This window comes from Mus musculus, chromosome 6 (assembly GCF_000001635.26).
Source record: "Mus musculus strain C57BL/6J chromosome 6, GRCm38.p6 C57BL/6J".
Taxonomy (NCBI): Eukaryota; Metazoa; Chordata; class Mammalia; order Rodentia; family Muridae; genus Mus; species Mus musculus.
In genome coordinates this window covers 88,518,482-88,662,660 of record NC_000072.6, presented here as the reverse complement: position 1 = coordinate 88,662,660, position 144,179 = coordinate 88,518,482, and the positions used below count along the sequence as shown (strand labels likewise).

Below are 144,179 nucleotides of genomic sequence, written 5' to 3'. Positions count from 1 at the left end.
GTTTTTGTATGATCAAGAAACAAACTCTGATTTTGGATTGCTATTATTCACTAAAGTTACTTATGACCTCAAATATGATCCATTTATGATTGTATCCATTTAGAAAGAAAGTGCTTGCTGGGGCAAACAAGGTGGCACTGTGCTTTAAGTTGTGTGTGTTCTTGCTCCTTTCCACGTGCTTGTTCTGCTACCGAAAGGGGAATCATGCACCAATGGTTTGACTGCTTCTTCTGTGAGCCATACATGTTCTTTTTTTTACAACTTACTGATTCTCTGTGAGTTTCATATCGTGCACCCCAATCCCACTCATCTCCCCACCTCTCCATATCTACCTTCTGCCCTTGCAACCTCCTTCACAAAATAAAATATAATACAGAAGTTAAAAAATAAGCACAACAAACATAAAAAAATCTCATCATGGAAGCCTTGGTGTGACATAGTGTGTCACACAGTACACCCTTTTGTCCACACTTCTTTACCTGCAAATGTTCATTACAGTGAATCTTTGGTCCTATTCAAGGCCTCTGGCTTCTTCTATATTATCAATACTGGATCTTCGCCAGACATCCTTTAGATTATTCTGTTATTGCCCTGGGTCATGGAGATCCTACAGCTTTGGATCTGTAGGACCAGCCCTTTCACATGCTCCAGCACTTCATAGAAGGGTTAGATGTTGGGTTGGGCCAGCTCAAAGCCCTGGATCTGGGCTTGGGTGGTAGCTGAGTTGGTCAGCCTGGCAGCTCTCCCACACCCACATCACCAGGGCCAGCTCTCCAGTACTGCCCCAGCTAATTCACCCAAGGCCACAGCCAGCAATGGGAGGGGCCAGTTCTCCTACTCTCATGCCCTTGGTCCAGCTCACCTGTACTCAAGCTACCAGAACGAGCTCTGCTGTGCTGCCCAGGTGAGGGAGCACTCCGTGTTCTTACTTCATATATTTTTAAGGTATTGTGGATTGATACACTCAGAAAAGTTTTAAAAAAGAAAAGAAAAAAAGAAGGAGGAGGAGAATTACTCTTTCCTTCTTATTTTTGTCTTTGGAGATGCAGCCACATCAGCTACCTCAGTGTAGCAAGGGTCTTCCCATGGCTGCAAGACAGTCTTGTCATTGTTGTTTTAGTTCCTTTACTTATTGTTCAGACAGAATGTTTATCGGAAGAGACTGATGAGAAAGGGGTCTTTGGCTTGTGGTGTGAGAGGGATATAGTCTATCATGGCTGAAAGGCATTGAGGCAGCTGGGCCACAGCCAGGAAGCAGAGAGAGATGAATGTTGGCATTCAGCTGGTTTCTTCCTTTTTCCTCTTCTGTTCATTCTGGGGCCCCACCCATGGGATAGTGTCATCACACTCAGGGTGCGTCTTCCTTCCCTCAAGAAACCTCTGTGAAAACGTCCCACAGACACACCCACAGGTGTCTCCTGCTGGCTCTTAATCCAGGCAACTTGACAGACTAGATTCATTAGATGTCTCAACTACACTGATCCTTTTTCCTTTTGTTTCCTTTAACCTTCCCATAGCCTTATAGTTAAGGAGAATTTCACGTGTGCATCATAAAGCTAGATGTCATTTTTCTATCCAAACAATAAATTTTATCTTTACATCAGTGGGTTTAGGTGATTTATTTTTTATGGTTTTGTTGTTGTTGTTGTTGTTGTATTTTCACTTATCTACCCTATGGTTTGTTTTCCATTGTCCTTTAAGATCATTTTATATTTCTTGCTTTCCAGACTCCCTCTAAACTAGCCATTTTAAATTCTTCCCCTTTATCTCCTCTACTGTATTTTCAGTATTGGTTTTTCATATTGTACTTGGCAGTCCCTCTGAGGATCATATGTCTTAGTTGGTCACAGTCTGCCTTCAATGATTACCATACACCCTGAGGTATGGGACCTCCACAGTAGGTCATTTGTCTAATCACTCTCTGGCCTTCAGGACATTTATTACACACTTTACTTGTATATACACAAGTCCTCCATTCTTTCTTATTTTGTTTTAATTGGTCAATCATTTTTTAAGTAATTTTCAAAAACTAATCTCTCTTCCCTACCTACTTATGTTTCTAGGAGTCCCCAGCTGTTCCAGAAGATAGTGGGATCTTTTCTCCTCACTTGTGTCTTGGGTCAGTTCAGGTCCTACAGCAAACTCTAACAGGCTTGGTGGTATACACAAGGATTAATACGTCACAGTCTCTCAGAGGCAGGGAGTCCACAGTTTGCATACCGGTCTAATCTGGCCCTGGTGAAGACCTGACTTCAGTGCTGTGTCCTCACTCGGCCTTCCTTAGGGTGTGAAGAGAGATCTCACATCTCTCTTCATCTTTTATAAGAGTATTAATCACACAACGAAGGCTCCATCCTCAGGACCTAATCTACTCTAGCTCCCACAGTTCCCCCCTCCAAATACCATCACAGTGGGGACAATTGGGTTCAGCTTATAAATATTAAGAAATATAAACCTTTAATCCACGGCAATTCTTAGGATGTTCTTCCGGTGTTTCTTGTGTATGGAATGGTTAGCAAAACCACTTAGGCCTGTCTTCCTCGAAAGACATCTTGATAGATTTTCTAATTTTTATTCATTTAGTCCTTTAAAGATGTAATTTCTTCTTCCTAAAACAGCCGTTATTCCTGATGGACATTATTTTTGATACTCCTACACATTTCTTTTAACTATCAGAAAATAGTGCCTCTGTTATACTTTGCTTTGCTGGGGTGAGGAACGTATGCCACAGTGCATGTGTGTAGGCCAGTTGGCTCTTTCCTGTCTTGTCTGAGGCGAGGTCTCTCTGCTGCATGTTTCAGGCTCACTGACCTGTGAGCTTCTGGCATTCTTCTGTCTAACCAGAGCAGTTCACACCACCACATCTTTTCCCATGGGTTCCATGTGCTTAACTCAGGTCAAGCTCACACGGGAAGCATGGATACCTGCTGCTCAGTCTCCCAGGCCATTTGTCACTGCTTTTATTATTTTTATTAAATTGTATGGTTTCCCTGAATGTCATCTCTTTTGCCTGAATTGAAGATGTTCCTCTTGGGTTTGGAGAGGTGGCTCAGTGGTTGAGAGCACTTGTTGATGACCCGAGTTCAGTTCCCAGCACCCACATGGTAACTCAGAGCCACCCATAACTTCAATCCTAAGGGATCTGACATATTCTTTTGGCCTCTGTGGCACCAGGCACACATGTGGCTGACATACATATGTGCAGGCAAAACACCATTCACATGAAATAAAATAAATCTACCAATAATAAAGAGATATAATCCCTTTTGTTCTGTGTTTATTATGGCAAGCTCAGGTACACTCAGGTCCTCACAGGGCTTCTTAGGGAACTCTAGGCTCACCTGACCTAGGGGTTGATGCCTTTTATCGGTATTAGAAAATATTTGACCATTACCTTTTCAAATATTTCTCTTGTCTCATTCTTTCTCTTTTCCTTCTAGGAAAAGAGTAACTTGTACTCCTTCATAGAAAAAATGTAATTAATTAGTAATTTAATGTACTGTCCCATAAACCATTGACCATTTTTTAAAAACATTGTCTTTTCTACGCTTTCTATGGTTAGTCTATGCAATCTGTTTTTGTGTTTGTCTTAGTTTGGGTTTCTATTGCTATGAAGAGACACCATGACTATGGAAATTCTTATAAAGAAAAAGATTTCACTGGGGCTGGCTTACAGTTTCAGAGTGTTAGTCCATTAATGATGGGAGGAAGCATGGTGGCATGCAAGCAGACGTGGTACTGGAGAAGGAGCTGAGAGTTCTACATCATGATCTAACAAAGCCACACCTAATAGTGCCTCTCTCTATGGACCGATGGGGGCCATTTTTATTGAGACCACCACAGTGTACATTTTTCTTTTACTTCTTGAGTCTAACCTGACAATCTCAGCTGATGTGGCCTTCACTTTGGATGGCTTCCAGTTTCTAATGGGGTCTTTCGGAGTTCATTTCCACCTGCTTATTCATCTCACCAAGTTTGTTTTGCCCAGTTCTTTAATATTTTTAAATGTTCATTGTTTTAAGTGTTTGCCTACATGTAAGTCTGTGTACCATGTGCATACTTGGTACCTGTGGAGGCCAGAAAGGAGTTAGGTCCTCTGGGACTTGAGTTTCAGTCATGTGGGTGCCGGGAACAAACCCGAATTCTCTAGAAGAGCAGCCAAATGTTCTTAACCACCAAGTTGTCTCTCTGACTTCAGCGTTAACCTGCTTTGGGTTTTTTTTTGTGTTGTTTTGCTTTATTTTGCTTTGTTTGAGACAGGATCTCACTATTTAGCCCTGGCTGACCTTGAACTTGGTAGGTAAAGCAAGTTGACCTTGAACTCGGAAGAGGTCCAACTGCTTCGACCTCCCAAGCACAACGTATTTGTAGCAATTATTTTGAGGCTCTTCTGTTTGTGTACATGGATGCATGTGCAAGTACGTAGAGGCAGTGTGGGCAGTGTGCATGCTTTTGTATGGAGGCCAAAGGTCAACTTTTTAAAATTTAGTTAGTGAGTGAGTGAGTGAGTGAGTGAATGTGTATCTGAATATTTATGAGGGTCAAAGGACAGCTTGTTTGGCCCTCTCCTTCTGCCCTTGTGGGTCCCAGGGATTGAACTCAGATCAATAAGCTTGAGAGCAAGAATCTTTACCCACTGAGCCATTTCCCTAGTTTACCATTTTTTAGGTTGTTTTTTTTTTTTTTTTTGTCTGTGTGTGTACATGTATGTGGGGTCCAGAGGCCAATGTGGAATGTCTTCCTCAATCACTCTCCACCTAATTTTTTAGACAGGGACTTTTACTGAGCTCAAGGCTCAGCAGTTTGGATAAAAAGAGGCTGAGCAGCAAGCCACAGGAACTCTCTTATCTCTGCCTCTCCAATGCTGAGACTATAGGCATACACCTCCACACATAGTGCTTTTATGTGGATCCTGGACAGTCAAAGTGGGTCCTTGTGATTGCATGGAAAGCACCTTAGTGGCTGAGGTACCTCCCTGGGCCCATCTTAAAGCTCTAAGTGCTGATCCCAACATCTAGCTCTTCTCTGGCTCTGCCCTAAAAAACCAGAACAAAACCAAACCTGTTTCCTTCTTTGATGGTGAACCTATTTTTCTCCTTTAAATACAGAAATCATTTTATAATGCATTCTGGTCACTTGTGACCCCTGATACCCTAAGAGATTCTAGACTTCCATCTTTCTCCAGAGAGTGCTGAGCTCTGCACTGAATTCTCTCTCTGAGGTTTCTACACAGGTCTTCAGTGTTTCTCATCACAGGACACAACCTTAATCTATGGCCTGATTCTTACTCCTACTTAACAAGTGGCCTTCCTGGGGCTTTAATTGAGTATTACACATGTCCACCTAGGTCTCTGGCTCATGAATTTTGAAATTTCTGACCAACTCTATTTCCCAGGAGCCTTGTGGTGTGTGTTTCTGAGCATGCTTAATGTCAGGCCTGGCTGGGGACAGGAAGGGAACTCTTACCTAGCGTTAAGAGATGACTTCTCTGCTTTCCCCTTCACGCAGACATCCAAACTCCCCTGTCTTATCAGCTGCAGACTGATCTGTTTCTGTTGCCCAGGAGACTACTGTTCTTTGGATAAACTTTATTACATCATGGTTTAGAGATTGCCTTTAATCAGACAGCAAGAAAGATGCAGAGGCTACTGTGAGTGTTGCCTGGGGTCAGAGATCATAGCCTTCAGCTACTCACTGTCCAGTGACCGAAGCCCATCACTTCGTATGTTCTGCCCACTCATAAGTAACCTTTGTTGGAGGTTAAATCTACCAGCAGCAGTTGCATATGGTGACTGGATAGAAGTCTGTTGAATGCATGAATGCACACACAAGCAATAGGAGATTCCACATCTATCTAATGTAAGTCAGTCAGGTTTTATTTTGTTTTGTTTTTTGTTTTTTGTTGTTGTTGGTTTTTTTTTTTTCAAGACAGGGTTTCTCTGTGTAGCCCTGGCTGTCCTGGAACTCACTTTGTAGACCAGGCTAGCCTGGAACTCAGAAATCCGCCTGCCTCTGCCTCCCAAGTGCTGGGATTAAAGGTGTGCACCACCACTGCCCGGCAAGTCAGTCAGTATTAATTAAGTTACTGGGTTGGAGAGATGCCTCTGCCGTGAAGCACATTTATGACTCCTGCTGTGCGGTTCCCAGCACCCATGGTGGATGACTCTCAACTGTCTGTAGCTTCCCATCCGAGGAAACGGAGACCTCGGGCTTCCGCAGGTACCCGCACTCACATCCATACCCACATGCAGAAACATGCACCTACACATAATTAGAAATAAGAATAAATCACTGCCCTTCTCCCTTTGAGTGCCTCTAAAACAGAGTCAGTCCTGTAACCTAGGCTCCTATTTGTACCTTTCCCCATCAGCTGGTGTCTAAGAGCTGAGTCTCAGCTGAGGCTAGTCAACTCATCTTCCTTTTCTATTGATTCTAAACCCTTCCTCAGACACTAGAGTTACAAAATGTCCAAACAAACAAACCCAAAGAACACAAAGGAATATCAAAATACAAACATTATAATATACTAAAAATAGTTTCCATCCATACACCTTATTAAAGATCAGATGCAGGAGGAATTAGAGACTTCTGAAGAGCTGCCAGCATGAATTGCATCAATAACATTCCCTAATGAAGGTGAAGTAATGACATCCTGCAGCAGACAGTTTTCTTATAATTATTACTCTCCTGCATTCAAATTGGCAGTAAATCACATAGCCCTCCAATCTCCAGTGGAGATTAAAAATAAAAGGCCATGCTCCAGGTAAGCAGCCAGGAAAGTTTCCAGGAACACTCTAGGCACCTGCCATGGCTGGTCAAATTTGTACTGAGGGTTTACCCAAAGGAGCCGTGTTAAGCATCCATCATATGCAATGCTGGGCACAATACAGGTGTTTTTAAATAAATGTGTATGGCTCACGTCTTTAACCATTCTCCACAGTGCTCGCTCTCTATTCCTACAACATACTACACTCTACTCTGGCTCCTTTTGTTGACTCCGACCCTTCAGTCACCATGTTTACTGTTTGTGAAAATTTCATTAACTTGGAAAACACTGTTGCCTCTCCCACATCTGGATTAGGGGCCATCTGCTTGCTGAGGTCATGTGTGCCTGCTAATGTTTCCCCAAGCTTTATAAGAGTATTTTGGAAATGTGCTGCACTTTGACTTTGAAACACGTGGATGGAAGATTTTAATGTAAGAAGCCCTGCATGCATTGTTATTCTTAAAGAGATGTATGCAACTGTTAAATTTTGCATGTTTGGTTTTGTTTTCCACAGCTGACAGAGCACACTCCCAGTGAGAAAATAAGGTCAGCAAAACAGCTGCAACTATTAAAAAAAGGGAGGGAGAGGGACCAGAAGCTTCGAGAACGAACTGATAAAAAGAATCAACTACTGTTCGGATGTGGTGGTGCAGAAGTTCTCACACATGCAGACCAGGCATCTCACAGGCTCCATGTGAATAAATCTACAGATATAAACCCTATCCTATGAAGTACAGCATTCTAACTGCACACAGACCCAAGTCTAATGAATATTTGAATTGGAGAGGTAGAAGAAGATATCACTTTGTTCTTCCTGGAAAGCAGGAGATTGCTCTAGTCTATAGTGAGATCCTACGTATGGTCACAGGTGTGTCCTTTAGACAACCTGGCATTCTTCTTCATATTTGAAGCCAATGATTTCCCAGAGTTTGGCTCTTGTCTCCCATTTTCTCCTCTAGGAGGATGTGAATCTCTGTGGACTGGAGTTCGCGTCTGCACTTTCATCTTGGCACCAGAGACTGCAACTGAGAACAGTGAGACTGTTTCCCATGGTGAGGCTAGTGTAGGAAGCATGAGAAATTCTACAAATACTTGCTCTGGGGCTGCTAAACTCTCATCACTCTGCCAACCTTTCTACACTGTGCTACAGTCTAGATCTAGAGTGTCCTCCTCAAGGTTTGTGTGCTGAAGGTTTGACTAACACTGTGGAGTGCTGTTAGAAGGAGGAAGAACCTTTAAGAGGTGGAACCTAGTAGGGTGTAGTTAGCTTATGGGGGGCATTGTGCCCTTGGAGGAGATACTGAGACTCTATCCCACATGTCCTCTTGCCTCACAACAACCACAAGGCAAATAAATTTCTTCTATGTGCCTCTAACATAAAGACTGTGCCAAAATAGAACCACAGCCACAGAGACAGATAAACACGCCCTGAAACTCCTACAACAGTGAGCCAGAACAAACCTTTCCTTCTTTTAAGATGATCATTTCAGGTATTTCGTCACAGTAACAGAAAGCTACACTGAGAAATCGCGTGGTGAAACAATTTCCAAATGCCTACACTTCATGCTTAGATGCCCTTCCATGGGCCTATGCACAGCCCAGATTATCATGGTTGCTGTACTCTATAAGTGAGCACACGGATTTATGTTTAAAAAAAAAAACAAGTTGGAATCTTTTAAAATACGCTTACATCATTAAAATATTTTGCTAAAGCCTGAAGACTCACAATTCCTTTTAGTTAAACAAATGTTATATGTTTGTGCATATTTTATTAGTTGATTTTCTTTTGCTATATAAAACACCATGACCAAGACAACTTGTCTTGTCTTATGGTTCCAGAGAAAGTCTATAAAGGCAGTGGAGTGATGGTTGAAGGGGGTGGAGGTAGGAAGCTGAGAGAGCACATCGTCACCCACCAACATGAAGCAGAAAGAATGAACCGGAAGTGAGGCGAGGCTAATCATTAACTCTCAGTGATGGCTTCCTTTAGCAAGGCTGCTGTCCCCATGACTTCCCCCAAAGCACCACCAATTGGGGAACCAGTGTCCAAACTCATGAGTGTATGAGGAACATTTCTTATTCACACGAGGACATTCATACTTTGTGTGGCATCAGAAATATGATCTATGTTTTCATACATGTTATATGTGTTCTCCTTAGAAACATATGATCTTTATAATGGCTACGGAATAGCTAATGGAGTTGACACAATTAGTGGAGTTAATACCATAAATCTGTCAACTTTATCTGCCTTCGATGGAAATAGATGACTAAGGTTTGCTTAGTGTTTCATGTCCACCTCTCCTTACAGCTTTTTGATAGGGCTTAATGAAGTTACTATGTGTGTGGATACATAGATATTTACAGGAGGTATATTGTCATGAATTTTATCCTTTATTAATGTAAGATGCTAGAATTTGTTCTATTTAACAATTTTTAATCTGAATTTTACCTTGTGTGATATTGAAGTCATGATCCCTAGCTTATAATACATGCAAGCACAGATGCACACACACATTTGGGTACATGCATTTATGTATACGCACAGTTACACATGATCACCAGACATGTACACACAAACACAGGCATGCATGCATGTGCATTCATATATAGATATGCTCTTATAGGTATATATACATGTACATGCACACAAACACAGGCAGATACATATGCAAACACATACATATACATGTATGCACATGCCTGCACAGATATGCATGCACACATACATGCTCACAAGCATGCACAGGCTCAGAGACCCACATGTACACACCAACATGTTTACACAGACACATATGCACACGCACACACACAGTCACAGACATGCACATAGAGACACACAGGCACACATATGGTTACAGACAACATACCTGTATGCACACACTTATAAGCATGTTTTTGGTTGGAGTATCTTTAAGCATCCTTGTATTTTTCAGTTTTTCTATTTCACTTGGTAACTCATTTGAAAATCTTTTTCTTCTAAATTTATTTTTCTTTTATTTATTTTTTATTGGTAGGACACATTTGATCTTGATACTATGGTTCGTTTTTTTGTTTTGGTTTGGTTTTTTAGATATAGCATTGTAAAAATGTTTGAACCATTTATTTCCCTGACTCTTGCTGCAGTTCTTCTCCTACTAGAGAAGCAAGCATTCTGTACTGGGAGAGCTTTAGGTTCACCCAGTTACTTGATACTTATAACCTCCTCTTTCTCTTGCCGTTCCCACTGGTTTCATAGAGCACGAACAATAGAATTACCCTTCTCTTCCTGATCCCCTTCTCCTCTTTGCCTATGCACTTTGATTGGCCAACACTGCCTTTGCTTAATGCTTATCCTTTCATTCTTACGCATTCTTAACTGCAGACAAGATGATTGCCAGCATTGGAGACTGCATAATCCACAAGCTTATCCTGCCCACTAACATGGTCAGGACACAGCATTGACCTTACTTGTGGGACACAGGGTGGGGAAGCACTTACCTCCCTCTGTTCAGAAAGCACCCCAGGCTCCAGAGTCTTAACAGTTATTGTGTCTCACAGTCCCCAGGCCAGCTGAGCAGCTCCTCTGGTGAGGATCAGAGAATCACATCAATAGTTATGGGGCCAGCAGTGTGGCTGGTCTGAAAAGGCCTCACTGAAGTCAGCTGAGGCAGAGGCCGTATGTTGTTGTCCATATGGATCAACAACAGGCAAGTCTGGGCTTGCTCACCTGAAGGCACAAGGGCTTCCCATAGCCAGAACAGCAACCTGGCACACAGGCCTTTATGAGTCTCAATTTGCCTTACATCTACCACTATCCACTGACACAGCACAGAGTAGGAGGGTCACAGTCACAGAACCAGGCCCAGAGTGGGAGGAGGGCCATTGGATAAGGAACCTACCCTCTGCTCTTTTCTACTTTTTTTCCTTTGTTTTGGCAGTGGGTCTGCTATCACATGTTTTCATTGGCTGCAGGGATGATACGGCAACCTTCGTCCCCTCCCCTTCCCTGAAGCAGTGGGGAGAACTGGCCCTGAGGTCATGCGAGTGAGTCTTTTCCTCAAGTATCCAGGCATGCTTTGACTGGCTGAGGTCATCCTCCAGTGAACCCCATCAGGAGGGGTTCATGATGATGGAGTTGGGGGAGGGCAGTCAGGACACAGACTTCTGGTCACAGAGGCATTATGTGTTGTCAGCTGTTGTCCAACCTCAGCTGACTGGAGATGGAGCTTCAGAGGTGGCAGATGCACAGTGCAAGGCTGGGGACCACTTCCTTTATAGATAACTTACTTTTCTGTTGCTGTGATAAGACACTATGACCAAATGCAATTTTTAGAAAAGTTTATTTGGGCTTATGGTTCCATAGGGATGAGGATCCATCGAAGCAGCAAGTGCCAGACATGGCAGCAGGAACAGGAGCAGGATGCTGAAGGCTTACACTTCCCACTCCTAGCATGAAGAAGAGAGCAAACTGGAAGCAGGTGGGGTTTTTGATTCTCAGAGCCTGCTACCAGCAGCACAACTTCCTCCAGCAAGGCTGAACTCCCTAACCCTCCCCCAAAACTGCTACCAACTGGGGGTCAAATGTTCACATTTTGAACCTTTGGGGCACTACAATCTACCAGACTTTCAACTCTGCTGTTAGCCAGAGTTCACTAATAAAAGAGACAGAGATAGAGAGAGACAGAAGAGACAGAGTTGGAGATGGGGTAGAGATAGAGTTAAAAGAGGGATAGAGACAGAGAGGAATAGACAGAGAGTCAAGGATAGAGACAGAGAAATGGAGAGGGGAGAGGGAGGGGGAGAGGGAGAGAGGGAGAGGGGTAGGAGGAGAGGGAGAGAGAGGGGGAGAGACAAAGACAGAACAAAGACAGAAACACAGCCATGGATAAAACCGGAGTCAAAGATAAGCCCCAGAGAGCTAAAGAGCAACGGAGAAATAAGTAACGGTAAAGAATTGACCCTCATGGCTCCAGTGCCCAGGAAACCCTACAGACTGTCATCTGCAGCTAGAGATACAGGCAACTAGCTGATGGTACAGTCCTGTTCTGGTTCAAAGACCTGAGAGCCAAGGGACTCAATTATGTAATTCTCCATCAGCTCTGAAGACTAGGGCTGTCATGTCCAGGAGTAGGAGAAGGCAGATGCTCTGCTCAGGAAGAGCAAGAGAACTTTCCTTTCTTTTGCTCTTTTGTTCTGCAGGCCTTTAATGGAGAAAAAGACGGTCATCTTAATCCAGTCTGCCAATTCAAATATTGATTCCAACCTCAACACAAAATGGGGTTCCGGCAGCTATCTGGACATCTCCACCAAAATGACAATGAAATTGATCTCACCCCTGGACTGCTATGCTTTATTCAAAATCACCTGCCTAGCTGGTGATACTGCCCAGCATTAAAAGCTAAGGTCCTCAAGGTGGTTTGGCTGCAGGGGTAATAACCTCAACTTCCCTCACCCCAACTACCTGTGGTAGGTGGGAGAACTGGTCCTGAGGTCACACAAGTGAGCTGGCTTTGTCCCTCCTGCACCTTGTCTGGGCAGCACAATAGAGCTGGTCCTGGTGGAGGAGGTGCAGGTGAGGTGGCCTAAGGCTGAGAGTGACGAAGAGCTGGCCCCACCACTTGTCTGGCATGAGGTGGTATGAGGGCGAGAGTGATAACTCTTTCATTCCCCTCCCCCCTTACCACCTGCAATAGCCTGGAGACTTCATCCTGGGGTCATTAGAGCAGGAGAGCTAGCCCTGTCCCCTCAATGGCTGTAGCACTCAGAAGAGCAGGCCCTGCACCTCACCTGGCATGGAGCTGTCCCTCAAGCCAGGATGAGCCAGCTCTGAGGGCATGAAAACAGTTGATCCTGTACCCTGCTGATGGCAGCATTGGGTGGCCTAGCTGGAGCAGTGTTGGAGAGCTGACCCTGGTGGTGCGGATAATGGAGAGCCCATGGCCTGACCAGCTCAGCTTCAATCCAAGCCCAGATCCAGGGCTCTGAATTGACCCATTCCAAAAAAATCTATATCATCTGCAAATGGGTGGGACATGTTTAAGGACCAGTTTTGCTGATCCAAAGCTTCAGAGTCCCTACCACACAGGGCAACTACAGGATAACTAGGAGGGGTTTCAATAAAGATCCAATATTGATGGTATCACAGAAGCTGGAGATCTCAAACCAGACCAATGACTCAATCACAATGAACATTTGCAAGTGAAGATGTGTGGACAGAGGGATTTACTGTGGGACATACTGTGACCCATTACAGCTTCCATGATGAGATGTTTTCTATGCTTTGTCTTTGTTGTTGTTTGTTTGCACATGTCTTTTATTTGGGGTAGGGGGAAATTGCAAGGGTGAAGTGCAGATATGAGGGGATGGGAGATGAGAGGGACTGGGGTGTGTGATGTGAAACACAGAATCAATAAAAAGTTTTTTAAAAAGTAAAAATAAAAGCTAAGGTCCCCAAACAAAGACAAAATCAGCTGCCCACTCTCAGGTGACACTAGATCCAGAGAGAACTTCATAGAGCTGGGGCTGAGTAATCAAACATCCTGACGAAAGGGAGCCATCACAGTATGTCTCCTGAATAGGGCCCCTCATACAAGGCAGTCAGCTGGGTCTGACTGCGTGTGAGGACATCCAGACGTTTAGCTGTGTAACTCGCACGCAGACTGTTTATGTGAGCTATCCTCTGACATGCATTGTTAGCCAATTGTGTTGGCAGAGGCCCGAGAGTCCTTGAGTAGTTGGATCTACCATCTTTGCTTCTGCCGTCACCAAAACAAGCTTGAGAGGTCCACAGATGCAAGAAGAGATATGCAGTGTGGACATGCTCCCCACTAACCTTTAACCTCAATGAAGTGGAGCCTCTTCAGCCTCATGCAGAGCCAAAGAGGAGCCTAGACGGTAATAACACAACCAGCTTGCCCTGGCACATGGTGAGAGTAAGCAGATGAGTTCTGAGTTGACTGCTACACAGTGGCAGCAATGCCACTGTGAACTGCCACTGCTGGATCTGGCCTGGGTTAGTGTTTCTAGCAAAACTGTCAAGAAATGATGGCCTACTTCTGGGTTGAACCATGCCCTCTAGGGCCTAGGATGGAACTTCCCCTGCCCTGGCTATCTACCACTGAGACAACACAGACCCGCTGGGCTCAGAGAGTGGCCAGAGGCGCACACATGTATGGACTGCTCATATTCTTTGAGTTCTCTTTTCATGCCAGACTGGAATATCTCCAGCATTTTTTGCACTTATCACAGAACTGCAGACCCAAGAGGACTCTTATACCTATTGTTTGAATAAATCCATCAATGTGTACATCAAAAGGTCATTTTCTGAAACTGACAAGTGGCTCATGGGATTTGAAAGGCACACCATTTCTTGTGTGTAATGCATCCAAACACACCAAGGACACTTTGGACAAATAAGCAAACTCACGGGAATTGGATTTTGATTGTGTTTCTTTTAAAAGGTAGCTGCCGTGTTCAATACTGACACAAAGTCTAATGGGCGGCTGCGACTCCATGACCAAAGAAGAGGGAAAATTCCATTAAGTGCCCTGAGTCCTTTCCAAAACTGGTGTTAAGGGAAACCTGTTTGGCTTAAAAGAAATTTGTTCCCGGGACTCATAAACTTGCTTAATCAGTGGGAAGAATTGAAACTGGACTCCTTACTGCTGTACCGCTCAGAACTTTTAATATGCTAATGTACATTGTACAGCTCCGAGAGGGGGTATTAGTATGCAGCATTTCCTAAGCCAACTTGGCCTGGAACCCTGAGAACTCTGTGTGCCTAGGACATCTGTATGATTCATATCAGCCCATGGAACCCACTTAGAGAAACTCTGATCTTTTCCAAGGACCCACAAGGCAATGAATCATTCTGTCAGTTGCACAGTCACATTTAAATCTCACCATCCTGGCCCTAAATGGCCCACCCCAGTGGTTGGTCACCTTTTCATGGTTACAGCTCATTGAAGGGATTGAAAGATCAGGGCCAGAGGCAAGAGGGAGTGGGGGTGGAAAGCCACTAAACAGGTCAGAAATAATTTCAATGAAAACACTTCTTGGGCTGAACAAAGGCTCACAAGTCTATTTTAAAATCCACAGTTGTGCTGTTATTCCCTACTACACTGGGTCCTTTCTAGAACTTAGTGATGGACCCAAGCTAGCACTGCAGAGAAACACTGGGCATTGGCCTGCCTGCCAGGACCTCACCCCCTTTAACTCTTCTTACTCATAAGTCAAGTGCTGCACAGCCAGGTCAGTACAGCAGCCACGTTGAGACATATGTATAACAAAGCTAAGTCACACAGGTGAAGAAGTTCATAGCTTACCTGCTGGCAAACTGGCGAGAAAACCAGATCCACGGTGGCAGAACAACTATGCCACGATTGTCCTTTCCGAGACCGTACCAACATTTAGCTTAGATTTATATCCAAGCAAACAAAAGAAAAAGAAAAATGCCTCGGCCTCCTGGGCCCTCAAAGGCATTGCAATATGTGGCCTTCCATCCGTGAGTCTGGGTAATGGTATGCATGGAGATGCTGGAGTTTGGATAAGCATCCAGCAAAGGCCAATGTGTTACAAGCTTGGCCTCAGCCCATGGCAGCAGTAGTGAAGCCTAGTGGGAGACGCTTCCACCGAGGCTGTGCTCCTTAGCAGACTAGTAGAACACCGACCCCTCCTTTTTCTCTATGAATCCAGGTCAGCACACACTCCCACCATAATGTGTTATCTCACCATAGACCCAAATACAACAAAATCGACTCAGCTTAGACTGAAACCTTCAAGACAACAGCCAAAACAAATCTTTCCTCAGTTTTACAACAATTGACTCACTATCAAAACTATTGTTTTGTGACAGTAGCACAAAGCTAATTAAAACATGGCAATCAACCAACTTGTATGTAGAGGGCAAACTGTGAAGTGACATCCATAGACAAGAACTGCATACAGCAGACATGTGGATATGTAGCAAATAGAGATAAAAGAAGGTCTTGCCCAAAAATGAGATGGCAAGGAGAACCATTTTATAAGAGTCAATATCAGCCACTGAGGGAAAAACAGGAGGAGAGAAGAAGAATAAACCATGTCTGAGAAATAAAGACTAGATGGCTTTTCTCTATGAAATCCCATGTCTGAGAATCTCCCAGAAGAAGAAAAATCATCCCAGGATTAACAAGCATAACCTACAAAATTAATAATAGTAAAATAATAACTCAGAAATTAAGAACACTAGCTGCTCTTACAGAGGACCTGTGTTCAGTTCCCAGCACCCACATGGCAGCTCACAACCATCTGCAACTCCAGTTTCAGGGGACCTAATGCCCTCTTTTGGCCTCTGTGGGCACCAGGGGCACACATGGTACACAGACATACATGCAGGAAAGCCACAAATATACATGAAAATAAGTAAATTTTTTAAAACTCAAATTGGCTGTGAAAAGCAGTCCTATAAACTCATGTGCTTTCTCTACCATGCTATTCAGAGTTATGATCTGTGTCTACTGACATCAGAAGCCATCTATCAACTGTCATTAGAACACCTGATGAGAAATGAGGTGGCCCTCCTTCTAGGAAACACTGTGCCTGTTCATGAGTGAGACCCCTCCTCTCTGAGAATGCTTGCCAAGAGCTTTGCTTCCATGGCCACTGTTGTGCTTTTTTGTATGATTAGGATCAGTCCACAATAAACAATAAAAACAGGTTTAAATATACTTTCTGGTTTGCTTTGTTTTATTAGTGGTAGGGTCTCACTAGGTGGCCCAGGCTGGCCTGGAGCTTACTATTGGGACTGCAGAGGCATGCCAGAATGCTTCCAAAGAACATAGTCCAGGGTGTGGGCAGACAGTGGGACACTAGTTCTGACAAAAACGCAGAGCAGCCTTCTGGAAAGAGAAACAGAGCAAGCACGGCAAATCCTCGGTCACACCTGCCCTTCAGTTTGTAAGCATCTGTCTAGCCCAACGTCAACCCTTAATACATGGTAATGGAAGAACTGCCATTAAAAAATTAGTGGATGCTCTCTTATCCGAAGTTATTCAAGTTTATTGAAATTTTAAATGTAAGGACTGGGATGTGGCTCAGTGACAGAGCATTGACCAACAGAAGTGAGGCCCTAAGTTCAGAGCCCAGTGCTATAAAACAAAACACACACACACACACACACACACACACACACACACACACACACCAGTACTAAAGAGCAAAGAGAATACCCTACCAAACTTAAACTGTGTTTGTTGAGGGAGTCATATTCTAAATTTGTAAACCCCAGATAATCTGAGGAAAAAGAAACAAATCTGATTATATAAGAAATTTAAATTTCTGTATTTAAAAATGCTATTAACAAAATTAAACTACAAATACAACACAAGAAAACTTCAGTATTTATCACACCATAAAGCTGGCTTGATGAGGCAGAGCCAGCCTTTAACAACAGCTATCTCTAGGCCATCATTGTTTATCATAATGCTTTGGGTCCCCTTAATTTTTGTCCCTGAGCGTAGTATTTTCATAAACTAAAATGCTCTTAAAAATGAAAGCCAGGGGTTGATGAAATGGCTGCTCAGTGATGCAGAGCACTTAGTGGGCCTGCAAAGGTGAAGGGTGCAGTAGCTAAGACCCACAGGACCCCAGGCACAGATCCGGCACACAGACACACACAGACAAAACATTCATATACCTGAAATACATTCTGACACCAGGCACAGACGTGGCACACTGACACACACAGACAAAACACTCGTACAACTGAAATACATTCTTTTTAAAAAATGAATACAAAGGAAAATGAGAAAACAACTGTTCATAGAGACTTCCAAATTTAGAGATGAGAGAAGAAAAGGAAGTCCCTTACCCATCGACCACACTCACATTCCAATGTCAGGGCCACACCCACAGTCCAAAGTCATCCTTGAACTCTCACCTTGTGCCTCATAGGCATCTAAAGCTTAACCCCAGCACAGAGCAGCTCCTAGCCACCCAACCCCTGCATAAGAAATCTAACACTCGCCTACCCGGATGTGAGTTAGCATGCAACCTTTAACATGAATAACTCAAGACATCACTAGTTTTGCCCTTTTATACTAAAAGTCTTTCAGTATTATCAACAGTGGTAAGGATAAAGGACCACACTACCAGTTCTGTTTCTGTAATCAAATACCCAAGATAATCAACTTATAAAGAGTAAAGGATTATTTTATAGTCTTGCTCCATGATTGTTCCAGGCTAAATCTGTTTATGTGAGCCCACTGCAAGAGTACACGGCAAGGCAGAACCATTCACCTCATGGCCAGGAAACAAAGAGAAGGTTAGGACGAGAGTCCCACAAGCTCCTCCAAGGGCACACCTAATGACAAAGGCTTTTCAGTAGACCTCACTTCTCAGTGAGTCTATCAACTCTCCAAGTGCCACTTTGGAGACTAAACCACATGGTTCTTTGGGAAATACAGCATTGCTAAGGGAAAGGCAAGTCCCTCTCTCAAGGATGTGACCCAAAAGCTGCCCACACCAGTTCCTCTCACATGCTGCTGACCACAACTGGGTCACAGTCACATCTAGCTATAAGGAAGTCATTTTTCCCCCCTAGGCAGTCACATTCATGAAAGGACTCTCTTAAGGTAGGAATTAAGGACAGTGGGTATGGAAAGACTGGACACCTTCATCCAGCACAGTCACAGCCCAGCATGTAGCACAGGATCCCATCTACATAGAGGACACCTCCACACTCACTCACATGCCCCTGGGAGGGTGGGTGTGGGTGTTACATACCATGGGGACTTCAAATACATTTTGCTTTCTATCTTCACTTTTTCTGTATTAAATATAATTCTTTTTTATGTTAAATATTTCTTTTTTTTTAATTTTTAATTAGGTATTTATTTCATTTACATTTCCAATGCTATCCCAAAAGTCCCCCACCCCCCACCTACCCACCCACTTCCACTTCTTGGCCCTGCGTTCCACTGTACCGAGGCATATAAAGTTTGCACAACCAATGGGCCTCTCTTTCCACTGATGGCCGACTAGGCCATCTTCTGATACATATGCAGCTAGAGACACGAGCTCGGGGGGGGGGGGGGGGTACTGGTTAGTTCATATTGTTATTCCACCTATAGGGTTGCAGATCCCCCCAGCTCCTTGGATACTTTCTCTAGCTCCTCCATTGGGGGCCCTGTGATCCATTCAATAGCTGACTGTGAGCATCCACTTCTGTGTTTGCTAGGCCCCGGCATAGTCTCACAAGAGACAGCTACATCTGGGTCCTTTCAACAAAATCTTGCTAGTGTATGCAATGTAATTCTTTTTTTTAAAGATAAATTTTATTTTTATTTTTATTTATGTGTATGTGGTGTGTGTGTGTGTGTGTGTGTGTGCGCGCGCGCATACACACACATGCATGCATTTTCATGCTCAAGTGTGTGCATTGGATCTCCTGAAGACAGAATTACAAATGGTTGTGAGCTACTTGGTATGAGTGCTGGGAACTGAACTCTGGTCCTCTGCAAGTACTGCTAATGGCTGAGCACCCCCTTTCCAGTCCCCAAAAGTACCTTCTTATAATTGGACATACATTTCAATGTAGCTTTTTACACCTGAGTGAACCTCACAAACTAAACATCTGCTGGAAGACATGTGACCAGGTATCACAGGCCAGGAAGCAGTCTCGGAGTCTGAGATGAGAGTGCAGGAGGCCTGGTGGGGTGCATACAGGAATGTGCCATGAAGCTGGAAGAGCTGGAGAGAAGAGTTGAGGTGCATCCCAGGCCTCTGCTGACCTCACAGAACTCTGGAGCTAGGGTGGCTCTTCAGAGTTATCCTAATTGAGGGCCTTTGTACCCCTCATCCACCAGTCATTGGATGCTGAAGGCATTCAGGGAGAAAACAAAAACTTAGCCAAGGCCACACTTTCTGTCTAGAGCCATTCCAGGCAGGGGCTGAGTATGAAACCATCAGTAGCTACTGCTCAGTTGATGAAATATGCTCCTGTACTGACAGGGTCTGTGTGCATGCCACAACATTGGGTGACACCAGGGATAGGCAGGCAGGCAGGCAGGCAGGCAGGCAGGCAGGCAGGCAGGAAGGAAGGAAGGAAGGAAGAAAGGAAGGAAGGAAAATGAGAAATAATGTAGCTCATACTGTGTAGCACAGGCCTATTGCTCTCTGTGTTATCCTATTTGATCTCAGTAGTCTTGCAGACAGATTGGTTAAATCATACTTCAATCTATAGAAACTCAAGGATAATGCCCCAGTGAGACTCAAGAAGAGGAGGCAGGTAAGCAATAGAACTAAGATGCAAGCCCAGGCAAGGATCCTTTGTCTGAAGCGTCTTGCTGCCTCCAGAACGAAGTCGCAAAGTCGAGGCTTTGTTGGCATCACCTGGGATGAAATCTGCTAACAGCTTGGAAGAGACCTTTAGAGCCTCTGTGCACCAGAACAGAGAAGTGAAGAGCTTAGGGCAAGGCAAATGTGCCCCAGCAGATCAGCAGTGGAAGGCAGCGCTGCTCTGGGCAGCTTAGTTGGTTTGCTTTGCATCATCCTCAGGGAAGATGCTTCTGTTCTCAACCCCAGAGCTCATGGTGAAAGTGCATACCCAGAATCTCAGCAGGAGTAAATCTCAGACAAACTCAAGCTGAGTAGCTCTGTAAAACAACCAGCCTGAACTTCAAACAAGCAAACCAGTAAAGTCATGCAAGACAAAGGCATCTCCACGGATTGTCCAGATGAAAGGAGACCAAGCAGAACTGTCAGGTAAATGCAGTGTGTGGTCCTGGACTGGAGAAGATTCTTAGGGGTCAGGGCAATCCTGTTATAGACTGCATGCACCTCTCTGCTAACAGAGGGCTGTGCTGGCGCGTGCCACAGTCATAGTGGTGGTGGTGGTGGTGTTAAGTGTTCTGGCGTTAATGGTTATACTATGGATTTGTAAAAGGCCATTTCTGTTCCTAGGACTACATGCTTCAGCAATTGAGGGACTAGGGTGAGGGTCACATCACAGTGTCTGGAGTTTGCTCTTTACTTCATCCAGTTTCTTTTACAGCAGACTACATAAGTAGATTTTTAAAAAGGAGGATTATTTGGTTCGTAGTTCTGAATGCTGGAGAGTCCAAGATCAAGTAGCTGCATCTGGGAGAGGCCCACAGTAGAACACAGAGGGCAAGAGGGCAGCATGTGACCCGGCTCTGTAACAAGCAGCTTTAGAAGCAGCTGACCCACCCCAGAGAGAATGACAACTTTCTTGAGACACTATTAATCATGAGGACTCTATCCCCATGACCCGAGGCTCCACCTCCCTCCCAACACTGCTAGATTTAAGAAGTACATCTCAACATGAGTTTCGGTTTTTGATTTTTGTTTTGTTGTTGTTGGGGCAGGGAACCATATTTAAACTATAGCAACTCTCAAATATTAGGAAACTAGAATTATGTAAGATATTGGCACAAGTAAATATAATGAATGTTAACTGTTGTGAGAGGTCATTGTAACTCTACTGTGACTTTATTTGAATTCTTGAAATTCTTTCAAAATGAAGAAATAACAAGATATATTCCCACAGCCAGGCAGTGGTGGCTTATGACTTTAATTCTAGCACTTGGAAGGCAGAGTCAGGCAGATCTCTGTGAGTTAGAGGTCAGTCTGGTTTACAAAGTGAGTTCCAGGACAGCCAGGGCTACAAAGAGAAACTCACCTCAAAAAAAAAAAAAAAAAAAAAACCAGAAGGGAGGGGAGGGGAAATAAAACATCAGGAGAACAGCCTATAGGCTCCAGATGAGCAAATGTTATAGTTTCTGAATAGTGAGTAAAGATTGCTATAGGTAGACCAGTGAACCGGAAATTGACCTTCAGAAAATTCTAGAATGTATTTTCAAATGAATGCTTTTCGAATACATAGAAAAGTTTATTAGTGTACCACCAATACTCCTACTGTGGTGTGCACCCACACAGCCCCCTGTCAGTACAGATCTCTATAGGCCAACAGGAACACATACACGCACACACATACAAATAGACAAGACAGATCAAAGTAACCTCATTATCTTTTTTAACTATAACGGAATGGTTATAAGCACAGTGAACTTGACTTTGGCAGTTTTTACTCTGTTGTTGAAAACATTCCGTGGAAAAGGTAAATAAATGCCTGCGGGTGTTTCTGCAGCAGCTTGCATCTGGTCCCTCAAAGAAAGCTGGAAGTGCATTTTTTAACCTATGTCTGCTGTTCAGAGGTTGGTGGCTTAAACAATAGGAGCTGCTTTGCAGCTGGCGTTGAGGGTCCCATGCCTCACCTTGGTTTGCAGAGGGTTATCTTCATGTTCATGTGGCATTTCATGTGTGAGCCTTTATCTGTACACTCATTATCCACATAAGCAGAGCCCACTCAGGCACTCCTTGTTCATTTGATTGGCCCTGTGCACCCTATGTCAAATAAGGCATTCTGGGGCACAGAAGTTAGGATTCCAACGCATAAATTTAAAGGACAATTCAACCCTTAAGTAGGGAAAGAATCTCTAGGACAGAGTCTCAAAATTCCTTCCTCCCTCGCTCCCTTCCTTCCTTCTTCCAACTCTATTGTGATAATACAATTAGGGGAAATGAAATTAGTGTGTAACGATGGAAAGGAAAAGCAATAGTAGAAGCCTGTGAAGGAGGTAGCCCAGAGACTTGAAACTGGAGGATGGGGTTCCCGCGACCACTCAGCTCCCTGGGTGCAGAATGGTCCTGAGACACAGCAGCCTCCCGGCTGGCATGAGAATTAAAGAGGGAACGAGCAAAATGCATTATGCAAACTGCAAGCCTCACAGAACTCTCTAATCATAGGCACTGCCACCTGCTGGGAGGCTTAATCAGAGTTCCAGCAGGGGCGGGGTGGGGGGTGGGGGTGTGAAGCCGGGATTGAGCGGGTGGGATGCTGACTGCAGTTCAATCAGCCATCAAGATGGGGTTGTCATTTCTTTTACCGCTGTTTTGATCAGGTTTGGGAGGCAGGGATTTACAAATTTACAAATCTAATTGTGTGCTAATTTGTGAGACCTATTTGGGAGAATTCCATCCATTTTTCTATTCTTCAAAGGAGTTTAGACATTCAGTGCTTAAAGAGATCCTTAGACATTCAGTGCTTAAAGAAGACAGCTAGACATCATCTTTTCAGTAGCCCAGCCCAGTCAGCCAAGGAGTCAGGACAAACCCCTGAATTTCTTCGGTCTTACACATCCTTACACTACAGGGGTCTATTCCTCTGCACCTCCCAGTAAAGATGTCTGCCTGCTCGCTGACTCCTGCTCTTCCCAACTTCTTCAAGCTTGGTTTCACATTTCCTTTCCCTTCCAGTGCTTGGAATCCCCCACCCCCACCCCCTTTGCTTCCCTTTTTACTTTCCTCGCCTTCTTTTTCTTCTCTCTCTTTTTTCTTCTTCTCTTTCTTAAATAAATAAACTTAAGCTCCTGCGTTAACACGTTTCCCTGAACCTGAAGCACCCCAGGCCTGCTCAGGATCATCATCGAGATCCCACCTAAAGCCAACTTCTCAAAGTCAGAAACAGCTAGAAATGCTTTGTCTCTGAGACGCTAGCTTTGCCAGAGTCTTCAATGTCACATTCTGATATCTGCAAAATGCAGCTCAGAGTTTCCTGAATGCTCTAACCTGAAGCTATTTCTAGATCATCTGCAGAGACTAATGTCCTTCTTCCACTACAGCTGGTCTACACACACAAAGCTTCCACTTTCCATTGGCCTGTACAGAAATTGCTAACTGTGCCCTCAATCCTTTCTTCTTGAACGAAGCCAAACCTCATTTCTCAACCTTCCTTGTGGCTCTAGGGAGCATGTGACACAGTCCTTTCAAGTAACTGATGAAAGGGATTAGATTTGCCTCATCAACATCTGACTCCCACAAGACTCTCACAGTCTTTTCCAAGCCCTTTCCCTCCTCAAAGTTCCTGTCCAGTGGGTAGAAAAATTACTTTAAATGGCTTGATCATCTCAAACAATATTAAGTTCATAGAGGGGAGGGAGGAGCTCTGCTCCAAATCCAATTCTGTAACCTCATTCTATCATAGATGTTTTTATTCTCACAGGGACCCTAGTGAAAGTCGATCACCCTGCAGTTGTTCACTCACCAACCTCTTCTCTAATACTTGGCATCTTAGCTCTCTCTATATACATATCTTTGCTAATCATACCTTTCTCATAACATATTGCTTTAGACTCCCAAAATAATTTTTGGCTGATCTTCCTGATCCCACTCTCAGTTCCATCCAGAAAGCGACTCAGTGACATCCGTGTATTAAATTAGTTGAACGTAACAGGGCAAGGCAGTGCAGATATTCTTCTGTCTTATATTCTTACTGAGGCCATTTCAGGTTTAACCAGAATTAGATCTCCTTGATGGAGAATCTCATGGAAAATTACCCAACTCTATTGTAGGAACCTGAGGTCAGGATGTCCTAGCTAACCATCTTAACATCTATTAAAATGGCTGTTTGTGCCGAAAACCCCTCTAGCTGACCACTTCTTTAAGTTTCTGTTAAACTTTAAGCCCCCAGAAGCTGTTGAAGTGGAAATTTCTGGTTCATTTGGAAAGTCAGTTATGTGAAATGTTGTTTTGCTGAAGCAGGCACAGGTGAACAGATGTTTTGCTAAAGCAAGCACCTGAAAGAACTCATGATGAAAGATTCTTCGCTAATGACGCACATGTATTGGTTCGCCTTACATTGCATTGCTGAGTTCTGTTTGTCATGACTCCATAGCCAGAAATGCACCAAAAGACTTCCCATGGCTTCTTGCCACTTCTGTGGACTCAGGTCAATTGGCAGAGTGATGTTAGCTGATACAGTCTCACGTAGAGTTTTGCTAAGACAAACTCACATGGTGAGGCAAGACCTGCTGGAGGACACCTGATGTTTGAAGGGAGTATAAATAGGACCCAAAGGACTCTAACAAGGCTTGTATAGCTAGTTTTGCAATACTTAGTTGGTCTTGCATCTTCTTCGCAGACCTTGACTTCACTGAGAGAGGCATAGCCTAGAACTTCTCCTGGTGTTCCTGCTGGTCCTAATCACTCCTGCTGACTTGTACCAATTTAGCTGAGGCCTGGCTGTTTCTGCTAGGTCATGCCACTGCTGCTGATTCATGTTTGCTATCCTGACACTATTGAGCAGACTGCTGGTATGTTCACAAAGTGTTTGCAAGTGGATTGAGCTGCTGCTGCTGCTTACTATGAACTGAACTGCTGATTTCCTAACAATACAGATGGGATTTGCTCCAAAGAACAACTAAACAGGTCCACTTCCCCCATATCCTAATAACCTTTCTTTTCCACTACCTCTGGTGGATGGTGGGCTAGAAGGGAGGTTAAAGCATTTAAGTACCCATATTAAAAGTAGTTTTTTAAAAACACCAAACCTACAAGCTGCCAAGTAAAACACCAGACTATGGTTTCTACCTTTAAAAATCCTATGTTCTGGACACTCTAGGCTATACCTAGGTCCCTAAACACTTGGGTATAGTCTCAGCAGGATGGAGCAAAGTTTTTCAATTGGCTAGTAATGTGTCTGAGTAGTCATCTCTGGAGAACTCCCTGTAACAGCTTATTTCTAGAATATTCCAGAAGCTTGAAATTAATGCCTGTGGGATGAAGAGTTGGGGACATGGGACTTGGGATATGCTGTCAATTATATCTGCTTTTTGAATGAGAAAATTTATCAGTTGCATCAGTTTTTTTGGTACAACTGCTCTAGCACCTAACTGCCTGGTTCATGGTGCTTATGGGCTCTAGTTCCCTGGAATGGAAATTCCCAATAAATTCTTTCTTCTATATTATATATTTCTTTTATAGTATATATAATTTGCTTTGGTCATGGTGCTTTGTCACAGCAGTAAAAAAAGTAAGACAGAAGCTGGTGCCATGGATAGGTTATTGCTCTGACAGGTCTGGCTGTATACTTTTTTTTTTTTTTTTTTTTTTTTGATGAACATAGAAGTCTAATATGCTGAGAACAATGTGGTCTATAGAGGCCTAGCTCAAGGGGGGAACAATATTAGTAACTGAGCTAGAGACCGTTTTTATGATATTTTTGGCCAAAAATGTGGCTACCTTTTGCACTTGTCCTAAGAATCTGTCCAAGGCTAAATCATAGAGTTTTGGACTAATTTTAGTAGCAAAAGAGATTTCAAGACAGCCCAATATTAACTCTGTTATATGGTTATTAGATATTACTCTTATGCAGGTCTATCATGAAAACAAGCAGGTAATGCAAAAAAAATGCAAAATACAGTTTGAAGAAAAAAAAGAGCACCACATAATTTAATTTCAAGCTTTTGGTTTGTGCTAAAGGAGATAAAGGAAAATAAAGGGAGTGGTACCCTTACAGCAGTGCCCCGCCTAGCTAACCCTGCAAGGTGTTGAGGATGACTGGGGCGATAATGAATTATCTGATCCTAAGAGCACCAACAAATAAAACTTACACAAATTTAATTAAAAGAGGGAACCAGGTTCAAGGAGAGAACCGGGTTAGATCCCAAGCAGGCAGAGGTACTTGGCAGCATGATTCTAGCTTTCAGGTCATGAATAACACAGGAATAAAGGGGTTGCGGCTCTTCATCTGTGATGAAGAAGAGCCACTGAGGCAAGGGCATGTGGGAGGGGAAATCCCTGCCTGGAGGCCCTGAGAGGCCACTGTGCAAAGATGTGAGGGTGAAAGCTGGACTGGATTAGAGAGGCAGAAATGATGGAGAAGGCAGATCCATGAGATGTCTGCCAAGAATAGCTGAGGACGTGGAGTGAAACCATTGAGAGAGAAGCATTTTGCAGTAAGCAAAGCTAAAAGGGAAGTGCCATCCAAGCCCTTCGACCTAGACTAGAGCCACATCTGATCTGCAGCTTGCTCTGCTGGGTTTCAGTCTTGCTTTGGTCCAGTATTGCCTCACTATGCCCAGACTCCTCCCTTTTAGAATGGTAGTATGTAATCTGGACCACTGTGTGTTTGAAGTATGTCATTTTGTTTTTTATTTAAGTATTTAACTATTTTTACTTAATATTTTTACAAGTATTTGAGGTTTGTTTTTTGTTGTTTGTTTGTTTATTAAGTATGCTATTTGTTTCTCACAAGGGGTTAGAATTAAGATATTGCTTTGGGTTTCAGAAGAGACTTTGGACTTTTAAACTGTGTTGAGACTGTGGAAGACAATGTGGACTTTTGAAGTCAGACTAAATGCATTCTGCATTATGATATGGCCAAGGAGTGAAATGTGGTGGTTGGTATGAAAATGGTCTCCACAGGCTCATAATTTGATTGTTTGGCTCCAAGTTGGTGGAACTGTTTGGGAAGGATCAGGAGGTGTGTAGTCTTGCTGGCAGAGGTGTGTTACTAGGAGAGGGCCTTGAGGTTAAGAAAGCCCATGCCCTTCCCAGTTATCTACCCCATCCCATCATGCTTATAGATGGCATATGAGCTCTTAGCTACTGCTCCAGTGCTATGCCTGCCTGCCTGCCTGCCTGCCTGCTACCATGCTCCCTGCCATGATGATCATGGACCCTAACTTCTCTATAACCTTTCTTCTATAACCTTGGTAATGATGCTTCTATAACTTGCCTTGGTAATGATGCTTTGTTGCAGCAAGAGAAAATTAATTTAGACAAAACTGAACCCAGGTCCTTTGCAAGATCAGTGTTTTCTAAATATGATTTATTAGAGTGGCTTACAAGCTGTGGTCTGAGTAGTCCAGCAATGGCTGTCTCCTAATGGAAAGGCCAAGGGTCTAGTCGTTTTTCAGTCCATGAGACTGGCAGTCTCTGCAGATCTAATCTGGTGCTGGAATTCCAGGGAGGTCCTAAAGCGCTGCACAGTGTTCAGTCCACATTGGACTCCAGAAGACGTGAATTCTAACACCAGTGAAGGAAGTGCTGAGGAGAGATGAGCTTGCCAGTGAGAGTGAGGGCAGGCAGACAGAAAGCACAAGCTCCCTTCTTCCTGTCCTTCTATGTGGGCTGCCACCACGTGTGGCCCAGATTTACAGTAGATCTTCTGACTTCAAGTGATCCAGATTTAGGGTGGTTTTCCCACCGCAAATAAGAAAACTAACTCTCTCTCTCTCTCTCTCTCTCTCTCTCTCTCTCTCTCTCTCTCTCTCTCTCTCTGTCTCGGATATGGGCAGCTGCTTGGGTTTCAGTCACTTCCAAATGTAGTCAAGTTGACAACCAAGATTAGCCATCACAAGCACCAAGTGCTCTTAACCATGAGCCAGTCCACAGGTGTCTTAGTTAGGGTTGCTAGTGCTGCAACAAAACACCACGAGCATTTTCTTGCAGAAGCAAAGGGTTTACTTGGGTCACACTTCTACATTGTAGTTCACCAAAGAAAGTAAAAGAACTCAAACAGGGCAGGAACCTGAAGTCAAGAGCTGATACAGAGGCCATGGAGGGGTGCTGCTTATTGGCCTGTTCAGCCTGCTTACTTATAGGACCCAGGACTATCCTCCTAGGAATGGCACCACCCACAGTGGACTGGGCCCTCTCCCTTGATCACTAATTGAGAAAATGCCTTACAGCTGGATCTCATGGAGTCATTTCCTCAACTGAGGCTCCTTCCTCTCTGATGGTTCTAACTTGTCTCAAGTTCACACAGAAACCAATAGCATTTCCAAGGAGGAGGAAGCACCCATAGCTGGGAAAGGGCCTGGAAGGAAGTGAGCACAGAGGCAGGGAGGGAGGTTGGGAGCTACAGTCATGACCTCCACAGGTGCAGCTCACACATTTTAAACTTAGCAGCAAAGAGGAAAAGCAGGCAAAGGTGCTAAAGGGGGCAGGAAAGGGAACAAAAATGTTTGCAATTTCTTAAACTATGAAAATTTAAACAGCTCTGTATAAAAGTAGAAGACAGGGGAAATTCAGATGTTACATTATCTGCTATCTCACCAGATTATAATCTTCAAGGAGCTGTGTCTGTTTTGTCCACAGCTGGGCAGCATCTAGCTTTACCTGACACAGGATGGGTGTTCAGTCCATGTGCAGGAGGTCTAGAGGAATGGGAAGCAGATGGCTCTTCCAAGGCCAAAGTCAAAGTACTCTGCCAGGCTAGACTCAGAACTGAAGAGGGAGCTCAGAAAGAAGGTGGGGGCAGTAGGCTGTCCTGGTGGAACAGCCCTTCCTGTGTGATTTGGCATACAAGATCCTCTCCCACTGAGTATTAGCAAGTGGAAAAAAGGCTGAATCGTGACGCAGAAAGAATCTTTTGGAAGAGAAGACTCATGGGCAAGAAGGCAAAACAGGAAAGCAAACGATTTAGTTTGTCAGGGAAATTTATTTCTCACAGTTCTGGAAGCTAGGAATTCTGAAATCAAAGGGCCCACATATTTGGACTTTTACCTATTATAACATGGAGGAAAAAAGCAAAACACTTGAGACAGGGAGAATCAGGTAGAATTCCAGCAATAACAAACTTACTTCCTTGAAATGGACCTGGCCCATTCATGATGGTGGTACCCTTGTGATCTAGTAAAGATTCCACCTCCCAATAGCTTCACAGTGGCAAGTAAATCTAAAACGAGCATTAGAGGGAACATCCAAATCACAGCAGCCTATGTGCCAGCCATTTGCTGATCCCTAGGAATGATGCAGTAATGAGTGAGGTCACTCTGCCGAGGAGAAGCTCACTGTCCAGCAGGATAGAGACCTGAGACCCCTGTGGTACCATTGGCTAAAGCCATTTCCCAGTGAGGAGACAGTTGAAGTGCTCCAGGGGTATGGGGGAAGCACCAGCATTCTGCTGGAAGTGTGTTTTGGTGAAGATACAAAGTGGCCCAGGAAATAATGATGGAATCCCTAACTACAGATATTCATTTACTCCACAGCTTACCAAGCATCTACTCTGCACCAGGCTCTGTGCTTGGCTTGAAAGCAGAGCTATACACACTCCTTGCCCTCATATCATTTGTAGACAGAAGCCATTAGCTGCATACATGCATCACAAATGCAACACTAAACTGGAAAACAACTAGAAAGGAAAGATACATGGCATTATGAAAAGCAAAAATAAATGTTTGAGTTACAGAGTGTGACTGGCACACAAGGTTACCTACTTATAAGATATAAATATATCTGGTGGTTTAAATATGCTTGGCCCAGGGAGTGGCACTATTACAAGGTGTAGCCTTGTTGGAGTAGGTGTGGCCTTGTTGGAGGAAGTGTGTCACTGTGGGAGTGGGCGATGAGACCCTCCTCCTAGCTGTATGAGAGCCAGTCTTCAACTAGCAGCCTTCAAATGAAGATGTAGAACTCTCAGCTCCTCCTGCACCATGTCTGCCTGGATACTGCCATGTTCCCATCTTGATGATAATGGACTGGACTCCTGAATCTGGAGGCCAGCCCCAATTAAATGTTGGCCTTATAAGAGTTGCCTTGGTCGTGGTGTCTCTTCACAGAAATAAAACCCTAACTAAGGCAATAGTGTATCCCCCTTCTTTGGAACAGACAAAAAGAAAGTATTTGCTATCCAGGATAAACTAAATTCCACAATCTGCTCTCTGGCAGCTACATTTTGTCATGCAACTCAGAGTCAATGATACACAGTAACTCATCTTGTGTACTCACAGGTATCCTCTTACAGAGAAAGGTTTGCTATCCCCTCTTCATCACTGCTTGGAGATAGTGGTGAGCTATCTCGGGACAAGTGGACAAGGGCAAAATCTGAGGAAAGGTAGATTAAGAGAGGAGGAGGAGGAGGGGTGGCTGGCAGCTAGAGCCACTTTAGCAGCTTTGAATAGCTCCCAGTCAGGCAAGTTTGTATTAAAAATTCACTTCTGTGTCTTAGCTCTCATTCTAATGATTTGTAAGAAAGGTCAAACAATATATAGGATCACTGGATTATCGCTTACTAATGTAACAAATAATATCAACTCATCATGCTTGTGTTGAGAAACTACTTGGAACTGCACTGAATCAGAGCCTGCGTATTCATATACATGGGACTTGGGGATTTCATGGCTGAGGAAAATGAAATAGCCCCAAACAAGAGAAATCTGGTTTCCAGAAGGTTTTGTGATTAACTTGTATGTAGCCTCAGATGCCCTCAGCATGGAAAGGCTGTCTGAATAGACTGTGCTCACAGGAATGGAACAGTGGGGCTTAGTAAACTGGTAATAACTCTATTCTCTGAGCCTCCCTGTGATAAATTCCTAAAATGGAAAAGCCAACAAAAGAAGTATGGTCCATATCTAGCTCACAGTTGGATGAAATGGATTATGAATAGGAGATAGCTTTCTGTTCCATTTTCAAGATCTTTCTGAAGATCAAGCACAATTTTATTAAAGTCTGAGAGACAAATAAAAGAACAGGCAAGCTGAAAGTCTTGGCAACTACCGGGAAGAGGAGATAAGGAGAAACCCGTGCCTTTTAAGTTAGGCGAGGAGGTCAGGAGGACAGTACAAAAGCCCAGACGTCAGAGAAGCGTGCTTAATATTGCTGAGTCACGGATCTGAGTTCAAGGGACAACTGATTCCAGACTCTTTGTGTCCCAAGGCAAAGGAAGGTTAGCACTAGAGACATGTGGTTAGACATAGTTTATTAAGAAAGGGAAAGCACTCTGAAGAATAAGAGTAGAGGAAAACCACAAAAGCCTGTCTTCAAGATCTTTAGCAATGAGTTTGATTTAGAATCGCATGCCTGTCAGAGGAAGATGACTTGGTGTGACTTTATAGCTTATTATGTACTTTCATGCTCACTAGCAGGACTATTTCATCATCTCACCAGCTTTCTATGTAAATAGACCCATTACTGTCTGCCTGTTCTACTGCAGGAATATAAGTGCTTTGCAGAAAACAAGGCTTCGGGGGACAGGATCAGGACACTGGGTGTGCAGGCATACCTTCTTGCATGTAAGCACTTTGTCTTACAGCCATTTGATGCTGCCCTGAGCTGAGCACATGCATGTTGCAGGGGTGAAGAGGACAGAGGTCCTGGCGTATGAGTGCTTTCACAGCTGCTGTGTCATAGTTCAGATCTGGAATGTTCTCCAAGGCTTATATGCTCAAGCTTCACTCCAAGCTTGCTGCAATCAGAAGGCAATGGGGACTTTACGAGGTAGGGCCTAGGATGAGGTCTCCAGATCGCTAGGGGTGTGTCCTCAAAGTCATTTGTAGGACCTCGGTCTCTTCCTGCCATTCTTCTACTCCCAGACCATAAAACAAGTACTCTTATTGCACTCACGTACTTCTGCCCTAATGTACCTCTCTCTGCAGGCTCAGTAGCAATGAGGCCAGTTGATCATGAACTGCAATCTATAAAACTATGAACCAAAATGAACCCTTTTCCTTTATAAGCTGATTTTCTCGGGCATTTGTTAAAGTGACAGAAAACTGACTAGCATGGAGGGGGGCAGGTATGCAGTGAGTGTTGCCCATTGCCACAGTACAAGGCCAAGCACGGAGAGCACGACACGCCAGGCACAGATGGGAATGTTCTGTGCTTTTTAGACAAGAATCAACAAGGACAGAAAAGAAAGAAGAAAGGAAGGAAGGGAGGAAGAGAAAGAAGGGAAGGAGAGAAAACATTGCAACTGTTCCACTATCACACCTGCACCTCAAGCTGCCTGTGTACATGTGTTCACACACATGCACACACACAAACACACACACAGACATACACAAACACACAGACACATACACACACATACACACATTCACACACACATACATACACACTCACACACATACACACACATACATACACAAACACACAGACACACACACTCACACACCCCCACATACATACACATATACGCACACTCAATAAACACACAAACACACAGAGACATAGACACACACACAAACATACACACAAGACATACACACACACACACATACACACATGAGGCCAACCAAGGACCAAGTTCAAGCTGCAGAGCCCTTAGTGTTTGATGTATCGATGTTTGTTAAATATTAACACTCATCATTTGGCAAACAAGATTTCTAAATCAACTAAAGTCACCTAGGGATAAAATGAAGGCTCTAAATTGGCCCCTGGACTCAAAGCTCTGATTTTTCACAGAACTCACTTTCTCCTGAAACAAATATAAAAGGTAAACTAAAATGACCAGTGAGAAAATTAAAGAAGGCTTCAAGACAAGATTCCTTGGCTTCACACTGACATCCTGTAAAGAAAACTAAAAGGAGGGACAGAAATCACTGTAGATGGCTCTAAATGGAGCTGTAGATCTGTGAGAAACGGAGAGAAATTTCCTCAAATAACTAAAACATGAACTATAAGATACTGACATATGTGAGAATAATATTAAAATGTTCTAAGGGAGACTTGAGGCCAGGGGATGATGAGTCTGGGGACAGTCATGAATGCATAGTGAGTTCTCTCAAAAATGAAAAATCCAATTAAATATGCATACATTAAATACATAGAGTAATATTGAGTCTTAAAACATGAAAATTTTCATAGATGATATATGAACTTTAAGGGCAGTATTCAATAAATTAGTAACAAAAGACAAATATATGTTTCTGCTTATGTAAAGTATATAAAAGGTAAATTTATACAAGCAGAAAATAGTCTAGAGATGATTGGATATTTGGGAAAGAAGAAAAATGAGGCATTACTTTCTAATGACTGTCATGATTTTAAAATATAGAAATGGAAGTGGTGATGGCAGTTGTATTAGTCAGCTTCCAGTTACTATAACGAAATATCTGAGATGATTAACTTATAAAGAAAAGAAAGATTTTCTTTCAAGCAGGAACGGTTCCAAACTGAGCCCATTGTTTTGGACCTCTAGTAGGCAAACTGAAGTAGGAGAGGAAGAGAACCAACTGAGCTCCTGTTGACTCTATCAGAGGCATGCCCTCCAGTAATCTAAGGACTTATCAGGTCTCCCGCCCTAAGGGTCAAACACCTCCAAATAGCATCATTCTGGAACTCACCGGTTCAACATGCAAACTTCTGGGGGAAAATCAACATCCAAACTATAGTAAGTTATAGTTTATATATTGATATATAAATATATTTAGTGATGCTAGATTGAACACTTAAAATGACTAGGTGGTAAAATCTATGTTAAACATATTTTACCACAAAGATTTTTTTAAAAGGAAAAATATGAGTGTGCACCAGAATGATCCAACCTGAGAAAGACTTATTTCTATGACCCCCAAAGCTTTGGGGGAGGGAGTAACGGAGTATTATTGTACAGTGTCTCATGTGCCCCAAGCTAGCCTTGAACTCCCAGTGAAGCCGACAGCCCCTTAAATTCCTGATTCCCCTGCCTTTACTTCTTGGGTGCTGGAATTACAAGTATGTCCAACCACTTCTAGCTTGATCTTGACTTTAAGAGAAAGGAATCACACACAAAAGAATCAGAACGGTTTCTAGAAACTGAAACAACCAGGTGACAGATTCTCTCCTAGAAATACACATCCACTGACAGCTTCACTTTAACCTATCGAGATCCTCACCCTTCCTAATGCTGTGACCCTTTAATACAGACTCTCATGTTGTGGTGATATTTCCAAGGGTCTTAGGTGACCCCTGTGAAAGGGTCATTTGACCCCTCCTCCCAAGAGCTTGTAACCCTCACACAAATGTGTATTACTACACTAAAGCCATTCTGGCTCGTTTTAAGCTAGCTGACTTAATACTGAGTCTTTAATCACAAAATAGATGATGCTCTATGACATTCTGAGGGGTACTAGCTCCCCATCACTGAGAGCACCCTGAGAACAGAATTAATCTTTTCTCAGGATTCGGGGACACTTTCCACTTACAGGAAATCCCCCCTCCCACATCAGAAGCTGAGTGCTGAAATTCAGTTGCCAGCTGTAATAAATAAAAATACAGAATTCTATGTTCTGTATTGAAACCAAAACCTGTTTTTGGTTTCAAAACAATGAGTTGCTTCTAAATGTGGACTGGCCATGCGATCTCTGAAACATATTATACGAAAAAAAGAAAAGAAATACCACTTGTATGTCTGAATTGTATATTTAACTGGATTCCTGTGTTTTCTTCAGCAACCCTACCATAGGCCGTACTCAATAAGATCACACAGAAGCCTCGGGTGAGCTTTGCAACGTTTAAAGATTAAATGAAAGACGTGTCCCCTTAAAAGATCCGATTTCCAAATTCTCTTTTCAAAGGTGTCTTTTTGGGCTCTTGACTGACAGAACACCGTTGTCCCTAGCGCGCGGTGTGGCGCGGGAAGACCCCGCGCAGGCGCACTTGCCGGTGAGGGACCTCTGGGGTCTGTGTGGAACAGGCGCGGGAAGACCCCGCGCAGGCGCACACTGCAGCGCGTGTCCCGGCCGCTTCCCGCGCGGAGGCCGAGCACCTGTTACCTCTGGGTGGCCGCCAGCGCCCTCCTCGTCCTCGCTGGGACGCCGCCTGTCCCTTGCACCCCCCTCGCTTGGTCTATTTATAGTGCTTGTCAGCCCAGGCCCATTTCGGGTAGTGTAGTCAGTCAGGCCTGCCCCGCCGCGCCCTCCCGACCCCGCGTGTGCCTAGTCACGGCGCCATGGCGGCGGAGCAGCAGCGAGTAAGTAGGGGCCTAGAGAGGGGACGCCCCCTCGGTCGGCCGGCCGGTGTGGGGTCAGCGGCCGCTCCGGTCTCCCTGCGGCATAATCCATTTGCTAGACCTCCAGGATAATTCCCTTCCCTAAATGACCCGGCTGATTATTTTGCGACCCCGCTAGACTATAAATGCCATCGAGGTAAGGGCTCTCCTGCCTTCCCGGAGCCCATAATAAAGCAGGGTTCGGTTCGTTTAAATTCAATCAGCGCTGAATGTATCCCTGGGCGACTCTCTTAACTTTAAAGCCAGGAATATAATTGCCTTGCATTTTCCCCACATGATTCTTAAGAGGAACTAATGAGCTATAATGCATATTAAAGCACTCGGAAAAAGTATAAGGAACTGGGTGAATGCAAAACATTGCGAGCACACCAAAGGAAAAAGAAGAGAAAGCTTATTTGTCTTTATCATCTCTGTGACTCATTATTGCAAGCCTTATGTACATCTGAGGGTGACTTGTTCGTATTAAACAAATCAGGGAAACGACATCAGCGGGGAAAGTTGAGTGTAATTAGGGTGGTATGCATGTTCAGCCATTTCCTACCGCGCTGGCAAAAGTAGGACTGGGGAAATCTGGTGATGGCAGAAACAACATACAGTAAGAGTGTTAGGTTATAAACCAGGGGTCACAAACTTAAATGGCTGTAAAATCACCCTCAAGAAGAGAAATAGGGAAGGCACCATAAATAATGGCTGACACTTAGGGCTTAGCACGGGTGGGCAGATGTGCCAACTGAGAAGCTGCAGCTGGCTTTTAGGTCACTTGGAAATAAGCCATTGTTGCCATTTTTTTTTTCTATAAATGCGGGAATGTTTCAAGTTTGCTTCAGCTGGCCCTTCCCCAGGAATGAGGCCTCTATCTCAGAGAGCAAATAATGACTGTGAATTAACTTTGAGGGTGGAGGTCAAAAGTAGATGTCATAATGCCACAAATAAAGGGAAGAAAGTCTCCTGGAAGGATTTATAGTTGGACAAGAGGATAATAACTTAAAGCATGGTTTAAGCAAAATCAGAATCTCCAAAGCTAACATATACATGTAAAAACACAAAGAGAGAAGGGCAGATATAGTGACACATGCCTTTAATCCTAGCACACAGGAGACAGAGGCAGGCAAGATTGCTGTGAATCAGAGGCCAGCTAAGGCTACCTAGAAAGACCCTGCCTCAGAAATATTTATTCAGATATAGGAGGGTAAGGTTATTAGGAATGATGTAGAACTAAACAAAGCATTAGTTTGATCAAACAACCATACCAAGAAACTCTTTTTTTTTTAATTTACTCACTTTACATTCCCCTCCCTGTCACCCCTCCCACAATATTTCCCCCCTCCCTCCTCCTTTTATCCACTGAGCAGGTGGGGGCCCTCCTGGGTATCACACACACACACACACACACACACACACACACACACACACACATATCAAGTTTGTGAGGCTAGGCGCATCCTCTCCCACTGGGACCAGACAAGACAACCCAGCTAGAAGAACGTAACTGAGATACAGCAACCACTTTTGGGATAGCTTGGGGATAGACTCTCCCCTCCCCCAACGCTCCTGCTCTTGTCAGATCTCTGAGGCTAAGCAGGATGGGGCCTGGACTGGAGACCAAGCAACTCTTCCATACCAGGTATCAACACAGACACGGAATAGAGAAGTGAATAAAACATGAAGTCCTTTACTTCAGAAAATGTTATCTGCGCTGAATTCTGAAGAACTGGACCGGGGAAGGAGGGTATTCCTAACACAGAGTATTACGTGTACGCATTAGAATTGTTAGCCCTTTGACACTATAAAAAACAATGAGGAGCCAGGTGTGGTGACACACGCCTTTAATCCCAGCACTTGGGAGACAGAGGCAGGCAGATTTCTGAGTTCAAGGCCAGCCTGGTCTACAGAATGAGTTCCAGGACAGCCAGGGCTGTACAGAGAAACCCTGTCTCGAAAAACAAAACAAAACAAAACAAAAAGGCTTTCTTAATAAAACATTTCGCTTTGGAACTGGAAACATTAGAACTGGGACATTATTTTCTGATGTCATAGTTGTTAATATTTCTTAGTTTGTTAACAAAAGTCTGTTGAAGGCAATTTGGGGAAAACTAGATTTTTGGAGCCCTGTCCTTGTTACTTTTCTGCTCTTTAGCTGTTTTTGTTTGATTGGATGGTTGGTTGGTTGTTGGGTTTGTTTGTTTATTTGTTTGTTTTTTCTTTTTGAGACAGGGTTTCTCTGTACTACTGCCCTGGCAGTCCTGGAGCTCACTTTGTAGACCAGGATGGTCTCGAACTCAGAGAGAGTACTAGGATTAAAGACCTGTGCCACTATGTCCAGCTTTTCAGGTCTTTTTTATAAATAAAAATCCAAAGCTTTGATGTTGATCATTTTTACCATAATTATAACCTATTTACTGTACCAAATATTTTTTAAAGATTTGTTTGTTTGTTTGTTTGTTTGTTTATTATACTTATACATAAGTACACTATAGCTGTCTTCAGACACACCAGAAGAGGGCATCAGATCTCATTACAGATGGTTGTGAGCCACCATGTGGTTGCTGGGATTTGAACTCAGAACCTCTGGAAGAGCAGTCAGTGCTCTTAACCGCTTAGCCATGTCTCCAATCCTGTACCAAATATTTTTATGGGAGAAATAAGCACATAACAATTCTGAATCTAGTAACTTTCGCCATCACACAGGTCAATGCTGAAGAAATGAACAAAGAGGTGGGGGTATAGCCACAAGATTTCAAAGCTGTTGTCATTCAGACCAGAGAGGAGGTTTCTGTATTTTCCAGTCACTCATAAGTAGAGCTGCCTACACTTTGATATGTAAATTTACAATATATGAAAATTCATAATTTGTATATTATTTTTCTGCATATGATATCAGGTAATTTACAGATATCATTTGCAACACAGCTAAGGTTTTTGAAAACCATAAGTAATTGATATTAATACAATCTTTTATTCTAAATACATTTTATGGGGTTTTCAAAATATACAAAGGGCATAAAGAATAATGAAGTGTGGATTGAGTCCTCACCGTACAGCAGGGAAATTAAACATTTATACAGTTGAAGCTCCTTGTCATTCTTCTGTTTCCCTGTCTTCTACATCTCATGAAAGCAGCAACTCTCCTGAATTCAGTGCTTATAAGTACCCTTCATTTCTTTATGTTCCATTACAGTTGTATGGGTTCTTAAAAATACATAATTTAAACCTTTTTATTTTGGTGTTTCCAATTTTACAGAAAAATCACAAGAATTATATTTAAAACTCCTGTGATACACTCTACCAAAATCATCATATATTTATGTCATCATAATATGTGACCTATACTTTATTAGAACAGTATACTCTATTGTATATTTTAAACACATTATGAATACAGCATGTATTCTAGTTATTTTGTAACTATTTTGATACATGTAGATCACATTTATTCATTTTTCCATTATACAATATTCTTTTGAGTGAATATGTTATAGTCTGTTAATGGATATTAAGTTGGTTTTTACTATTTCAAACAGCGCTGCCGTGGATTTTAATTATTTTAAATTCTGCTAAAGATGGAGAATTTTCTTAGAAAGGTTGGTCATGTATCAATCATTATTCAGAAAAATCAGCAACTGTAAAGATAATGGAAAGATGATAAAATCAAACATTGTGAAAGCAAAACATTTGTGATTTGAAAAAATTGACACTTTTGCCCTACATTAAATTTATAGGAGTACACATCTCTAAACTAAATCTAATGGACCTGGGTGTAGCTGCACTCTGGATTCGCAGAGTAATTAGGCTTTATTCTTGTGACTTATATTTATCTTTGCTACTCATCTTTCTCCATTATTATGGGTACTATTATTATGAGTGCATCAGTTCAGCCTGCCATAAATTGGAACAGAGAATAACTCCCCATTGATATCATTGAGAACATTTATATAATTTTGTTTTGCTGATGAAAGGAGAATGCACTCTCTGCCCTCATTATGAGAAAAAGTTGCTGTCAGCTCTCTCCATTTATGAGCTGTGTCTGTATCCACTAGTGACTTGTATATGCACCAAAATTATTTTCATTTGAAAAGTGTTTGTGAAGGTATGTCTCGCCTTCACTTTACCAAGTAGATTTTATAAAGCGAATTACATATTGTACATATATAAATAACCTTATTCAGTTCTTCCACCTGTTCTTATTCTTATATAATTCTCAGAAGAAATCCCAAGTGAAGAAACTAGAACTTAAAGAGTCTATAGGACATGTTCATATTACTTCATTACAGTAGATACGGAGTCAGATTCTGGCCTCAGGAACAAGCCCAAGGCCACACCCTTATCCATGGAGAGTGTACTGAGTACTTTGTACTGTGTACTGAGTACTCTGTATGTGTACTGAGTACTCTGTACTGTGTACTGAGTTTGCTCAGTCACTGTAATGGTAAAATCAACCTATTGTCAATTTGAGAGCTAAAGATTAAAGAAATCAAGAGTAGGAAAAGTTAAATCATTTTAAGATGACAGTTAGTAAACAGCTAGCCTCTCCTCCAGTGGCCACACCAATACCTTCTGTGCTCTTTAAATGTAAAGAAAAAGAATATTTTTTGGAGTGTGGTAGCTGATTTAACTCCTAGGCTTCCCCACTCCCATAATTTCAACAACCAAATTAATTTGACCTGTAAAGCCATAGCAATTAGAATAGCTTTCAAGAGTTTATAAACAGCAATTAGAAGGAATAGGTACTTGTATGTCCATTTAATGTCCATTTAAAACATTCATAGTAAATGATTCATCAAAATGTTTGAAACTGTTGTTTCTGTTTTAAAGTAAATTGAGTTTTTGCTTTTGTTGTTGTTATTTGCAAGCCAATGTTGGAGAAAAAAGAACCACATCTGAACACACCATTTGTTCGAGAGACTAAATACAGATATAAATGATGTAGGCATATAGATATGAACAAGCAGTTGATTTTTTTTTCAAAACAGAGCCAACCCTTTCTCAGAACTCTTCAGCTGAATTTAGGAAAAGAAATGGAGATTAATCACCCAGACAGGATAGTGTCCTACTCACAGTCTAGAGAGTGGATTTATTTATAGCTTTGGAGCAATCGGCAACATGCCACTGTTTTTGCACAGTCTATGAGCTATGAACGGGTTTTAAAATAGCTTTTAAAAGTCAAAAGAAGAATAATATTTCATGACACATGAAAATAGGGCATGTTAAATTTGTGAAATTCAAATTTCAGCATCCAAAATCCATCTTACTGGAGCCCAGTCCTATTCATTTGTTTATGTTTTCTTTCCCTGTGGCTGCCTTTGTGCCATAAGAGCAAAGTTGAATGGTTGTGACAGAGCCCAGATGGCCTGCTTGGCATATCTACCATCTAGCCTTACTTTTCCAGCCCTTGCACTAGAAGGAAGAAGGATACAGACTTTGGGGTCAGATAGAACTGGGTCCACAATTCAGTCTCTTCCCATGACAATGCCTTTGCCATTTTTATGAGAAGCCAATAGACAAGATCTCACCATGTAGTCCTGGCTATTCTGAAACTCAACGTAGATCAAGCTGTACTGAGCTTTTAGAAATCCTCCTGCCTCTGTCTCTGCAGTGCTTGGATTAAAGGTGTCTGTTACTGTGCCAAGCTTGTGACTGGTGCTTTCTATGAAGGAGGAGTAAGGATCCAAGATTCTGATGATGCTACTTGACAGTACGGTATCTGAAAATATAGAACTTCAACCCAATGCTGTACATAATTACAGCTACCCTAAGCAACTTTTCTCAACATTTCTTCAAATGTCATTTATACAAGTAAGGATACTAGATTACAAATAATAGCATTCCCAATTCAAATTAGCTTTAACTGTCTCAAAACTATAAACCCATTTTCAAACCTACTGCTCTGGACACTCTGCCTCCTTCCCTGAATTTATTTTGTCTTGCTGCTGTCTCAGGGGCATGGCTGCAGCAGTGTCTAACATGGACATCCCAGCCATGAAGCCAAGACCTGAATGTCATTGCTATAGACACCCTTGGGTGTTGCACCTGCCCTTGAACCAGTAACACTAATAAGGGATATCGGGTCGGCTTTCCCCAGGCACACCAAGGTTAAGATAAGTTAGATACTAAAGGAAGCACAGCATCATCCAACATAAAATCTGTAAGGTATTACCTGGAGAGATGCCTCAGCAGCTAAGAGGACTGGCTGCTCTTCCAAAGGATCCAGGTTCTATTTCTAACATCTACACGTGGCTTACAACTAACTGTATGCAACTCCAGTTCCAGGGGATTAGACAACTTTTGCCTGAATTCTGTAGGTACCGCAGAGGCAGACACAGTGCACAATTATACATGCAGACAAAATATCTATATACATAAAATAAAAACAATAAATTTTAAAAATTTAAATACCACTTATATCATGTTTATGAGCAAACATAGATCCATTAGTTATTTAACTTGAACTTCTTGAAAGTAGTGATGCCTGTTTGTTTGTTTTTTAATTACAATAGCCAAATGTAGTACCAAACAGCCCATCAGGTAGAATTTGGCTCCATTCTTGTATATGTGAGATCCAAGGGTTATAATCATAAGCTTTGGGTCTCAAGCATCTGAGCTCTAACATTATCAAGATCCACATCTAGGAACTGGCCAACCTGCCTGTGCTGTATTAGATCAAGGGCATCCCTTCTGGAAGGTGCACTTGGCCTTCTGACATCATGAATGCTGGTATCCTTCAAGGGATTCTTACATGTCACTACAAATAAAATACTAGACCTTTCCAAAAACATTACTTCCTTAAAAGAATTCTTATGTTCTGGGCTAAGGGTGTCAATCCATGGTAAACAGCACCTGTGATACCCTGGGCACAATTCTCAGATCTGAACCAAAACAAACAAAAACAAACAAACATAAACCATAGGGTTTTTTGTTTGTTTGTTTGTTTTTTACTCCAAGTAATAGCTGATGTGATTATGTGTCAAGACACCTTTATAATGTGATTTTGACAAGTCATAGTGGGCATAAGAGAGTTCAGACTCACAACAATCTCATAATTGCCCATAACTGGATACTCACAGATAAATAAAATAAATAAATCAGAGGTTTGCTTTTAACCAGAAAGCCATCTCCAAGGAAACTTTTAAGTGTTATGGAAGCAACACTGAAGAGGCAGTGCCACAGTGTCCAGCTGGTAGGGCTTTGTGGCCATTTCGCTCCTTAGCTCTGATGGCTGTTATGGCATATGCTCAGCCCAAGTGCTTATTGGGTCTTTATTTGTCACTGTGCAATTAGACATCCCTGCCATGTGTATATCACTACCTCTTGAAGTGAAATTTACTTCAACCCTCAAAAAGGAAAAAAAAAAGATATATCATGAAATGTCTAATTCTTTTCAGGGCTATAGAAATTTGGGGACTCGCTACCATTTCTCACTGAAAAATGCATCCTGTTCTTATAACTGCCGCCTTTCTTTCTTATATAGTCACTCTGCCGCAGTCACCATCTCACTGCCTGTGGCTCTGTAGCCAAGTGAGAACTAGAAAAGGATATAGACACTAGGACCCTCTCCTCACAGGAGCTCCTGGCTCTGGGAATGTCTTTCTTTAAATCAAAGCAGCTAATTAACTTCCTTGAAACCTCGTGTTTGCATCGCCTGGGGAAGGCGAAGGTGACACCACCAGCTTAGAGACTTTTAATTAGACTTGGGCTTTTAAAGGCAAGAAGCAATTCAGACTGTGCCACTGTGAAATGGGGAACAAAGAAAAGCTGGGCAAGGAAGAAGCACACATTTAGGTTTAAGTTTTAAATATCATGAATTCTCAGATCAGCAGATATTGGCTTGTGCTTTAAAGCTCAGAAGAAATGAAATTTTCATTACCTACCAATCTGGATAATCTTTCCGATGTCAAAGTTTAATCAGCATGGACTTTGTTTCAGTCGTCTCACTTCCAGGGTCTATGTAACCCTAAGCATAGTCGTATGGATTAGTCATTATACATATAGTTACATGTTGTAGAGAACTTGAGTATAGCCTGCATGCAACACTGCATCTCTTTAGAAATGATATTAACTGATACCCCTGAATCCTCAACCTACGGGGTGGCCCTTCTGAGAACTAGAAATGGAATTGCAAAATGTGTTTATCTTTTTACTTCTTTCTTCCTTCACTCTGAGACTCTCCAGTCCTAAGGGGCAAGGTAGTGGGAACCACTGACAATTAGAAACTATTGCAGCAGCAGTTAATAATTGATGATTTACATATCAAAGTCTTCTTTGATACAAAGTAGTTGTCCTAAATTGCTCTGTTCTGAATGTATAATATTTATTTGTAAATACTTCTTAGCACTAATGCTTTATGTTAAGTACGGGGAATTTTTTTTTTCTTAGACAAAACCTGCTTCTTTTCTTACCCGCAGGAATGCTTCGTGGCATCTCCATTGATTTGTGAGTAATCAGAAATGCAAATAGCTCCTCAGGAATCAAGCTACGCTCAAAGAAACCTTACTTACCAATTTCAAGGAGTATACCATGGAGTGCAAGACTAAGGGGAAACACCAGCATAGCTTGAACTTACTAGATAAAATTAAGAATATGAAAGAGTTAGAAGAAATGATTGATGTAGTGCTCATAGCAGAAGAGGAGAAATTCCCTTGCCACAGACTGGTGCTCGCTGCCTTTAGTCCTTATTTCAAGGCTATGTTCACCTGTGGACTACTCGAGTGCACTCAGAGAGAGGTCATACTCTATGACATCACAGCAGAAAGTGTGTCAGTGATATTAAACTACATGTACAGTGCTGTCCTGGAGATCAATAACGCCAACGTTCAGACCGTAGCCATGGCTGCCTATTTTATGCAGATGGAAGAAGTCTTTAGTGTGTGCCAAAACTATATGATGGACCACATGGATGCCTCCAACTGCATAGGAATTTATTACTTTGCAAAACAAATCGGAGCAGAAGATTTATCGGATCAGTCGAAGAAGTATTTATACCAGCACTTCGCCGAGGTAAGCCTTCATGGAGAAATACTTGACATCGAAGCTCACCAGCTTCTGGCACTTATTAAGTCTGATGATCTGAATATATCCAGAGAAGAGAGCATTCTGGATTTGGTTCTGAGATGGGTAAACCATAACCAAGCTTTGCGCACAGAGCATCTCGTTGAGCTTTTGAAGCAAGTCAGACTGGAACTTATAAACGCTTCCTTTCTAAGACAGGCCCTCAGAAGGAACACGATGCTCCTTTGTGATGGCAGTTGCATTGATATAATCCAGAATGCGTTCAAAGCCATCAAGACACCCCAGCAGCACCCCTCCAACCTTCGCTATGGCATGGAGACCACCAGCCTTCTGCTTTGCATTGGGAACAATTCTTCTGGAATCAGATCAAGGCACAGGAGCTATGGGGATGCCAGTTTTTGTTATGACCCTGTGTCACACAAGACCTATTTTATCTCATCACCCAAGTATGGGGAGGGTTTGGGAACTGTGTGCACTGGGGTAGTCATGGAAAACAATACTGTAATTGTGGCTGGAGAAGCAACTGCCACTAGGCTCTCTAGGCAAAAGAGCAAGAATATTGAAATCTATAGGTGTGTATCTCATAGCAGGTTTGGTATTTTTTGTTTTGTTTTGTTAAGATAGGGTCTCATTATGCAGCCATGGCTGTCCGAATACTCTCTGTGTAGACTGGGGTGGTCTGAACTCACAGAAACCCACCTGCCTCTGCCTACTCAGCAGTCTATATTTGTTTTAAATCTTGTTTTGACATTAGCAGTTGAAGAAGTACTATGAGGGATCACATCTTAAGTAATATATAGTAAAAATTTAATTGAAGTCATAGAAGTAATAATATATAGGACATCATATTATATATGTACAATATCAATATAGCATATAATATTTATAAGTCAGTCATATTTTAAAATTATTTTCTCTTAATTGTTTTGTGTTGTTATTGTTTTTGTTTGGCTGCATTTAGGCGGTGCTAGGGATCAGACTCATGGCCTTGGCCATACTGAGCAAGTGCTCTATCACTGAGTCCCACCCCCAGAAGTTTCATTCTGTGTCCTCAATTTGTGAATCTTCCCTAAACCTTCAGCATTATAGAGCTTTTGAAGAATGCCTCAAATATAGTAAAAGGAACAAGAACACCTGCTCAGACATAGTTTATTGTCTGTATCGTAACTGTGAAAACACATTTACTTTATGATCTAATTGTAAATATTTCTGAGTGCTTACTGTTTAAAGCTAACTACATGAGTATGAAATATACACATAGAATACCTTCTGCAGGATCCTTCCCTTGTCAGATCCCTCTTGTCTGGGTTTATTTGGATTTTTCAATCAGAATACAATTCTTTGTGATGGAAAAAAAATGGGGCAAAGAAGGGACTTAGAAATCTACCGTTGCTTCATCATTTATTAGCACTACACATCTGTTCTGAGCCTTTTCTGTCTCTCTTGCACAGTCATGGCTTAAGGAATATGTGTCATCTCCTATGGTTGGGATGGGTTGCAGAGTCCTGGGTAAATGGCCTGACCCCACACCCATGGTGATCAAGCATGTCACAGACTAAAGGAGCATCCTTCCTCAGAATTATCCGTAGACTGCAAAGTGGATATGAAGACCATTCAGGAGGAGCAGCTCTGATTTTCCTGACAGGATTCTTGCAGTTCTGTTTCCTGGTGTGGCACAGGATTTGTGCTAGTGCCCTTTCTATCTTGGGACCTTAATTAAAGAGCCTTGAGCTCCTCAGATAGCTCTTTTCCTCCTTATACAGGCTACTCATCTCTCACCAGACTGTTGTTAATAAGTATCAATGCTGTCACATGTTTTATTCTGTTCTGAGGCTTATAAACATCTTTCATCTTCATTCTAAAGCCCTCTTCCCTTTCTTGCAGCAATGTCTAACTGCACACTCCCTCATTTCCTTTTTAAACTATCTTAGATTCAGCCAGGGTCCTGTCACCAATAGCTCCTTCACATTGGTGAAGTTACTAGTTTCTTCCACCTTTAACGTTGATGTGAAATTGTCAGAAAGGCAAGTATAGCCAGATTATCCAAAGCATTGCTTTGGGCTTAAGTGAGACATACTTCCTCATAGTTGTCTACTACATTGGACTCTGGAAAGCCCTGAGAGAGTTCTGTCTCCCTAAGATCCTTGTCTCACAAGACTTTTAATCTCCTAGCTTCACTGCAAGTCACTTTGGTGGCAATTTTGTGATAAATGAGGGAAATTAATTGTCCTATGGTGGATCCTTGCAATATTATTTTGTAATAATACTTTATTATTTTAATATTATTCCTTATCACTTTGATCTTTGTACAGATGTTCTTCAGAGTGCCTAGGTTGCATGGTATGTCCATGCAAGTGTATTCTTCTTGACTTAAAGTAGAAAATGGACAAATAGTTTTGTAGGCCATTCCTTTCCATTTTCTTTCTTCATCTTCCCACTTTGGCTTATGAAATAAGTGAGTGTGTACCAATTTCATACTGTTATGTATTCTTAAACTATGCCTTAGAAAGCCCAAACCCATATTTGGTTCTATTTATATTTTCTCTCACTTAGTTCTTCTTAAGAGACACCAGCCCAGCATATAGACATATGATCATCCTCATCTTTAGAAATCCATACAACTAAAAATGAGTGAAAATACTCTTTGCAATTCCAGGATCTCTGGCTTCCTTTCTAGAATTGCATAGAAGACAGCCGCTGGAAAGTTTGATAAATCTTCCTTCAGCAGTGACAAGCCACACATGTCTCTATGAAAGGAATATGCCTTTCAACTTCCCTGTCAAGCCTGAAGCAGAATGTTCTCTGGAGAATGTGAGAGTTGGCCCAGAACAAGTGGGAGAAACTCTGTTTAGATGACTAACTGTCGAATGTTCCTTAAAAACTGTACTTTGTACAAAGCACACATAAGTGCTGCAGGCTTGGTCTTGTTTCCAAGCAGAACACCTGTTTTGTTTTGTCTGTTTGTTTTTGGTTTTTTGTTTTGTCTTTATTTTCCCTGTTTCTGGATTTTGTTTTTATGTTTCACATAAACTTTTCTATATTTTTCTGAGACATTTAATTTCAGATATTTTATCCCACTATCCCAGTGTTTCTGTCTTTCTCCTACCGAATGTCTCAAATTGCAATTGGAAAAGTACACTTATAAACCAAGCATGATGGTACATATCTATAACCATCCATCTGAAAGGTTGTAGCAGGAGGATAGAAAGTCCTAGGGCAGCTTGAGCTACATAGTGAGACTTTATTTATTTAAAAAAAAAAAAGTATCATGAAGAAAGTCAAAAGATAGCCATAAACTAGTACACTCAGGGGCTTTATACTATACCTAGTAATCAGTTACTGTGTTGGGTTCCAGAAGGCACTGACATGACACCTATCTAAGGATCCACATCTGAGATCCCTTCTAAACAGATATAACTATTCATGAAGGAAATTACCCAAATAATCATATCTAGTAGATGAAAATAGACATTAGATGCCCAATAGACATCTGTAGGTGGGTTTTTACACAATGCTCTTGACCCATTTTTAAACCAAAACTACAACTTAAATAACAACCAGGCAAGGTGATGCATACCTTTAACCCCAATGTATGAGAGGCCAAGGCCAGCCTGGTCTCCAGCCAAGGCCATTATGGTCAATAGCCAGGGCTACACAGAGAGGCCTTGTTTGTTGTTGTTGTTTGTTTGTTTGTTTGTTTTGTTTAATCTACCTATGTAGAAGTTACAGTTAGAAATTCTAAATCGATATACTTTAAATTCTCTGCCTTAAAACCCCGATTTCTTCCATATTTTACTAAAGTAAATTATCCAACTATTCAGGATATTTTGTATTTTTATGTCTTTATTCTTTTATGTTAAAGTTAAAAAACTGATTTTCTGAAAGATTTTTCTATTCCTGATTTCCTTTCCCAGAATTAGGAAATGTTAAAGACTAGTCTGAGTAAGGTGTACTTTTTCTACATGTCTGTTTTCCAAGGAGATGAAGAATATGTTTCAGCACATTATGTTTTGCTCATTGATCCTTAGAGGAAAAAGATAGCAAATATATATTACCATCTTTTCTCTTCCAGTTAGAAGAGCTGGGTCACATTGTTTTCTGTTGGAAAAAAAAATGTGTTTCTTGGGTAAGTTGTTGCCATGGTAACTCTAATCCTGGATCTCTCTCTCCCTCTCTCTCTCTCCTTGCAGGTATCATGATAGAGGAAACCAGTTTTGGGAAAAGTTATGCACAGCTGAATTTCGAGAGCTCTATGCTCTGGGCAGCATCCATAATGACCTCTATGTCATAGGAGGACAGATGAAAATTAAAAACCAGTACCTCATAACAAACTGTGTTGATAAGTACTCAGTAGATCAAGACAACTGGAAACGAGTATCTCCCCTTCCACTGCAGCTGGCTTGTCATGCTGTGGTAACAGTGAACAATAAACTGTATGTCATCGGAGGCTGGACCCCTCAGGTTAAGAAATTCCTTGCATATCTACCTGGTGTGGCTGGCTTTGCTGAAAAATGTAGCAGTCATTGAGTAGTAAAGATGATGGCTGACATTTTGACAACATGCTTTTAACCCCATACACTATAAACTTAATTCTTGAATATGTCAAAGCAGTTTTAGAAAATTGATCTTTTTTTAAAAAAATGTGTTGCTTCTAGAATGGGTGCATTTAGTATTCGTGCTATTCTGTGGACTTCATAATCCTTCTCCTACTGGCTAATTGGTAAAGATCCTCATGTCAAGGAGTAGTTACAGCAGCATCTAAGTAAATGGAGCAGCTGGATCCTCATTCCAGTCCTTCTGTCTGACCACTGTGTGACCAGTGGCTGCCAGTCCTTCCCTCTGACCACTGTGTGACCAGTGGCTGCCAGTCCTTCCCTCTGACCACTGTGTGACCAGTGGCTGCCAGTCCTTCCCTCTGACCACTGTGTGACCAGTGGCTGCCAGTCCTTCCCTCTGACCACTGTGTGACCAGTGGCTGCCAGTCCTTCCCTCTGACCACTGAGTGACCAGTGGCCAGTCTAGCCATTTTGACATTTATGATTCTTGCTGCAGGGGCTGAGGAAATGTTTCAGTTGGGAAGCTGCTGTTGTACAAGCATGAGGACCTGAGTTTGATTCCTGGCACCTATGTAAAAGCCTGTAATCCCAGCACTGAGGAGCCAGAGACAGGAGCATCCCTGGCACATGCTGGCTAGCCAGTTCTGTCAAATTGGCAAGCTCCAGATTTGGCGATCCATCTTGCCTTAAAAACATAAGACAGACCCTTCTGAGGAACACTTGGGCTTAACATCTGGTTTGCATATGCACATGTACATGGACACCCACAATGACCATGAGTAAGTACACACGTACACACGTACACACACACACACACACACAGAATATTGATTCCGTAATGGCACAATCACTTCCAAGAAAGTGTGTTGTGACTAAACGTTAACTGTTCTTGCTGGGCATAAGCAATATCAAGAGAATACTGTTGACAGTGAAGCCCAGCAAAGTGATGGCAAGTCAAAGCGGAGGTCAGCAGTGGGGCCACAGTGTCCTTGTGTCCTTTTGGGGTCCTCTTGGATCTTTGGCATTTACAGTGGTGTCCTTTATTCTTGCCTTCCAATTTATCCCGGTACAGATAACTCTCGCTTGCTCTTTGGATGTCTCTGTAATATAAATTTATTTTTGCCTGTAGTTTCTCTTATTCTATAAAATTTGCCTCATTATAAAACTTATGCTTTGCATTCCCCTCATAAGCTTGAAAATCTTGTACTTATATATGCTTTATACATTTCTACCTGTGCTGTAGGTCAGACATAGTACAGGTTTCATCACAGCAAGTATTGCCATTACCTGGAGGTAGGTACATTTTCCAAAACTATCCACCTTCACAGTGAATTTACATGCCTCAAAACAACTCGGAAGCTTTGCCTTGCTAGAGTGGAGATTAAATACCTGCATTAGAAGGAAAGTTAAAGCAGCAAAGAAGGTGGTTGTTACTTTGTAGTCTCTGAGTCAGTCTCACTGGGCCTCAGACACAGCACACGAAAGCAGGCTATTGCCCAGTGTCCAGTACCCAGGGTCCTCACTCCTGTTGTCCTTAAAGGTGCTGATAAAGTGAAGCGCACGCAAGTTTCCTAAGGGTGGCAATTGCGTCTTTGTTGTAAACTTGAACCTAAACAAGAGACACCTCAATCCTTAGCTTGAAGTTGTTTTAAAGTTCCAGATCTATATAAAAATAACATTATATTATCTAAAAGTTTGTGGGTAAAAGCCATAAACTCTGTATCTCTATAAGAATAAAATTATTCAGTTTTTACTAATTAATCATTAAATAAATATATAAAGTTAGTAAATATGTAAATACAACCTCAAGTAATTTATGCTAATCCTATTATCTTAAAAATTGAAATCAGGATATTTACATATAGCTCATAATTAGGGTCTAAAATCCTCTAATTACTAAAATAGCAAAAGTATTTTGAAACTTTATAGGTTAGAAACTTTTATAGGGTAAAAATATAAAGAAAATGCATTATGGATTATTAAAATTAATTCTTCATGAATACTGTTAAAATTCACACTGTGAAGTTTGCTAAGGATAGGATTTACTTTATACACTGCTCAAGAGAACACGCTTTGCTTTTTTATAAAGATTTTACAATTGCTTCGTTTTTGCTGTCTCAATGTGAAAATCACTGATTGCTATAAATCAGCATGTGAGCCCCCTGCACATATGAATCCCTCTGATATTGACAGAGTACTTACAACCCCAAGTCTCAGGGCTCGGCACGTTTGTGAGTCTGAAGGAGACCGTTAGCCTCCATTCATCGCCTCTGCCTCTGCTTTGATTAATTATATCCGCATGCTCACAAAAGCCTCTAAGTGGTCTGCTGCTACATTTGCTGTCATATTTCATACAGATGGATCTTCCTGACGAAGAGCCTGATCGATTAAGCAACAAACTGTTGCAGTATGACCCCAGCCAAGATCAATGGAGAGAGCGGGCACCCATGCGGTACTCTAAGTACCGATTCAGTGCAGCCGTCGTCAACAGTGAGATCTATGTTCTGGGTAAGAAACAGCAGATTGCTCAGAATATAGCCACTTTTATTACCCCAACAGCGTGTTCCTGCAAAAGCAAAAGGATCCCTTCCTCTTGTATCTTAGTTTAAATATATATGCAGAAGTGGTGAAGAGGCATTTCTTGTTTTCTGGAGCAAACGTCAAATAAGATTAATTCGTAGAGGGCAAAACTATTTTTATGGCATCTTCAAGGGCCTTGAAATGCAGAAGCAGCAGTGAGCCGTCCTATAGAGCACAGGCTCATGAAGTAGAGAAGGCTTTGTCCATTTTCAGTTGGTGAGATGTGGGTTTGCAGCCTACCGTGGTTGTGTTGTTAAAGAGAACGCCATGGCAGGGTAGACTGCCCCAGATTTTGCAGTTTTCATTTTGCCCAACCTTCAAATTTCTAAAGACATACTACCAAGTAATGTTTCCATGGATTCATTTCCCCTTCTACTCTTGAATATGTGTAGTCTGTACTAACACGCAGGGGCTTGTGAAAGACTACAGTTCCCTAGAAATTTCTATGGATGGTAAGAAATCTCCTGTAGGTCCCCTTCCCTTCATCTTCCTACTTCATCTCATCTTAGTCTTCAGAGCGTGAATCTTCTTTCTCACCTCTCCTTCTATCACCGTATCATACACCCTACCCTCCTTCCCAGAGTAGGGAACACTGCAGTATGAGGCTGATTGGACGGCTACTGTGTTTGGGTCCTCTCCATCCTTCCATGTGCTGAGTGACTGGCTGGAAAATCAGGAGGTGAAAGGAGACAAAGAAATGACAGCAAGGAGATAAACTCTTGAGTAAAAGCAAACCAGGCCTCTAACGGAGACGATTTTAAAAAAGAAAACACAGGAAATGCAGGCTGTTATCTTGGGCTGTTTTCACAGCATGGGACAAAGCAATTCATATACCCAAATATTAAAATTGTTTTATTTAAGAATAATTATGAAACATAATTTATGATTATCTCAGTTAAGAGGCTCACAATTATAATTAAATTTTTCCTCTAGATAAATATCCCTTTATGTTATAACCAGAATGAGAGCTCTCCCTTACAAGGAACCTCATCTAGGCTGGATGCGTAATGAAATGATAATTCTTTTGGATGACTGTGGGAAAGGGCACCTAGAAGCAATCTCGGAAGCCCTCTCTCCATGGCATGCAGAGTGTCCACTGGGTGAGCAACAGGTAAATGTAAAGAGCATTCATGTCAGCGGAGGAAGGGCATAAGCTATGCTTCAGGAAGGGGGCAGGGTCAAGGAGCAGGAATGAGCAGGTAGGGAGAGTGGCAGTTTGGGGTAAGACAAGGGTGGCCAGAAGAGAGGATAAGAGATGTGGAGTGAATGATGTGCATAGAGATGAGCCGGCAGTGCAGGCGCGCTGTTCCCTGGCTCTCCTCATCGCTGTGACTAAACACCTGACAGAAGCAATGGAAAAGAGGGAAAGTTTACTGTGACTCGTGGTTTACTGAGGCTCATTGTTTCAGAGGGATTTCAGTCCACTATAGAAGGCACGTGATGGTGGTCTGTGGTGGAAGTTCACATGGCATGGACCAGGAAGCAAAAAATGACAGAAACCCGTGGTAGATATGACTTTCTAAGTCTCACTCCAAGTAACCTACTTTAGCCAGTGTCTTAGTCAGGGTTTCTATTCCAGCACAAACATCATGACCAAGAAGCAAGTTGGGGAGGAAAGGGTTTATTCAGCTTATGTTTCCACATTGCTGTTCATCACCAAAGAAAGTCAGGACTGGAACTCAAGCAGGTCAGGAAGCAGGAGCTGATGCAGAGGCCATTGAGGGGTGTTACTTACTGGCTTGCTTCCCTTGGCTTGCTCAGCTTGCTCTCTTATAGAACCAAGACTACCAGCCCAGGGATGGCACCACCCACAATGGGCCCTTCCCCCTTGATCACTAATTGGGAAAATGCCTTACAGCTGGATCTCATGGAGGCATTGCCTCAAGGGAGGCTCCTTTCTCTGTGGTAACTCCAGCTTGTGTCAAATTGACACACAAAACCAGCCAGTACAGCCAGGCAGACCCTGGGTCCACCACCTTCAAAATAGCACCACAGGCTGGAGACCAACTGTGAGCCTTTGGAGACATGTCAGTTCAAACCCTATCAACTGGAAACCACATTATGGAGGCCATGAAGACTTAACATAGTGAGCATTGAGAAACCACACGGAAGCAAGCCGATTAAAGGATGTTTAGGAAGACTGGTGCAATGAGGCTAGAAAGAACAGAGCAAAGGCCAGGAGAAGCCAGAAGTGGGGAGTAGCTTAGTAACTTAGATCTCACTTCTACATACCCAGGACCAGGAACTGGATCCATAACCGTCCCAGTAAGTCTTGCCACCTATAAAATTTACCCCCAAAGAGTCACCCTGCCCAACATTTGTGCTTAATTTAAGCTCATATATAAGCTTTGTAGTGATGTGAAACCCAAGCTGTTTCATTTCTGTGGTCTTAGCTGTAATTGGAATTGGGGCAAATATTATACAGAACCCTAACATTGTTGGTCTGAATGACTGACAGAAATAAAACCTCACCGTTGGTTTTTGACTGTCTGTATTAAGGTAGCTACATACACCCACTGTGCTTGGAGATCCCTGCAAATTACTATGAACCTTATAAGGTCTCTCATCACTCTCTCCTGGATTTAATACACCTCCTGTATAGACTACAGAGTATCTCCCAAAAAGCAGTCAGTGGTACCTCCTTACCAGAGAGGCAGCAGTATGTTAATGTGAGGAAAGCTTTAGCCTCATAGTGGGGGGAACTAAAATCTTGGCTTCTCACTGACTCTGGTCTAATAAATAGTTTATCATTGTGAAATAAGATGTATTCAGGATACCTGCATTGCAAGTGTTCAGATGCTGTAACAGCCTTTCACGAGCCTCTTGATGTTACAGACAGATATGAGGATCTGCACTGTCCCCTATATCTCATGTGTTGAAGGCCTACGCATCACCATGTAGACTGTTATAAAATCATAGACGTATTAGAAGATGAGTCCTAGTGGGAAGAGATTACATCATTAGACTGTGGTGTTGCAGGGCTTTACTGGAAAGTATATTCCAGGCAAATTTTAGATGATAATAACTTAGCTGTATTGATGATAGACAAAATCTACTTTTAGTCAACAACAAAAATACCCAGTTTCCAGCTGAGGTAAATGGAGCAAGCACAGTAACCCTATCTTCCCATTAAAAAGCACTGCAAAACATGGCCGAAATGTATGCAAAAGACGCTTGAGAGGCAAGTGCACTGGGAAGGAGCACTGTAGCTGCTGAAGCACTCAGTTTCCCTCCTGTGTTCCCTAACCTGCCTCACCACAGCTGAACCCAGAAGACCATATTGTGCAGACAGAACTCTGAGAGAAGCCATCAGAGGGCACTGCACATGCTGGGACTCTAAGCAGACCCTAGACCAACAGTGCACAGAAAGCAGATGGAATCTTCCGTCCTGCGCCTGACCGGTTCAAATGTTGATGAGGGGGCAAAGAAGAAGGGGAAGGGAGAGAAGACAGGTGAGAGGGAGGGAGGGGGAGAGAGCAGAGGACAGAGGACCATTGTTATCACTAGGGTTTAAATAAGCCCCAGAGCATTGTGATCAGAATACCCAGGACACAGTTCTTATTCAGCAGTCAAAAATAAAAAACCTGGAAAATCTTGAACCACTTGGAAAAAGCAACAATAATGACAGAAAAGGCATAAACGCATGAATCATCTTTCAAAGGCCTTAAAACTGTTCCTCTAAAATGCTAAAATATACATATGCATATTATATATGTGTTTATAGATAGTGAACATTCTTGAAATAAATACTAAAATAGAAAAACCTCTGCAAAGAAGTAGAAGATGTAAAGAAAAACAAAGTAGAAATTTTTAAACAGAAAATATTGTTGCTCAAATCATGAAGCTCAAGGGATGGATGGATGCAAAAGCTGAGGGCAGGTGACAGGGGCAAGAGTCAAGAAATGCAAGCATGTATTGTAGGAGCTGTGGAGTCTGGGTGGCACAGAAAGGCGTTAAAACCAGGGGAGCTGCAAAATCGTTATAAAGGGCCTCTGAGTTATGTCTCTGGGCCCCCAAATACCAACAGTGTGGCCCCCTCAAAATTATTTAATATGAAATTTGTTTTTATTTTTTGTCATTGTTGTTTTTCCTGCATGCATGTCTGTGTCAGAATGTCAAAAGCCCTGGAACTGGAGATGCAGACAGTTGTGAGCTGCCATGTGGGTGCTGGGAATTGAACCCAGGTCCTCTGAAAGAGCAGCCAGTGCTCTTCACTGCTGAGCCATCTCTCCAGCCCTCAAAATTACTTAATAATGTCTTAAGAGCTCCAAATATGTTTAAAGTTATAAACTCACAGCCTCAAGAAGCTGAACAACCAACCCTAAGTGGAATAAATCCATAAAGCCCACACCCATGTCACATTGCCAACTAGCCATAGAAAACCAAAGTGGGAGAAGAGCAAGCAGGCAAAAATGCTTGAATTGTGTACCGGGGGAACACAGTCTGGATGAATAGAGGTGTGTGCTCAGAAACCACAGGAGCTAGGAGGCAGGCAAGCACAGCTAAAATGCTAACAGAGATGAACCATCAACCTAGAATTCAGCATCCCCCAAAAGCCTCCATCACGAGTGGGTGTAAATAAATGTACTCAAAGACAAAGGGAAGCCAAGACACTGGATAAGAATGTGTCTGTTGAGGGAAGTGGTTCAGACAGAAGGGAAGGGTGCCAAGTACAAACCCAGGCAAGAGGATGGAATGAGCCTAGCTTAGCAGAATGGCAAATGTCTGGACAAGTGCACTGTCCTGCTTTGGAGTTCTCAAAAACATATTTTTGGACTGAAAGTAAAAATTGTCATATTTTACAGTTTTCGGTGTAGGTAGATAAGAAGAATGAGACAGGTTTATCTAGTGTACAAGGACGCATGGGGGACCTGTGAAGCACTGGTTTACAGTAGACTATGAAACATTAGGCACATGTTCTGGTGTGTCTCCCACCTGTAATCCTCAAACTTGGAAAACTGGGGCAGGAGGATTGCTACAAATTCTGTTGAAGCCAGCATGGGCTACAGTATAAGACAGTCTCAAACAATAAGACCAAAAAATATATATTTTGTAAACCTCAAAGAAAAGAAAGCTATGAAGGGAATAATGTAAAATTTTCAGTAAATACATGCAGTGACTAGAAAGATGCTGAGGAGCTCTGGTGTGAGTATCTTTGGCCAGTCTCTCTATTTCCCTACCTCTCCGGCTCTGGTAGCCATAACATCATGCGGGTTTTCTGATTCAACATATGAAAAGCCCTGGAGAATGTGTCTGTTTCTTGTTTCATTTAGTGTAAGATCTGCCAGCCTTACCCATGTTGGTACAGATGCCAGGATTTCCTTTTCATTTTTCTCTGTGTATGTGTGCATATGGTGTGTATCTGTGCATATGGTGTGTGTGTGTGTGTGTGTGTGTGTGTGTGTGTGTGTGTGTGTGTGTGTGTGTGTGTGATGGGTGTGGGGTGGAGGAAAGAGAACATGCCTTGTGCATGGAAGTCAGAGGACAGCTCTGGGTGTTGGTCCTCACCCTGCCCCTTGTTGTGAGGCTGTGTCTGTGGTTTTGTGCTGCCTTCACTGGGCTACCTAGCCTGCAGGCTTCTGGGGATCTGCCCGCCTCTACCCTCACCCCAAACTTCCCAGAAGGCCTGCCACTTTACCCATTTTGTATGTCTATTCTGGGGATTTGACTGTAGGTCCTTGGATTTGTACAGCACGTATTCTGCCCTCTGAGTCATCTCCCCAGCACAGAGTTCTCCTTCCTAAACTTAAATATTCCTTCATTTCTAGCCTGTCATCCATTAGCAGACACTTAGGCTGTCTCTATATCTTAGCTATTGTGGGAAGTGCTGCAATGCAAGAGCACACATCTTTTTGAAGTGCTTTTCTTCCCCCACAGAAGAGGAATTTCCCAGAAGAGGGATTCAGTGTACTTTTTTTTTCAATTTCTAGAAATCTCAATACTGTCTTCCATAGACTGTACCAACTGTCATTCCTACAAACCATGTTCAAAGTCGCAGCTCCTCCACATCCTTGCCAACACTTGCCTTTTAGTCTTGGACAGCAAGGTCCCTAATGGGTGTGAAGTGACCTCACTGTGGTTTTGACATAGTGCGTGCCTTTCCTCATGTTGGATACCGTATGTCTTCTTTGGTGGGGGGAAGGTTTATTTGAGTCCTTTGCTAATTTTGATCAGGTTGTTTGGATTTTTATTATTAGGTTATATAAGTCCCTTATATTTTGAATATTGGCCCTTATTTTATTTTGTTGGTTGTTTCTTTTGCCATACAGAAGCTTTCTGTTTTGATGCAGTCTGTTTTGGTCTTCTGTTAGTACCTCAGGTTTGGGCATTGTCTTTAAATAATTATTTTCAAGACCAATGTAAAGCAGTCTTTCCCGTGTTCTCTTCTGTGACTTTCATTGTTTCAGGTCTTATGTTTTAGTCTTTAATCCATTTAAGTTGATTTTTGTGTATGATGCAAGAAGGGGCTCCCGTTTCTTACATGTAAATATACAGTTTTCCAAGCAGCATTTGTTGAAGAATCTCTCCTATCTCCACCGTGTATTCCCAGCACCTTGTCAGAAAACATTTGACCATATGCTCAGGTTTATTTCTGGGCTCTCTGTTCTGTTCTGTTGGGCTATGTGTGTATTTTTGTACCAGAACCACTTTGTTTTGGTCATTATAGCTTTGTAATGCAATCTAAAATCAGGAAACTGTGTGCCAGGTTCCTTATTTATCAAGATAATTTGGCAATTCAAGACCTTTTATAGTTCCATATGAATTTTAGATTGCCTTTTCTACTTATGTGAACAGTGTTGGGATTTTGATGAGGATTGCATTGAACTTTTATGTCACTCCATGTGATGAACACATATTAATCCTCTCAACGCATGGAAAAGGAATATTTCCCATTTATTTGTGTCTTCCTTCATGTCTTTCATCTCCATTTTGTAGATCTCATGGTTACAGTTACTATTTTATCCTTTTTGATGCTACTACATATTGGATTTTGTTTTTTCAGATAAGATGTCCTTAGCACAAAGAAACACAATTGATTTTTCTGCATGAATTTTATTTCCTAAAACTTTACTCAGCTTATTAATTCTAAAATTTTTTATAGACTCGGAAGTTTTTTACACATAGAATGGTGTCATTTCTTAGTGAATAACTTATGCCATTTCTCATCTGTTTTCTCTCTCTAAAAAACATTTATTTTTAAGTGTGTTGTGTGTGTGTGTGTGTGTGTGCATGCATGCCTGTAGGTGTGTGTGTGTGTGTGTGTGTGTGTGTGTGCATGCCTGTAGGTTTGTATGCATGGGTGCAGTTGCCCTCAAAGACCAAAAGTGTGCATCAGGACATTAGATCTCCTGGAACTCGAGTTCCATTTGATTGTGACCTGCTGGATGTGGGTGCTAGGAAGAACAGTGCAGGTTCTTGGCCACTGGGCATCTCTCCACCCCCTTGTCTGTTTCTCTTACTAGTGTTTCCCGTGTCCTGCTGCTTAGAAATAGGAAGAACTGCAGCCACGCCTCAGGCCAGTTCTCCTAGGAGAAGCTCCTCCTCGCTGAGTATAGCACTGGCCTCAGGATTTTCACACAGCTTTCCCTATGTTAAGGACATTTCTTTCTGTAGATTTTGTTGACAGTTTTGTTTTTAAATCATGTTGAACTTTGTTAAAGGATTTGTGTGCAATATTGAAGTGATTTTGAACCAGTATTGAATGGTCTTAACTTTCCATTCTTTTAATATTAATCTTGTGCATGAATAATTAGTTTATCAAATAATAATTATAAAAAATAAAAATAATTAGCTTATTGTACAAGGCAAACTATCGATGTTCTGTGAACAAAGGGCTAATTTGGGGTTAACATTGGTTACCAAACAGGGAGTGGGTTGCTATCACCTACAACTGTGGCTTATGTTTCTTACTGACATGGCAGTGTCTCAGGCCAGGCCTGGAGGAGACTCAGTAGTGTGAGTCAACGAACTGCCCTTCAGTGAAGTAGACTGCCTGCCTCTCTCTGAGGCCCCAGAGGCATGTTTACCAAAGGAAACTGTTGCTAATTGAGTAACCTTACCAAAAACTAGTTCTGGGGCCGACTTATCATGTCTAAGGACCATCGCTTTTTCCTAGGAGTGCAGGACTTTTTTTACAGTCCCGTTTAGATGTTTTCATCAGTCAAACAGCAGAGGAGACCAGCAGGAGCTGAGCTGTCCAGATCCCATCACAGTTGCTCATTCTCCTTAAAGACGGGGGTTTGCTTGTGGGTCTGCGTGTTGATCAGCATGAACTCATCCTGCCTTTGTCTAAAAAGCATTTGTGGAAACATTTGCTAGGTCAGCTGGCTGTCTAGATTTAAGACTTGATAAACACATCAAACCGTGCAATGCTCTAGTTAACTTGTATGTGTGTTCGTGTGTGTGTGTGAGTGTGCATGTGCGTGTGCGTGTGTGCACGTGCACACGTGTAGGTATAGCTATAGATGACTGCAGTCTGGTGGAGTGATCTAGGTCTTTCCAGGTCTATTGATGAAGTCAAGTCCCAGGAATGCCCTCACGCCTCCCCAGTGGCAGTTTGCCTCTCATCTTGCTTGGAGAGAAGTTGATCTGAGAGTTATCTGTGGAGCTAATGCAGCTTCAGATGAAGTGTCCACAGTGGCATGGACCTTCATAGCAACAGAAAACTCGAGGCTATGCTTTGGTCCATAAATTCCTGAGCAAAGGAATTAACTTGTTGGCCTGTGTCCTGAGAGGCCTGGGGTGAAGTTTGAGGACCACCAAAGTTGAGCATGCCTGTGGCAGGGACTATTATCCTTGGGAATCTATTGTCAGTATCCATTTGTCTCAGGGAGGGCTTATCACTTTAAATTCTCTCAGAAGACGAAGTCCCTAAGAGTATTATAGGGAATTAGTCCTGGTGGACATCACAGAGCTGAGTCCCAGAGAAAGAAACAGAGAAGCATGTGGTCTCTGTGAGCAGCAGCACCTCTGGCCTTCTCTTTGGGTCTCATAATGGTCATCATTCTATTCCAGGACGATTTTTATCTCTCCTGCCCCTCAGTGCAAGCACATTTTCTCTTTGTTGTGTTTTATCACCATTGCCAGCATTGGTGTAAATATCTCTATACCACATTCCAAACTAAGCCACCCAAGCAATGTTTTAGGAGAACCAGATTACTAAATTAGAACTGTCATCATCCTTTAGTAACTAGTACAGAAAGAAAATACCATTAGGGGTATCTTTTTAAAATTTATTTTGAAATCATTTTTTACAGTCCAGACTTTATCCCCCTCCTGATCCACCCTCTGACTGTTCCACATCCTATACCTCCTCCCTGCCCCAACTCCAAGAAGATGTCCCCCCACTCCCACCCCACCAGACCTCCACACTTTCTGGGTCCCGAAGTTTCTTGAGGGTTAAGTGCATCTTCTCTGACTGAGTCCAGACCTGGCAGTCCTCTGTTGTATATGTGTTGGGGGCCTCATATCAGCTGGTGTATGCTGCCTGTTTGGTGGTCCAGTGTCTGAGAGATCTCAGAGGTCCAGGTTAATTGAGACTGCTGGTCTTCCTATAGGGTCGCCCTCCTCCTCAGCTTCTTCCAGTTTTTCCCTAATTCAACCACAGGGGTCAGCAGCTTCTATCCATTGGGTATAAATATCTGCATCTGACTCTTTCAGCTGCTTGTTGGGCTTTTCAGAGAGCAGTCATGATAGGCCCCTTTGTGTGAGCACACCAAAGCATCAGTAATAGTATCAGGCCTTGGGGTCTCCCCTTGAGCTGGATCCCAATTTGGGCCTGTCGCTGGACCTGTTTTCTCCATTTTTGCCCCTGCACTCTTTTAGACCTCCAATGGCCTGACATTTTCTCTCATCCTCAACGCTTCTCTTCACTTTTCCTTTTTTTTTTTTTTTTTTTTTTTTTTTTTTTTAGAGCTGAGGACTGGATGTGGGGCCTTTCCAGCACTTTGCAACTGAGCTAAACCCAGGTGCCAAGGCCTCATTTCTTAAAGGCTCTACCACCTCCCAACAGTCCCTTGTGCTGATTACAGCACTTAAGACCTGAGTCTTTAGTAGACACTCGAGATAAAAATTGTATCACTCCCTAGTGGGCATGCATCCGATTCTTGGGCCTTTCTGAGCTTTTGAAAACGCTTCTAGAGCAGCAAGTTTCCAACCCCATGATGTGGTTTTTTTCTGAGACTCTTACTTCAGGTTTGAACCATTTACAAATAGAAAGTTAAGCCTTACACTGCTTTCTTTTTTATTTACCCCCCAGATAACAAGTTTGCTAAAGTTTTCTTTTTTATAATCTAATTTTTGTTTTATGTATATGTGCTTTTCCTGTGCCTTTTCTGAACCACACGCATGCATTGCCAGAGAAGGCAGAAGACGGCATCAGATCCCCTAAAACTGGAGTCACAGTGAGCCAGCCAGGGTGCTGGGAATAGAACCTGGGTCCTCTGGAAGAGCAGCTAATGTGCTTAAACATCTCGCCATCTCTCCACCCCCCCATAAAAACTTTTACAATATCATTTTACTTCATCTTTACTGCATTTGCAATTCAAAGTCATTTTTGTTCCTATTACTCTCACAGAACGATTCAAATAATTATATGGATGAGATCTATTTCATGGATACATCAAACTCTTATGTAGAGAGACTGGCTTGAGAGCCTGATTCAGGCCCAGAGTCTGAGAAATGAAAGATTCTACAATTTCCAAATACTTGATGCCAACCTGTTTGAGTGCCTAAATCCCATAACATTTTTATCAAGAAAAAAATTATTTCTTATTACCATAATTTTATCTGTTTAGTGAAATTTTTTCCATGCAGAATAATATTTATTGAGGGGCTAGTAACTGCTAGTCTCTTTACAATTATGTATTGTTTCAGTTCTCAAAATATATTACAAAAGTAAGTTCTTAGGGCTGGAGAGATAGCGCAGTGGTTAAGAGTGCACACTGCTCTTACAGAGGACCCAACTTGGATTGCCAACACCCCGTCAGGAGGCTCAGCACTACCTGTCACTCCTGTCCCAGGGGACCTGATGTCTCTGACTTCTATTGACACTGCACTCATGTATACACACCCTTACACACATACACATAATTTTGTAAGTAAGTTCTTCTCTCTGATTATATTTATTATACAAATAGTGGGATTAAGTCTAGACTTCAAGTCCAAATTGGTTCAATTTCAAAGTTAAATAATTTTTTAAAATATGTCACTACTAGGGGCCGGCTGGGTCATCTTAGTGGATAAAGTGCTTATTGATAAGTTTGAAGAGTTTAATCCACAGAATTCAGGTAGAAGCCGGGCAGGCTTGATGGTTCTCAGTAATCCCAGCACCTTGGAGAAGAGACAAGGGGTTCTGCTGGGCAAGCTGGATAACTAGACTAGCAGGAATTGGTATGCTCTGTGTTCAGTGAGGGACCCTGCCTCAGTAAACTGGTGGAAAGCAGGCACCTGATATCAACTTCAGGTCTTTACATGCAAGCACATACATGTGAAAACATACATGCATGCACACCACACACACATAAACATATATGTACACATACACATATATATATATATGGAGGGGGAGATATCAGCAAAGGCTATCCTCTTCTACGTATGAGCAATGTCCATTGCTGTTGTGTCATGTGACTCTTCTTTGCCCCCTGAACTAAAAGACCTGGCTGGTTCTTTTCCTTCTCATTGCTAAGCAGGTGCCTTTGGTTTTCTCTTTAGTGCTGGGAATGGAACCTAAGGCCTTGCTTCATGCCAGGCAGGTGTTCTGTCACAAGCCACACCTGAGTCCTCAGTCCTTGCTGCCATCATCCTTCATAGCTGTCACATTGCACAGGCAAACTTCTCCATACATTCTACACAACATAGATAAGATCACACTGCAGACAGCCATGTATCTGTACAAACCATACATGAAGCTAGGCCATGAGATCACACACCTTTGGCAGAGTTTCAGGTCTCTGTATCTATGCCAGCACACGGACACGTACTTACCTTTTCATGGTTTGTATCTGTGTGCTAGACAGTGACCTGTTAGTCTGACTTCCTGGCCAATGAGTGACACTATTTCATGCGGATATATTGGCATGGTTGCCATGGTTCGTAAACATCACAGCTGGGCAGAACAACTGATTGCTTTTCTCTCTTGGCAGCTGGCATACCACCTTCAGATACCCTGAGAGCTGGTCCTCAGGGAGGGGGCTCCAAGGTCCATTCCATCTTCCTTCTTCCCAGTCCTGCATCCTAAGTCCTGCATCTTCAGCAACAAGTCCTGAAGCAGCCAAGGACAACAGTGGTAGCAATAGTCCCTTGTACTCCTCTGACTTCAAAGGGAGGTTTCCTGTGCTTGGCACTGGGGTAGGGGTGATGGTTAAGTAGTCTATGGCTCTTGTGAGGACCATAATATAATATGTATTTTAAGCGACTCTGAGATAATATGTTTACTCAAGGCTCTTTCAAAGATCCTTCTACCCTCCCAACTCTCTGTATTGTCTTCTTCCCTATCCTTCTTAGCCTCCCCTTCCTTCACTTCCTCCCTCACAGCACCTGAGTTCTACTTACTCTCCCTCCAGTACTCTTCCTCCACTTCCCATGCTGTTGGGACCTTTTCCACTTGCCTGGTTTATATGAGTACTCCACATTATCTGCTCACACCTATAGATGAAGACCAAGAATCCAAAATTAAGAGAATAAGCTGCATGTGTCTTTCTGGATCCAGATTAGACCCAGAAAAAAAAAAAACCTGCTTAACAAGACTTTAAAAAAAAAAACATATTATTAAGTAATTTGGCTTTGACACTTGAGAGTGCATTGTGCCAAGTGCTGAATAATAAGTGTGTGGTAAGTGATGGTTATAATAGTAAATATCACTTGTAGTAGGAAGTCGAGTGTACTCTAGAGCCCTGCTAATGATCAGCCTGGACACCTCTACAACCACCTGAGAGGGCATCCCTGTGCTGGGGCATTTGTCAACTGAACATCTTCTGTCTACTTCAGCTCCTCCACTGTGACTCTGTACTGACGTCATGCTACACATTTACACAACCTACTGCTCTGTGTGGCTCACACACATGCTTTTCCATGGGAAGCACTAAAAATGCCATGCAGAATATGCTCTTGCTGCAGGCCGTGAAGACAAAAGCTTTCAACAGCAAGGTGCTAATCCTTATCCCAGCCCTGGAAACTTGGTTTCAGTTGTAAAAAAAAAAAATCGAATTTGCCCTTCAGTTAAAATTCGCTCTAACTTTTTTTTTTTTTTTTTTTTTTTTTTTTTTTTTTTATGGAGGACATGTTTGCTTTTGAAAAGCATGTTTTACAGACACTGAGTTTCAATGGAAAGAGCTTCTGGGATGATGTTGAACTAGTCAAGGGGCAGGTATATTGGTTTCACATAGATATATTTCCTGACCATCTATAGATTGCCTTCTTGGAAAATCTTTTTCCAACCTTGTAATGTCTTTATAGCTTTGATGTTGAGGTGTGTTTCTTGTATGCAGCAGACAGATGGATCTTGTTTTAGCATCCATTCTGTTAAGCTTAGTCTTTTTATTGGGGACTTTAGTCCATTGATATTGAGAGATCTCCATTATCAATGATTGCTAATTCCCTTTGTCATTGTTGTTGTTGTTGTTGTTGGTGGTGGTGGTGGTGGTGGTGGTGGTGGTGGTGTGTGTGTGTGTGTGTGTGTGTGTGTGTTGTCCTTCTTTGGGTTTGCTGGTATGAGATTATTTATTGCCTATGTTTTTGTGGGTGTAGTTAACATCCTTGTCTTGGAGTCTTTCTTCTAGTACCTCCTATAAGGCTGGATTTGTGGATAGATATTGTTTAAATTTAACTTTTTCACAGAATATCTTGTTTTCTCCACCTGTGGTGATTTAAAGTTTGCTGGGTGTAGTAATCTGGACTGGCATCTATGGTCTCTTAAAGGTAGCCCCACATCTGTCTAAGCCTTTCTAGCTTTTATAGTTTCCATTTAGAAGTTGGGTGTAATTCTAGTAGCTCTGCCTTTATATGTCACTTGGCCTTTTTCTCTCACAGCTTTTAATATTCTTTCTCTGTTCTGTGAATTTAGTACTTTGATCATTATGTGGCAGGGGATTTTCATTTCTGGTTCAACCTATTTGGTGTTCTATAAGCTTCTTGTACCTTTCTAAGCATGTCCTTCTTTAGGTTAGAAAACTTTTCTTCTATGATTTTGTTAAAAATATTTTCTAGACCTTCGAGCTGGGGATATTCCTATTATTATTCTTAGGTTTGGTCTTTTCATAGTGTACCTGATTTTCTGGGTATTTTGTGTCCAGAATACTTAGATTTAGTATTTTGTTTGACCAATGTATCTATTTCTTCTATTGTGTCTTTAATACCTGAAATTCTCTCTGCCATGTCCTATATTATGTGGGTGATGCTTTCTTCTGTAGTTTCTGTTTCTTTACCTAGATTTTCCATTTCCAGAATTCCCTCAGTTTCTGTTTTATTTATTGCTTCTATTTCCATTTTCAGGTCTTCAACAGTTTTGTTCATTTCCTTCAACTGTCTGTCTGGTCGTCCCCCCCCCCCCCCTTGGCGTTTTTAATAGTCTTCAAAGAATTTATTGATTTCCTCAAATCTTTTGATTGTCTTTTCCTTGATTTCTTTAAGGGATTCATTTATTTCCTCTTGAAGGACCTTTATCATCTTCATAAAGCTGTTTTAAGGTTGTTTTCTTGTGCTTCATCTGTGCTAGAACATTCATGGCTTGCTGCAGTGGAATGCTGGGCTCTATTAAAACATAACATACTGCCCTGGCTGTTTTTGATTATGTTCTTACGCTGACATTTGGGCATCTGGATTTGGAGTGATTATAGGTCGAGGTGCCAATTTCTGGGTTTATCTTTGTTGAATGGATGTTTTCTTTCTTGGTTTCTATTTCCTCTCTGGTCTTCTGACTGGAGTGGCCTGGGGTTTGGGATTCTGGTCTGGCCTCTCTAGATTACCCTCTTAACATAAAGATAGAGATATGGCCAGCTTCTTTGAGAGACTGCACTGTTTGTGTGGCTACTTGTGTATTTTATCAGCTGTACTATGCTATGATTGGTGTGTTGTGTTTTCCTAGAAAGCATAAACTAATCTAAATAGTCTGTACAGGTATACTGACCAACCATGCAGGTGCTGAAACTGCCTGGTGTTCAAGTTGACTTTCTTCTTAAGGGCTTCCTCACGCCTGTGTTTTGGGAAATGTGGTAGTGATGGTGCTGTGTGCTAGAGGGAACCACTTGGACTTCCTGGAAAAGACCAAATAAGGGTGCTGCCTACAACTGTGTATAGCCCTGCCAGGATAGTTGGCCAACACAAATGACATGTTTGTCTATGGGCTTTTTTAGTTTTTCTTGGGTTTTACATATTTTTAGTCTTACTGGTCTTTTGTTTTTTGGGGGGTTTTTTGTTTGTTTGTTTGTTTGGTTGGTTTTTTTTTTTTTTTTTTGGTTCTGGCGTTTGCTTTTGTGTTTCTGCAGTTTGTTTTTGAGACAGAGGGGGAGCATAAAGTTGGGTGGGTAGGGAGGTGTGGAGGATCTGAGAGAAGTTGAAGGAGAAAAAAAAAACGATCAAAATTTTAATAGAACAATTCTCAAAGAAAAAAAGAAGAAAACTTAGTCATGAGCTCCTACTAAGATGCCCTGGGGTTTTCTCTGTGCAGAAGCACATGCTGGGGAAGATAAAAAGTAGCCATGTTTTAAAATCACACACTAGTGATTATGCTTTTTGAATAATATATGCTTGCTCCAGAAATGAAGGCACATATTCATATGTATGTTTTGGATTTCCATCAAGTAGATACTATGAAAAGTCAAATTGAGTTCAGAATCCACTTCAACATCACGGAATGTATAAAGTGAGTAGAGGTCGCCTACAGAGGCCTTCACTGCCCACAGGGCAGCCCTGCCCACCATGCATCCCATATGTCACTGTATCCTGAACCCCAGAAAGCTCTCCCAGGCACATGTCCCTGGGAGCCTGTTCCTCTGCCTCTCCTGCGGCTTGTGTGACTGTACTCCTCCTGTCACTTACATAGGGGAAAGAGCTTCTCGTTTACCCCCGTGTCTCTTACCTAAGTGCTGGCTTTATATGGCTAATAGTTAGTAAACATTTGTTTGCCAAATTAATTTTCCCATCTCTGCATCCTGTCCTATTCTTTCTTCATGTAAAGCTCTGCTTTATAAAAGCCACAGTAAAGGTCTCATGGCAATTTTTTAAATAGAGGCTTTTGATTTCCTTGTAGAGGGAGATTGCCAATGTCAACTCTTCCTGAACTGCTAATGCCGCAAACCATTGTTGCCTTGCTGAAAATATAACAGCATCGTCTGAGCCTGGCTCAGCTTGAATGCCATTAAAGAGAAATGAAGGGAAGAGTTACATAAAAGGTCCACGTTATTACTGTAAATGCATCCGAAAGATTGCTTTAGTGGCGAATTATTTTATGAGAGTACCAAGCTTCACGGTAACAAGACTTTGTCTTTTCTTTTGACAATTTATTTTTTAAATGCAATTGTAATGTGAATTACCAAGGCTGTGTTTTAAAATGGCATGTGTCTGGCTTCTACACTTGGCAGATACCTGTCAGAAGGTCTGAACGGAGCTAAGAGCCTGATAGCAGGGAGTTTCCAGTTCTGGATCATAGGATTGAACTTTGGAAACACAGACATTGTGAGACTGTCCCTACAAGTGGCATATGCTCAGAGTATTTACTAACCCTGTTCAGCATTAGCCAGCCCTGGGCTGGTATAGAAGAGACCAGGATGAGTCCAGTATGTCTACTCATAGCTAGCTCTGAGCATTCCATTATTTGGTCCAAGTGTCCTGACAAGTGATCCAACGCTAGCCTGGTTCTACTCTGATTTACATGAGTTTTCATTGCTTAAAATGACATGCCTTACACACAGGCTGGATGGGGTAACACATGCTTTATTGTTGTCAGAGGGTCAAATAGGTTATCCTCAGTGCCTATTGCTCTGAGAACAAAGCCCTGCATGAAGTGCTTCAGTGACCAAGAAGCTCTCAGCTGGGGTGAATGGTTCACCATTGCATGTACGTAGTTACAAAGTGTTTCCAGCTAAGCATAAAAAACATGTTAACCCTAACCATCTGGCATCCTTAGCAGTTCGAAGAAGACCAGACCTTGCATGTGGCCACTTGACTGCAACTTAGCTGCAGCAGATTCTGTCACTAATGCCCTAAAGGTTCACAAAGAGCCTGTATCTATATTTCTTTGTGTAACCCCAACACTCTGCTTAATGTGTGCAACCTCCCAGAAGACTCTGGGTATCTTAGGGACAAAACACAGAAACCAGATGCATGGTGTCTGATACAAATATGAAGTGGGCACAGGAAATTTTAGATTGTTCAAAGCTAATTAGAAGTTTAAAATGGTTTTGAGGGCTGGACATGGTTAAGAACACTAGAGTTTCGTTCCTATCACCCACTTCAGTCAACTCACAGACTGCTTTTAACTCTGGCTGCAGGGGATCTGATGTCCTCTTCTGACATACACAAACATAAAAACACACATATACATAAATAAAAGATAAAGATAAATCTTTTATAAATGCTTCTGATTCGGGATGTTAGGAAGCTTCTCCAGGGAGCAGTGCCCATGACACTGCTGAGAATAGGCCAGAGTGGTCCCAGGAGAGTGCCAGCTCATCTCTGATGCCTCCCTGTACTTGCAGGAAAGCATCCATGGGTTATGCTATTTCACAGTACTTTTAGGGGGAAGAGGTAACAAAATGTTAAAAAAAAAAAACTGTCAACTGGGAAAATCTGTTGAAAACAAAACAAAAACCCTAAAGTTGTCTAATGTGCCAATTATGTCATGCACACGGAAGGCCAGCCATACTGCTACACGTGAACCCTGTGCCCCCAGTACTTGAGAGGCAGGAGCAGGCAGATCACTGTGAGTTCAAAGCCAGCCTGGTGCACATAAAGAGACCAGGGCTACAAAGTCAGACCCTGCCTCAAAAGAAAACAATAACAACAGCAACAAAAATACACTCTGTCATTTTGAATAAAGCACGTTGTCTTTCTTCAGTTAGTTTAACCTAATTCATGTTTTTTTACTCCAGTCTTCCATCATCTGAGGTTTCCTGTATAAAGAAGCAAGTAATACAAGGACTACTCTATAGAGATCATTTTACTTAGACACAAAGTAAATAGACCAAGATTCTTAGAACCTTTCTTTCTTTTTTTTTTTTAAACAAAAATATTCAAGCTGGAGGTCTTCAAGGTTAAGAACACTTTTTTCTTGCAGAAGACCAGATTTTGGTCCCCTGTACACAACCCTCTGTAACTCCAGTTCCAGTGGAGCTGATGCCCTCTTCTGACTTCTGTACATGTGGGGTACAGACATCCATATATATAAAACAAAATAAATATATTAAAAATAATAAATTCAAAATCCATGAGGGTAGGATTCTTGTTTTAGTATTTTTAATAAATGTGTGTGTGTGTGTCCGCGCGCAAACGTGTGTGCATACATATGTGTGTCACTGCACACATGTGGAAGACAACTTTCAGGAGTTGGTTCTCGCTTTTCACTCTGAGTCAAGGTCTCCCTTCTTGTTTCTCTCCTGCACTGCACACTCCAGGCAGCATGGCTTGTGAGATTCCAGGCATTCTTCTGCTTTTGCCTCCCACTCCCCTATAGGAGTCCTGGAATTGTAGATATGTGCCACCGGATCCAGCTAGGACTCAAACTGAGGTCATCCTGTGTGCAAACTTGGGTCAGCTGATGTTCAAATCTAATGCTTTTACTGCTGAGCCATCTCTCCAACTCTGGTCTTTTTTCTTCAAATTATCTAGTAAATTCTGTCCAGCCCTATTTAAAAGAAAAACACCATACTTGGCACCTCAGGAAATACACCAGGCCTTGTGGAACTTCTGTCTTGTGCCGCCTTTGCTTTTGAGGTGGGATATATTTGATTGATGGGTCTTTGTAGAGGCATCGGTAGGAGTTTGGTCTGTATCCTGTTAGGTAGTCCTACCCCAATCAGGAGAGGTTAATCCTCCTGGTAAGCAGGCAAGCCTGGGGAGAAGACTCAGCTACAGTCTCTGCGGAACACGGTCTGCTTCTAAAGCTGCCCTTCATTGAGCATGGAGTTCTTTGGACTCAGAACTTGCCTCATTTTAGGTAGTCATCAGCAAGCAGGTGACCTAGGAATAGAGTGAGGAGACGACCATTCATGTGTCCACCTCAGTCTTATTGAAGGAAGTACTGGAGGTTCTGTCCTCAGGGAGCCTGCAGGCCAACCTAATGGGGAAGAGAAGGAAGGGGAGGGGGAAAGGAGGGGGGAAGGAGAGAAAGAGAGAGAGAGAGAGAGAGAGAGAGAGAGAGAGAGAGAGAGAGAGAGAGAGAGGAAACCTTGATTTCTGTTCAAAGGAAAAAGTCTTATTCTGTATTGAGACAGGAATGACTTTTTGAGAAAATATAGGCAAACTAGGCCTTAAAGGTTCAGGAGTATGTCAAGCTGGGGAGGTGGTGTCAGAGAACACAGCCTATGAAAGGGTCAGAGAGAAAGATCTTGGCTATATGGGGAACTGTTGAGCAGGAGAGAAAAGAAAGCCAGGAATGTTAGGAGGGCAGGACCTGGATTATCTAGAAAGGAATCAATATGGAAATAGGTAGTCTACAGAACTCGTGACTTAGGAAGATACAGAGGACACTGTTATCATTCATTTGGGGCAGTTGTGGTCTTTACCGTTCATCTCCTAAACTTTCTCAGAGTCACTGTCCCTGCCTCAAATGAGCTGTTCTCATTTAGGGACCCAACGCAGACCTTTGGAGGCCCTGCAGTACACACTGGCACAATGTGGGAAGAGACACAGAAAGATGAGCTCAGGGTCTGAAAAGCCCTGGTGTGGATAGAAACACTGCTGCCCAGTGCTGACTGGACACAGACAGTCTAAGCTTGCTACAGTCTGACGGGATGAGACTTTCAACTGCCGCTTAAGTGGCACCAGCAGCTCCGTCCCAGAGCTTTCTGAGTTCTTTCTTTCTTTTTTCTCCTTTTTCTTGATTGCATCCTTCTAGAACTATCTGGATGTCCCTGCAGTTTTACTTGGAAGGGACAGAACAGTTCCGATTTGTGGGTTTTTCTCTCCAAAATCAAGCTCTAACACATGAAACTTGGGCTTTCTTTCTGCCTTTTTTCCCCTGGGATTTTGGGGTTTGGGGGAGTGGGTCGTGGTATTCTGTTTGGGTAGTAAGTAAAATGCATTCTCAGTCTGGTGAGAAATATGTGGGACCATCAACCTAAGCGCTATGAAGCCAAGGCAGGCTTGCTGTTGGCTAGCAATGCCTAACATATATTATCCAGGATTTGGTAAGAGACAGATAAGAACTTTTTAACTGAAAATACCCAAGGGCCCTTGTGTTGGGCTCTGGAAACTGACAAGCTGATGATTTTAAGGCTTTAAACTTGAAACCTAGAATTCTAAGTATCTATGGGGGAATGGGAGAGCTGACAACCTGCGTGAGAGTGAAGCAAATTGCAGCATTTGTAGGCAGAGGCTCAGGTCGTGAGTCAGAAGGGAGCCTGGGGACTCAGAGCGGTGGGCTACTTTTTCTCCAAGAAGCTGAGGCGTTCTAGAACCATCTTCCCCACAGCTCTTACAGCTCAAATGCTATGGCCAGGTAAGTGCTCTGTGGGATCAGAGAGAGCTGCCTGATGCCTCATGCCTGATTGTTTTTGGATTTTTGAGAAAGTCTTACTCTGTAGCCCTGGCTGGATTGCTACTCACTGTATAGTCTGGACTGGCCGTGTGCCCAGGCTAGGTTCAAATTCAGGACCGTCCTTCTGCCATAGCTTCCCAAGTGCTGGGATTACAGGCATGCACTACCACAACTTGTCGATGGCTTTTGACCTGATTCTCTCTACCCAGATTCAAAAGAAATGTCTATGAGCATTTGACCCTAAACCAGCAACAATTCAATAATTCAGTTACACATTCAATATAGGGCAAATGTCAACAATTTCCAAAAACACTTGTGTATGTAAAACCCCACATACATGGAAGAGTTAGATCAGTGGCTTTCAAACATGAAAGAAAATAGCCATCATCAGAGTCCCAGGTGCATGTGTGTCATGATGCCATCCACAAGAGGAACTAAATAAAAGAAAGTTCCCTCGGTGATACCCACGAGTGCTCAGAGGCCCTGGCTTTCTCCCTTTCTTTGTTATTATCTAAGTCATGTGCTTCTTGCCACATTTTGTAAAATTGGTGCTATCATTCTTAGCTTACAGGTGAGAATGAGTGAGGCTTAGAGAAGAATTAAATCAATCAACCTCATTTGGCTATCAAGAAGTGACACAAGAATGTGAACCGGGATCTGTTTCTGCAAGTCCACGTGCTTTCACCAAGGCACACGGGTGCCTCACCCCCCCCCCACAGTCATTCCCCACCCCCAAGTCTGGTTTAGCAAGGCAAGCAACTTTGGGATTTTGCCAGAACTGTTAGTGAAATCCCACTCCTGCTTTGGATCAAGCCCAGATCAGAGTAGAATAAGTCTGCCACCTTGAGGCAGGCCTGAAGGGGAAGGGTGTGCACGAGATTCATGGGCAACTGGGTGGCAAGTCCCTGTGCCTTCAGCCAGCTGTCTGCCGGGCTCTTTGTGGGAGGACAAGCTGCCTCCCACTCATCTCCAGAAATGAAAGAATCTATCATAGACCAACATCAGAAGAGGCCATCTTCATCTTTGTAGGAATAAAATAAAGAAAGAATAGGGAGATGTAATTGTCTTCCCCCTTCCACACCTGAATATTCTAGACATATATTTTGCATGTGGGGTGTATTTGGGTATGACCTATAAAGGTAATTTCTCTCCACTTGCTTGGTTTTGAGTAAGGGGAAGTCATGCTCAGAGATTCTGGTAGCGCATAAATGAAAGCCACGGCGCTGACTTATTGACATTCTGCAGCTATGCCGATCCCACCCTAGGCGTCCCCTCATCAAAAGGCTGTACTTGTAGAGCCAGCACTGACTTATTAATAAAGATCAGGCCTTTATTTGATTATTTATCTAATCAAGATTCATCTTCAGTCTAAGCTCATTAAGCCTGCTGCTAATGGAGTGTGCTTGAGGTGAAATTAACACTCGGTGACAAAGAGACTGAGTCCAGGCTTCAGGGACCAGGACAGAAACAGAGCACAGAGTGAGCTGGGGTGGCCCAGGGGTCGGGCAGAGCATGCGAAGTGTCTGTTCACCAATGAGAACGGGCACATTTCACAAGGTTAGTTTCGACTGTAGTAATTAAATACACTCAGTAGCAGCGCAAAGGTGACAAGAACTCTCATTATCTCAGACAGTCAAGACTTATAAGCACTCTGCTTGTGTCACACTGGGGCAACCTCTCTGAGAGGATTTAAGGTGGAACTCTGACTTAGAATCAAGGTGCTGGCACTTTACCTGCCTCAGCCTGACTCCTACTGACTTCAGTCTAGACTTTTTGCTTCACTCCCTGATCTAACTAGTTGCAACATACACCAGCCCTAAAGCATCTTACCTCTCAGAGAAGGGACTCGCCATCTTCTTACCTTGCAGGTCTCTGCTGCCACACACAAACCCTCTTCTACATGACTTCTTGGCTAGTTCCATTTTCCCTAAGGTGAAGAAGTATCCCACTACCACAGAGTCACATTGAGAGTGGTCCTGGCCATGAACACGAGAACTGTGCTAAGGCCGATGTGACCCTTTCTCCAAAACACAGCAGTGTAGATTCGGCTTCAAAGTAGCCTAAATTACTTCTCAGAGCAGATAGGAGAGAAGGCAGCCAAGCACATCCTGCGTAGATATCTTAATCTCTGGGTTCATGCTGAAAGAATTGGTCAAGTAACGTCAGTAAAGAGGTGGGGGGACCCCTCCAGTCTTTTTTCACCTTCAAAACCTGGCTTAAGACCCACTCATAGTAAATCATGCGGCTCCCATTGCACCCCTAAATTCATTGAGTAGTGTATGGCAGGCTCAACCAAAACCATGTGACCTTTGCCCTTCATGAGTTTACAGGACCAAGAACTGGACAGACAGGGAAGAGTGTCAGGGAGAGCGTGGGGAAGGGACATTTCATACTCATTCATTCATTCCAGACACATGATGTGGGAGGATCTGTGGGAGGAGCTGAAGGCAGGATCAGAGAAGAAGATGACGGAGCAGGTGATAATGAAGGTCTGCCTGATGAATTCAGTGAAGGACAGAGTCTAAGTAGCAGTGAGAAAGAGAGGCAAGGAGACCATGTGAAAAACTTCTCAGCAAATGGAATCTATAATGAAGGCCTTAAGTGTGTCTTAGTTTTCTCTATGTGACTGGTGTTTCTGATCACAGTGGATTGGAAAATCTTATGCAATTGGACTTCAAAGTCCTAACTCTGTACATATTTTATCTGCTCCTTATTTCCATTTGAAGTAGCCCTTAAGATGCCTGCCTGCCTGCCTGCCTGCCTTTCTATTTATTTACATATATGGCCCCTTTCACTCTGTTAACTTCTTGTTTGGAGACAGTGTTTCGTGATGTGGCCCTGGCTGACCTGGCACTTGCTATGTCAACTAGGCTAACCTTGAACTCACAGAGATCTTGCCTGCCTCTACCTCCCCAGTGCTGGGATTAAAGTCATGTGCCACCGTGTTCTGCCTTCACTTCATTAATTTCTCAAGAGCAGGAGCAATAGCCTTGTCAATCTTTCCAAACTCCTTGTCACTTGCCATTATCTTGCCATCAACGAGGAGTTAGTGAGCATCTGCTGAATAAAGCATGGTGTCCAGTAAGGAAGGGGCCCACACATCTCACTTCCCAGTCTTTCTGGTCTCCCTCTAATCCCAAACCTGAAATTTACCAAAGAGCCCTTCTTTTCACATGGAAAAGTATGCATGCAGTGAAGAAGCCAGCCTGCCATGATGAGTCACGGAAGAGAGAGTCCTTGACAGCTGCATGAGTGAACTCATTGCTCACAATGAGGCAGGTGTCTGAGTCATTCAACCAATATCCTTACTGGGAAGGGAATGCTCATTGTGTGAACCAACTTTGCAGGGTCTGCGAGGAATAAATCTTGCCTAAGCAGTAACAGGAAATGTGGCATTACAGTGACATTAAACTTGTCTTTGAAATAGGCAGCAAAAACAAGTCAAGGCCAGAAGCCGGTACTGCCCACAGCCCTAGAAGAGGAGAAGGGTGTCCATTGTGAGACTTCTGCTCCCAAACACCCCATTTCTGTGCTTCACTCTCTTAGGTGGAATTGGCTGTGTGGGCCGAGACAAGGGACAAGTTCGGAAATGCCTTGATGTGGTGGAGATCTACAACCCCGATGGGGACTTCTGGAGGGAAGGCCCGCCTATGCCGAGTCCCCTCCTCTCACTGCGAACCAATTCCACCAGTGCTGGCGCCGTGGACGGGAAGCTCTATGTCTGCGGTGGATTTCATGGAGCAGGTACTGGCCTAGCTGTAAATCTGTCATGGCCCTCTTGGCAGTGACTTTTACCTCCATTACCTGATAGGATGGTCAGTTTCCAGAGCAGTGAGGCACTGGCAAAAGTCTGGCTTTCGGAGCCCAGTGGCCTGGAGCAGTTCCCTACATTCTCTGGGGCTTCACCTCTATGAGATGACAAGGATTCTGTGGGATGAAGTTTGTAACGCATCTAGCCCATGGCAGCCACTCAGCCCATAGTAGTTGAGTATGGGGAGAAAAAAAAAAATAGGAAAGAGGGCAAATTGCTTTAGTAGGACTAAAAGAAGCATTTCTGAACAGGAGGGACGTGGGAGCAGAGGAATGACGGGAAGTGTTGGGTGTTATGCTTTCAGCTAGCAAATGACCCTGACACTGTCCGCTAGCATCCAGGGAAGTAAATTGCTTGAAAGCATTTCTAAGATGATGCCTAGTGTGTGTGCTTATTACTGAATGCACACATCCAATACCATCATTGCATTCTGCAGCATGGTGCAGGGAGGCTTTTAAGCATGCATGAATCTAGAGGCCAATGTCTCATTGGCTACATCAGTAAATAAAGCAGATGGATACCTTCATAGTAGACTAACTAGCTGATTCTGACCTCACCAACTAAGTGTTAGGCCAATATATACCTGTGAGACACACGCCCCAGAGCACTTACAATTTTGCATTTTGAAAGAAGTCAGATTTGCCTTCATTTTGTAAGCATTCAGTTTTAGGTAACTAATTTAAAGAATGAGGCTTTCTTTCTTTCTTTTTCCTTCTTTCTTTCTTTCTTTCTTTCTTTCTTTTTCTTTCTTTCTTTCTTTCTTTTTCTTTCTTTCTTTCTTTCTTTCTTTTTTGGTTTTTTGGGGTTTTTTGGTTTTTTTGGGTTTTTTTGGTTTTCAAGACAGGGTATCTCTGCATAGCCCTGGCTGTCCTGGAACTCATTCTGTAGACCAGGCTGGCCTTGAACTCAAAAATCTGCCTGTCTCTGCCTCCCAAGTGCTAAGATTAAAGGCGTGTGCCACCACTGCCCAGCTTTCTTTGTGAATTAGAAGAGACTTAATGGGTTAGGGAGTTGGCTTTGTTGGTAAACTACTTGCCTTGCAAGTATGGGGGCCTGAGTTCAATCCTTCAGAACCCGGGTAAAAAGCCAGAGATGGATGCGGTCGTTATTAGAGCTGGGTAGTGCATGCTCGGGCTGTGCTGCCTTCTTGCTTCCCTTCTGTGTGCTGCAAGGTTCCCGTGATCAAAGGCTTCGCTTTTTCTCCATTTGTCCTTCAAAGAACTTTCCCAAAAGGTCTTTATATGTCTTATTGCATTTTATTTAAAGTGTTCAGTATGTGTGGGTTCAATGGCTTGAGTGTGGAAGTCCAAGGGCAACTTTGGGGAGCTGGTTGTCTATGTGGGTCCTGGGGACTGGCACTTGAGGGAAACATACAAAGCAGAGCCATCCAGAAGAGCAGGGACTGCGCCAGTAGAAGTCGAAGTCAGAGAGATGCAAGCAAATGCTGTGCTGAAGGAGCAGGGTGGATGGATGGGGGAGAGAGTTCCTGCGAATTAAGATTTAGGCCAGAAATTGAGTCTACACTGGAAATGTGAGCAAAGATGTTTGAGGAAACTTCCAAGAAAGCAAAGTAAAGAAATAATTGTAAAATCAGAGGCAGAGAAATGAAGTCCAGGACGCCCAGTCTTGGAGTAGCAGGACCCCTGACAAAAAGAACAGAGAAAGTGGACGGGGTGTGTCATCCACAGCGTGAATGAATAAGAATCCCAGAACTGAAGTCCCTAGTCAAAAGGAAGCTACCAAATGCCCTGGGAAGCAGATAAAAGAGGTCAAATCAAAGCACATCACTGTGACATTAGAGACAAACAGAAGATCCTAAAACATTCTGAGGAAAGGAGAGTTTTATCCAAAGTACCAAGAGTCAGAGTTCCGAACTGTGATGGTGGAAGCCGAGGGAAGCGGAGCAAGTGTATTCAGAAGCTCTGCAGAGAACCATTGTCAACCTGCGCAGTTTGACCTGCGGGGCTTAGTCAAGACTGAGGGCATTCTCCTGACACGCAGTGTGTCAGTGTCTCTTCTGTGTCCTTTCTTAAAAACCAAGATATGTTTCAGCAAAACTGAATATGTAAACCAAGAATAGTAGATCGCAGAAAAAGGATTAAACTCCTTTTAAGCTCCTGAGAGGATGAGGTAGACCCCAGAAAATCAGCTGCTGTGCACCAAGCTGAGGAGTAGCAGTACCGAATGGAGCTGGCCGTGGGCAAGAGGGCGGGATCCAACATGGGTGCTAGGAGCTGAAATCTGGTATCTCTGCAAGAGCAGCAAGTGTTCCTAACTGCTGAGCAATCTCCCCAGCCCCTAACTCACAATGCTTTTAAATGTTTTAGACATCGAGAGCGGGGCAGTGGAAGCTATAAAAACATAAAAAAACAACACGAGTTCCTCCTTCCATATCCAGTGTCGCTTATTAATCCCAAAAATCACAGGAAAAAGACCAGTTCCACAATGTTGAGCCAAATTTGAAGCAGCTTTAATTAAATACTGGCCAGGATGATGGACTCTGACCACCTCTAGATTCCCAGGAAATGGTCATGAGTCATGTTTCATGCAGAGGCCGAAAAAGGCAAAACCTCATGGCCACCGAATTTCCTATCAGGTCCAATCAGGGACAAGCATACATGTTGACATATTTCCTGCCTACATCCCTCCCATCCACAACCAAGCAAGCTCTTTGGGTGTAAACAAACTTGTTTAGGAGAGCAAAAACATGTGGCTTCCACTTCTGTATTTGCCAGGTATTGGCAAAGCCTCTCAAGCTCCTGAGAGCAAAATTTTGTTGGCATCCACAATAGTGTCTGGATTTGGTGGTGGTTTATGGGATGGATCCCCAGGTGGGGCAGTCTCTGGATAGTCCTTCCTTCAGTCTCTGCTCTGAACTTTGTCTCTGGAGCAGGGGTAGGGGGAAGGGGAATAGGGGATTTTCGGAGAGGAAACTAGGAAAAGGGATAACATTTGAAATGTAAATAAAGAAAATATCTAATTTAAATAAATAAATAGATCTAAGGGCCAGAAAACCAAAACACCCATGATCCCCTCCTCGAACGTTCTAGAGTTTGTGATGTATACATGTATATGTGTGAAATGCCTGAGTGTTTATAGAAAACACCTATTTGTATGTTACTGTTAAATTTGCGGGGGGGAGGTCCCCTCTTTGCGTGTTTAGTGTTTTTAATAAAATAATTTTTTAAAACTAAAAAAAAAAAAAAACCAAACATGTGGCTTGCTATTTCTCAAGACCCACAGAGATAAATTCCAGGAATTTACCTGTCCTTGGGCAGTGAGGTTTACCACTTCACAGTAACATTCCCTCCACACCCTTGAGTTGTATCCTGAGCTAAATCCTTGACCTTGTGATTGGTACCTGTTTATATTGGGATCTAATAACCACCAGCTTAATGGTACCCAGATAGTAATTGTCATTTAGTTAAGGCATCAATGATGTAAGAGCCAACAGTAAGTACCAGAAACAAACAGAAGGTTCAAAGACTCTGATGGTTGACATCAGAGTTACTATCCAGAAATAGCCTGGAAATAGGTGGGGCACCAGTCGTTTATTTCATCTCAGGTCCCCTTTCCAAAGTGTGTTGTTGTTGTTGTTGAGGTATTATTATTATTATTATTATTATTATTATTATTATTATAGTATAGCCAGATTATAATCCTGAATGGTTTGTATAGAAACAATAATTTTCTCTTAAAGTCATATAACATTTCCTTGTTCTGCATAAAGCAGGCCAAGTGTCCTATCATATTGTAAAACTATCTTAGTTAATGAATCTCTCTAGTGGTCAATCTGAGCCCACTTTCCTGCTATGCCAATTAGTATGACACTACAGGTAGCTATTTTGTTCCCTATACCAGGGAGTTTCCTTTTGACAGCATTCCAGTCTGATGGGGACATTGGGTGATGTGTTCTCTTCTGCAACTACTTCTGGCTGAAACTAGGGCACTATTTCCAGGGCCCAGGAAGGCTGAAATTGTCAGAAACTGTCAGGGGAGTCAGGCAATGGTGTATTCACCACCCGTATCTGGGTAGCTGACCCAGCTGAAGGCACAGGGCACAATCACATCGGCTGGACTGGTTTGCCTTGGCTTTCAGTAAGTTCAGAGCTCAGCAGTTTACAGTCTACAGCTGATTCCTGGATGGTGTCTGTCAGCCAAGTGGGAAAGCTGCTGAGACGGATATAGACGGGGAACAAAAGATAAAGTTTAGGATCTTAAAGGAAAATCTTACCTTTGGAACTCTCAGGCTCACAGTCCTGCTAGATGGGGGAGGGTAGGAGTAACAAGAGACCTAGTAGATCTAGGAAAAAAAAAAAAACTAGACCTAATTTTTATATATGAAATGAGCTAACAACATAGCTGCAGCCTGGGTAGAAGGAGCTAGTTGCCTGTTGTTGACAAAGCCAGCCTAGCCATCAATGCCATCAGAGATCTGAGAAGACTACGTTATAGGAGGGAATGTGCTCCAAATGGCCTATGTATCAGTGAGAATGACAGAGACTAGTCCATTACCTAGACAGTCTTCCCAGGCTCCTGTGGTCTCCATGGCTTCGCTTTGTGGGCAGAGGTACCAGGGCAGCATCAATCTTTGGCACCAGACCCAGAAGGTGAGAGGCTTTCCTTTGTAGGAAGAACATCAAGGACTGATCTTACTTTGTCTAAGCAAAGTAGGGCAATCAACTCTACTGTCCTGCTTGTCTATGGTTTGGGCTGGGCCCTGGCTGCAGGCAAGGCAGTGTTTTTAAGTGATTAGTGTTACCACAATCCAGATAGAGTTGTTGTTGTGCCCAATCATCTTGTTGGAAACCTTGGGGTCACTACTAGGAACTGGGGTCTCTGTCTGTTCTTACGCGCATTCTCAACCGGCCAGGAAAGACGCAGCAAACCAGAATCTTCTGCGGCAAAACTTTATTGCTTACATCTTCAGGAGCAAGAGTGCAAGAGAGCAAGAGCTCTATTGCTTACATCTTTAGGAGCCAGAGCGCAAGAGCGCAAGAGCAAGAGCAAGAGTGCAAGAGCAAAAGCAAGAGCGCAAAAGGGAGAATGGCGAAACCCCGTCCCTTTTAAGGAGAATTATTCTCCGCCTAGGACGTATTACTCCCTGATTGGCTGCAGCCCATCGGCCGAGTTGTCGTCACGGGGAAGGCAGAGCACATGGGGTGGAGAACTACCCTTGGCACATGCGCCGATTATTTGTTTACCACTTAGAACACAGGATGTCAGCGCCATCTTGTAACGGCGAATGTGAGGGCGGCTCCCCACAGTCTGTCATGCTAAGTTTTTCACTAAACATTTTAAATGCCATATTCAGCAGATCTCTTATGAATTTAAGTACATCTGAGCTAAATAAACCTTGCTTGTTTTTAGGTACTTGCTTTAGGCTTAACCTTGAAAATATATACAGGAGGCTAAATAAAACATATTTCTGTAATTTAATCAAATTATTACTTAGATTGACTACAAGTATGGTTCTGGACATATTAAAGCTTAGTCATCTCTAACAGTTTATAATAAAAGATAACAATTTCTGAATTAAAGCTCTTCTAGTTTCAAAATTCAGTTCTTAAATCACGAATACAGTCCATGCAGTTTCATATTCCTGGTCCTTACCTAGTACCATTGCAGAATATCAGTTCCTTATATGACTCAGTTTATCAAAGGAGCTACAGCTTAACAGAGTTAGTAAGACATTCACTCGTAAATCAGTCTCTGCTATCCTCAGTAGACCTTGGGGAAGGAGAGACCGTTTGCCAGACAGCTTAGGTCATTGTCTTGTTGCATCATAAAATAAGAATATCCCAGTTTCTGGTGTTTAGTACTTGGTCCTCATATCTGTGACCCTAATTTTTAACTTTTATTTATCTATTTATCAAGATTACATATTAATAAAGATGGCCATAATAAAATATCTTACACCTATAAAATGTCCCATAAGCTTATAAATTTAAGTATTTTAAAAACTGTTCCATAAAAATATCCAGTTTTTTAATTTAAATTTTCTGTGAAACTTCAAATTTTCCTATTTAAGAAGTTTTAAGTCTCTCAACTGTGTGTTCCTGCAATATCAAAAATAAGGTAAGTTTTTATTTCAGGAGGGAAGATGCAGGATAAAACCACAATCTATGCTGGGCGTGGTGGTGCACGCCTTTAATCCCAGCACTCAGGAGGCAGAGGCAGGAGGGTTTCTGAGTTTGAGGCCAGCCTGGTCTACAAAGTGAGTTCCAAGTCAGCCAGAGTTACACAGAGAAACCCTGTCTCGAAAAAACCAAAACCAACCAACCAAACAAACAACCCAAACCCCACAATCTATACACGGCAAAACCAAGCTCTCATCAGTGTAAACAATTCAGTGTTCATTCATAGTCCTTTGGGCTTGGGTCACCTCTCTGGCCCCACCCTCATCAGCACACATAGCCTGCCTTCTAGATCTCAGCCAGCTCTATGACCCCTTCATGTCTAATACCACCCAGTTGACTCATGTTACTAAATTTGACGGCCAACAACATAAATTTTTGTATATGAACACATGGAGATGCAGCTTTAATGTCTTATTTAGCAAACACTGTTTTTTAAATCTATCTTTCATAAACTTTGTTTTCAACACAGGAATTATAAACTTAAAAATTCATCCTAATATAATCTATCTTGGATACCTGTTATTTCTTCCTTGAATGGGCCACACATTACATGGTTACTTTCAATAACGATGACGTTAAAGTCACATGGCACACCTCTTCTCCTACCCTAGCAAAGATGGCTGCCAGCCACTTGGCTGCCTAAAGATGGCAGCAGGCCATGTATTGCTTATGTCCCTAACTGGAATCACGCTAAAGAGTTCCTTTAAGATTGCCTATACGTAGATTTTTAAACCATCCTTGTTACAAGTTTTGAGTTAACTTTTTTGTTACAAATATTACGGATTTTTAACCATACCCAATAAACTTACAAATCTTGAGATACAGAAAGTTCATATAATTGTCTCAGGCAATTAAGTGAAACCAGTAATCCCTTTAGCCATTCTAATTTGCTCTTTTCTCCCTGCCATAGCTCTTGACCCTAAACATAGAGACTTTAAAAGCGTGTCTGGGTCTGAGAAAAGGAGAGCCACAACCCACTTTCAGAACCAGCTTTTCAATAAGGCAGAAGAGCATAAAAAAAGAACTTTGATATTATCTATATCCAAAAGAATTTTTTTTATTTCTTGTTGAACTAACTCAGAGACCAGAAAGCTTAGAGATATATTCTGAGCCCAAGCCATCAAAGCAGACATGGTGGTGCCTGTGGCTGGCAGCTGGTGGCAGCCGAAGCAGTAAAATATAACGAAGAGGCACAGAACGCAGTAAGCTCGTTTATTCAGTTGAGCCTAATGCTATTCTGCCTCAGCTCCATGTTTGCAACAAAACTTACAGACACATCAGAAAACAGAAAACACAGCCCGATCCACACACCTAAAACAGACAGATAAAACTTCCCTTTCTCCTTTAGTGTTGTAATTCTAAGGGTTTGCTGCCCTGGTATCTTCCATAATAAGTGCCTCAGTGGGGTAGCTGCATCAGGGCCTGTTGCAGACTTCCACACTGGCCAGGGCTTTTCTGCAAAGCTGCTCACTGAGTCCCAAGTCTGGCCCTGGGCACTGCAGTATGTGGCAGTATGCACCACATACTGCCATCAAAACCCAGACCCCAAAGGCTCCGCCATTACTGGAGTGACCTCTCCAAAGCAGCTCAAAGCTACCCAGCTTATTGATCTTGTCATTTTTCCATTCAGTTGCCCCACGTCAGAACACATAAAGACAAAAGCCAAATACAGACATCAGACAAGACAAAGAGCCAAAATGACAACAGAAAACCTAAGACAATAATGACATTAACAGTTGGTATTTTACAGAAATTTCACCAGTCTGACCAAGAGAATTTAACAACTAGAAAGCAGCTTCAACTGTTCCTTGAGCAACCCCTGGACTGCCTGATGTCCCACACTGGGCCTCTCCTAACTCTAGGTCTGGCCCCTAGTGTCATTAGCTGTGTTGGGTGGCCTGGGCATTGGAACCCTGCTGACAGGCACCCAGGTGCCAGGCCTCTGAGTCGAGTGATTCACCCCACCCCACCCTGTGTCACCAGGGTATCCTCAGGGTTCAAAGATAAATCAGAAAGAAAAAACAAACAAACAAAACAAAACTGGCCGAATTCCCAAAAAGTCAGTTGTGGGGTGTCTCCTTTTGCCCTGAGCAGGGGGGAGTAGACCGCATCAGATCCTCCCCATTCCCAGCTCCTGACGCCCCAGAACCAGAATCCAGAAAGGAGGCAGAAAAATGTCACAAAGTTAAAATGGTTTCTGTGACTTAGCAAAAGGAGGCCTCCATAAAACATTCTTACTATTTCCTTCCAAGAAGAGCTGTTCACCTCAGGAGTTTGCAGAGTGGAAAGCACTTCTCTGGAGCCTCAGCTGGGTTAGCTATCCCAAGGTGGCGCACCGCTGTAGCTATCCCAAGGTGGCGCACCGCTGTAGCTATCCCAAGGTGGCGCACCGCTGTAGCTATCCCAAGGTGGCGCACCGCTGTAGCTATCCCAAGGTGGCGCACCGCTGTAGCTATCCCAAGGTGGCGCACCGCTGTAGCTATCCCAAGGTGGCGCACCGCTGTAGCTATCCCAAGGTGGCGCACCGCTGTAGCTATCCCAAGGTGGCGCACCGCTGTAGCTATCCCAAGGTGGCGCACCGCTGTAGCTATCCCAAGGTGGCGCACCGCTGTAGCTATCCCAAGGTGGCGCACCGCTGTAGCTATCCCAAGGTGGCGCACCGCTGTAGCTATCCCAAGGTGGCGCACCGCTGGGGTGGCTTACCAGCCTCTTGAAGATCCAAGCTTCAGCAGAATTTAGGTGGAATACTTTTTTTTTTTTTTTAATCTCACGGAGGCCTCCAAATGTTAGTCCTGAAGGTCACAAGAGAAAGACCAGTTCCAGAATTTTGAGCCAAATTTGAAGGAAGCTTTAATTAAATAACGGCCAAGATGATTGTCTCTGACCAGATCCATCTCTAGGTTCCCAGGATGTGGTCATGAGTCACATTTTACAGAGGCTTAAAACGGCAAAACCTCATAGCCACCAAATTTCCCATCAGGTCCAATCAGGAAGAAGCGTACGTCTTGACATATTTCCTGCCTACATCCCTCCCACCCACCCACATCCAATCAAGCACAAACAAACTTTAGGGGAGCAAAACCATGTGACTTGATATTTCCCAAGAACCACAGCACCCAACAGTCCAGGAATTTATCTGCCCTTGGGCAAGTGAGGCTTATAGTTTAACTTGGCTCTTACAGGCTCAGACATAAGAACTAGATATTGAGCTATATTTATATATAACCAATACTGTGCCTTGATTATCCTGTAAAAATGAGAAAATAGAAAATAGGTAGGTATGCTAAGGATGAGAAACAAAGCTAAGTCCCACGAATGCCTTGTCTTTGTTTCTGTGACTAACACACATTACCCAAAGCTAGATGCCTATAAGAAAGGCTTTTTTAGCTCACAGTTTTGGAGGCTAGAAGTCCATGCTCAAGTGACCCCAAACATTGGTGACAGAGACCTCCTTGACTGGGTCACTGCATGGTGGATGGTGTCCTGGTGGCAGTGTATGCAGAGGGAAGAGTCACATGGCAACACAAAAGCCCAAAGTAATTCAGGAGTTATTCTCACTCTTATGTCTGTTTTGTGAAACAAGGTCTCACTGTGTATCGTGAATTGGCCTGGAAGTCACTGCATGAGGTAGGCTGGCCTTGAATTTTCGGGGACCCTGCCTCTGCTTCCTAGGAGCTGCAGTTGTGGGGGTGAACTGCAGTCAAGTACTCCGGGGCACTAGTCAGAGGCCCATGAGAGCTGCATCATCCCTTCTGAGGAGAGCAATCCCAGGGTGTGTTCTCCTCCTACAAAGCCCCGCTTCTTAAAAAGCTCTCCACCTCCAGCATCGCCGCTCTGGAGACCAAGTCTCTTGCACATGAATCTTCGGAGAACAAACTCGAGCAGTATCTAAAGCACAGCCGCCTTCATCTGAGAAATCAAGAATGAAGTGTTAGAAAAATGTTATTTATAGGGCTGGAATCGGTGCCTGGAGAAGCAGCCGAGTAGGAAGGAGAGCAGTGGGTAGGGACAGCTTCTTCAAGGAATTACAGGGGTGAAGTCATCTGACTCTTCGTATCGTGTGAATATGAAGTTAGGAAAGCTGGAACAAAGTTCACAATATGCAAATCAAGTGTGAATGAAGAGAATGGCAGGGAGCACTCTAAGGAGTCCGCCTGAGGCCAGTCTCTGTGAGTCTCGTGGGGTCCTCATTTCTTCTGCACCGAAACACTGGCTGCCATTGTTCTGGGTGGATTTTATAAGCATTTTTGTATAGCAGGTGACCTTATCCGACTCCGTAACAAAGGGCAGACACACTGACCCTTTCATGGAAGTCTTCTGATTCCTAAGCCCAGGATTTCTCTCTAGTACTCACAGGTGTTAGTTGGCACACTTCAGGTCCTGGGAGATTAGGAGCTCAGATAGGTGAAATTCAAGATGCTGACGCCACAGCAGCAACAGCAGCAGCAAAGGATACTGTCCTTCATCTGCAGCTCAGGGGTCCCCTGTCTCCATCAGCATCCATGAATCTGCAGTAAACAGATTACAACAACCCAGAGTTTCACAGTCCTTAACAGACTCCTGAATCTCTCCAGCAGGCTCTCTTCCCCACCTAACATAGGTTGAGGAAGCCAGCATGTTTCAAGGCCAGAGCTTATAACACCAGTCTTTCACACATTCTTACAAAACATAAATGAGGAGACAATTCTCAACTTATTCTGTGAAGTCAGTGTTATCCCATTTAAAAAAAAAAAATCAAAGCTCAGAGGCTAGGGAGATGGTGCAATCAGTAAAGTGCTTGCTGTATGAACCTGTGTAAGAGGCCGATACACTTCTGCACACCCAGCGTAAGGAAGGATCCGGGACTCACTGCCCAGCCAGTCTGGCTGAATCGGTATGTTCAGAGTTGTAGCTAAAGAGCTGGCACCAGGGTTAAAGACATGCACTGCTCTTGTAAAAAAAAAAAAAAAGCGTGGTTCCCAGCACACACATCAAGCTGCTCACAGTTGCCTGTAACCCCAACTCCAGAAGCGCTGACACCCTCTTCTGGCTTCCACAGGCACCTGCATTCACATGCATATACCCATACACAGACATACACACAGACACATCATTAAGATGGCTCAGAGGTTGATAGCACTGACTGCTCTCCCAGAGGTCCTGAGTTCAGTTTCCAGCAACCACACGGTGGCTTACAACCATCTGTAATGGAATCCAATGTCCTCTTCTGGTGTGTCTGAAGACAGTGGCAGTGTACTCATATGCATAAAATAAATATATAAATAAATAATAAATAAATAAATAAATAAATAAATAAATGGAGCTGAGGAAAGAGCACTGGCTGCTTCTCCAGAGGACTGAGATTTCTTCCCAGCACCCACAAGGCAGTTCACAACCACCTGCAACTCCAGTGTCAGGGGATCTGACACCCTTTTATGGCTTCCTTGGACACTACACACACACACACACACACACACACACACACACACACACACACACACAAAATACACAGAAATGTAGGCAGGCAAAACACCCATAAAAATAAATATTTTTATATTTAAGAGAAAAGTAAAACTTAAAAAAATAAGTAAGGTGCAGAGCCATTGAGGGCTTGAGGAAGACTGATGTCAGCTCAGGCTTCCATACATACACTCATATATATGCATTTACCCGTACAGACAGCACACGTAGACACCCCAAAAAAGGCAAAAAATTCCAAATGTAGCAAACTGAAACCAGAAGCATTCAAAAAGAGTAGGGTGGGGAAAAAAAAAAAAGAGTTACATGTTATGACCAAGCTAGATTCTCCCAGACAGGCAACAGTGACTAATTGTCTAAAAACTCATTTATATAACACACCTCTTAAATAAAATAAAGGACAAAAACAGGATAATTATCTAAACAGATGAAAAATAAAGGAGAAAAGCCAGTCCCCACTCACAGCAGACTCAGCGTGGCGGCTTGATATGCGTGGCCAGGGAGTGGCCTGGTTGGAGTAGTGTGTCACTATGGGGTGGCCTTGGAGACCCTCCTCCTCACTACCTGGGAGACAGTCTTCTCCTGGTAGCCTTTGGAACAAGACATAGAACTCTCAGCTCCTTCTCCTGCACCATGACTGCCTGGATTCCAGCTGCCATGCTTCCTGCCTTGATGATAATGGCCTGAACCTCTGACCCTGTAAATTTGCCCATAGTAAATGTTGTCCTTTATAAAAGTTGCCTTGTTCCTGGGGTCTCTTCACAACAAAGGAAACCCTAACTAAGACACTCAGCAAAGTAACTGAACCACTAACACACATCTATGGAAAATCTGCAGCTAACATCATACTCACTGGTGAAAAACTGAAAACCTTGGCCCTTAGACTCAGGAACAAGACAAGAGTGTGCATTCTTGCCATTTCTGTGCAGCACTGTGATGGAGATTCTGCTGCAGGTAATTAGAAAAGAGAAGGAAAACACACGCAGCCAGATTATACAGGAATAATTAATTACCTAGGATATGATCCTTTACTTAGAAAATTCTGAAAAGTTTTTTTTTTAACTTATTGGTACTAAGAAACAAGATCAGCAAGGTTGGAAAAGTAATGTACAGAAAATCACATTTCTATGCCCTTGTAGCGAACAATCCAAATTTAAATTAAGAAAACATTCCACTTATAGTGCCATTAAAATAAATAAAATACTTAGCAAAAAACTTAGCAAAAAGCACAGAACTTGTACATTGAAAAAGTGCAAAGTGCTCTCCCTGAGGACCCAGACATGGTTCCCAGCATCATTGTGTCTATAGCTCCAGAACTATAAAATCCAGTGCTCTTTTCAGCCTCGGATTACCGTATACATGGTACATAAGTGTACATAGTGAAAACACTGTACATAAAATAAAATTAATAAAATATCCAAAAATATTAAATAAGAAGCCAAATAAGTAGTCAGTTTAGTAAGATGATTTAAAGTTTAAATGGAGCTGGCCAACACATGAATAACTCCATGGGTGTTTTGTGGGCTTTTGTTTTGTTTTGGCATTTTTTTTGTCTTACTGGTTTTTTGTTTGTTGATTTTCATTTTTGTATTTTTGTGGGTTTTTTTTTTCTAAAGAAAGATAAAGAGAGAACATAAAACTTTGGTGGGTAGGGAGATGGAGAGATGTAGTCTCCCCTCCCCCAGCCTGAAACCTGCTTGCTCGGGGTGGAGCTTCCTGCTCATTCGTTCTGCCACGCCCACTGCTGGAACCTGAGGAGCCACACACGTGCACCTTTCTACTGGACCAGAGATTATTCGGCGGGAATCGGGTCCCCTCCCCCTTCCTTCATAACTGGTGTCGCAACAATAAAATTTGAGCCTTGATCAGAGTAACTGTCTTGGCTACATTTCTTCTTTTGCCCCGTCTAGATTCCTCTCTTACAGCTCGAGCGGCCTTCTCAGTCGAACCGTTCACGTTGCGAGCTGCTGGCGGCCGCAACATTTTGGCGCCCGAACAGGGACCTGAAGAATGGCAGAGAGATGCTAAGAGGAACGCTGCATTGGAGCTCCACAGGAAAGGATCTTCGTATCGGACATCGGAGCAACGGACAAGTACACATGCTAGCGCTAGCTTAAAATTTCAGTTTTGTAAAGTGTTGCTGAGGATGCGGTAGGATACGAATTAAGCTTGAATCAGTGCTAACCCAACGCTGGTTCTGCTTGGGTCAGCAGCGTGTTAATCGGAACTAGAAACGGAAACAGGCAGGTTAGCCGCAGCTTTTTAGGAAGCTGCTTAGGTGGAAGAAGAAAGGGTTTAAAGTCATGGATCAGGCGGTAGGCCGTAGCTCTCCGAAGCTACATGAGGTGTGAGAAAAGAAAGGGTTTATTAAAAGGAATAGGCGGATTGCCCCAGTTAATAAAAAATACATCATAAGGGAGGAAAATGTCCCAAAAAGCAGAGAGAAATATCTCTCTGGGCCTTATAGCAGGAGTACTCTGTTCCCCTTTGTGTCTTGTCTAATGTCCGGTGCACCAATCTGTTCTCGTGTTCGATTCATGTATGTTCGTGTCCAGTCTGTATGAATGAATGTTCTATGTTTTGTGTTGGATAATAAAGATGGTATAAAAAACTTTATCTGCAAAGCCGAGAGCTGCCACGTGTTTCAGCCAGGAATCAGACACGTGGCGAGAGGGCCCCTGCTGGAAAAACTGTTCGTTTTAGAAAATAAGGGCGAGTGCACAGCCTCTAAGTTTCAGAGTAAAAAAGCTAATAAATGGTTCATGATTAATGTGTTTGACAATGGTAAAGTGTTTTTTATTTTATGATTGTAGCTACAAAAATTATTATTCTCTGATTGGTCTAAATGTAACTGCTTCATTTGGTTCTTTTTTATTGATAATGTGCTCTGAGTGTTTTCACAATCAGCTCATAAGTTGTTGGTTAAGATTAATAATTGTTACATTGCTACAGATGGTTAGTGTTAAATTTGATAACTCAAGTTTAGAGTCCTTCCGACACATGGCATAAGGCAGCCCAAGAGGCTGGGTCTCTAAAGATATTTCTAGTTTAGGTAATAATTAATGTGGTTCGTATCCTAAATAGTAAAATTTAAAATAAGATTTAAAGCAATGTCTCTTTATTAAAGCATTAAAGCTTGCTTTAATAGGTATTCATAGGTATTAATTGACATCCAAACTTCGTAATATGATAGTAATGCTTCTAATATTGATTTTAAAGATAATAAATTGTTTTAAACTTGGGTTTTGCTTTCCCAAGGTTACAGGTATTATCCTAACCTTGCACAAAAACTTAAAAATTATGGTTAAAACTGCTATTGTTCCATTGACTGCAGCTTGCAGTTTGACTTCAAATTTAAGATCTTTAATTCACCTGTATACTGTAATTAAGATAATTACAAGAGTAATCATCTTATGAGAGCGCTCATACAGCTCACTTCATACAAAACTGTGACAGAGTTATCTAGTTATGTTTGTCTTTGTAAATAGATTAGACAAACAGTTTGGTTATAGTTGCTGCCTGGCAGGAAACTGCAGTACGGGCAATTTTTTCACAACACTAAAGTTGTGAAGAACGTTTTAACTGTAAGTCATCTTAAGAAAGAGTATCAAAATTTGGAGGCGTAGACAGTTATATTGTTTCTCTAAAATCGGTCCTTATTACAGGAGGGCCAGGATGCTCAGATTAAAAAGTATTTCACGTTTGAGTCAATGCAGGGCTCTGGGCAGCCCCAGAGCAGCTTGTGGCCTTTCTTTTGTTTTGCAAACAGTGCCTGAGAAAGATTTTTCCCTGTGTTCAAGAGAAATTCTTTTTAACAGTGTTGCAGATCTATTCAGATGTTTAAAATAATGCTTAAATTCAAAGAGTTTTGCTTCTAGTGAACTGTAATCACTAGAAAATTTTGCCTCTAGGTATGGCTAATGTAACTTTACATTATGTAAGAAAAAATTTTATTGTTTCTGCTTCTATACAAGAAGCCAAGAGTTTTAATCTTTCAGTGTATATTGTTTCCTAAGTAAAAGGTATTTTATTAACTAATGCTTCTTAAAGTTTACCTTAAATCCTTGCTCTCACCCAAAAGATTCAGAGACAATATCCTTTTATTACTTAGGGTTTTAGTTTACTACAAAAGTTTCTACAAAAAATAAAGCTTTTATAATTGTTATTAATTGGTAATTAAAAATTGGTTGTGCCCAAAACAATTCTTTGGCCAAAAAAAAAACATTATTGTAAAGTCATTTTTCTCATCCTCCCAGCCAATCGTTGGCCCACGTGGGCCCAACTAGCTTCTGTGGGGCAGAGTCTTAAGACACAGTTTCCCCTGTTCCAGCACAGATGATCTAGTTGTGTGCTGTAGATGGTGTTTTAAAATGCTGAACAATCAAACCTTAATTTGTATATTAATAGTCAATGCCATATCTCTGAGCTCACAATTGCTTAAATTGTTCATCCCTCAGATACTATTAATTCTCAAATTTACAATTGCTTATGCATATTTCTAGTTAATAAATAAATTATGCACATGTGACTCTTAATAACTTTACAAGCCTTCTAGTTACAACTGCTCCTTAAGAAAATTGATTAAAAGTGCAATTAGTCACTGCCCCTTTACAGCCAAGTATTTAAAATGTTTTGTCAACTAGTTATTAATTCAAAAGTTTAGGTATTGTAAAATTTTAAAACTTTAACTTCTTAAAAGACAAAAAAGAGAGAAATTGTATCCCCGTGCATGCTATTTAGTGCATTCCCATGCACACTATTAAAGTCTTACCTTTATTTTCAAAATCTAATATTTTAATGTCAAAGAGTTTAATAAATGCTTTATAGTATCTTAAAGGGATCTACTTATTGGCTTATAGATTAATCCTAAAACAGCTACCTTATTAGAAAAGGGAAAAACAGGTTTTCTCCACAGAACGCTGCAGAAGCATATTAGTAAATTCGTGTGACGAGCTGGTAGGTAAGTTGACTCATGTCCTGATTAAATTGACTAAAAAACTAAATTAAATTCATGTTTTAGATCCATCCTTACTTGTCATTTTTCCAGTTTAGACTAGCTTCTAGCCTTTTAACTTTATGACAATAGTACATCAGAGACTGTATATTCAGACTTAGTAAAATTAGTCATTTAATAGAGTCATAATGATTTTTCTCTTTTCTTCAGTGTGACCAGCTCTTCTAACTCAATCTTAGACTGGTCTAATATTCAGTCCAATGTTAGAGATTCCTATATTCTAAATTACCTAGCAAGTTAATTCAGAGCACATCCTCCACTTCCCCTAGATCCCTAACCTCAGAAGGATTACTGGCCTTACAGCTAGTGGAAAAGGCTATTGAAGAACAGTTTGTCACTTACATAGATTACTCCCTGCCGCTGCACCTGTTAATTTTTAATACGACTCATGTGCCTACGGGATTGCTATGGCAAAAATTTCCTATAATGTGGATACATTCGAGGATTTCTCCCAAACGTAATATCTTGCCATATCACGAAGCAGTGGCTCAGATGATTATCACTGGAAGAAGGCAGGCATTGACTTATTTTAGAAAGGAGCCAGATATCATTGTCCAGCCTTACAGCGTGAGTCAGGACACTTGGCTAAAACAGCATAGTACAGATTGGTTGCTTGCGCAATTAGGGTTTGAAGGAACTCTAGATAGCCACTACCCCCAAGATAGGTTGATAAAATTCTTAAATGTGCATGATATGATATTTCCTAAGATGACTTCCTTACAGCCTTTAAATAATGCTCTATTGATTTTTACTGATGGCTCCTCTAAAGGGCGAGCTGGATATCTTATTAGTAATCAACTGGTTATCGTAGAGACTCCTGGTCTCTCGGCTCAGCTCGCCGAATTAACAGCAGTACTGAAGGTTTTTCAGTCTGTACATGAGGCTTTTAATATTTTTACTGACAGTTTATATGTTGCTCAGTCAGTACCCTTATTGGAAACCTGTGGTACGTTTAACTTCAATACGCCGTCAGGATCTTTATTTTCAAAATTACAAAACATCATTCTCGCCCGGAAAAATCCGTTTTATATTGGCCACATACGGTCTCACTCTGGTCTTCCTGGACCTCTGGCAGAGGGTAATGATCGCATTGACAGAGCTCTAATAGGAGAAGCCTTAGTTTCAGATCGGGTTGCTTTGGCCCAACGTGACTCTTCTGGTAAGTATCATTCTAAAGACTAAAATTCCTTTTGTGCTTAAAATTCAGCTGAGAGCAACAGCTCTCAAAGGTGTTCTCCAGCTACTCTCTGAACCAGCTCCCGACAGGAGGCCGGAGACTAGCCTCAGCTTTACAATTTGCATTTGAATAAAGTACCTAGACTTCCCGGAAAGAAGTTCTGCTTTCCTACTTTCTCACTGTCTTTCAAGATTTTGTCTTTCAAGCAGGTAAATCAACATTCCCGAGGCGGACCAGTAGATGTGCATCCCCGCCCCCCTAGAGCACACAGGTGGCAGCTGTTACCCCCAGTCTCAGGACATTTCCAGCATGTGGCTTTCAGTCTGAGTTAAAAATTTAGGTTTACCTAGAGGGCTAGAAGAGTAGATTTTTCTATATTAATAAAGATTGGTTTTTATTTTGATAGACAGGCTTAGCCCCTTAGCTGACCTCTGGCTTTTCACCCTTGCTGTTACTGCAAGGTGTCCTTAGCTCAATAGGCTGTGGAAAAAACAGGGATGAGGAGGAACGACTTCCAGCTCCTATTTTACCCACAAATCGTGGTGTTATTAACGACATAATTCTTGCTTAGGCTTTGCTAATTCTGAGGTTGATAATTCTCCTTTAGGAGCTGCACAGCACTCAGAACTGTGCATACTGGTTTGTGATTGTACAAATTCAGTATGGGCACCGCTTGGTGCAGAGATACTTACTGCAAGGGAAGGTCCGGCTTGACCATTTCTGAGTTTCCTGTGAGATAAACCCGGTTTGAAAGAGGTTGGTACCAAATTTTGGTTAAAAATAAAAAATATTCTCCGGCTCTACCTCGCCTCCCCAAAAGGTACCAAGAGCCACATGTGTGGGTTTTACCCACGGGAGGAATCGGGTCCATGTCCACCCAAGCCAAGGTTAAAAGCCCACTCATCTACGGATGAGAAAATCATTTGATCACCTCAGTTAAGCGTTGCCTTATTTAACTTAATTAATAGGGGGGAGAGAGATTGGAGACGTACTATTGAAAGGGCAAGCCCTTCACTGCCTCCCACCCAAATAAAAAGGCCAATTGGCCTTGTACTACAAGAGCCGGTCACTCCTTCTCCCTGTTTCCCACCTATCATCCAAAAAAGCGGAGAAATATCAACTTAGTGTTATTATAGTGTATTTCACATTTGTTCAGTCAAACTTAGCCAAAGTTCCAACGCCCTACTTAAAATTCAACTAGAAAGTTACCTACCAAGTACTAATTAGCATTATAAAGTCAGAGCCTACAGCTCCAGGCTTTTCAGTTAGTTGTTCACTAAGATAAGAAAGGACAGTCTTAAGCCAGATACAGTTTACCATAAGAAAGGTTATAGAATCCCAGTGAAGCAAGTTTTTTTTTAGCCCTAGATTCCAGGCAGAACTATTGAGCATAGATAATTTTCCCCCCTCAGGCCAGCTTTTTCTTTTTTTTTTAATTTTGTTAATAAAAGGGAGGAGATGTAGTCTCCCCTCCCCCAGCCTGAAACCTGCTTGCTCGGGGTGGAGCTTCCTGCTCATTCGTTCTGCCACGCCCACTGCTGGAACCTGAGGAGCCACACACGTGCACCTTTCTACTGGACCAGAGATTATTCGGCGGGAATCGGGTCCCCTCCCCCTTCCTTCATAACTGGTGTCGCAACAATAAAATTTGAGCCTTGATCAGAGTAACTGTCTTGGCTACATTTCTTCTTTTGCCCCGTCTAGATTCCTCTCTTACAGCTCGAGCGGCCTTCTCAGTCGAACCGTTCACGTTGCGAGCTGCTGGCGGCCGCAACAGAGAGAGAATCTGAAAAGAACAGGGGAGGGAAAAAGCATGCCCAAAATATATTATATGAAAAAATTTTAAGAGAAAATGTGTATGGAAATGCAAGAGACCTTTATAATAAGAGCCAAACACTCACTTCAAAGCTATGACAGTCCAGACTGTGGGGTGCCAGCAAATCACAGGAATGGCTCAGTGGGAGATCCCTGAGCGGTCAGAAGTGACCTCTTTCTATTATAGTCACTTGCTTCTCTACAAAGCTCCACAGATAGCTTAATTGGGAAAGGATCTTTCACCATCAAATTGTACAGGAATGGTTGGGTAGCCACAGGCAAAAGAGTGAGCGTATCTCACACCGTGTACAAAGATGGGCTCAAAGGATTAAAACCCTGTAAATATAAAACTACAAAGTCTTAGAAGGAAATGTGGACATCGCTGTGGCTTTGGATCGCACGACGAGCAGGCAAGTCACTCTGAGAGCATTGTTTAAGAAGACATCTGACAGCTGAGGGAAAAACTGCAGATCCTGTACCCGACAAATAAAAGGCATGTCTAGACAGCAGAAAGAAAACTTCTAAGTCAATAACAAAAAGATAGCGTGCTAACTTTTTTATATACTTTTTATTAGGTATTTTCCTCATTTACATTTCCAATGCTATCCCAAGCGCGCTAACTTTTAAAAATTCTTTTATTTTTTTGAGATTATAATATAATTGCATCATTTTCCCTGCCCCTTCCTCCCACCAACCCTCTCACATACCTTTCCTAAATGCATAAACACACGCTGGTCACTGTTATTTGTGTGGATGTTTGCAGGGCTGACCAACTGGTGTGCTCTCCCTGGGGAAGACTTTCTCCCGCTCCCAGCATTCCTCAGTTGCCTGTAGCTCTTTGTGTAGGGAGGGACTCACCCACTTTTTAATAGACAAAGATCCCGGATAGACATTTCTCCAGTAGGGGCTGGGAATTTATCTCAGTGGTAGAGCACTTGCCTAACAAGGGCAAGGCCCTGGGTTCAGTCCTCAGCTCAGGGTGGGGGCAGGGAAGACAGCAAAATGACATTTCTCCTATAAATGTAAACCAGTGGTCAAGTGCTGGACATTATCAAATCACAATGAGGTCACACCTTGTCCCCACTAGAGTGACTGTCACAAAAAGCAATCACACGTGTTGACAAGGAAAAACTGGGGAAGTCAGAATCCTTGTACACTGCTGTGAGGGCTTACATGTGAAGCTGCTGTGTAACACAGCCTGTATTTCCTCAAAGGGTTAAACCTCCAGTGGCCCCTGGATCACACATAAGGGACTCGAGCTCCATCTATACACACAAGTCCATAAAGGAGTGTCCACACAGCGGTGTTGTAACAGCCCAGAGATGGAAACAACCCATGTGAATGGATAAACTGGTGAATAGATAAAAAGTTCTGTACTCAAATAGCAGAAGACCACTCGGCAATAGAGTGGGGTGTTGATGTGTACCCTAACATAAGTGAATCATGAAAGCAGTACTCTGAGAGTGAAGGTGGTCTCCAGAGATCATCTGATCCATGACTCCACCCATAGGAAATGTCCAGGAAAGGCAGAAATGGGTTTGCAGGGGGATCAGGGGTCAAAGGAAGGGAGAGGGGGAAGTGACCCTCACTGTCTCCCTATAGGTACTTCAGTTCAATTCTTCCTTAGTGTCAGACCCGGAAGCAGACCACCAAAGCAGGACAATGGTAGTTGTTACTTCTTCCTTTAAAAGCAGGATTAGTGCATGTAATTCATATGACGTTTACTCCCTGTATGTGAAAAAAGCGGGGGTTTTGCATATTCACAAAATTTGTGTGGCACCCTGCCGGGTACTTTCACAACATCATGAGCCCCCAAATAAGCCATGCACTTTGCATGGGAAGAGGCAGAAATCGCATCCCAGAAATGAAGACTTTAGTGGTAGAGGACACCTAGTGGCCAACACCCACTCCAGCTATCAGAATTCCCCAAGAGATGAGAACACTGTCACCTTAGGAATTACTGTTGATTCCTTTGCCCATGTTTGGTACCCAAGAACCCTGCTTTTCAAAGGAGCTCATGGGGATTGAACCGACGGCATCTTTGTAAAAACCTTGAGCTCTTAAAAGACATGGAATTCATTTTGGCAAGGTTTTCTGGTACAGGACCGGTGGTCCCTACTATAGCGCAGATACTAATATGCAACCTGCAGCTACTCTCTCCCTCAGCACTACAAGGGAACGCTGCAGGCATGTTAGGAAGCAGGACCTGCCACCTCTCCAGTTCAGCCCATCCCTGGATGCCTAGATCCCACCCAGAGCCTGAGCCTGAGATGCTCTGCTTTCAGCTCGCCAGGGTATCCTTACCCTCAGCTTCAGCTTCCCAGGATCCCAGCAACGCTCCCACCTCGTTCTCATTCCTTCCACATCCTTCCTTCCTTCACTGGGGACTAGAGAGGTTTCCTGATTCCCTTATCTGCCCAGAAGAACTCTTTTTATATCCGTCTGTCCCCCTCCAGCACAGCCTAGCCTAGGCTTAGTGGTGGCACTATGACAGAGGACAGACCCAAATCAACGGGCAGAAAATGCACTGGCAAGTACCTCATGAGTTCCCCGACTCTCAGGTGCAGTGTAAGACTGATGCTGGTGTTGACTGAGCCTACAGCAGCATTGGGCACTGTGCACAAGTTTGTTCATTTATTCCCACAACAGCCTACAAGGCAGATACTGGTATCACTCTTACTCATGCAGAAACTGATCACGGGAGGTCACACCAAGGGTAAATATTGAATTTGGGATTCAGAGTCACATACAGAGTCTGGCCCCAAAGTCTGCTTTCTAAATAGTAGGCCAGCCTGTCAGATTAAAGTATAGAATTTGAGATGGAGGCTGAACATCAATATATCATTTTAAAGATCTTTAAAGATTACATTTTTGTATTTGCTTGCTGTGTGTGTTATGTGTGTGTTATGCAGAGATCAGAGGACAACTTTCAGGAATCAGTTCTCTCCTTAACCATGCAGGCCCTAAGGATGAAACTCAAGTTCCCAGGCTTGGTGGCAAGTACCTTTATCCACTGAGCAATCTTACCACCTCTAAAAAGACTTTAAATTATTGTAATATGCTGCTGGGGTTGAGAATTAAAACCCTGGATGGTGCCTGTTGGGTTTCATTCATTTAAAATATTTTTACTAAATGCAATTAGGTGATAAGCTCTTATTAGCTGCAGCCCTGAAGGACTTAACTTAAAGCCAAGTAAGGAAGCTGCTAACTGCTTCGAACGGAGCATGCTCCTTAGAAGTGGATATGCAGAGGAACTTCAAGGGGAACTCAGGGTACCTTACTATTGTCAAAGCCTATGAGCTATGAAGGACTTTCATGGGGTCACACCCAACATATAACCAAACTTCTGAACGTGAAAAGCCAAGAAACACCGTAGAAGAAGCAAGGGAAATAAAACAGATAATGTGTGATAGGACAGATATCAAAATGGCCGGATTTCTCAAGCCAAGGATGGGACAAGATTCCCAAAGGACTAAAGAAAAGTAAATATCTGAAAACTGTAGGCAGCAAAGATGCTGCTTAGGAACCAGGGCAAAGCCAAGCCACTCCCCACAGGAAGGAAACAGAACTTGTAACAGACCTGTCCTTGAAAAGAAAGTTCCTAAAGAAGAAAAACAACTGATGCCACAGAGAAACACGGAGGGCCAGGCACCTGCCTGGCATGGCAAGGCCTGATTCCAGCCCCCAAATTATAGGGGAACATGGCTGAGAATCCAGGAACTTAGGGGGGTCACAAAGAGACACAAACAGTAAATATCTGGGCATGTGTAGTGGGCAGTTTTTCTCCCTTTCAATAATTTGAAATAAAATAATTTAAAATATCCCCATCTTCCTCTCCATGAGGAGGAAAGGGACTTGCATAGTAAAAAGATTCTTATACTTCACTTAAAGTGGCAATTTGTTCTGCAGAATGGCCAACTGTGTACAGCAAAGCATGTATAATGAGCCTTACAGTAGCTACTAAAATATGACCAAAAACTATGCAAAAACATGGAATTTAAAACTTCGAGATAACTTGAAAATGGAAATTGAAAATATTCACACAGTCTAAAAACAAAGATAAATAAAAGGATAAAAAGGAATTTTAAATGAATTAGACCTAAACTCAAGTCCATTAATATTACAACAAAAAATAATAGTCTAAACCAGGGATTTGAAAACTGCAGCCTAATCCTGGTAGATCTAGTTCACTGTGTTTTATAAATAAAATTCACTAGAAAATGCATCTATTTACTTACATATGTTTCTGGTTATTCTCTTGTCTGTGAGCTAACTAAATTAACTAAAAGACAAATATTGTTAAGACTAAATAAACTGCATCTAACTGTATGGTGTCTAAAAGTCAGATTGATGCTGGCTGTGATGGGGCACACCTGTAACCTCAACACCCTGAGGCTGAGACAGAGGATTGTGTGTCTAAGCTAGCCTGGGCTACAGGTGAGATCCTGCCCCAAAACAAGAAAGGAAACTGAATCTAAACGTAACTGCATAGGTGCTTAAAAGTCAAAGGACGAGCCAGGTGTGGTAGCACATGACTTTCATCCCAGCACTCAGGAAGCAGAGGCTGGTGGATCTCTGTAAATTCCAGGATGCCAGGGCTACACAGAGAAACCATTTCTCTAAAAAACAAACAAACAAGCAGACAAACAAACAAACAAAAACGGGACTGGGGATCAGTGCTGCACTTGGGAGATGGAGGTGGTAAAGTCTGGGTTCACCACCATCCTCAAGCTACACAGAGAGCTTGAAATCCTGGGCTTCATGAGGCTCTGTCCCAAACACACAGTGGGGATCAGGGGCACTGCTGAAGAGATGGCTTTGTGGCCATAAGGCTAACAAAACGTGTTGAAGATCTGTATCTGGGAAGAGCTAAACAAATGAGCTTCCAGCTTTATGAGTTGGAAGACTTATGGTAAAGTTGCTGATTCCTCCCAAATTGACCTAAAGATTTAACTCACTTCTAATCAAAATCTTGTTCAGACTGCTTGTGCATGTAGACAAGTTTATTCTCAGATTTCTATGGGAAACAACAGAAGCTAGAAGAGTGAAAACTATTTTCAAACCAAAACAATAAGGCAAGGGTGGTCATCTTATAAATTGAAGACTCTGTATAAAGCCCACCTTAACCCAGTGGGATCCGGTGACAAGCAGACACAAAAATGGGTTTAAAAAAAAACAAAAACAATTAAACATCTATAAATAGACCCAAAGAAATGTGGCAAATTATTTCAATTTGCTTTGTTTTGCTTTGAAACAGGATATGACTGTGTAGACATGGCTATGTAGACCAGGCCAGCCTTGAACTTACAGAGATCCTTCTGACTCTGCCATTCGTGTCCTGGGATTAAAGGCATGTACCACAATTCCTGGCTAACAAATTGATTTTTAACAAGAATGTAATTGAGTGAAGTAAGGATGGTGTAGGCTTAGATTTTTTTTCAAAACCTACTCTAATAAGTGTTCTTAAATGCTTCAACCTCCCTTCTAGCCCATCAACCAAAGGTAAGGGGAAAAGGATGGTTAATAGGACAAGGGGGTTAGATATGGACCTGTTTAGAAGTAGTCCTTTGAGGTGATATCAGTCTTTGTTGTCAGGATATCGGCAGTCCAGTCCAAAACATCAAACACAAATCAGTAGCAGCAGTCCAGTCCAGTTGGCAAAGACCAAACAGGAATCAGTAGTGGTGGCTCAATTCAGAAGAAACCTCGAGGCTCCAACGAACTGAATCAGCACAAGTCCATGGAAGCAGCAAGAAGTAACCAGAATAGCACGAGTTCTTTGGCAAGTTTCTCTCTATGAAGCCACAAGAGAAGATCAGTGAAGACCAGTGAAACGTTGCGAGGTGAACCAATGCAAAAGCCACTCACTGTCTGTTGGGTTCTACTTAGACTCTTCCCAAACATCACCTCTCAAGGGCCTGCCTCAGCAAAACATCCTCTCATAAGACGGCTTCCGGAAAAACATCCCATGAGGCAACTGAGTCTCCAAAGAAGCCAGAAATGTTCACTTCAGGATGGTGTTCAGAATTGATATTGGATAGCTCAGTGGAACTTGCCCCCAAGCCTAACAATGCCAGCTGGATAGGTGAGAGAAAACCAACTCCCACCCAAGAAATAAGGAAACAAAACACCCAGATAATATGTAAGAGGGCACAAGGCTTGCAGACTCTTCACCAAAGTAGACACAAAATCTGAAATAAATGTTCAACTCTCTTCTTAGGAAAATGTGAATTAAAGAAGTCACTATGAGATACTACGCTACAAACTATCTGAAAAGCTAAATATTTTAAGACATTATTTGATAATTAGGTCTTACTTCATGAAAGTGTTAAAAGCAGACTCCCATGCATTCCTGGTGAGAATGCCAAGCAAAACAGCCGCTCTGGGAAAAGGCCATTGGTATGTCTCTCTCTCTCTCTCTCTCTCTCTCTCTGTGTGTGTGTGTGTGTGTGTGTGTGTGCGTGAGATGTGGGAGACAGTCAGTGACTTCCCAAGAGAGGAGATGAATTATAACACACAAACTTGTACATGAGCATCTTTCAAGTTATAATTTCTAAAACTGAGTGACTCAAAGGCCTTTAAGGAGATGAGCAGAGAAACAGAGAGGTGGTAGACTCCACGGAGGGAATAGAACTCAACAGTGCAGCGAGCACACCAACTGAACTGGAGCTAGACAGCTGTGAGCTGCCATGTGCGTGCTAGGAACCGAACCCAGGACCTCTGGAAGAGTACTGCTGAGCCATCCCTCCAGACCCTGTTTTGCTACTTTAATGCTTCTGCATGACTTTATAGAAACATTCCTAGCTGGACTTTGTGGTACATGCCCTTTCATCACAGCACTGGGAGGCAGAGGCAGGTGGATCACTATGAGTGCAAGGCCAGCCTGGTCTACATAGCAAGTTCCAGGCCAGCCAGGACTACAAATACTCTTAGAAATAAACTTAGAAAAGGTAGGAATTGGTTTATAGTCCATCAATGGAATGCTAATTGTCCCTGGGATCAAAAATAATTGTATAGGTGCATTCTTTCAATTTTATGAAATTCTTAACTAATTAAATGTGTGGTCCAGGCAAGAATGCTGTCACACACGCCTGTCCGTGTGATCCCATCTTGTGTGCCCTGTGGGATCATGAAGACCCTCTCCTTCCCACTCTGCCTGCAGAGCGCTTGCTGCTCTTTTATCCTTGTGGACAGACTGTCACCTGCTGGTCACAGCGCTCCTCTTCCCCCTCCTTCTTCCTGAGTCAGGGTTTGGTTAATCCTTTGCTTTCACTGACAGGCAATTCACTTACCACCAGAAGAGCAGGTCACATCCCTGACTGAGAATAAGCCAAAGTAGGCTGGACACTTCTCTGTTGATTCGCACATCCAGTAGGCCAGAGCATCACAGGCAGTGAGGGGGCTCCTTCCCCTCTGCAGAGCCGTTCACTAGCAGGGAAGAATGCAGATCACACCTCACAGTGAGGTGGGAATTGAAATAAATCTATGTTACAGTTTTTCTGTGATCTGCTCCCCTCAGGATCGTATGTGTTAAGACTTGGTCCCCGGCTGCTGGCACTGTTTTAGGAGACTATGTCACTTTTAGGTGGGAGGGTCTCTGGCGGAGGAGACCTCCAGTTTATGGCCCATCCTGCTTTTAGTCTGTTTCCTGGTCTGCCTACACATGACAGAGCAAGACACTGTTCACTCCCACCACCATGAAGCCACCAGCATGATGGACTATGTTCCCTGAAACTCTGAGCTCAGGAAAAAAATCCTTCCTCCTTAAGATACTTCTTGTCAGGTGTTCAGTCACATCGATGACAACAATGGCACAGAACAGAAACTGAATAAAGTAGAAATCAGCACAACAGAGGCAAGGCTCATCTTACAGAAGTCAGTGGGAAATGTCCTCAATACCATTTCTGTAGGGCTGGCTTGGCTCGGTAGTGGGTACCACTCTTCCAGAGTTCAGTTCCTAGTACCCAAGTGAGGCAGCTCACAGTTGCTTATCACTCCAGGGGACCTGACATCCTCTTCTGGCTCCTGTGGGCACTACACACACACACACACACACACACACACACACACTCCCAGAGAGAGAGAGAGACTCACAGAGAGACAGACAGACAGACAGACAGACAGACAGACAGACAGACAGATGGATGCAAGAGAGACAGAGAGAATTTAAAATGAAAAAAATAAATCTAAAAAAAAATTAAATAGTAATACTATTCCTATAATGAAACCCAGCAAGTCAGCATTTCACTGAAAATCAGTGGAAAACAGTGTACAGTCTCCCCAAACACTCTTCCCACTTTTCCAATCACTTTAAGAATAACACCTAGCCGGGTGTGGTGGCGCACACCTTTAATCCCAGCACTCGGGAGGCAAAGGCAGGCGGATTTCTGAGTTCTAGGCCAGCCTGGTCTACAAAGTGAGTTCCAGGACAGCCAGAGCTATACAGAGAAACCCTGTCTCAAAAAACCAAAAAAAAAAAAAAAAAAAGAATAACACCTAGATGAAAATGGTCCCTGATGTTTCCACTGAAGTACTTTCACTGCACAGAGCACGCCCTAAAAAGCATGGGGTGTATCCCAAGGCAGTCTGCCGCATACATGGGCTTCCACTGCCTTCTTTACCTCAAACCTCATGCCCATATCTCATTTACTCCTTGGTATAGCAGAGCCCATTTTCCTATGAGACAGTTTTCTTGAACCACTGGCTGCTGGAGACATGCCACTCAGGCTTGCCTGACTCCTTCAGGGAATATGATACTGCCGCATGTGGTGCATCTATTTTTGGGGAGTACCTGGATTGAAAAGAGCTGACATGGGGTTCTGCCTCCTGTGCCTTTTCCTTGCTAGTGTGATGATATTTCATCCTAAGTAGGTCATCTCAAGTGCCAGCCCCTTTCCTGGTTCTCCAAGCCCTGAGCTTAGAAGAGTACCAAGAGTGACACCAAGAGGATGAACCAAGCTGCCACACCAACCTGTTGGGGGTGGTGACAACCTGGGGTCACACAGAGGGTGTGTGATAGTGCACCTCCTCTCTGAGGGAGAGCCTATCTGCTATCACCTTCCGTTTAAGACTAATACAGTGATTTTATCCCATGTCTGGAATAACAGGCTCCTGGGAACAATGGCAACACACATGTATTTAAAATAAATACAGCATGAGGAAGATGGGGAAGTGAATCCAGAAAAGGCAGCAATGAGAGGTCTGCCTACTTTCATCTAAATGTAGACTCAGGGACCTTCTTCCCAGAAAGACAAAAGAAAACCAGATCTTGAGTGTGGCTGTGCTAAAAAGCACATCCCTGACAGTCCCAGAGAGCAGGAGCAGTTACATCAGCTTGCAGAATGAACCCACAGGATGACTCCAGCTGTGCAGGGCTGCTGTCGGTTGGCCACGCCTCTCCTATTCTTGCTGAGGCAGTGCAAGGCTCCCTCCTGCTGCACCCATACTCCATACCCCCACGGTAGGGCCAGGCATCCTTCCTGCCACTCGGAAGGTGACACAACAGTAGAAGTTACAGAAACTGTACATCTGTCCACAATGCTAACATTTTTTAAAGCTAGTTAAATAATAGCTCAGGGGCTGATGAAGCTGTCCTTGTCACCAAGACTGACAACCCAAATACAATACTTGGAACCCATATAGTGGGACAAGGGTGGTGGGGGAGGAGAGCCAACTACTCACACACATACACACAATAAGTAAATTTTATTTTTTTTAAATTTATGATCAAAGGATAGACAAATACCATTGTGTTCATCTTTAAAACTCAGTGGTGAGCCTATCAGCTTTTAAATTTTTTTTATTTTATTTTCAAGTATGTGTGTTCACGAGCATGTCTGTGTGTGTTCATGTACGGATACAATACCCATACAGTCTAGAAGAGGGCACCACATCTCCTATAGCTCAAATAACAAGCAGTTTTTGTGAGCCCTCCAACTTGCTGCTAGGAACTGAACCTGGGTCCTCTACAAGAGCAGTGGACATACCCTCACTCTTAACTGCTAAGCCATCTCCAGCCCTCAGCTGCAAACTCTTAAACATTCCAAACGAGTCTTGAGTTAAAACAGTATCCAACTTTGAAATGGCAGAGTATGGAGTTCAGAGTCATCCCAGAAACCCTGTAAATGGAGGTAGAGCACGCAGAAGAGACGCTTGAAGGCATATTTGAAAAGACAGGGACAGCACTGGATTCAGCACCCGGATCAGAGGACAGGGAAGGAGCGGGAAGGAGCTCCGAAGAGCACCAGAGAAACTCTCAGAAACAGTTTTCAACTTGGCGCAAAGGACTCTGTCACACTTTTGAAAGTTCTTGATTTGAGGTCAGAAGTCCAACGTGACTTCCTGCTTTCCATGAGGCTAGTATAGTCACTGGGATTTCAAAAGATAATAAAGCCTCCCCAGCTCCCAAGATTGGCAAGTATATCTAATTAGTGTCTAATTAGGGTCGCTGCTAAGCTGTAAACCCTTTCCAATTTGACCTAGAATTGTAGCATATAAATTTCATCAAGGTCATACTGATTCTTTTTTTCTGTACTGGGGATTGAACCGAGGGCCTGATGCATGCCAGGCCCTGCTCTACCACTGAGCTATTATATCACCAACCCTCTTTTTCTTCCCCAACTTTTTATTTGGAGACAGGGCCCCACTAAATTGACTTCTCTTTTTGCTCTATCTGAAATACTGTTAGAGAAATGTAAGAGTCAGGCCATTTCCCTCACCTATACTTCAGCAGACATCTTTTACTGGGTGGCTGGGTTAGCCCTGCCCCCACCCTGCCTCGTCCCCATGCTGCTGTATTACCTAACGATCCTACTGCCTTGTCACACCAGATCCCAGGTGGCATCAGGAAGCCTCTCTGACAGTTCTTTCCCATCTCCATCCCGCTGTTTGTCCTTCTGCGGTAAAATCTGAATTCAGTTGTGTTCTGGGCAGGTACACGCCCTCTGTAATCTCTGCTCTATTGAGATTTTCTCTCGCCCCAAGCCATGGTTCATTAATGCACACACTCTAGAATTTTTGGGTGGATGCGTACTTTTACTTGTTTGACACAGGGTTCCGTGTTTCTGTGATTAAACTCACTGATCATACTATCTAGCTCACTCAAAGCAGTGTTCCACTAGGCAAGTTGATTAGCTTGTCTGCACCCATTGCCTTCCCCATGAATGATGAAACCAGTGAATGTTTCTCAAATGGTTATACAAAGGACCAGGTCATTATCTCAACAGCTAATTACCAACTAGTGCCCATTAACGTCGTCTTTTTATTGACACCAGGCAAACTTGCACAATTGAAAGTGTTTGTCCTTCTATTAACAATCATATGTTATTGTTTTGTTTTTTAATTTTTTAATACAAGGTCTTGCTCTGCCCGGGCTAGTACTGAATGTATGGGCTGCAATGATCTCCCACCTCACCCTCTGTACCACTGTGCCTTGGGTAGCTTTATGTCAGTTTGACTCAAGCTTAAGTTATCTGAAAAGAAGAAATCTTAACTGGGAAAATGCCTCCATGAGATCTGGCATTTCCTTAAGTGACTGGTGTGGGAGGGCCCAGCCCATTGTGGGTGGTACCATCCCTGAGCTGGTGGTTCCAAGTTCTATAAGAAAGCAGGCTGAGCAAGCCATGGGGAGCAAGCCAGTAAGCAGCACCCCTCCATGGCCTCTGCATCAGCTCCTGCCTCCAGGTTCCTGCCCTGTTTAAGTTCCTGTCCTGACTTCCTTCAATGATGAATAGTAATATGGAAATGTAAGCCAAGCAAACCCTTCCTCCCAACCTGCTTTTGGGTCCTGGTGTTTCATTGTAAGACTAAGACACAATGATTCCAGCTTCTTATTATTCTTTCAGCAGGACAACTTTTAAGTTAATTGTTTGAACCAAAAATCCCTCCAGTTTGAAAAATGAGAATCCTTTAGATGTTCTCGTGGTAGTAAGCAAAAAGCATCAGATACATCCCAGAGAGATAAATGGGCGCTCACTAGAGCACAGAAATTCTCTACCCCCAGTGCCTGACAAAACAACCCCCAAGCCTCAAGAAACCCACAGCTCCTGAACCTTTCAGCAACATTAAAGTGGGGAGCACTGTGACCCAGAGAAGATCTGGCCACACTGACAGTGAAGACATCAGTCAGCAAGGGAGATGGCTTGTGGAATTCACATAGGTACACATGCATGTGTACGTGCACGCATGTGCGCGCGCGCGCACACACACACACACACACGCACACTTTATAAGAAGATGAATTCAAGAAGCAAAGCATGGAAAGGTGATGTCAACCCCACCAAAAGGAGAAACAATCTAAAGTACAAACGCCAGGGCGCCTGTATGTGAAGGCAGCCAACCCAAGCAGACTTTTTTCAGGTGTGTGTCCCTGAGGCCTGTACCTCCGTGTCCTTTCTATTACTTGAATCTGCAGTGTGCCCCAAAAGTTGTAGGCTAAAGGCTTCGTCTTCAGTTTGGTGATGCTGGAAGATGGTTAGACCTCTAGGATGTATGAGGCCTATGGGTAGGTCTTTCAGTCTTGGTACCAGATCCTCAGGCCCCCTTGGAGGGGACTGTAAGACCCTGCCTTCCCAGCTGCCATGAAGTGAACAGCTTCCTCCACCATAGGCTCCCACTATTGCTGTGCTCTGCTGTCACCATAGGACCAAAAACAATGGGGGTGGGAGGGATAGTTCATGAAATCCCAAAGACCATGAGCAAAGTAAACCTTTATTCTTTATAAATTATTTGCCTTGGATGTTTCATCACAGTGCTAGAGGCTGGCTAACAGTCCTAATGACTGTGCTGTGTGCCTTTTTGGCATGGAAGCAATGGGAATGAGACAGAAATTGTGGATCAGGAATACAGACAAGGCTGTAGTGGGGTACCATCTTGAGGCTGAAAGGAGTCAGCACCAGCCTGGAGGGGAGCAGGCTGCTTCTCAAACAGAGGGAGATGCAGGCCTTTATGGGTTCTGGGATTGACTAGTGAACAACCATCATCTGGCCAGGAGGACATCGGTGCTGAAGAGCACAGGGTAGATGAGAAACCAAAGGAATCTGGGTGCCTGAGCTGCTGAAGCCATGAGCCCAACTCCAACAGGCAGTCAGTGGCCTCCAGATCTCTGAAAGTTACACCACCTGCATCATACGTGTTCTATACAGCACACCTCGTAGGAAACTGAGACACAGCCCCCATCTGTGTGACCCCCAAAATAGTGATTTTTTTAATCAACAAAGGACAAGTGAGTGTTCGGGCTTATTTAGATTTCTCTCAGCAACCATCTTATTTCTCTGATGGCATCCTTGGGGAAGGGGTGGGTTGCAGACTCCTGTGGCAGCCCAGCTCCTCCTATGTTCAAGGCCTTATATGACGTAACTATTTGCACAGTTGGCACACATCTGTGAGCCTTACACCAGGACTGCTCTTCCACTCTCTATAGCCCTTTTCACCCTTGAGTTCACCTGACCCTAGGGATAGGTACACAACTCATAAAGACATTTATTTTAAACACTTCATTGGCATACGTAGAATTTTCTTGTCTGTTATTAAGAGTGTGAATTAAGAGTGTGAATTAAGAGTGTGAATTTGCTCAAGGGATGAATGTGCCTGTTTGGTTTTGCATGAAGAATGCAATCTTGCTCGCCCCAGTGAGTATCTGAGAGTGCACAGGTTACCTTTCCGACAGCTGTAATCGAATGCCTGACAAAGGCAACTAAGGAAGGAAGGGTTTGCTTTGGCTCCAGTGTGCAGGGAAGGTGGGGAAGGTAGGGCAGCGGCAGTGTGAGGCACTGTCTGCAGTCAGCAAGCAGAGAGATGCCTGCTGGTGTTCAACTCACTCTTCCTTCCCATGGGATGGTGCTGCCCACGCTTAGAGCAGACCCTCCTGCCTCGGCCAGCCCTGTGTAGGAATTCCCTCACTCACAAGCCCCATGGCTTTTCTCTTGGGTGACTCTAGATCCTGTCAGGCTGACGATATTAACCACCACATAGCCCATCTTCGACATTTTGTGATTAATATTCAAATTTTATTTTCATCAATGCCAAGAATGCTGTTTCTCATAAGTACATTGACCACAAGGACAGAAGTATGTTTAAGGCCATTTCTGAAACCGTTGGAAATTCTGCCCTAATCCCAAACCAAAGTTCATTTAATGATCTTTTTAAATGAAATTCAAATTAGCAAATTAAGCAACCATTTTAAAAATCAAATAGTGCAACAAACACAACCCAGACATACATGAGTTTGAACCTTATATTCTGAGGAAAGCGGTAAAAGTCTTTTATTCCAACTTAAACCGTTCTCTAGTACAGCCAATGTAGGCACATCCCTGACTAGCTTACGAATGAATGAGCCTCAGACTATGGTTATTTATTTGGCTTTGGCACTACTAGGGGTCACCCCTGATCTTTCCTAACTGCTGGCCTGGCTGCCTCCCCAGCAGTGTACCCCAAATACTTGCTGTTTCTCCTGGCCTTTTACCTCTTTCCTCGTGGTCTCTCCTCTCTTCCTCTCCTTCTCCACCTCAACCTGGTAACTCAAAACCCACCTACCTCTAATCCCTCCAGTAATTGATGGTTGCCAATTTTATTTAACCAATAGTTTTAAGTTAAGGAACAAGGTTTGCACAACAAAGGCTCATAAATGTGAGAAGCCACTTGTAGGTGTGGACCTTCACATACAGAAAGATCGTAGCATTACAATACGTAACAATAGACCAAACCTCAACACAATTATGTTTCTGTAAGAGCAGAGACTTTAGCCTGGAGAGTTGGTTAAGAGTACTTCTGTTCTTGTTGAAAGCCTGGGTTTGAGTTCCACAGAGCAGCTCACAATCATCTGTAACTTTAGTTCCAGGGGATCCAATACCTCTTTCTGACCTCCACAGGCACCAGGCACATACGTGGTGTATAACGCACATAAAAATAATGAAATAAATAGATCTTTAAAAGTTAGAAAAAGAGCAGAAGTTCTGTGTGTTTCTGTGTATGGTGATACATGCCTTTAATGTCAGCATTCAGGAGACAAGGGCGGGTGCAACCCTGAGAGTCTGAGACCAGCCTGGTCTGCATAGCGGGTTCCAGGATAGGTAGGGCTCAGGGCGAGAGAGAGAGAGAGAGAGAGAGAGAGAGAGAGAGAGAGAGAGAGAGAGAGAGAGAGAGAGACCCTGTCTCAAGAAAGAAGACAAGAAAGAAAGCAAGGCAGGAAGGAAAGAAGGAGAAAAGAGAAAGGAAGGAAAGGAAAAGATGAAAGACAAGTTTTAAATGAACCAAAAACCTATGTAACTTTAATTTTTTCAAATCCTATATTTAATGATGGTTCTTAAGCACTTTTACCTCCCTTGTAGCCCACCACCCACCAGAGGTAGTGAGGAAAATAAGGATACTGGAGAAGTGTACTTGATTAGAAAGTTTCTTTGGAGCAACTCCCATCTGTGTTGTCTGGACACGAGCAGTTCAGTTCACAGTTTAACAGGCACTGGCAGCTCAGTCCACTTGCAAAGACCTCATGGATACAGCAGTCCAGTTCAGTGGAGTCAGGTTAGCAGCAGCAGTGAGGGACACGACCTAGCAAAGACAGCCAGGCCTCAGCCTCAGCAGGAGGGACCAGGAGGAACAGCAGAAGAAGTTCTTAGCTGTGCCTCTCTCAGGGAAGAGAAGATCAGTGAAGATGTGAGACCCAGAAGCATTGCACAGCTAGTTGTACCAGCAAGCCAAGCTCTCTCTCCATCACTCTGCTGAGTCCTGTTTATGCCCTCCAAACATCACGTGTCCTCCACGTGCCCTGCCTCAGCACATGCATCCAGTCAGTCCGAGCGCTTGGAAGCGGCAACAGACTGCAGCACACCACCAGAAGTTTTTTGGTGTGTTCCTCCCTATGGAGTCCTGACAAATGGAGCTCAACTACACAATGTAAGGTGGACCAATACATGCATGTTGTTAGCAAAGAATCCTTCATCACATATCCTTTCACGTGCTTGCTTTAGCAGAACATCCTCTCTCCTGTGTCTGCTTCAGGGAAACGTTTCTTCCCGAGTCTGCCTTAGTCTTTCACCCGTGTCCACTTCAGGAAAACACTCCTTCACATGTTTGCCCCAGCAAAACACGATCCAACACAAATGACTCTCCAAAGAAGCCTTAAAGTTTCCACTTCAAACCTACACTTCCTAACACACAGTACACAGGCTTGCATCTGGACTGAGGTGTTGTTTCAGGCACTGAAAACTAAAACCGGTGTGATGAATGCAGATGAACTGACAGAGTTTTGTGTGTTTAGAACCAGGACTGCCATGAGGCCACAGTGCCACACACGTGAACACTGCCAGAATGCCTTGGCTACAACACAATGTTTGATTTTGAACTAATTTCTAGTCTGTGGGCATTTATAAAACTTTTGTTGCTGCCAACATTTTCACAATTGGCACATGTGGAGTCATGACCTACAGTCTAAGAACTGCTTCCACACTTCATGTATGAGCACACGGTAAACACTACGCGTGCTCACACAGAGCAGAGCCTTCTTTGCATAGTTTACATCCAGGGTTAATTGAGTTCACAGATGCAGAATCAGTGTATGTGCACGTGGAGGGCCGATGTGTTCATGGTCTTTGGCATGTACCAGGCACTGCTCTTGGAGATCACCTATGATAACATGCAGTCATTCATATGACCCCTGAGTCCATCCTCTGGGGCCAACATTACGGAGAATGAAAAAGAGGCACAGAGCAAGGATGCTTTGTCCCGAGTCACCCACTCTCCAAAGGGAAGAATCACCAAATATGTCTGTCTACTCTAGTTCTGCATTATTTAGGCTCTTTCAGTAGAAGCCACACATACTTCCTCAAGCGTCTTTGTGCACTGGATTGGAAGAATGCCTAGGCACAGGGATCCAGGTATGAAAAGCACAACCCACCAGGCCTCAGGACAGACTAGAACAGTTCCTGATCTCCATGTTCCACGCACACCAGAGGCCTAGCCCATCTTTCCAGAGTTCACAGCTTGTGCCCCTCACTCCTTGCTCCTCACACTTCTCCTTCTGCTGACTTCTGCCTGGTGGTCTCAGGTCTTCTGTTGTCAACTAAGTCCTGTCTGCATCTGTGGGGGATCTCTAGTGGGAGCCCAATCTCTTGAGTGAGAAGGGGTAATATGCCTGCCTGTCTGGACCCCACACCCTGGGGAACTGAGGCTCCACAGAGCTTGTCCTACATGCATTCCTACGGACGGTTTATGCGCTTCATTCTCCCTGTATTGTACATAATCCGTTTTGAACCTTCGGGCCTTGATGTACACCAGGGGTCAGCGACTTTTTAAAAGGGCCAATCTGGAGAGTCAGAATTCTCAGTCACACATGACTCGACTCACCCCCTCCAGGTTAAAATCTCAGAAAGAATGAATGTGGTAGACCCACCCCACTTCCTGTACTGTTCCTTAGTGCTCAGGCTGCAAATCAGTTCTCTGTACCCTTGAATGCATACTCAACCATGGCTGCGTGGAGGAACACATGACCACCAGGATGCCCTTCTAAGAAAAGGCAGTCTGCCCCAGAAACCAGCTGTGGATTGACAGATGTGCACTGAACCCCATTGTCCAACAACAACAAAAAAAAGGGATTTATAGCAGATGTACAGACTAGTAAGTGGAAGAACAAGAGACTGGACAAATGCTTGGAAATTAAATAGTTCCATTTTTTTGAAAAGTATTCATGGTGGGAGTGTAGCTCAACACCTAGCATGTGAGGCCCTGGACTCTAAGAATTCCCACACCAGTGGCAGAATATTAAATGAGTAAATGACTAAATAAAGCAGGCAAGCCTGCATTTTGAATTTTTGCTTTTATCGCCACCTGCTGGCCAGAACCAGTATTACGCTAAAGTTCTGTCAAAAAAGATTTCCTTTTTATACTGAAAGAACTTTTTTTTTTCTAAGAAAGCCTGTGGTTCCTTTAATTAAAAATAATAATATTATTTTAAAATTAACATTTTAGTCATAAGATAATTGTGTAAAAATTTGTTTATAGTTCATATATTTTACATGAAAACATTTTAGAAAAGCAAAGTTAGGATTTTTATAAAAAGACTAAAAGACGGGTATTTTAAAATATCCTTACATAATTAAAGAATGTGGAAAAATCAACATGAGAATATTAGGAGAATGAATAGATGTATCAGCAGTTAAGAGCACTCACAGCCCTTGCAGAGGACCTGAGTTCAGTTCCAAACACCCTGCAGACAGCTCACACCCACCTGTAACTTCATCTTTGGGAATCTGATGGTCTTATCTATGCGCACACATGTGTCTCACTCACACACATATAGATAAATAAAAGTAAACTGTTTTAAAAAAAATCAACCAAACAAAAAGCCTAGACAGTAAAGATAGACGCCTGACTTTGGAGGGAAGCCTGCCCGTTCCACTTCCACTGCATGACCCTGAGAGCTATGCCCCATCTCTGCCTCTGGGGCATTGTTACATCCCTGCACAGAGCCCTGCCAAGTGTGGCTGCGGCTCTCTTCTTCTACCTGCCTCTGGAAGTCACTGCAACTCTCCACTGCAGGATTGTGGGCCCCTGCCGTCATCCTTAAGGAACAGTGTGGCATCTGTGACAGGTCTAACCCTACCCACATCCTGGCTAAGTGTCGGTATCTGTCCAACTGCATGCCCAGGGAAGGCGATGGCTGTATCAAGGTCACACTACTCAGACTGTGCTTCCGCCCGTGCACACAGAAATCAAGACAACTCCATGGCATCAGAACATCCTTCCACCCTGACAACAGCCGCGTATTCTGTCGGTACTTGATACAATAAATAATTTAAAGGTGTTTCGATTTTCATTTTATGTGTATTATGAGTCTACTTGTATGTACATGGACCACATATGTGTCTGATGTCCCCAGAAGCCAAAGGAGGGTGTCAGATCCTCTGGAACTAGAATTACAGATGGCTGAGCTCTCGAGTGTGGGTATTGGAAACTGAAATTGGGTCCTCTGCGAGAGCTGTTCATAACTGCTGAGCCATCTCTCCAGCCGTACTCTCAGGACACGTGTCTCTCACAGTCCTAAACTACCACCATATTCATTGGTTTGTTGATTAACCCTTGGCTCTCAAAGAGGATGCGGTTGGAGAGAGTGACGACAGCCTCTGAGCTTAACACTGCCATGGTTTTGGTTTTTTGTTTGTTTGTTTTTTGTTTTTGTCTTCTTACTTTGCTGTCTTTCAGATCGACATGAGGTTATCTCCAAAGAGATTCTGGAGCTGGACCCTTGGGAGAACCAGTGGAACGTTGTGGCCATCAATGTCCTCATGCACGACAGCTATGACGTCTGTCTGGTAGCTAGGATGAACCCCCGAGACCTCATCCCACCACCCTCTGATCTGATCGAGGAAGATGGTGACCACAGAGGGCAAAGATGAGGAACTCGAAGCTGGAGGAGCTACAGCTAAAGGAGCCATGGCCTGGCAGCGATGCTTGGGCTGCTCAGAATGCAAAGCAGGGCATAGGCATAGTGTGTGGTGCTGACATTCTTATCGCATGCATAGCAGACCCTGTGCAAAGTGGCACTGAGCGGTGGTGGGGCGGGGTCGGGGGGAGGGGTGGTTCAGGGTCTTCCCTCAGGGGCATCCCAGCATGGTAAAATAGATGTGGCAGAGCAGGGCAGACAGTGAGGATTCATGGGGGTAGGACAGAGTGCAGAGGAGGGCAGCACCCTGCTCTGCTGGGACTCAAGAGTACTGCCAAGCAGGCCCATGGGTGCTTTTTTTGATGATGAGGTTGGGAGAAAGGACAGTCAAAGGTTGTAAAGTAGGAAAGCTGGTGTGTGTCTGTGTGTGTGTCTAGTCCAGCCTGCCACAGAGCTTACACACAGGATTTGCTGCTGAGAGAAAGGTAACAACTAGGTGTCCAATGCCTGAAAGAGGAAGGAGCATAGGCCTGGGCCTGGGTAGAGGAGCCATCGCTCTCAGAGCTTTGCCCCAGCTCAGTCTGTCTGTTAGAATAGCCTGAAGGGCATACATATAGCAGCAGAGCTCACTGCGGCCCTGCTTGTGACCAAACGCTCACGCCTAGAACCCTATTGCCATGGGCCACAGTGAGCAGAGTATTCCTGGACACAGAGGGGCCCCCTTGGGCTTAATACTGAGTGCGTAGACTGAGCTTGCTCTCAGCTGTACAGACCTTCCTTGGATGGAGCTGAATGCAGCATGTCTAAACACGGGAACCCACAGTAGGCTGTGAATGAGGAGGGAAGAGGCATATTGGCTACCTGATGCCTCCTTCAGACCCCTGCCCTGGCTGGGAAAGGGAGGGGGAGCTTCTCCCAGCCCAGGCATGGTACAGTGAGCTCTCCCCAGAGAGCTCTGCAATTAGGGGTATCTGCAATTTTGTGTGGAAATCTATCCATTTTGCTTCCACTCATATTTCTGGATGCACAGCTGATCCATTACGTGACTGTTCTCTAACATCACAAAAGCTTCCATGTAAGCAGTGTGGACACTCTGGGATCTTCCCAGAGGCCAGCAGACCCTGCACAGACACAGCTCTTTATCAATGTGCACTCTCCAAGTTCCAACCTCTCCTTCACAGGAGAGGAGGACTCGATCAAACCAGAGCCACTGACACCAAGGTGTTCTGCCCCCTGTCCCTGCACAGATGTACCCCCAGAATGCTACACTCTTAGAGGCACGGGCCACGTCTGTCTCTCTAAGGTTACCCCCTGAGTCCTATCATAGTAGCTGACACATGGATGGAGTTTCGGGTGACCAGAATAAGTAACATTTCTAAGCCAGGATCTTGTCTGGGACTTTGAGTTTCAAGTATCCTCCTTGTGCCCACCAGCGCAGAGTGGTTATCTGAGGGTTTCTTTTCTCAGAGCAAATCAGAGCTGCTCCAGACAGGTTAGGCAGAAGCTCTATAGGGAGGGTCGCTGCTCCCCTGAGTCCCCACCAGAATCTCTTCCTGTTCACCCACCTGGGCATCTTAGAAGCTACTTGTCACCTGGTTCACGGGCTGCAGTGTATCTTCTGTACCTTCCTCATATGCAGAATGGGAAGGGAAACCCCACACTCTTTACAGAGTTGGTGTGTGGATTGAGTGTGAAAACACTGGATGGAATACGGTGTTAAACACAAATTCCATGAAGAGGTCTTAACTGCCGGCTGGGTTACTGTCACCATGATCAGCCTTTCCTGGGACAAAGTGCAGAACAGAACCCTGGACCTTAGGGAATCTCAAATCTCAGGGAGAGATGTGGTTTAAGGTGGTTCTAATTTCCCCTGTGCTTGGCTCCTTCGGGGGTGAATCTCTTGGGTCTGTAGGCCCTTGAGACCGTAAGCAGATGCTTCGGCGGCATCACCAGGTAACGAGAGCCTTCCTGGGCTAGGACACCATTGCTGCCTGTGCTAAGGAGTATCAGAAGGGAACTTTCCAGGGAATGCTGAGGGAGGGAGGACAAAGGAGAGCGACTGGTCTCCCTGGAGCGGACACAGAACTGCCTCAGCACCAGAGGGGAGGCAGGAACTGGGAGTAGTCCCAGGCTTATTCCCGACAGGTACATCCAAGGTCTCAGACGCCTGCCGTGAAGTCCCTTCTGCATCCAGAACCCAGAGTCCAGGCTCACTGGCTCTGGGGCTCACTTTCAGTGCTGGGGCTTCTCGGCTGCCTTTTCCTATTTGTGATTCAAACCGACCTACGCTGCCCTCCCGGAGAACCATTGTTAGAGATTCCATTTGGACAGACCTTCCTGCCACCCGTCACTGGCATTGAAGGTGTTCTGACACTCGGGAAGGCCTCTTAGAAATGTCTACTATTGGGGCTTCTTATCTTTGTGACTCAGGGTTGCTGGACGCCTAGCGAAAAAACACAATGGGGAAGTAATTTGGATGCTGGGCTGATAAAGGACTGCAGCTGTCAGCCATCCTGACTCAGTTTGTGCTCAGCAAGAGGCGGCATTGTTCTCAGGCTGACTTTATAATGAGGAGATGCTCTGAGTGCAGACTTATAAAATACATTTTTGCTAATGAACAATTGCCTGCATTTTGGTTTTCATATTGTGAGTGAGTGTAAGTAACGGTTGAACGAGAATCCCGGTGCCTGGAAAATGTGGTGTTCCCAGAACAGGAAATGTCATATCAGTGAACATCCAGGACAGAGGCAGGCAGGCAGGCAGGCAGGCAGGCAGGAGGGGAGAATGGGCAAAGGGCAGCAGGTGGCCCGCTTCCAGGCCAGTGCAAGATCTGGCTGGCCCTTCTCTTCATGACTCCTCATTTTACACAAAGCAGATTTGCAAACACAGTGCCTCCCCACCACCCACCCACCCACCCACACACATACATACACACACACACATACACCTTTGAGACAGTCTTGCTCTATCCCAATCTGGCTTCAATTTTGCAATCCTCCTGCCTCTGCCTCCTGATTACAGGCATGCACCACCTCTCCCAGCTATAAAGTTTCGTTCATGAGGAGCAAATGCCGAATGCAACTCAGTGGCCAAGATCCCACATTTTCTGTGTTACTATACAACCTCAGCAGAACAAATTATAATGAGTTCAGACACCTAAGATATCACAGACTTATCCTTGCACAGTTCTGGAACTTAAGAGCCTCTGTGAATCTCAGTGAGCTAACATCTGTGTGGCGTGGCTGTGACCCTTCTGGAGCCGCTTGCCTGTCCCTGCCTCCAGAATGTGCTGACCCATCTTGTTCTGAGGCCCCTCCCTCTGGCTCCATCTCCAGAATCATGGCCAAACTCACATCTTCTGTTTCTTTCTTCTGCTTTTCAGGACTCTATGATTAAATTGGCCCACCTGAATGATGCAGAGAACTTCTTGTTTAAAGGTTGTCTTAGTCGGGGTTTCTATTCCTGCACAAACATCATGACCAAGAAGCAAGTTGGGGAGGAAAGGGTTTATTCAGCTTACAATTCCATACTGCTGTTTATCACCAAGGAAGTCAGGACTGGAACTCAAACAGGTCAGGAAGCAGGAGCTGATGCAGAGGCCATGGAGGGATGTTCTTTACTGGCTTGCTTCCCCTGGCTTGCTCAGCCTGCTCTCTTATAGAACCAAGACTACCAGCCCAGAGATGGTCCCACCCACAAGGTGCCTTTCCCCCTTGATCACTAATTGAGAAAATGACTTACAGTTGGATCTCATGGAGACATTTCCTCAACTGAAGCTCCTTTTTCTGTGATAACTCCAGCTGTGTCAAGTTGACACAAAACTAGCCAGTACAATTGACCCCTTGTCAACTTGATACACAAACACATCACTAGTAAGCCTCAACCCTTAATTTCTTATTCATCTCCAAGATCTAAACATCTTTAAAAGTCCCACAGTCTTTACATATTAAAAGTCAATCCCTTTAAAATGTCCAATATCTTTTAAAATCCAAAGTCTTTTTACAATTAAAAGTCTCTTAACTGTGGGATCCACTAAAATATTTTCTTCCTTCAAGAGGGAAAAATATCAGGGCACAGTCACAATCAAAAGCAAAAATTAAACTCCAACTGTCCAATGTTTGGGACCCAACTCACGATCTTCTGGGCTCCTCCAAGGGCTTGGGTCACTACTCCAGCCATGCCCTTTGTAGCACACGTGTCGTCCTCTAGGCTCCAGATGCCTGTACTCCACTGCTACTGCTGCTCTTGGTGGTCATCTCATGGTACTGGCATCTCCAAAACACTGCATGACCCCTTCAGTCCTGGGCCTTCAATTGCAACTGAGGCTGCACCTTCACCAATGACCTTCCATGGCTTCTCACAGTGCTGAGCCTCAGCTGCTCTGTGTGACCCCTTCAAAACCAGTACCACCTGGGTGACCTTTATACATTACCAAGTCCCACTGCAGCAGGAGTACAACCTTGGCTATCTCTGGAACACAGCCTCTTTGTGCTTTCAGAAAACACTTCCCAGAAGATGTCACCTCAACGATGCTGGTCTCTTCTTAATCACCACTAATTTCTTAGCTCCAGCTAACCAGCATCAATAGTCCCAAGTACTGCAAAGTTTTTGCTTTAGTAGTTCTGGTATCTTGTTAATCACAGCTGATTCTTCAGCCCCAGCTAACCAGAACTACAGAATCTTCACAATCAAAACAGCAATGGCCCTGAAAAGAGTCTTTAATTTTCCCTCTGAAATTTCACAAGCCAGACCTCCATCTTCTGCACTGTTCTCAACATTATCTTCCAAGCTCCTACACAACATCTGACAGAGCTCTTAACAATGATTGGATCTTCAAGCCCAAAGTTCCAAAGTCCTTCCACAGTCCTCCCCAAAACATGGTCAGGTTGTCACAGGAATACCCCACTATGCTGGTACCAATTTGTCTTAGTCGGGGTTTCTATTCCTGCATAAACATCATGACTAAGAAGCAAGTTGGGGAGGAAAGGGTTTATTCAGCTTACAATTCCATACTGCTGTTTATCACCAAGGAAGTCAGGACTGGAACTCAAACAGGTCAGGAAGCAGGAGCTGATACAGAGGCCATGGAGAGATGTTCTTTACTGGCTTGCTTCCCCTGGCTTGCTCAGCCTGCTCTCTTATAGAACCAAGACTACCAGCCCAGAGATGGTCCCACCTACAAGGTGCCTTTCCCTCTTGATTACTAATTGAGAAAATGTCTTACAGTTGGATCTCATGGAGGCATTTCCCCAACTGAAGCTCCTTTTTCTGTGATAACTCCAGCTGTGTCAAGTTGACACAAAACTAGCCAGTACAAAGGTCAACTGATTAGCAACCTACTGGCCAGTGGCGACCTCAGTTCCTCTTTACAATGTAACAAAATATATATATGTTCTGGCACAGATATGATGTGTTAAGGGAACAATTTCTCTACCTATCATACTCCAAATCCTTTATGTTGCCCATACAACAATCCATACAAATATGTAAATATCTGATTCCTCTGCCTTCTCTTTCTCTGGCCAATGACAGGAGTGTTAATACAGATGCCTGGATATTACCAGCATGTGTCTGTCCTAGGGCCTTGCTTGCCTGTGAAGACACTACAGGAAATCTTAAGACACCTCACTCCCCAGAAGGGCTTTAAGAGCAGGGATGCTGGGAGCTGGCTGGGGCTACCTCACATCCACTAGGAGCCACCCATAGTTAAGTATATACTTGTATACATATATATTTTATACATATATACTTGTATACATTTGTACTTGGATACATATGTACTTGTATAGCAGAAGGGGAAAAGTAGGCAAAGAGAGCCAGGTCACGATGCAGAGTACATGAATTAAATTATCCCGAAAGCCAGCCCAGCCTCTGGGCCTTTCCAGGTTTGGGAGAAGAGGGTCATAAGCAGGAAGTAAAAATCCGAAGGGTAGGAGGGTCATAGGTCATCATCCTAGCTGGGCAGTTGACTCTGGTCCTGTAATTGGGCACTCGAGAGTTAATTCATACCTACTGTACCTGGGGATGGGGCTGAACAAATGCAGCTGTCTAGTATGGGCATTTGCCGGGAAAAAAACCCATGTGCTGGAGCCAGCTGCTACCTCATTCTTCATGAGTCTCTTATATGGGACCTGCAATAAGGCCCTGAGAGGCAGAGAAACTCCTATTGAAAATGGCCAGTTAGAAAACAGAGGAGGGACTTCAGCCCGAGAAGCAGGTAGGCTCACAGCTGATCTTCACCTCTCCCTTCTCCCCTCCAAATCCAATCCCCACGTCGCACCTCCAGCTCTGCGGCAGATCACCTTCAGCCTTTGCTGGCATTTGGTCTTGTCTTCCCTTCTCTCCTTCCCTTCCCCCCACTTTGGATGGATCACACAAATCTTCTCCTTCAATTCCCGCCCCCACACATCACTTTATCCCAGCCCCCAATTCCAACAGGCATTTCTTTGGGAACCCACCAGCCAAGACTTCGAGAGAAGCAAGTAAGCCAGCAAAAGGGTGAGCTTCAGATATTCCCTCTCCCTTCTCTTCTCCAAATCCAGCCCACCCCCAGACTCACCCCTAGCTCTGTAGCAGACGACTTTTTGTGGCCTCTTCTCATTCTCTACCCTGTTCCCAGAGGGCTAAATAGATCCTCGTGGGATATGCTGCATTCTTCCCTCCTGGGGACAGACACCTTCAGCCCTCACCTCCTGGCCCATCCCCATTCCTGTCGGTTCCCAAAACCTAGAAACACGTTTTTTCCCTGACCCACCCACCCCCCAGTGGCCATACCTGTTAAACTCCCATAAGAATTCCCTACCAGGCAACACACAGCCACCACACTTTCCTAAGAACCAGAAAGGGCAACAGAAACGAAGGAACAAAACACCCAACAAAGACGACCAAATATCAGCACCTAGAACTACAGTCATCCCAAACCCAAATGTCTAGTAGACAGCAGCATAAAAGCACAGTCAATAGGCAGCATCCCACTACAATGAGCAAGTATGTGATAGAGAGATAGAAGAGAAAGGAAAGCAGAGCCATTTAAAGATGCAGTGGTGAGGAACAGCCTGATGTGAGTACCCTGGGCTGCCACCTGAGGCTATTGGATGTCACTGATGGCCATGTCTGAGTCCATGACCCTGCAGCAGCAGGGGTCTGCATCGATGTCCATGGCCCATGTTACCACCAAAGGCCATGAGGACATCTGTGGGCTCAGTTGCTGTCTGAGGCCACATTGATGTCCAAAGGCTGAGCTGAGCTGGCCCCACCTCTTGCCTGGGTAGTGAGGGAGAGCTGGCCTTGGTGGCCTGGGTGCAGAGAGCTGGCCCTGATGGTGTGTGTTGGGAGGAGGGGGACAACCCTGTCCTTCACTGGCTACAGCACAAGGAAGAGCTGATCTCTCTCCCCTTAACAGCCATGCTGTGTGGTCAAGAGAGAGATGGCACTATCCATCATTTGGGCAGCAGGGGAGCTGGCAAGCTGACCAACTCAGCTCCCGCCTAGGCTCAGATCCAGGGCTTTAAGTTGGCCCACCCCCACATCTAACTCATCCATGATCTGTGGGAGTGTGTGAAAGGGCTGGTCCTGCAGATCCAAAGCTGTAAGATCTCCATTACACTAGGCAAGAACAAGGTATCCTAGAGGAGTCCCTGTGAGGATCCAGTATTGAGGGAGTAGCAAATGCCAGAGACCTTGAGCCAGACCAAAGACTCATCGAAATGAACATTTACAAATAAAGCTGTGTGGGCTACACTGTGTGACACACTGTGACACATGGCAGCTTCCATAGTGAGATTTTGTTTTGTTATGTTTTTAATTTTAATTTTATTTTTTGTTTTCTTTTAGGGGAGGAGGTTGTAAGGGTGGATGGCAGATATGCAGAGACTGGGAGATGAGTGGGATTGGGGTTCATGTTGTGAAATCGTGGGTCTCCCTGCTCTCATGTATCGTTGACCAATACAATCCATGAGGGCAGTGAGAGCAGAGACGTTGAACAGGGCACATGGGAGCCCGATAAACACCAGCACCTCACTCAGTAGGCAGATCAACTTTGCTTATAAAGTTTTGGGAGACTGAGGGTAGGGACATTCAGAATGGACAGAGGTCATTGGCTGGGAGCTTAGGGTACCTGGAGTGCCTCATTAGCATGGGGAACCATTTCAGGAATCTCAGGTACTGGCTAAACAAGTTTTATCAGAAAATGGTCCTATAAACTAATTGAGGTAGAGGCATAAGCGTGGGCTTAGAATTCCTCAGACAAGGTCAGAGAAGGAGTGAAGCCGATAACAAAGGAAGTCTCACATAATGTGACAAGCCCGGAGACTATCCGGTCATGGTGGACTTTGATCTTAATTAACAGAGTTTTCCCACAGAAATTCACAAAGAATCAATATAAAGCTTTAAAAAAAAGATTTATTTATTTTATGTGAGTACATTCTCATTATCTTCAAATACACCAGAAGAAGGCATCAGATCCCATTACAGATGGTTGTGAAACACTGTATGGTTGCTGGGAATTGAACTCGGGACCTCTGGAAGAGCAGTCAGTGCTCTGACCATCTCTCCAACCCAATGGCAAGTTTGTTTAAAAGCACACAATCAATGACAACCAGGATATTGTGTCTTCACTAGAGCCCAGAAACACTACCACAGTAGACTCTGAACATTTCAACATGGCTGAAGCATAAGACAAAGACCTTTAAATAGCCTTCATGAATATGATAGAGGATACGAATAAATCCCTTAAAGAAATCTATACAAACAAACAGGAAATAAATAAAACAGTTCAAGAACTGAATGTAAAAATAGAATCAGTGAAGAAAAAACAAACTAAGGGAAATCTGGAAATGAAAATGTTAGAAACTCAAGCAGGAACATCAGAGGCAAGCCTCACCTACAGAACACAAGAGGTCAAAGAGAGAATCTCAGGTACTGAAAGCATGATAAAAGAAATGGATACCTCAGTAAAAGAAAATGTTAAATCTAAAATACTCCTGGCACAAAACATCCAGGAAATCTGGAACACTATGGACAGACCAAATCTAAGAATAATAGGAATATAGGAAGACACCCATGGCAAAGCACAGAAAATATCTTCAGCAAAATCATAGAAGATATTTTCCCTAAAGAAGGAGATGCTTATCAAGGTACAGAATGCCAGAAAGGAAATTTCCTTTAGCACATAATAATCAAAATACTAAACAAACAGACACAACAAAGAAAAAATATAAAAGCGAGGGCTGGAGAGATGGCTCAGTGGTTAAGAAAAAATATAAAAGCTGCAAGGGAAAAAGACCAAACAATGTATAAAGGCAGACCTATTAGAATTACACCCAACTTCTCAGTGGAGACTAAAAGCCAGGAAGGTCTGGACAGATGTTCTAAGACTCTAAGAGACCACAGATGTCAGCACAGAATACTATACTCAGCAAAACTTTCAGTCACAATAGATTGAGAAAATAAGACAGTCCATGATAAAATCAATTTTAAGCAATTATCTACAAACCTGAAAGTACTGGAAGAAAAACTCCACCTAAAGAAGTTAACCATACCCAAGAAAACACAAGGCCAGACCAGAAATTCAAAAGAGGGAAACATATACCACCACCACCACCATCACAACTACAACAACAACAAAATAACAGGAATCAACAAACACCGTTCACTCATTATATCTCTCAAGACCAATGGTCTCAAATTCCCAATAAAAAGATACAGACTAACAAAATGGATATGAAAACAAGATCCATCCATCTGTTGCATCCAAGAAACACACCTTAACATCAAGGATGGACAACATCTCAGGATAAAAAAAATTCCAAGAAAATGGACTTAAGAAGCAAGCTGGTATAGCCATTTTAATATTGGGTAAAATAGACTAGTCAGAAGAGATAGGGAAGAACACTACATATTAACCAAAGAAAAAACTCCACCAAGAGGGCATTGTAATTTTTTTTTTCTGGTTTTGATTTTGGTTTTGGTTTGTAGTAGAAAATATTAAAAATGCTAGCCTGGGGCTTCTTCCTCGCCTTAGACCATTTATGTTTCTGGATGAAAAACACACATGGTCTTTATATGTTTAATATGCCTTAGGCAGCACAATAGTTGGGCACCTGCCTACCCTCCATGCTGTTAGACTCTACCTTCCTATCAATAACCCAAGTTACTACTTACTATATTTCATCTGGGCTACTCTTACCTCCAATTGACCAGCCCACATGTCCATGTTTTTATGGCTCAACTAACCCATGGCGGCTCTCCTTTCTCCTCTCCTGCATGTTCTTCTATTCCATGGCAGCTTCTCCCCCTCCTCCCCTCCTGGAGGTTCTCTCTCTCTCTCTCCAAGCCTTCCAAACCTAAGCCACATCCATGTCTCTTCTGCCCAGCTATTGACTGTCAGTATCTTTAGTCACCAATCAGAATTAACTTGGGGGCAGGTTCCCAGGGGCTATGTGCAAACTCCAGGCCTTGGGGGCCCACACTTAGCATTACAATAGGTAATAAAAGACAAAACTTCCACACTGGTTTTTCCAGACAGGATTTCTCTGTGTAGCCCTAGCTGTCCCAGAACTCACTCTGTAGACCAAGTTGGCCTTGTACTCAGATATCCACCTACCTCTGCCTTTTGACTGCTAGGATTAAAAAGTGTTTGACATCATCACCACCACCACCAGCTGGCAACATCTATGCATCAATCACCAGGGTATCCAAGTTCATAAAAGAAACACTACTACATCTTAAATCACATATTGACCCTTATACAGTGATAGTGGGAAATTTCAACACCCCACTTTTGTCAATAGACAAGTCATCTAGACAAAAGCTAAATAGAGAAATGCTGGAGCTAAAACTTTATAAACCAATGGACCTAACAGGCATCTATAGACCATTTCACCAAACACAAAAAAAATATACCTTCTACTCTGCACCTCATGGAACATTCTCCAAAATTGACCACATACTCAGACACAAAGCATCAACAGATACAAGAAAACTGAAATAACATACTACACTCTACCTGGCTACCACAGATTAAAGCTGGATATTGACAATAACAAAAACAACAGAAAACTTACAAAAGCATGGAAACTCAACATCTCACCACTAAATGAAAAATGAGTCAAGACATAAATTAAGAAAAAAAATTAAAGTTTCTAGAATTGAAAAAAAATGGATACACATTTGAAATGGAACACAATGAAGGCCATTCTAAGAGGCAAATTGTAGCACTAAATGCCTACCAAAAGGGGGGGGGGGAATCTCATTATAGAACCAAAAGAAGGAATCACACCCAAAGGAGTAAATGTCAAGAAATTATTAAACTCAGGGCTGAAATCAATAAAATGGAAACAACAACCAAAAATACAAGGAATCAATGAAATAAACTGCTGGTTCTTTGAGAAAAATTAGTAAGACTGACAAACCCTTATCCAAATTAATTTAAAGGCAAAGAGAGAATATCCAAATTAACAAAATTAGGGATGCAGGGGGGACATCAACATACACCAAGGAAATCCAGAGAATCATAGGACATACTTTTAAAACCTATACGCCAACAAATGGGAAAATCTAAAAGAAGTAGATAATTTCCTTGATACATACCACTTACCAAAGTTAACTCTAAATCAGATAAGCAATTTAAGCAGACCTATAACACCCAGTGAAATGGAAGAAGAAAAAAGTCAAAGTCCAGATTGTTTTAGCATACAATTCTTCAAGATTTTCAAATAAGAGAATGTAAATATTCCTCAAATTATTCCACAAAACAGAAACAGAAGGAACATTTCCCTTAAAAAAAAATAAGGTCACAGTTACCCTGATAATAAACTGCATAAGGACCCAATGAAGAAAGAGAATTACAGAATAATTTCCTTTATGGATATAAATGTAAAGAAAATTTCAATAAAATACTTGTAAACCAAACCCAAAAATACATCAAAAATATCATCCACTATGATCAAGTAGGCTTCATCCCAGAGATGCAGGGATGGTTTAACATATGTAAGTTGATAAATGCAATCCACCATATAAACAAACTGAAAGACAAAAACCATGATATTGGCACAAAAACAGATGCATCAATCAGTAGATGGACAGCTGCACGTAGAAGGGGGGGTGAATAGGTTCCACAGAGCTCTGGCCAGGCTGGGAATGTCAGGAGTGTTGCAGCTTTTAGAAGAGAAGAGAGGAGGTTTTGGCTGCCAGTGAAGGGCAGGTTGCTGAGAACCCGGGTCTCTTGTCATCAACAAGTGCCATAACAGCAACAGTGCCAGCCATAGGAGTGCAGTCGAAGCATAAGCCTGGTTAGCCAGGCAGGTCCAGTGATGAAAGCTTCGGGAAGAGAGAACTCTTTCCCAAGTGTTACAGCTCAGTAAAAACAGCCACTCTTGGAAGATCCTCAGTGAAATAACTTGTGCGCTTTATTCCATGTGGACAGGGACTTTATAAACATTAGGAGTGGGGTGGGATTTAGGGTTAGTTGTTTCCTATTGGCTCAGTTTGAGGTGTTAGTGGTGATTTCTTTGCATGAGGGAAGACTCCAGGTGTTTCCTTACCTGACTGACTGCCCATGCTCCTCTCAGTGGGGTGTCATGGTTACTTGCTCCAGAACAGGTCCATGGATAAACGGGGAGGGAGATCTCAAGTCTGAGACTCCTGGTCTGAAGTCACTCAACCTTACCAGGTCTTCTGTCTGATGGCACGGCCCACTTGCCCTATAATGAATCAAAGACACCAACATAAAGCAAGATACACTGAATTTGATAGAAGAGAAAGTGGGGAATATCCTTGAACTCATTGGCACAGGAAAAAACTTTCTCAACAGAACACCGTTAGCACAAGCATTAAGGTCAACAATTAATATATGGGACCTCGTGAAACTGAAAAACTTTCACATGGCAAAGGACAACATCAGAACTCCAAATAGACTAGACCAGAAAAGAAAGTCCTCCTGTCACATAATAATCAAACCACCAAATTCACTAAACAAAAAAAGAATATTAAGAGGGAAAATGGTTAAGTAACATATAAAGGCAGACCTATCAGAATTACACCAGACTTCTCACCAGAGACTATGAAAGCCGGAAGATCCTGAACAGATGTCATACAGACCCTAAGAGAACACAAAGTCAGCCCAGGCTACTATACCCAGCAAAACTCTCAATTACCATAGATGGAGAAACCAAGATATTCCACGACAATACCAAATTTACATAATATCTTTCCACAAACCCATTCCTACAAAGGATAATAGATGGAAAACTCCAGCATGAGGAGGGAAACTACACTCTAGAAAAAGCAAGAAATAATCTTTCAACAAACCCAAAAGAAGATAGTCACACAAACATAATTCCACCTCTAACAACAAAAATAACAGGAAACAACAATCACTATTCCTTAATTTCTTAACATCAATGGACTCAATTCCCCAATAAAAAGATCTAGACTGGATACTTAAGACCCAGCATTTTGCTCCATACAGGAAACGCACTTCAGTGTCAAAGACAGATACTACCTCAGAGTAAAGGGCTAGAAAACAATTTTCCAAGCAAATGGTCCCAAGAAACTAGATGGAGAAACAAGCTGAAACATTCTAATATCAAATAAAATCAACTTTCAGCCAAAAGTTATCAAAAAAAAAAAGATAAGGAAGAACACTTCATACTCATCAAAGGAAAAATCTACCAAGAAGAACTCTCAATTCTAAACATCTATGCTCCAAATGCAAGGGCACCTACATTCATTAAAGAAACTTTAATAAAGTTCAAAGCACACATTGCACTGCACACAATAATAGTGGGAGACTTCAACAGCCCACTTTTATCAATAGACAGATCATAGAAACAGAAACTAAACAGAGACACAGTGAAACTAACAGAAGTGATGGACCAAATGGATCTAACAGATATCTATAGAACATTTCACCCTAAAACAAAGCATATACCTTCTTCTCAGCATTTCATGGCACCTACTCCAGAGTTGACCATCTAATCGGTCACAAAACAGGCCTCAACAGATATAAGAAGATTGAAATAATCAGTGTCCTTAGCCATAAGGGAAACACAAATCAAAACTACATTGAGATTCCATCTTACACCTTTCAGAATGGCTAAGATCAATAAAACAAATGACAGCTCCTGCTGGTGAGGATATAGAGTAAGTAGAACTGTCCTTCATTCTTAGTGAGGCTGCAAACGTGTACAGCCACTGTGGAAATCAGTGTGGTGAGTCCTCAGAAAAATGGGAATCGATCTACCTCAAGACCCAGCTGTACCACTCTTGGATAAATACCCAAAGGATGCTTCATCCCACCACAGAAATACTTGTTCATTGTTCATTGCAGCTTTGGTCATAATAGCCAGAAATTTGGAAAAAACCTAGATGTGCCTCAACAAATGGATGGATAAAGAAAATGTGAATATTGGAATATTACTCAGCCAATAAAAATGAAATCATGAAAATATCAAGTGAATGGATGAAACTAGAAAAAAAAATCATCCTGAGTGAGGTAACCCAGACCCATAAAAACAAATATAATATGTATTTGCTTATATGTGGATATTAACCATTAAGTCATGATAACCAAGCTACAATCCATGAGTGGCCTTTTGCCTCTCACCCCCACTGTCCTGCAGCAGGGCAGTGGGGATTGGGACAGAACACAGTGCGGGAAGGAGACTGTCATCTGTGGAAGACGAGGAAGCTAGAATTTGCCAGCACAGAAATGGAGAGGCCCACGGGCAGAGCTCCCTGATTCTGTACACGGCCTATCTGGATTTCTTTTCAAAAGCTGATCTCTCATCCTGGTGAGATTACACCAAACTGGCCAAGAGCTGTTGGGAAGCCATGTGTGGACCCCAGGTGTCACAAAAAGCAGGAAGCTGCCAGGCAGGACAGCCCAGAGGATCACTTGAGAGACTGGGAAGCCGCAGAGGATCAGAGCCTTTGGAGTCTAACGGAAGAGGCCTAGAAGGAAAGGCCCCTCTGCCTCGCTGTGTACAGGTTCAAATCCAGGGCAGTCAATTCTAGTCAGAGCTGAGTCCTGCCACCCACAAAGAAACTGACATCTAGCACTCATCACTGTGACCAGACAGACACTTGACACCAAATTAATATGACACTGTGACTCTGCTTTTGATCAGTAAGTGTCCTCCAAGAACCATGTGTTAAAGACTTTCAGAAGCCCACGTGCTACTGAAGAGATGGTGGACACATAAAGTCCCAATGATTAGGAGATGGACTTAGTGGAAGTTGGTGACTGGGACAGAGCCCTCTAAGAGGATGTTGGGATCCTGCCTTCTTTTCTCACTCCCCCGCTGCCATTCAGAAACTGCGACAATATCCCATGATGTTCTACACTGCCATGGGTGGAGACAACAGAGCTACTTAAACATGAACAGAAAACTCTGAAATCAGGAGCCGAAATAAACCTCCTTTTGTAAGCTGATTACCCAGGTATGCTGACTGGTTTTGTGTCAACTTGGCACAAGCTAAAATCATCAGAGAGGAAGGAGCATCAGTTGGGTAAATGCCTCCATGAGATCCAGCTGTAGGGTATTTTTTCATTTAGTGATCAGCGGGGGAGGGCCCAGGCCATTATGGGTGGTGCCATCCCTGGGCTGGTGGTCCTGGGTTCTGTAAGAAAGCAGGCTGAGCAAGCCATGGGAAGCAACCCAGTAAGCAGCCCGCCTCCATGGCTCCTGCATCAGCTTCCGCTTCCAGGTTTCTGCCCTGTTTGAATTCCTGTCCTAACCTCCTTCAATGATGAACAACAACATGGAAGTGTAAGCCAAGTAAACTGTTTCTTCCCCAACTTGCTTTTTGGTCCTGGTGAATCATCTCAGCAATAGAAACTCTAACTAAGACACCAGGGAATGGTTTCAAAGTGAAAAGCCAATTAAAAGCTTCCTGGGAGATTCAAGATGGTTGTAGCCACCAGAGGGGCCTAAGAGACCCATGGATGCTTCATGCGGAGATACAGCAGCAGAGAATGAGCCTACAGAGCACATGGTATCTCTGCAACTAAACTTTAAAAAGGCAGAACTTATGGGAAGATGCTTTTTTTAAAAGTGGTCTAATGGAATTGGAAAAAAAATATGTTGGAATGGAGAGACTAGTGCTGTAGAGAAGAGGAACCAGAGACAGACACAGCAGCAGTGAGTAAGGAGCGTGTAGTTGCCTGGTAGGGCTGGTCCTAGGGCCACTGGCCCCAGTTCTCCCCTTTTGATGCTGCCTGATAGACCAGTGATACTGCTTAGCCCACAGGCTCACAGCAGGAGCCACTGCTGCTATTTCTGCCAAAGGCAGGGGAGTTCAGGCCAATGGAAGTGCCCAAGGGCTACAAGCATGGGTAGTTGTGCTAGTGATGCAGGTGAGGCAGCTGAGGGTAGGGTGGTGTACAGCATCCTGGAGCTCTTGCAGGCCCTGTCTGCTCCTGGACACACTGCCCACCCTAGAGGGTGTTCAAGATGAGAACCGGTGGCTTTCTGGATTGAGCCTCCTTAAGACTTCTGTGGTCTGGGGTGCCACCAGTGACCATGTTGATGCCTGTGGCTGTGCTGTCATTGGGTGCTATAGGCAAGGAAGCCTTTGCAATGTTATCAATGACTGTAGACTCATAACTGACAATGAGAACATGAAGACTGATGTGACAACCTCCCTCCTACTCCCATTCTCATCCCCCAACCCTGGAAAAAAAGAAAACAAAAATGAACAGTCTAGACAGGAAACTATCGAAGAGAGTCCTTAAAAACTGTGATAGGAATGCTGACAGCTCTTCAAGGGCTTAGTTTTCGTTAAGGGGCTGGCCCCTGGGAGTGGACCATACTCTAATGGGTATATGGGAAACACAAATTGGATTGGGTGGTTTGTTTGTTTGTTTTGCGGTGCAAGGGTGGGAGTGTAGACCAGGGAGGAATGAGGAGCAAGTGTAATCAGGGTGCATTGTCTGCAATTCTTAAATAATTAATAACAATATTATGTTGGAGATTATAAAAAAGAAAGTGAAGCATCCTCCTCTAGCTCACGCTGTAAATGCTTGGTCTCTAGTGGGAGGAGCTATTTGAGAAAGCTGTGGAAACCTTTGGAGGTGGAACCCAGCAGGGGGAGGTAGGGGCAGATTTGGGATATATTATTCCAGGCCCCTTCTTGTGCCCTGTGCTTCCTGATTAGTCACAATAAACAGCTCCCCTCCAAGGCCTCAGTGCTCTGCCCTTGGGCACAGGGGTGGAACAGATAAAGCTCTGAACATCATCCTGGCAAAGGCAGGGGGAGAGGGGAGGGGAGGGGAAGGCAACCAGCCATGGCTCTTAGATCATGAGCCAAAACAAAGGCTCATTTGGTTTAAGTTGTTGTCTCATGTGTTTTGTCACTGTGACAAAGGCAACTAATTCACAAACAGTGCTGGAAGCTGCCTGGAGCAACAGAACTCTGTCCATGGGGGCAAAAGGAATGCAGAAGTGATGGTGTGCACAAGCACAGGTGATGGTGTGCTCAGGCACAGGTGATAGTGTTCACAGGCACAGGTGATGGTGTGCACAGGCACAGGTGATGGTGTGCACAGGCAAAGGTGATGGTGTGCTCAGGCACAGGTGATGGTGTTCACAGGCACAGGTGATGGTGTGCTCAGGCACAGGTGATGGTGTGCACAGGCACAGGTGATGGTGTGTACAGGCAGAGGTGATAGTGTTCACAGGCACAGGTGATGCTGTGCACAGGCACAGGTGATGGTGTGTACAGGCAGAGGTGATAGTGTTCACAGGCACAGGTGATGGTGTGCTCAGGCACAGGTGATGGTGTGCACAGGCACAGGTGATGGTGTGCACAGGCACAGGTGATGGTGTGCACAGGCAAAGGTGATGGTGTGCAGAGGCACAGGTGATGGTGTGCACAAGCACAGGTGATGGTGTGTACAAGCACAGGTGATGGTGTGCTCGGGCAAAGGTTATGATGTGCATGGGCACAGGTGATGTTGTGCGCAGGCAGAGGTGATGGTGTGTACGGGCACAGGTAATGATGTGCACATGCACATGTGATGGTGTGCTCAGGCACAGGTGATGGTGTGCACAGGTACAGTCAAAACTGCTATAAATATGCTCAGCACGAAGAGAAAACATAAGAGACATAAAAAGGACCCAGTGGACTTTCTCTGGAATGAAATGTCCCCTCAATGAAACATCATGGGACAAGAGTAACAACACATCACAGCAATAGAGAAGAGATCGTGAACTTGATAACACTGCAGCAGAAATGGACCCAAAACTCTAAGAGAAAGTTCAGGAGTGGAAGAGAATAGAGCTGAATACAGTCGCTTGACTGAGACAGAGCACATCGTGTGCAATCACAGTACCAGAGGGGGATGAGAGACTATCTGTCAATCTTCTGAACTTAGTGAACTCTTTAAATGCCCAGCTCACCTTGAAGAGAGAAAGATGATTGGTTCAATGTGACACATCCCCAAGTAAACTGTGACCCTTCTACCTAGTGCAACTCCCTTCCAATCGCCTGCAACTGAGCCTAGGTGGAGTTTCACATCCCTGCCTCTTCCAGGCACAAATGTCTGTGCTAATGAAACGTTTGGAGTCTCAGACCCCATTCCATCTGCTTGCAGAACCCACATGGTGCCAGGTGAGCCACAGAAAGCCATGGTGAGAGAGGAGATAGAGATAAAACAGTGTCTTAAAGACTAGAGTATGGCCCTGAAAACCCAGACCCATAAGTAAAAGACACCCAAACCAGCCAAAGCCAGAATATTGTCTTCCAGCAGGCCCACAGTGCAAGCATATTGTGGCAAGTAGGTGTTCCTTGGAGGAAAGTGGTCAGATCCAAACCCTGGAGCTAGAGGGGAGAAGAAATCATTCTAGAGTGGAAAATGTGATGATACCTAGAAAAACAGTTTTCTTGTTTTAAAATTTAAGAGAGAAAGTGGCTGTTAAAAATAAAACTGGTGGCACTATGTTGTGGGATCTGTGACAGCCATGGGTGTGAGGTGTATGAACACAGTCAACAAAGAGTTATGATGCCTGTGGCTTTTGTGTACATAAGTGAACAAATATGGAACCATTTGACATTGGATTCTGCCACTTTAAGGCGTGAGCTGTAAACTCTTAGGCACTCAAAGTAAAGATGATACAAAGAAGGCTGGAGACTTGGCTCAGGAGTTAAGAGCACTTGTCGCAGCCAGGCAGTGGTGACACATGCACCACTTTTGCAGAAGACCCGGATTCTGTAAATGTTATTCCGGCACCCCTTTTGTTCCCAAGTAACAACAGAGTGCTTCTATGTCCACTCTAGTGTATTTTAGCTCCCAAATAAACAGAGACCTAAGCTCCCGACACTATGCTGGGCAGATAGCCATCTACTCTAATGTGCTATGGCTGCCTACTTCTCAGCCACGTGGTCCTTTACCTGCCATCTGAGTCTTGCCCTGGCTGGCTGTGGTCCATGTGTGCCCTCATGGCTACTCTCTTATTGAGACCTCACGGAGAATCCTCCTGGTTCTTCTTTCTTCCTGGTCTTTCTCCTTTTCTGCCCCCCCCCCCCGCACACACCACACACACACACACACACACACATACACACACACACACACACACACACACACACACACACACGAGACCTTCTCTCTCAGCTTGGGATCCCCTGGCCGGGATTAGAAGTCCTGCCCTCTCTCTTCTACTGCCCAGCTATTGGCTTTTCAGCACTTTATTAACCAATTAGAGGTGATGGCAAACAATCTTTTCACATCATTGATACAGGAGATGTTCCAAGAATCATGATAATGCCAACATCGGGGCTGCAACCAAATCTCTGGGTGCAATAATTAGCATCTGAAATACACAGTGCACAGAACCATCCCCCAATAAGTTTCAGTTCCCAGCATCCTCACGGTGGCTCTCAATCATTTGTAACTGCTGGTCTAGGTGATCTGAACCCTATTCTGGCCTCTCCAGGGACTGTACACACATAGTGCTCATATTCATGCATATAAAATAAAAGTATATCTGTTTTCAAAAAGAAAAGAAAGAAACCTACTTGTCTTCACGTGGGCTTCACATGGGCTTCACCTGGGCTTCATGTGGTGGAGTGCTTATCAAGCTCATACAGAGCCCTGCGTTCAATCCCAGCACCACATAGACTGAGCGTGGAACACTTGGAAGGAGCAGAAGTTTAAGGTCATCCTCAGCTACACAACCAGTTTGTGGCCATCCTGAGATATGTGAGACCCTGCCTCAAGAAGAAAACAAGAGCCAGGCATAGTGGCAAGCACCCAGAACGCAGAGGCAGGAGAATCTCTGTGAGTTGGAGGCCAGTCTGCTCTACATAGTGAGTCCCAGGACAGCCAGAGCGATGCATAGTGAGACCTTGTCTCAAAGAAAGAGAAAGGGGGCGGGGATTGGAGAAGCAAGAGGAGGAAGAAGAAAAGAAAGAAGAGAGCAGACCCTGTGTCCAACAACCAACAGTATCAGCAACAGGAGACATGGACTAACAAGCACTGTGTCTGTGTTGGCTTGGATAGGTTTGTCCAGCATAGACTTGTGTGTCTGAAGGCTTGGCTCATACAGAGTGACACAATTAGGAGGTGTGGCCCTGATGGAGTAGGCATAGCCTTGTTGGCTGAAGCATGTCACTATGGGAGCAGACTTTGAGGTCTCCTAGGCTCAATCCACACTAGTGTGGCACACAGTCCTCTTCTGTTGCCTGCAGATCAAGGTGTAGACCTCTCCTCTCAGCTCCTTCTCCATCACCATATCTGCCTGCATACTGCCATGCTTCCCAACATGGTAATGGACTAAGCCTCTGAAATGGTAAGCCAGCCCCAATGAAGTGTTTGCCTTTATAAGAGTTGCCTTGGTCATGGTGTGTCTTCACAGCAATGAAACCCTAACTAAGACAGTGTCCTAACAGTTTTGTCCAGATGCAACCCATGCCTCCATCTCATTCAGCTACATGTGGGTCACTTGAGGGTTTCCTTCCCACCCCGTGAAAAACCTTGTTCTCTGTCCCTCCCTGGTTCTCTTCAGCTTCTGGGCTGGGTGTGTTTATCATTGGTCTCCTTTTGGCCTGTCACAACCATAGCCAAGGTTGTGAACAACGCAAGATTTTTATTTCCACAAACTTCAGTAAATCAAGCCAGCTACTTTGAGGAAATACATGGGATGCTATCAATTTATGGTCTGTCTTCACTTAGGTGAAAAATTTGGGTCAGGGACAATTATCCATGTCTATCATTGATGCCATGATTCATGGCAGGGCATAGGACAGTAGTAAAATGCATGGTTTATCTTTCTTGGGGTGGAACTTCACTCTATGAACAAGGCAGACAACCACAAGGGCGTCTTTTTTATATATTTTTTTTATTACGTATTTTCCTCAATTACATTTCCAATGCTATCCCAAAAGTCCCCCACACCACCCCCCCACACTCCCCTACCCACCCATTCCCATTTTTTGGCCCTGGTGTTTCCCTGTACTGGGGCATATAAAGTTTGCCTGTCCAATGGGCCTCTCTTTCCAGTGATGGCCGACTAGGCCATCTTTTGATACATATGCAGCTAGAGACAAGAGCTCCGGGGTACTGGTTAGTTCATAATGTTGCACCTACAGGGTTGCAGATCTCTTTAGCTCCTTGGATACTTTCTCTAGCTCCTCCATTGGGGGCCCTGTGATCCATCCAATAGTTGACTGTGAGCATCCACTTCTGTGTTTGCTAGGCCCCGGCCTAGTCTCACAAAAGACAGCTATATCACGGTCCTTGCATCAAACGCTTGCTAGTGTATGCAATGGTGTCATCGTTTGGAGGCTAATTATGGGATGGATCCCTGGATATGCCAGTCTCTAGATGGTCCATCCTTTTGTCTCAGCTCCAAACTTTGTCTCTGTAACTCCTTCCATGGGTGATTGCTTCCAATTCTAAGAAGGGGCAAAGTGTCCACACTTTGGTCTTCGTTCTTCTTCAGTTTCATGTGTTTCGCAAATTGTACCTTATATCTCGCTATGCTAAGTTTCTGGGCTAATATCCACTTATCAGTGAGTACATATCATTTGAGTTCTTTTGTGATTGTGTTACCTCACTCAGGATGATGCCCTCCAGGTCCAACCATTTGCCCAGGAACTTCATAATATTAGTGTGCTGTATCTGGGGCAGGGTCTCCCCAGAATGGAGCTTCCGAAACTCACAGTAGCATGGTGAAGGGCCAAGGTACAGAAAGGAGCTAACGCTGCAGTCCCACAGACTCAACCCTGCTCCACCCTTTCCTTGTGAATAAAGCTTTATTGTAACACACCCAAAGCTACTCGTTTATTGTTGTCAGTGGCTGCTTGTGTGCCAACAGAGCAAGAACAGAGAGTGGTCATCATCACAGATGTCACTTTTTGGAAAAGCTAAAACACACTGTCTTGTCCTAGTAAAAGCTCCTTAAGAAGGCCACTGGTAGCTAGCCTTGGAAAGGAATCTTAGCCGTGTTCTTCCACTTGTGGGTACATACTATATCCACTTAAGAAAACACCATTGAGTCATAATTTGCATATTTTAATGTCTTGTATAAAAAAATTATCCTCCTCCACGTCCCTTGCTTCCCTTAGGACACCCCTTTGAATTAAGAACTCCAAAAATTAAAAAATGTAAAACCTCACAAGGCGAGAGAAAGAGACAGTGACAGATGAATGACATTTAGTGACAGATGAATGACATTTAGTGACAGATGAATGACATTAGAAGACTGTCAGCTCTTGGGAAACAGACTGCTATGCTTTGTATATTCTCGGCCCACGGAGTGGCACTGTTAGAAACACTGTTGCAGTAGGTGTGGCCTTGTTAGAGTAAGTGTGTCATTGTGGGTATGGGCTCTAATACCCTAGTCCTAGCTGCCTAGAAGTGAGCATTCTGCTAGTATTCAGATGAAGATGTAGAACTCTCAGCTCCAGCTGAACCATGCCTGCCTGGATGCTGCCATGTTCCTCCCTTGATGATAATGGACTGAATCTCTGAATCTGTAAGCCAGCCCCAATTAAATGTTGTCCTTATAAGAGTTGCCTTGGTAATGGTGTCTGTTCATAGCAGTAAAATCCTAAGGCACTGCTGGACATGAAGTAAACCTGTCTTCCTTTTTTCTTTTTTTCTTCTTCTTCGTCTTCTTCTTCTTTTTTTGTTTTTTTTTGTTTTTTGTTTTGTTTTTTTTTTGTTGTTGTTGTTGTTTTTCAAGGCAGGGGTTCTCTGTGTAGTCCTGGCTGTCCTGAAACTCACCTTGTAGACCAGGCTGGCCTCGAACTCAGAAATCCGCCTGCCTCTGCCTCCCAAGTGCTGGGATTACAGGCGTGTGCCACCACACCCGGCTGTCCGTCTTCCTATTTGTCAATTGCTTGCAAAGTGGGGTGTACTACCAGGACCTCTGAAGCAGGGTGGGGAAGGCCAGAAGCAGAACACTGGGTCTGTAAGACCTTGGAGGATGGCAGTACCTCCATGCTGCGCCAAATCTGGGCTGGAAGTCAAACTCACTATAGCAGTTAAACAAAGATGCCTCCCACACCTCTCACAATTGAGTGACTGACCCTCCCTAGCAAGGAAAAGGAGGGAGCCATCTGGGTGGGGACAGCAGATTTAAAATAAATTAAAACACAGCTAGGATACCAAACTGAATTTGAAATTTAAACAAGGAACAGATAATGTGTTTGGTATGAGGCTATCTCAAATGTTACACTTATTCTAAGACATTATTATTCTCTGCTTTTCCAAAGGGCAAATGCAACAGGGTATTCCACATACCGTCTGCAGGTAGCCTTGTATCTGGAGGAAAAAAAAAAAAAAAAAAAAAAACCAGGGCAGTCTGATGGGGCATTCAGGACCCTTGGGCGACACTATGAAGAGTCTAAGGGTAGAAAGGGAACTCGGGTCTTTTTCCAACTCAGCTCCCAGATGACTGTCAACCTGCACGCCACCTACCCAGGCTCCACTGAAGATTGCACAAAGAGCCAATGGTCAGAATGGATCCAGATCCCTCAGCTGCAGAAAAACTCTATAGTGGATGACAGTCTCAAATGCTATGGGATAGTCACTCCAACTCACATCCTCCACAGCCACTGGACCCACACCCCACTGAGAAAGTTTCTCTCCCAAACACCACCCTTAGACACTGCTGGGGAAAGTGACTCACAAAAGCAATGGGGCTCCCAAGAAATGGAGCGTGCAATGTCCCGTGAAAGTGAAGAGGCATCCTTAATGATGAAAACCCAGGCTAAGAGGTGGCCTGCAGACCTAAAGAGCCAGTCCAGACAGGAGCTGGAGAAGCAAGAGAAAATCTAGAAGACACAGGGACAAGACCCCTTAGACTTTTCACTACATTGGGAGGGATGGTAGAGACTGCCAAGAACAGAGAGGTAACCTAGTCAACAGTACTTACAAAGCCCAACAGGTGAAAACATGAGTTAATACTCAAAGAGGAAAGATCCAGAGTCACTAGTAGCCTTGCCACTGTAAAAAAATACCCAAGGTCAAGAGCTTATAAAAAGAACGGGTTTAGGCTAGGCAGTGGTGGCACATGCTTTTAGTTCCAGCATTTGGGAGGCAGAGGCAGGTGGATTTCTGAGTTCGAGGCCAGCCTGGTCTACAGAGTGAGTTCCAGGAAGCCAGGAATACACAGAGAAACACTGTCTCAAAAAAAAGATGAAGACAAAGAAGAAGAAGAAAACGAAGAGGAGGAAGAGAAGGAGGAGGACGAAGAAGAAGAGGAAGAGGAGGAAGAGGAAGAGGAAGAGGAAGAAGGAAAGAAGTTGTTTAGTTTGGCTTATGGTCCATGCTACAGGTTCTTTAGGCTAGTCGGCAGAACAAAATCCACTTATCTCATACCCAGGAGACGAGAAACAAAGAAGGCACAAGGATCCCACAACTTCCTTCAAGGGCTTCCTCCCCCCCCCCCCCCAAAGACCTACTAGGCTCCACCTCTTAAAGGTGTCACTGCTTCCCAGTACTGTCAACCTGGTGAGCAAGACTCCTATTGAGAACAGCTACAGTAGCTCTGACAGAACAGCATGACAGGCAAGCGCAGGGTGACACTGTGCAGTGTCATGAGCCATTGGAGGCTGAGTGGACTTCAGCAGATCTAACTGCCCACTATCAGCTCAAAGAGCCAGGGAGGAGAGCAGGTTGTAGATTTATCTGTAGAGGAAATTTGCCCAGGCACAGGCTCGGTAGGCAGAGATGCAAGGACTTTAGTTTTAATTTATTGGATCAGGAAGCCATGAAGCTGCTGATGGAAAAGGAAAGCCTGGAGTTCCCACTGCTGTCTTGAGAGTGGATGGAGATGTTCATGTGAGGTTTGTTGCTGTTTGAGACAGGCTCTCACTGGTTAGCACTGGCTGACCTGGACTTCACTACATAGACCAGACTGGCCTTAAACTGAGATCCTCCTGTCCCTGCCTCCTGGGTGCTGGGACTAAAAGCATGCACCACCACATCTGGCTTTGAGCTTTTGTTTTTAATTATTTGCCTGTGCATGTGCCCACACAGGCTAAAAGGATGTCATATCTCCTAGAGCTGGAATTAGAGGCAGTTGTGAACTGTCTTATGTTGGTGCTGGGAACCTAACCAAGGTCCTCTATAAAAGCAGTAAGTGCTCTGAACCACAGAACCATCTCTCCAGCCCACCAGTAGGTAATTTTAACAAAGTAATCGTGCTCCATGAGTTGGCTCAGGTTACATCAGCCAAAGAAGCAGATGGCATAAGGAAACTGGTCCCAACTTAGTGGTGTGAGGGAGGCTAGGTGTAGGTGGTAACATCTGTGCCAAGCTTCAGGAGCTGAGCGGGACACGCGTGTTCCAAGACAAGGCTGGGAGGTGATGAAGCAAAGTGGAGAGGAGACCCAGCGGCAGGATGAGGTCCGAGGGGATCAGGGCTTTGGGTGTGCACATGTGGGGGTCCGAGGACAACTCTGTGATGTGGGGGGTCAGGGCTTTGGGTGTGCACTCGTGGAGGTCTGAAGACAGCCCTGTGATGTGGAGTCAGGGCTTCAGGTGTGCACACGTGGAGGTCCAAGGAAAACTCTGTGGAGCTGGATGTGGGGATCAGGGCTTTGGGTGTGCACATGTGGAGGTCCGAGGACAACTCTGTGATGTGGGGATCAGGGCTTTGGGTGTGCACTCGTGGAGGTCTGAAGACAGCCCTGTGATGTGGAGTCAGGGCTTCAGGTGTGCACACGTGGAGGTCCAAGGAAAACTCTGTGGAGCTGGATGTGGGGATCAGGGCTTTGGGTGTGCACACGTCGGGGTCCGAGGACAACTCTGTGATGTGGGGATCAGGGCTTCGGGTGTGCACACGTGGGGGTCTGAGGGGATCAGGGCTTCGGGTGTGCACACGTGGGGCTCTGAGGGGATCAGGGCTTCGGGTGTGCACACGTGGGGCTCTGAGGGGATCAGGGCTTCGGGTGTGCACACGTGGGGGTCTGAGGGGATCAGGGCTTCGGGTGTGCACACGTGGGGGTCCGAGGACAGCTCTTTGGAGCTGGTTTTCTTTCTCCTCCTCCCCTTGTGTGGGTTCCAGGATTGAATTCAGACATCAGGCTGTATGGGGACACTTCAGGTCTGCCTGGGGACAGCTCACTGGCCCTGGCCTGTCTTTTCCTTCCCATAGTAACATATTGGGAACTCTTTCTTGTTTACAGGTTTTGTTTGGAGACAGTGTCTTATAGCCCAGGCTGTCCTTCAACTACTGACCCTCTTCCCTCACCCTGGGACTACAGGCCTAAGTCACCAGGTCAGACTTAGGGAGTCTTTGTTCGTGAAATATTTGATGTATGAAACTTATGTTCTTAGATTTTCTCCTCATTGATGATTAAAACGTCACTCGACCCACAAGCTTTAATAGTATGTTGAAGAGACATACAAACGTGTAGCAATGTAATCTTTGTGGTAGGTGTTATGTTTGGGAGCACTGAGCCTGGGACCTCACACATCAGACAAGGAGTTTGCCGACACGCGAGTTAGTCTCAGCTCTACTCTCACTTTTCTTCTTTTTAAATCTTATGTGCATTGGTGTTCTGCCTCTGTGTATAACTGTGTGAGGTGTCAGATCACCTGGAACTGAAGTTACCGATGGGGATTGGGGGGATGGAGGTGTGGGGCCTGGAGAGATGGCTCAGCAGGTAAGAGCGCTGACTGCTCTTCCAAAGGTCCAACAACCACATGGTGGCTCACAACCATCCATAATGAGATCTGATGCCCATACTCATTATATATATTAAGTAAATAAACCTTTAAAAAAGAAAAGAAGAAATTACAGACGGCTGTGAGCTGTGCTGAGTGTGTGTGCTGGGACTTGAACCTGGGTCGTCCTAACTGCTGAGCCACCTCTCTGGCCACCTACTTTCACTTTTCAACAAAACTTTTGTACTCAACTTTTTATAGCCTATGCCAACATAAGATGCTCCAATTTTTATTCCAGAACTTCGTTTTGTAAAATACAGATTTTGTGAGTATCAAACCAAGTGGAGGTCTGGAATCCATTACTATTTTAACTTCTTCATTGTCCTGAAGACTAAGACAATTCATGTTTATTGCATTTTAAAATACCATTGTCAGGGGTTCAGAGAGATGGCTCAGCGGTTAAGATCGCTTGCTTTTCTTCCAGAGGACCTGAGTTCAGTTCTCAATACCCATGACAGGTGGCTCCCTCTTCTACCTTCAAAGGGCACCTGTTATCATACTTACGTGAGCACAGAAACAATAAAAATAAATCTCAAAGAAATACTTAATCAAAACTTCATTTAGATTTTATTGTCTCTTTAGGCATCTGTCTCTAATATTTAATAATTAAATCTTTAAAATGTGTACATGCAAAAACACTGCACCTCTGTTTCAAAAACCTCACATTGTGGCCTGCTGTGGTGGCACATGCACGGCTAGTCCCAGCACTCAGAGCAGTCAGGTGGGATCTCTGTGAATCTGAAGCCAGCCTAGTCTACATAGTGGTATCGAGGGCTACCTAGAGACCTAGCTTAAAGAATCGAAAACAAAAACCTCACATTGTGCTAAGTATATTGACTTAGTGCTTTCCCCTAAACCCATCTATATTTGTGTACGCACATGCAACTTAATGCCAAATTAAATATAAATGTCCTATCAATGACATGGGGCTGGCTGTCTAGAATGTTTCTAAGGACGTGGCCACAGCAAACCTCTCCGTTGAAGTCAGGACTTGGCTGCATGAAACTCAGCACTCAGGGTGCACAGCAAGAAGTCGATTTCAGACAGCACACAGCACTGAGATCAGAGATCCCACTAAAGAGTAAGTTTCATGTTGCCCCACCTTGCCCAGTCCCCTTCGCACACCCTTTCCTCCAGCCCAGATGTATTCTTTTCCCTGAAGATATGGGGCTGCAAGGCTTGGCTCGGTTTCTTCATCTCTCCTAACTCTCCAGTTCCAAAGGCCTTCTTGGAATGCGCTGCGCCAAAGCCCACCCAGAGCCGCCAGACCCGGCCTTTGCCGAACGTCCTCAAATGCATGAGCTCAGACATCCTTGGAGGCAGCCTACAGCACCCAGGAGGGTATTGTAGGGTAGGGTAAGCCATGCAGGGTAGGATTCAGCACACTGCTGCTCTGTCGTGCGTGACGAGCAGCAGCTGAGGCCTACTGGGTCGCGACATGCTATCACTGGTACTGAGGGCCACCGACACGGAAAGCCGAATCGCCTGCTTCGTAGGGCCAACACCACCACGAAGCGTCCACTAGTAACAAGGGCTGATTTGGCCCTCACTTCCGGGAGAGTCTGCGCAGCTGCACACGCCCAGTTCCGGTGTGGCCCGACAGTCGTCTTCCCGACAGCCTCTCTGCTCCTGCTGCATGCCGGGAGTTGTGGTCTTGGCGCAGGCGGCGCGGCGGGCGCGCGTGGCAGGAAGCGGAAGCGGCCGGTGGCCCATCCCCGGCCCCGCCTCGCCGCGCCGCTCGCCGCCGGGCTATCACTGACGTGTCTCTCGGTCGAGGAAGCGCGCTCCGGAGCTAGCAGCGCCTCCTCACTCGAAGTGGAGCGCAGTCGGGGCCGGGCGTGTAGTCGGATCAGCCGCCGCCATGGCGAGTGAGTTTCCTGGGGGCCACCCCGGCGCAGCCAGGATGCGTCGCCTTTCCCCGTTTGGGCGCTCGCCCGCCGTGCTTCCCGATCCTGGCGGAACGCGGCCTGCCTGGGGGACTCGTTCCCGCGCCCCTAGACCGAGCCTTCTGGGTCCCCGCACGCCCACGCCCGGCTCTCATCGTGCCGGGCTCCCTCAGGTGCCCTCAAGTT

The 144,179-nt window shown here is 43.7% G+C and overlaps 2 protein-coding genes across 3 annotated transcripts in view; both read left to right on the top strand.

Moving 5' to 3' along the window:
- Positions 1 to 34,969: 34,969 nt before the first annotated feature.
- Kbtbd12 (kelch repeat and BTB (POZ) domain containing 12) lies at positions 34,970 to 117,582 on the top strand. 2 transcript variants are annotated; one of them, XM_030255648.1, is made up of 6 exons: positions 34,970 to 35,264; positions 43,703 to 44,294; positions 48,497 to 48,767; positions 51,220 to 51,370; positions 75,684 to 75,881; positions 114,746 to 117,582. In XM_030255648.1, exons 3-6 carry the CDS (start codon positions 48,606 to 48,608, stop codon positions 114,937 to 114,939), a joined length of 705 nt encoding a protein of 234 aa, XP_030111508.1. In that variant the 5' UTR covers positions 34,970 to 35,264; positions 43,703 to 44,294; positions 48,497 to 48,605; the 3' UTR covers positions 114,940 to 117,582. The 2 variants fall into 2 exon arrangements, with proteins under 2 accessions (XP_030111508.1, NP_001265600.1); NM_001278671.2 differs by having other exon boundaries at positions 35,232 to 35,264; positions 43,703 to 44,878; positions 114,746 to 117,544.
- A 26,278-nt stretch (positions 117,583 to 143,860) lies between these two features.
- Sec61a1 (Sec61 alpha 1 subunit (S. cerevisiae)) overlaps positions 143,861 to 144,179 on the top strand; it is a 15,194-nt gene continuing 14,875 nt past the window's right edge. Inside the window, exon 1 of the mRNA NM_016906.4 lies at positions 143,861 to 143,975. Coding sequence (NP_058602.1) covers positions 143,969 to 143,975 — 7 coding nt within the window. The 5' untranslated portion in view covers positions 143,861 to 143,968. The remainder of the gene's footprint in view (positions 143,976 to 144,179) is intronic.

Coding starts and splice junctions, on each gene's coding strand:
- Kbtbd12 (NM_001278671.2), top strand. CDS start 43,815: ATGGAGTGCAAGACTAAGGGGAAACACCAGCATAGCTTGAACTTACTA. Junction 44,879..48,496: donor AAGAATATTGAAATCTATAG/GTGTGTATCTCA, acceptor CTCTCCTTGCAG/GTATCATGATAGAGGAAACC. Junction 51,371..75,683: donor CAGTGAGATCTATGTTCTGG/GTAAGAAACAGC, acceptor TCACTCTCTTAG/GTGGAATTGGCTGTGTGGGC.